The sequence below is a fragment of the Fistularia commersonii genome, chromosome 13 (assembly GCF_037954325.1).
Source record: "Fistularia commersonii isolate RoL2024-O1a breed Wild chromosome 13, RoL_Fcom_v1.0, whole genome shotgun sequence".
Classification (NCBI taxonomy): domain Eukaryota; kingdom Metazoa; phylum Chordata; class Actinopteri; order Syngnathiformes; family Fistulariidae; genus Fistularia; species Fistularia commersonii.
The window spans coordinates 9000027-9144205 of NC_141296.1; the positions used below are offsets into that span (position 1 = coordinate 9000027).

At 38.1% G+C, this 144179-nt stretch overlaps 8 protein-coding genes across 15 annotated transcripts; 4 read left to right on the forward strand and 4 right to left on the reverse strand.

The window, feature by feature from the left end:
- Positions 1-15385: 15385 nt before the first annotated feature.
- gla (galactosidase, alpha) lies at positions 15386-21580 on the forward strand. Its single transcript, XM_086158152.1, is given in 11 exon segments — positions 15386-15448; positions 17841-18023; positions 19476-19650; positions 19931-20052; positions 20141-20264; positions 20267-20301; positions 20813-20943; positions 20945-20996; positions 21279-21364; positions 21366-21425; positions 21427-21580. Coding segments are annotated over 11 exon segments (1185 nt in total).
- A 184-nt stretch (positions 21581-21764) lies between these two features.
- Positions 21765-23249, reverse strand: rpl36a (ribosomal protein L36A). Its single transcript, XM_086158164.1, has 4 exons — positions 23135-23249; positions 22983-23050; positions 22782-22904; positions 21765-21843 (listed from the first exon to the last, which is right to left on the reverse strand). Exons 1-4 carry the CDS (start codon positions 23247-23249, stop codon positions 21823-21825), a joined length of 327 nt encoding a protein of 108 aa, XP_086014290.1. The 3' UTR covers positions 21765-21822.
- A 1279-nt stretch (positions 23250-24528) lies between these two features.
- btk (Bruton agammaglobulinemia tyrosine kinase) lies at positions 24529-34500 on the forward strand. 3 transcript variants are annotated; one of them, XM_086158497.1, is made up of 18 exons: positions 24529-24617; positions 27814-27962; positions 28144-28248; positions 29111-29192; positions 29325-29450; positions 29532-29596; positions 29671-29858; positions 30345-30407; positions 30566-30620; positions 30771-30850; positions 31183-31310; positions 31993-32064; positions 32254-32425; positions 32527-32746; positions 32961-33025; positions 33102-33220; positions 33798-33955; positions 34038-34500. In XM_086158497.1, exons 2-18 carry the CDS (start codon positions 27822-27824, stop codon positions 34107-34109), a joined length of 1911 nt encoding a protein of 636 aa, XP_086014623.1. In that variant the 5' UTR covers positions 24529-24617; positions 27814-27821; the 3' UTR covers positions 34110-34500. The 3 variants fall into 3 exon arrangements, with proteins under 3 accessions (XP_086014623.1, XP_086014625.1, XP_086014626.1); XM_086158499.1 differs by having other exon boundaries at positions 29325-29441; XM_086158500.1 differs by lacking the exons at positions 24529-24617; positions 27814-27962 and having other exon boundaries at positions 28154-28235.
- A 2500-nt stretch (positions 34501-37000) lies between these two features.
- timm8a (translocase of inner mitochondrial membrane 8 homolog A (yeast)) lies at positions 37001-39306 on the forward strand. 2 transcript variants are annotated; one of them, XM_086157797.1, is made up of 3 exons: positions 37001-37234; positions 37935-37984; positions 38116-38249. In XM_086157797.1, exons 1-3 carry the CDS (start codon positions 37124-37126, stop codon positions 38216-38218), a joined length of 264 nt encoding a protein of 87 aa, XP_086013923.1. In that variant the 5' UTR covers positions 37001-37123; the 3' UTR covers positions 38219-38249. The 2 variants fall into 2 exon arrangements, with proteins under 2 accessions (XP_086013923.1, XP_086013921.1); XM_086157795.1 differs by lacking the exon at positions 37935-37984 and having other exon boundaries at positions 37006-37234; positions 38116-39306.
- Positions 38742-44596, reverse strand: LOC147227862 (magnesium transporter NIPA2). The gene is made up of 7 exons (XM_086157794.1): positions 44519-44596; positions 44144-44220; positions 42406-42455; positions 41813-41869; positions 41149-41239; positions 40570-40730; positions 38742-40459 (listed from the first exon to the last, which is right to left on the reverse strand). Coding segments are annotated over exons 4-7 (891 nt in total). The 5' UTR covers positions 41814-41869; positions 42406-42455; positions 44144-44220; positions 44519-44596; the 3' UTR covers positions 38742-39821.
- A 412-nt stretch (positions 44597-45008) lies between these two features.
- On the forward strand, positions 45009-49105 carry mars2 (methionyl-tRNA synthetase 2, mitochondrial). The gene is made up of 3 exons (XM_086157802.1): positions 45009-45503; positions 46148-46482; positions 46788-49105. The coding sequence occupies exons 1-3, from the start codon at positions 45239-45241 to the stop codon at positions 47964-47966; spliced, it is 1779 nt and encodes a 592-aa protein (XP_086013928.1). The 5' UTR covers positions 45009-45238; the 3' UTR covers positions 47967-49105.
- Positions 48951-75146, reverse strand: med12 (mediator complex subunit 12). 4 transcript variants are annotated; one of them, XM_086157801.1, is made up of 43 exons: positions 75011-75146; positions 74175-74279; positions 73892-74083; positions 69655-69814; positions 69299-69474; positions 68284-68394; positions 67780-68052; positions 67325-67471; positions 67097-67196; positions 66839-66975; positions 66519-66650; positions 65934-66060; positions 65536-65765; positions 65361-65420; positions 65029-65202; positions 64066-64210; positions 63251-63369; positions 62532-62675; positions 62294-62457; positions 61670-61801; positions 61159-61386; positions 60933-61077; positions 60697-60817; positions 59938-60048; positions 59734-59847; positions 59474-59610; positions 58919-59098; positions 58534-58605; positions 57855-58018; positions 57231-57392; positions 56816-57017; positions 56580-56689; positions 56313-56448; positions 55935-56084; positions 55081-55443; positions 54816-54954; positions 54278-54483; positions 53715-53789; positions 53340-53569; positions 53028-53226; positions 51611-51814; positions 51018-51099; positions 48951-49367 (listed from the first exon to the last, which is right to left on the reverse strand). In XM_086157801.1, exons 1-43 carry the CDS (start codon positions 75110-75112, stop codon positions 49330-49332), a joined length of 6498 nt encoding a protein of 2165 aa, XP_086013927.1. In that variant the 5' UTR covers positions 75113-75146; the 3' UTR covers positions 48951-49329. The 4 variants fall into 4 exon arrangements, with proteins under 4 accessions (XP_086013927.1, XP_086013925.1, XP_086013926.1 ...); XM_086157799.1 differs by having other exon boundaries at positions 51611-51817; XM_086157800.1 differs by having other exon boundaries at positions 59935-60048.
- A 1595-nt stretch (positions 75147-76741) lies between these two features.
- LOC147227865 (ATP-binding cassette sub-family C member 5) lies at positions 76742-101375 on the reverse strand. 2 transcript variants are annotated; one of them, XM_086158574.1, is made up of 29 exons: positions 101084-101375; positions 99082-99267; positions 98285-98440; positions 93734-93881; positions 92536-92769; positions 92050-92223; positions 91446-91593; positions 90365-90513; positions 90076-90183; positions 88467-88826; positions 88303-88374; positions 88004-88128; positions 87839-87911; positions 87513-87716; positions 87277-87402; positions 86845-86956; positions 86543-86727; positions 86041-86181; positions 85168-85297; positions 84668-84821; positions 83059-83187; positions 82623-82809; positions 81474-81563; positions 80922-81114; positions 80657-80816; positions 79785-79863; positions 79468-79581; positions 78965-79129; positions 76742-77948 (listed from the first exon to the last, which is right to left on the reverse strand). In XM_086158574.1, exons 2-29 carry the CDS (start codon positions 99255-99257, stop codon positions 77856-77858), a joined length of 4185 nt encoding a protein of 1394 aa, XP_086014700.1. In that variant the 5' UTR covers positions 99258-99267; positions 101084-101375; the 3' UTR covers positions 76742-77855. The 2 variants fall into 2 exon arrangements, with proteins under 2 accessions (XP_086014700.1, XP_086014699.1); XM_086158573.1 differs by having other exon boundaries at positions 101059-101375.
- Between the last annotated feature and the right edge of the window lie 42804 nt (positions 101376-144179).

The following is a 144179-nucleotide window of genomic DNA, read 5'->3' on the forward strand; positions in this document are numbered from 1 at the left end:
CCTCTGATCTGACAGTTTTATTGATCTTAAATCAAGATGTAGCTGTACATAATATAGTTACATTTTTGAAAAAGATAATTAGCCTGTAAGAATAATTACATTTGAAATTTTGATTCACATTCATTTAACTAATAATGCACATTTAGGTGACTCGAACTCAACATATTAAAATTGTGTTTAAAACTATTACAGAGTTGAATATCAATGTAATACCACTGCTCTTGCTGTCTTGTTTCACACAAATTCTATATGATGGTAAAAAGCCTAACAGATTTCTGAGGAAGAATAACCGCTGACCATTTCCCAAGTGAAAGGACAGCTTGACACATTCGCTGATTCTTCCTTCATGTTCCCTTCAACGGCGTAATTTGATTTCTAAAGACTCTGAGAGCATGCCAGAGTCAAAACGAAAAGAGTTTCATACGACCGGAAGGCATCGAACCTTTTAACTAATGAAGTGAATAAGTTTACATTAAAAGAAAAACTCAAAAGTAACAAAAGTTTACAGACCAAAATAAAGGAAGTAGAATGGTAATATGATTAAAAGACACACGTTCTTCTCCCAGGGAGTCAGAAATGGGTTTCTAGCATGATTCCACCTAGATTGTGAAAGCACAAGCTGTGTTTTCTAAATCAAAAACATTTTCAACAAATAAAGCCTTCCCAGAATGTATGAAGCTTTGAGAACTTTTAGATGGCTGACGGATTTAGCTAGAAGGATTCAGTCACCGACTTTGATTATCTACAAATTCTAGAGAGTTTGATGACTTTACCAAATACTCCCCCACAACTGTTCCTTCCAATTAAGAACGGAAAGAAAATCCATCGGTTTCATCTTCTCTGTCATATGAAGTTATCTTCAAAGCCCAAACCGGAACAATAAGAATTCATTCGTCCTTTTGTGATTTTTTTTTTGGTTTGTTTGTTTTTCTTTTTTTTCTTTTTTTTTGACCCAACTCAGAAAAAAGGTTAATCTGGTCTGTAGTGTTTATACTGATGAATGTCAAATACTACATTTTCACATTGTCTATAGGGGAATACACATTGAAGCAAATCCACATTAAATGTAGCTGCAGGTTATTGCAGAAAAAAATAAAACACACCCTTGCTGTCTCCCTCTGGGGCAATCAGCATCCCCCATCCTGTTTTCATCTGAATGTCAGCAGTGCCAGAGCTATAATGGATGTTTGAGCTTAGCAAAAGCAGCCCTAAGACCTGTGATCAATACAGTTATACCGTAGAGCGCTCACCCATTCAGTGCACATAAAATGGATGCAAAAACAAAACTCAATTGTCATGTATTCCAATTCATGATATTTTCAAACTATTTAGTTTCATTTTTTATCCTAAATAAATTCTCACATCTGTTTTAAAAAAATACACATTTTCTTGAAATGTAATCCAGTGCCATCTTTAGCAATAAGAATATTTCACAACTATTATTTTGATCAAATTTTGTCAATTGATTTTTCTTGTGACATTTAAAAGAGCCACAACTAATGGGACTTAATACCCGAATTGTTCTGGCCTCCTCTGAATGCTGTGGTCTCGTAGACGATGACTAGATAACGAAATTGCAACCAGGGGGTAAATATTGGTTCCTTCTGAGAGTGATGTGTAATACAAGCAATGCACAAAGAACTTTGGACACAAACAATCTGATTGTCACATGTGGAAATACAACTGTGTTAACCTTTCTAAATATTTCCATTTCAGGTGGTATTTTGGCAGCACAAAGTTTAATGAAAACTCCTTACATCATGTGTTAGGTCATCTAAATTTAGAGAAGAATTTGTTTTAGTGCCTAAATTAATGCCTGAAATTCATACAAACATTCATTTTTAATTGTTGTATTATTTCACATTTTATCTAAGCGTGTCAATCAAACTCCCAAGGACCTGGTTGTCTGACTGACCTGGTCTTGATTGCGGTGGTTCTCTTTACGTCAGCAGTATTTGGAACGATGCCTATAACTGAAGACATAGTTCCACACACTGGTATATAAATTTGAACCGCCACATATGATTTTCTCCTGAAACAAAACATCTTCCTCTAGAAATTAAAATTCGAGCTCCATTTCACCACAAAATTCCCAATGTAAGCCCTACTCCCTCAGTTTGGTGGCTCCAAATAGCAGAAAATATAGAGGCATCAAAAATATCAACGTACCATGGCCAAAAGAAAAAAGAACTTTGAAACATTGGCATTTACTGGGCCACCATTGTAAAGATTTTATCCTCCTCTATCATCTCCAAGCAATTTGAATTGTAAAATATAAAGCTGTGCATCTTCAAATGGCATGCCTTCATGAAAACAACAAAGAAATCATACATTTCTGAGATGCTCATCCTTGTGTATACCGATGCAGATAATCCTATGTGGATTCATTTCTGCTAATCCCTAGCTGTGCAACAACATTTCTGTTATTACAACATCTGAGAGAAACCCTGTAGCTGAGAAAACTGCAGCTTGGCTTTAGGTGGATAATGGTTATGAACACATACGGTATACATGCTGCATTAACTTTGTGTGCCAACAGGGAAACAAGGAATTTGCCTCGTTTCAATCCCTCTGTGGGGAGCAGAAGCAACAGTCAGCACTTGAGCTGCCGCTTTTCCAAACTCACTCATGTTGTAAGAACATTTCCCAAGGAGAGCTTAGTTATAGATATTGAATTAGGTATGACTGTAATTCCCTAGATGTGGTGCCTCAGTATTTGCAGGCACTCCCTTTGGTGGAATATTAGAAATACGGTAAATCTAAAAATCCGTAAAGATTAATAAAGTATAAAATTAGTATCGCGTATAACTGCAATGCAGTGCAAAAACAACGATAAAACTTTTATTCCGTGTCCTGTCTTCCCCACTGTGGGCTGCAGGTTTCTGGACCTTTGTCAGTTGGAAAGGAAGAAAACTAAATAAATATAGAAAATTAAGAAAGCGTGACTCTATATTTCACACTGTCAAGAGCACGGTATCTGTATCACCTGGGACTTTAGGCCACTGACTCCTCTCCCCATGTGCTCATTCTGGCTTTTCTTCTTGCTGTTTCTCTTCTCATCCTCTATCTTAGGTGAGCACGCCCTGCCTCGGCCGCTTGTGAACTTTGGGTTTCGGTCAGGCCGACTGTTTTTCCACCCTGCTTTTATGGTTAGACCTAATTGAAAAAAGCCTCTGGAAGTACAACTATGGGTCTAAGAGAACTATGTCTGTTAAGATTGTCGGTCATCTAGGTCATGGTTAATTGTTTTCTACTCTTCTCGTGGTAACTGGACTTGACTTTTTCTCTTGAAGATATTTCATCTCTTATCCAAGAGGCTTCTTTAGTTCATGAACTGATATAGGAGAAAACAGAGTCGTTGTATCCTTGCTGGCTTTTCTCATTTCTTAGGTAAAATCTGTGAATTGTGAGCAATATACTGACAGAGGATGACTCGGAATCTTCATGGGCAGTATGTGCTGAAACAAATTCTTTCTATTGATCAAAATCAATACAACCTCATGATAAACAATGAACCCATCAGCTATACAAGCTGAAGTGTGTGTGTGTGTGTGTGTGTGTGTGTGTGTGTGTGTGTGTGTGTGTGTGTGTGTGTGTGTGTGTGTGTGTGTGTGTTAGATTTCTCATTTAAAGTGACCACATGATTTGAATTTGTTAGTTTATTAGTTTCATTTGTTCAGTTATTAAATGTCAAATTCATATTTTGTTCTCATTTCTATAATGTGACTGATGATGCCAATTGTTTCACATCAATAGTGGAGTGCGATGCAACTACCAACTTATGCCTCAACTGAGCAAGGTCTTAAAGAAAACAATCGGTTTGGTGTTTTTAGTGTTTACTCATTGTAGACAACGGAATTTTTTATTATACTGTATATTTCAGGACAACCTATTGCACATCAATGGTAAATATTTGAATGGTGAAGCTGCCCAGGGTGTTGATAAATACTAGGCAAATGTTTTTACATGAATATAAGCATTTAGATTTGAATCATAGAATCTGGACATTTTTTAAGGCACAATATCTGAAAACGGGAAATAAGAGTAATTTACTTTTTGAGGGTGGCACGGGCTGTCAAAAACAAAAAGGTCATTTCTCTGTTAATTAAAAGCAGGGCAAAGAAAAGTCCTTGGTAAATACCATGTATCCCTGAGAATGCCAAAAACAGCATGATAATAAATGCTTGTGATGTTTCTTAAGGTTAGCCTTTCCATCTTCATCCTGCCTGATTTCAGTGGCAGGTCAAAAGCAAGACTTGAGCCTGCAAAACCCTGTTACTCTCTTTATTTCTACTTTTTGGTTCTAAATTACCACGAAAACAAAAATATTTAACCTCTAACATCTCAAGAGACATTGAATAATAAGGGCAGCAGTTCAATAATGATTTGCTGCATAAACCTGCAATAATTACTGGTTCATAATCAATTTAAACAACTTTTAAGTACGTAACCTTTGAGTAAGTAAGTCCCGTGATGGTTTTCAAATGAAAGCACTTTAATTTACCAAAGGGTTATTGTCATGAATACTGGATAGATCTCAATTTGAAATATAAATTAAGAGGTTACAACCAGATAAGTCAGGAATATAGGAAAGACAGTAAATCGTGAGTTATTTAGTGAACTCCCTGTGTGTTTAAAAGTTTGGGTTTTTTTTGTTTCTTTTTTTAATATATGGACTATCTTGAGCTTTCAAAATGCAAGAAAAAAACCCAACTCATGTTTATTATGGCATTGATGTATTTTATAATTTCATGCCTTATATTAATTTTTAGTTTTTTTATCAGAATTTCACTGTTGACAGTTACTTTTTATTGTATAATTTAATTACTTTTTTTTATAGTACTTAGACTTTTACCTTTTAGCATCACATATATGGCATGAGTCATTTATTGTTTAGTTGTATAATTTTGATCACCAATCTTTTATTTTCAGTTAACTTTTATGGGCTTGTAATTTCATTTTCAGCCCCAGCATTTGGTGATTTTGTCTGCTAAAATGATCGTATCTTGCCCTAAAGGACTCCCTTGTCTTGTACCATTGAGTTTTACTTAGTTCCCATGTTGACATTTTCATCTGCGAGCTCAGGAACTCTATAGGGATTCTCCCTTTTCGAAAGCACATGGCAACAACATGCCTCTAAGACATTTCTCATTAGCCTTCAACACCACAAATGCCTCGTTTGATCTCCCACAGTGATGTGAAGATTGGGATTTTAGTTAAAGCTTTATGTGGGTTATTTTGATTGACAATATTCAGTAACTAGTGTGAAATAGGAACACGAGTTCTTCTGCTTTTGCTGGATGCACATTATGAGAATGGGCTTGAACTAATAGTTCGGATCTATGAACTATGTGGATAATGTAATGTGTTGACCTGAATCTTAAGAATGCTTGTGTTAAATGTCTTGACCATTCAGTCAATAGTTGTTGAGATACTTTCATCTTGCACAAATGGTAATGTCAAGACACTCAGTCACCCAGAGGTGCAGATGCAAAGGGGATAGCAATATCCAAGAAAGTCCCAGGTGGTAGAGAGGAAGTCTAGATGGATTGCACATTACTGTTGTGAGTCTGTCTGGCCAGAGATCCTTATCTCAATGTCAAATGCCAGTCTTATAAACAAATACACAAATGAATCAAAGAACGCCAGACTGGCGCCACTGAAATCAGCATGGCATTTGTGAGGCGGCCAGCGGACCAGCCAGCCTCATTCTGAATATTTTAAAAGAAAGCTATCTAATTAAAAGGCTTTTGTAAAAGCAAAATAAACTCAAACCTCAATACTAATTCACATTAGCTTTTTATTCCTTTATCTAATAACACTATGATAATGTCTATACATTTGACACAAGGTTCATCGTCTATGTGCATGAGAATAAGTTGTAAGTCTTAGCAGCAATATTGTGACTAAGGAATATATTTGTTCAGGTTAGAATATCTCCCTTTTTTCCAAAAAATCTCTGAAATATTAGAGGTCATTGACTATATTCATAGACAAACTCCAATCAGACAAAACGAGTCCCAGTCTGGGTCATGTTTGACTCTTACCGGGCTTATTTAATCTATTTTTTGGTTCTACATTCCCAACTACAGAGAGTCGAGCAGGGGTGGATTATGTTGGCTTACTTCATGGTACGTAATGCTGCCAGTGAGACTGTTTAGCTACCTGGCCTGATAAATTACAGAGTCTATCATCTGGAAAGCCATTGCAATCTCCCCATTCTCACCAAACGTCTTATTCGGGTAAAACAGAGGAGGTTCTTTGTTATGGATCTCATGAGGGTACCCTTAATTTGGAGGGTACCCTCTGTTCCTGAGCACAGAGCTACACTGTTATTCTTTGGGTAACTCATTTGCATGTTTCAACCCTGGATAATTTAGATAAGCTGGTTTGACACAATCTTGAAATCATTGATGCCTTATCAGGCTGTGATTGTGTCAGTTCAGGGACTTCTCATGAAGGCGGTGCATCAGTGTTACCTTGCAGTCAAAAATTTAGAGATCAAATGAATGTCAATGCTATGAGTTGGACAAACACAAAAGATAGAAACCACATTCAGATTAGATTGAAGATTCACATCGTACAAACAAATAACATCCAATCCATGATCTGTTCTCTCTTCCTTTTTCTCATGATGATTCTCATGATACCACAGCAAACCCACCAAGTCTTGTTACCTTGGAAACAAGGGCCTGCTGAGAAGTTAAGAGTAAATGCTTCTAGCAGACACTGGATGGTATTGGTGGGGGAGCAACCAGTCAGAGCTGACGCAAGGAGTTGTGTGTGTTTGTGTTGCTTGAGTAAAATGTATGGTTGTTTGTTTGCAAAGATACTTTGACATCATGATCAGTATTACCTCATCGTCATCATCAATAACAATCTCTACAGGAGCTTTGGAATTGAAAGTTTAAAAGATGGGACTCAGAAGAGAACGCTAAGCTGATACTACAAAACCTTATTATTTAATGTCAGCAATGTTCTGTCCCATCCTGTTACCCCCCACTAAATACACTTCAACCAATGTCAATCTGCTTACATGTGCAAAACAACTGCTGTGCAAACTTGCATTTTTCAGTATCTGCTTGTCATTGCTGCTGATATATAGATATATATGGGCAGTCATTAAAAGGAAATAAAATGTGTTTACTCAAGTCCAGCTGAGAAGTGTTCAAGTTACTGTGAGTGACAACGGCAATCCCATATTAGTGCCAAGATTTATTTTTCAATTTCAATCAGATTAAACAGAAATCCAAACATTTAAGGGGACGTCTAAATAAATAAATAATAAGTATATAAAATATTTAGTAAATAATAATAAAAAATAAATAATAAAAATGCATCATGCTCTTTATTTTGAAAGTAAAAGTTCTGCACCCTTTAACCCACCACATCAGCCATGTGATAATACTAGCCCAGAGTGTATCTGCATCTCAGGGATTTGGGTTGTTTTTCCTCTTGGTTTTGCAAGAGGTGTTGTTGTTTATGCACCTTAGTCTGCCAAACTTTTCTTTTCAGCGAGGGAGCAGTGGAGATAATGAATGGATGTCTAATATATTTTGATGCAAATTTAGGAACCTACTTCTTCATCCCCTGATCGGACATTTCCCTTCCCCCTTTGTCCAGCCCATTAAGTCCCTTACAGATGGATACTCCGAAATGTTTACGAAGACTTCCCCAAAGGGTCAATGTACAAAACAGTATTGAACGCTCTAAATTGACCGATTGACTAGATGAAGCCTTAAGAGGCTTTATTGCAGATGTTGTGGTGGATATCATTAAAACAAAGCATGAAGATTACAGGTTTTTTTTTCCATCAAGTGATGCAAAAAACCATGATAAACTATGATAATGCTGATGTTAATGTATGCCCTCTATATGCCTAATGTCTAAGACTTAAATTATGTTTAGTTATGTTTTGTAGAGCACATGCCCATATCCTATTTTACCTCTGTAGAAAGAAAGACTTAAGAAAGTCTTATTGGTTCTTCCTTTTTTTTTTTATTGACTAATCAATTGACATCAGATGAATTGTGCTGGGTCACAGATTCCTGTTCCAAACCAATTGGAAGTCTTCCAAACAACTGGAAAAACTGACTTATGCACTCTCCATTAAAATATATTTTCAAAGAGTAATAGCAGTCACAACCTTCAGTCTTTGTTTCAGATAATTAAAGAGTTCTTAATGGGCTTTGCCTTGACCTACCAATTCTTCATTAACATTTAATATGAAATGAACTAAGCATTAACATTTTAGCATCATCTAACACACACATAAAAGTGTTTTAATAAGTTAAAATCTAATTATGCTTTTGCCATTTGATTCAAGTGTCAGAAAGCTTATTCCAGTCAAGTGTAACCAGGATAATGAGTTTCTACTTATTCTAGTTTAAGACTTTGCAGGTCAGTAACAGTGGGGTATGTCTGGAACATGGAAACATGGACATGGCATTGCAATCATGGGATCTCTTAAAAGTGATCTTGACTTGTGACCATGGTGATCTTGAACATGTATTTTGTGTAATCCTTTTTAAAATTTACAAAGAAGCTACATTTTCTTGCTTTTAAAAGGCCACGTGGAGTGTCACATACTATGGTATGCAGACTTTAACAAGCAGTTAGGAGAGTGTCACCCTTCTGGGTATAAAAAAAAAAAATGTTTCATTCGTTCAAGCATTGTGCACGGCCATGGAATAGTATAACACAACAACAACTTACCCTTAGGCTGCTGTTGCTCATTTCCATCACAAGATATAGCAATAAAACAATATAATTCATGTGGCTACAAACCAGTATTATTTCCCGCATGATGTTTTCAAAAGTGGGCAGAGAGAGAGAATGGGAACTTCCTAATTACCTACATTTTTAGGTAATCGATAAGGAGTGCCTCAATGAAAAGACACTGACATTCTGAACCTCAGGAGGAAATTCAATGGAAAAAACAATGTGCTCAAAAGTGCTCAAAAACATATACATATTAAACCTTGTTAAAACTTGAGTGTCTGTATTTTCAGGTTAAGTCTGACAGCATATCTGTTTAAATGCATTACCATATCTTCCATATCAACCAGATCAAGTTGACAAGCAGAAAAATGATCGAAAAGAGGTTGATTTGGCTTACCAAAACTCTAGAGGACATTTCTGGAGTAACAGTTTATGTCAATGTAAAAAGGTCAGGGTTGCATCCATCACATGGACATCACATGGACATCACGCAACAGCGATGAAAAATGACACCCTCTTTATGAAGGTGCACTTGTGGTCTATCAAGTGGTGTCATTGTACACTTTGAAATAATAAAAAAAAAAGATTAACCCATATAAAGCCTTTAGATATATCCGCACCATAAACAAAACCGTGGTCACAGGAACATCAAGCTGCTTGGAGATGGTTTTATAGCCTTTACCTTTAACATGCTTGTCTATAATTTTCTTTTTAATCTTCTGAGACAACTCTCCTTCACTTTCTGGGGTCCATATTCAGTGTGGCACACAACATGTCAACAAACAGCACAGTGACTTCTTGCCCCCCTTTAGATGGGCAGACTGACTGACTACAACTTTGAAGAAACCTTAGATCCTAATTAGAGGACACATCTTAGTTTCACATCATGGTCAAATTATTTTCAATCTTTTCTAGGGGTATCATCATTTTTTCCAGGCTTGTTTCATGACGTTTCTTTTAATGATTCTGTTGAACCACAAATAAAAAGCAGTCTGACTCATTGGTTAATTTTTCAGTAAAAAAAATTTATTATTTCTCTAGTCAGGTTCAAGTTATTTAAGTGGCTATTGTGGGTTTTTCTTTTGTTAACGGAGACACATCGACAATTTGGTCCAGGTGTGAATCTACTGTATATAGCTTATTGTCTCTACAGATTTTCTCCCTTCAGTTATTTAATGGTCTTTGGTTTTTCTACCAATTTTTTTAAGCCATCTTTACTGTTTTGCTTTGTGTCGTTTCTTGAACGACCAAATCCTTGTAAGGAGTTCAAGTTGGATTTAAATCAAGGAGAGGATGTTTGTAAGTTGGATTGTATCTCAGGTGTAGTCCATTTCCTCTGTCTTAAATATGTATATGAAAAATCCACCAGAGGTTTATAGGAACAAATACCAAGTGGGCTACAGAGAGAATCATGTCATACTCTGATGTTATTTCCCAACATTTTTGTAAAACCCCTCATCAATGACAAACAGTACATTTGCATCACTTCCACAAATTGACCGAATAAATCAGTATTCAGTGCAAACAGCTACTGCCACAGAATGCAGTTTTAGATATACAGTAATACACTCAATTCTGCCTCTGCGACTAAAGAAAGACTCAAAGCTGCAGCTGCAAAGAAGCAAAGGCCAATCAAATACTCTCCCTCAGCATGTTTCATCACTGGTCACACTGTTGTCTGTCTCCATGTACAGTATGTATGTGCGCGCGCGCATACATACACGCATACACGCACACACACGCGCACACGCGCACACACGCGCACGCACACACACACACACACACACACACACACACACACACACACACACACACACACACACACACACACACAATCAGTGTAATTAAAATCCCTTCCAACATGTCCTCTGTATTCCTGAGGTCATTATAAAAGGTTAGTAGCAATGAACCATCGATTCATGTGAAATGTCTAATTAAATATATTTGCAGTTATGTCTAAATGACAAGCTTGAAATGTGGCATGCCAAATCTTAACAGTTTTATTTTTAATGATCCCAATTTTTTGAAAATATCACATTTTCATGACCATTTAAATGACAAGTAAAGACACTGAGCATGATCTACTCTTTGCACACCTTCTCATACCACTGTAATCATAACATCAATTACTTGGTTATTTTAGGGCTCCTAATATAAAATTTTTTAAAACCAATTTTCCCGCTACTTTTTTTCCGACCATTTTTATGGAAGTGTAAGCTTTCTTTTACTTCCAGTTACTGTTTTCTTTATCCTCAGATAACAAATTTTGATTTTACTTGTAGCTACCAGCCTTCAGTTCTTCGGGAACTGAAGACGCCTCTCAGATGAGTCGTGAAATGTATTTAAGGGAAGAAAAATCAAGTCCAGTCGCTACGAGAGGAAGATTTTGAAAAGAACTGACCAGGCTGTGGATGACTGAGAACCTCCACAGACATAGAAAGAGCCACGTCATGTGTTAGCCATGCTACCTGTCTCCGTATATCAAAACAATAATAGTATTACTCGGCATCATCCGGCTTTCCTTTTCATTTTACACTTCACAACAAAGTTACCGACATAAGTCAGCTTTGACAGTATCTTCAATTATGTGACACCAGCAAAAAAAAAAGCTACATGATGGATGGCATTGAATGCTCCAGGGAACCATACGCCAAACAACAAACATGGCCAGCCTGTATGTAAACAATCACAATTAACCGCTGCACAGATGAAGACAGACATATCATTTATGCAACGTTGCAAAAGGGAGAGAAATACAGAAGCTCTATATCATAATGTTGGATTTGACACGGTTTTTACAATGAGCAAACTGTGTTCATGTGACTCGGCCATCCATCAGCAGGAGGGTGTGTCAAATTGAAATCTGACATTTAGAGCCTCAACACCTTTCACTCACTGGCAGTGATATGAACGATGGCAAATGACAAATTGTTGGTATCATGTCTGTCTCTGGATGATGCTTCTGATAATGTTTAGGGTTAAAAGAGTCACCCTTGACATTTTACTGAAAGGTTTTTTTTTGGGGGGGGATTGGCTTTTTGCAATACAGTGCATACAGTTGGGAGGGCGTAAAACTGTTATCCTTATCAGGATTTGTGCCAACACAAAAGCTGTCTCTTTTGTTTTGATGCTTAATAAGACGTAGGAGCCCTTAGAAAGATAGCTTCATTTGCAAATAAACAAGTTGCACCTGCCTGAAAATTGGTACACTAACAAGCAAAATTCATTCTCTCAATCATTCTCTCTGCATGTTGTCAAGATCTCTGGTTATTTTAAAAGCAAAAAGATGATTCATTTTGTTCTGTGGTTCTGAAAATAGCTGAATGGGGAAAAAGAAAACTATCCGTAATTCCTAAATGTCTGACAAATTAGCCCCCCTGGATCTGGAGCTAATAAACAGCTTGAAGCCCTGTTGATATGTACATGGTCTTGCATTACTGCTGTGAGTGTGTGTGGCATATTTATTAGTTGGTCTCCTTGGGGATGTGACGAATGAATTGGAACATTTTCTTTTCATCCTTTGTATCTCTTGGAAAGTAAATGGAATTGTTAAACCCCGGGGCTTTGCTGAAATTCTCTTAAAGTCGAGCATCTTGTTTATTTTGAGCACAAGATTGTTTCTGCCTCAATGTGCCCAGCATTAAAACCATTATTATGTAATGTAATTTATTTATTTATACAGGTATAGGGCACAAACATACATTAACCTCAAAACAAGGAAAGATGCATTATACCAACTTATAACTGTATTCCTAATTTCTACCTGTAGTCCTTGGACGGGTTGATGTTACAATAAATTATTTATCAGTCTAAGGAGTCTGGGAAAAATATCCAGTTCAGCAATTCACAGCAGCATAGCGTTCATATCCCACCCATCAATAATAAGGAACATTTCCAAAACCATTCCACACACACACACACACACACACACACAAACACACTAAAAAACAGGCAGATATTTGCTTTGCCAGCCATGCAAACATGTAAAACCTTGTATGTTATGATCTGTGTTGGTAAGCTGTTCCATTAACTCATCGCAATAAAAGAAAGTCATCAAAGGTGTGAGAATTCTTCGCTCTCCTCTAGCAGTATCTCTCAACCAAGTAACTCAAGCTGTTTTTTTTTCAGAGCCAGGTATGAAAAAGCTTTTCAGAGGAGCTATTTTACCATGAATGCTTTTGAAAAGTAAACACATGGACATGTGATATAAAGTTGTCAATACTTATAAATTCTATTTCGTGAAAATTTCTCGGTAGGGGCACCGTTGAATTTTCTTCTAATGAATTTTGAGGGCATATTTGTACAGTGATTTCTGAGGCTTCAAGGAGGTTCTACTGGTATTATACCAGTATGTCATCTACTTGAAAAATGTGAAAGAATCATTTATTTCATACACAGATGCCTCCATGGTAGAGGACCTGCTTGTGTTTCTAGAATTTGCCAGGTTTAACTTCATCATATTTCATTTATTTATCATTTAGTTTTTTCTTACAGGCTGGAGTTATATCAAGACTTGCCCCAATAAGTAAATCATTAAAGGGGCACTATATGGCAAGTGCAATTACAATAATTTCAGGGGAGAGTAAAATTCTAACTCCTTAACTTTCCCATGTATTATCTATTTTTCCATTATGTCTGTTGGCTTGCTTTGTATACTCTCTTTGTCATAAACCAAACCCCTCTCTCCTTTCCTTTTGCTCAGCTATATCTCTGTAGTTGATGAAAACAAGTTTACAGTTTCGGAACATAACCAGCTTTCTATAAGATACAAGTAGAGCACATTTGAGTCTATTGAAAAATGTAGGAATTGTGCAGTCCTTCAAATGCTCTCCAAAGATCCCTTTTGGCTTAGTATCTGTATTCCCCAGAACACGTGAATTACTTAAAAGTTTGAAAAAAGTTGCATTCTTGTTGAAAACGGGTGTGCGACAGGTCGGTTTCATGTATTTTAACTGAAATGCCTGCAAGGTGTGGTGAATATACATGACAAAATAAAGTAGGGTCCGGATGGGAACAAATATAAAGTGCGAAGAAAATACAACTCACCCAAAAGCTGCATCAGTGGGAGCCCTGAGCTGTCATTGTTACTGACATTTAATTTTAATTTTAATTTAACTATTTTCACAAGGGCTTAATTTTGGGTAAAGTGTCGTGTGACAGTCTTGACAAGTGTCAAAATGGACAAATGAATGCAGTTGGGAAAGAATCTAGCCATTTTGCCAAAGGAGATAACTTTCACTCTGATAATAAACTGAAAAATAATGTAGCGAGTCACGAATGTTGGGGGTTTAAATTGACGCTTCTTTTCTGTGGTATGATGTGGGTGTGGTTTGGGGTGCAATGAACTCTGGGATTTTGTTTTTTGCCTGCAATTAAGCCTGAACAGTTAGTTATATTGCATGCAAGATGCTTTTGCACGACGTTTGACTGAACACCACAACCTGCAGCGTTTACCGTTCAAATGCAGCCTCCGGGATGTTAACCCTAACCCAGCACTGGCAGAGCAGCTAGTTTTATATTTTGATGGCCTACTCCTTTACAGAGTAACCTTATGAGCTGATCATGTATTTTTCTGAGCGTGAGCTGCAGTTAGGGGTCCAGTGTCTTGCTCAACAACACTTCGACACACTCGGGGGAGCCGGGAATCGAACCAGGAGTGTTCGCTTCTGAAGACGATTGCTCTTCCTCCTTGATTCAAGATTATCTGTAAAGAAGACATGAAGGCGAGGAGAAAGGATATCTTCTCCTCCCAAATGCTTCCAAATGCATTTTCGATATTAAAAACTGAAATCTATCAATGAATTAACATGGTAAAGGTAATCTCGGCGCTTCCGGGTCAGGTCCAATTTGATTGGTCTACATCGGTGTCGTCATCTAGGGGAGGCGGGGCCACGTTGAGGAAGTAGGTACCAAAACAGTCCGCAGATGTTGTGACTTGTTTTGCGAAATCTCTGTATCGGTTGGTAAATATGCGTGGGGCACTGTTTTGCTGGCTCTGTCCTTGAGTGAGAGGTGCAACTGAAGCCCTGGACAACGGATTGGCGCTGGGAGAGGTTCATGTGTAACATTGACTTTGACACGGAGCCCGACAACTGCCATCAGGGGAGACAACAGGCCTGCTGTAGTGAATGGATTATTTTCCCTTAAATCAACCAGAAATCTGAAAAGTAGAACTCTGGATACTCCTAATGAGTGGGTCATATCAGAAGAAAATAAAAAACTGCCTGAATTGAAACAAGGAAAAGAATTATGATGAAATGAATTTACACATTATTAGGAAACTATAAACTATGACATTTGCAAGGAAGGAAAAAGAGCAAAGATTTTCATGAATAGAAGAAACAGATTTCTTTTTCTTCTGGAATACATCCAACTCACAAGGCCACAAGTGACTGGGTTTGGAGCATCATATTGGCTGACCTTCTGGGGAAGAGAACATTAATATTGTTCATGATTTTTTTTCTTCACATTTTCAATGTATGTGGCACATATGGAACCCTGTCAATGATAAACCAACATTGAAGCTCACACAAAAAAATTATTTAAGTAAGACCCAAACACTTGACTAAGGAACGGAAAAACAAACATAATTGTTGCCCGTCCTCTTTATTTTTCAATCAAAATGATCATAATCTAAACGGGGAGGAGGAACTTGTATGTCCCCATGACCTCGGAAGCTATGCTGACTGGGGCATCAACTCCAGGGCAGGCTGACAATGATTCACAAGCAACCTGATAATAAACAACAAAAAGGCAAAACAAGGCATCTTAGCCAGAATAGGGAGACGGGTGCACTCTCCTCAAGCCAGGCCTCCGTGGGAGTTCATTAGCGAGTGCCTGGTGGCTGGGTGTTGACCCATAGGGCTCTGTCGGGCAACATCCAAATAGACAACACGGGACTCCCTACATCACACTTGTCTTTCTGAGCCCCTTGATGTGGTTAACTGGTTCTTCACACATGGAATTTATAAATACTTAATCAATTTTGACAATCATTCTTAGTTACATTGCAATTCCACATATCTCTGGAGAAACGTTCACATTCAGTTAACTGTTTAGATTTTGTGTTTTGTTTGAATTGTGATGTAATCAATTCTTTACATATCATATTTCGAATGTTTCTTTATTTTCATTGCAAAGTCAGTTTGTGAAAAAAGAAAGACATAAATCCAAATTCTCTCTTGGCTCATTGAATGGGAATATTGGCTGGTTTATTTTCCTTTCCGTGACAGTAAGTAGAGGTACAGTAAGTACGTTTGAGCACAACGCTATATGAAAAGAAGCTACAATTATTGTATTGTAGTCACGTATATTCCTCTGCCAGCCGGTTGTATTCTGCAACTGTTTCAACTCACTTATTGAAGACACTGAAGAAACTTAAAGTGTCCCGAAAGGGGCCGAACACACTGATGCTACAGAATTGTGCAAGCTCAAAATTATCATGACTTTTCATTTGTGATCTCAATATGATGTGCAATTAATCAATATGGTATGGCAACATAATGTGTTTTTTGGCAATATATCAAGATACCAAAAGTTTTTCAATCAAGCTTAAATGTATAAAAAAAAAAAACTTTACTTTTAAGAATGAGGCACCTCGGTTTTACAGAGACATCCTGGTCTATAAATCATATCCTTCAGACTATAGAGAAAAGGTTTGTTTGTTTGGTACAGGCCCAGCAAAAATCAAACCATCATTTATTTATTGTTCCAGTATTCCAGTGAGAATGACACATGGGAAAAACACAAACAACACAAAAATAATGAGTTGTATTACGATAACACTATCTGTCAAAATAACTCAAATTTGTTTTGTTTTTTTACACCATTATGAAACTTAGGGCTCCTTAAATTTGGCAGTACATCTTCATCACTGCTAATCAGTTTCTCTTTGTGGAAATGATGCCAAAAAGGAAAAGAAATTAATAAATAAAAGCCTTCCCCAACACTCCCTTAGCAGCATGAGATCTTTATCTGATTCGTTGGAATCTCATACTCAGTGGCTATATTTATGACAACAAAAATGATTGAAGATATCACTGGAGACAGATGCATGGCAACAACATCTCAGTTTATTTGTGCTTAGTTTTATTTAGTTTGAGGCAGGAGATATTGATGTTGGAGATATTGATTCATGGAATAATTCAATAGGCTTGAATTGTGAGGATTTTTCTAAATGAGCACCATTAATGTCTGAACACAATTCAAAAGAGCTGCAGAGGAAAGAAAAACAAAGTCAATCATACACGATCCGCGTGATCAACTTCGCCGAGAAGACAAGTGAAATTAAATCTGGAAGGCCGAATGACACCTGGAAACCATATCGAGCAGTTAATATTTTCAGTATTCATAAATCACATTGACTATATTCCTTACGATCTTTAATTTCCTAAGGCACATTGTCAAATGAATGAATTATATTTTACTCCAAATGGCAATGTAAAATGCAATTATATTCGCTTTAAAGAAAGAGTGGTCCGAGTAGATAATCTGAACTATCAAATTGGGCGACATGTTTAGCATATTACTTTGGGGGGGGAATGAATGATGCTAAGTGAATGATCAAAATCCTCTTTATTAATCTGTGACCAACTATCTAATAGAGAATCAATCTAAACTTTTGGTTGGATAAATGCAGAGGAGTTTGGCGTTAATCAGAAAGTACCCGGTTCCTCATTCACTTTGAAGATCTTATATAGTGATAGTTGCAAACACAAAATGTCCCACTCCATTGGCTACAGACTATATTTTAAGTAATTATCTTTTCCTTTGTCAGGGCACGTTTAAGAAAAAATATCCAAAGTGCCAAATAAAAAATATGGAATTACAACTCATGACTCAAGAAGATACAATAGAAAACATAATCAATAGCAATAATAGCATACAAACTAAGAATTGGCACTCAACGAAAAACAGAAAGACCTAAATTGAAATAATGTGTGTTTAATGTAACCATATGTCTACTTTCGTTTTTTTTTCCCTCATGTAATAGCTGTCTTTATATAAGTTAATAATGTACAATGATCTATTGAACATGTGTGTCTGCCATATTGCTCTTTCATGTTATATTTAACCCTGGCATCTAACTATTACCATTGTCACCGCCTGTCTCCTGTCAGCCTTGCAATGAGAGTCTGTACAGGCAGATGGCAGATGTGACGGTAAACCAAGGCTGGAAAGAGGCAGGTTATGAGTATGTCTGCATTGATGTCCGCTGGCCCTCTCACCAGCGACATGCCCAGGGCCGCCTGCAGGCAGACCCCAAACCATTCCCAGGGGGCATCAAGAAAATGGCAAACTATGCGAAGAGTTGTTGTGAAAAGACCATGACGTCTGTGGATGCCAATTGAGTATCATAGCGTTAATTCCTCCCGAGATGTTAAAGTGAAATATATTTCATAAATTCACTCTCCAGAAGATACAGAATAAAAAAAAATCCTGGGGCCAAAAATGGATATTTTACATTGATTAATGTTGGGGGAAATGTTATATTCTAAGAAATTTGATATATTACGGATAGTCCATCATTTTATAATTGCGTGAAACACTATTTGCTATCCACTCAGCAACTATGACCAAATGTTTTCCAAAAAAACATAAAAAGAGTAAGGGATAACATCTGTATCTAAAAAAAGAATCAAAAAAACATAGATAAGACCTACAAGCCCAGGACACTATACCTCAAGCAGATCGAGAAACTGAATGAATCATTTATAGATTACAGAGAAATGGTTCTGTGATAACATCAGCTTTCCTATATCATTACTCAACTGGAAGGAAGATAAACTAGCCTAAATATTTACAGATAACTTGGTTGAATCGAAAGGAGTTTTAATGTTTTGAATCTTGAACTTTTCTAAATGTTGTCTGAGAGTCTGCCAGGAGAGCTGAAGGAGAGCAAATCATGAGTTTTATACTCTGGGCAATAGTTAAAAGGGTTTGACTTAACTTTTAAGTCAAACCCCACAAAAAGGAGAAAAGAAATTCACAAAGAATAATTATATGAAGAGAGAAAAAAAATGCAACTAATTTTTTAGGCTAATTGTGATTGTGGTAATCCGTCCACATAGAATAATGCTGTATTACTTTTTATTTGTGGAATTATTAAATTGTAATCATGCTACAAACATACTATATATATATTATATACCAAAATCATGAACAGTCATTATAAGAATGGGTCTTTTTCCCTACATTTCCCTTGAATCAACAGGATGGAAGGGTCATTTTTTTTAAAACATGATCAACAAAAGATTGGTAGATTGAGCCAAATGGAGTGGGATTTCCAGGGAAATATTGATAACCCTGTGTGCAAGATAAGTGCTATAGAGAATGAATAAATCTTGGGAACCTCATGTTAAATAAATGTAGATGTAGAGATGCTTCTTAAACTGGTTTTATATTAATTAATCCATTTGAAGGGAGAGGGACTAGATGTAAGAGCGAGATGTGAGATTGCCTGCTTGATACAAAATCCACACCCTGCACCAAGAAAGATACAACAGAAAATGAATATATTGGTGGTCAGAATACGCAGCCTTTCACTCTGACAGACAGTACAATGGAGAGCTGGAGATCATTTCTAACCCAGGATTCACAACTCACAAGCAAGCAGCAAATGACTGAAAAGAAGTATGGGGTATTTCGGCCACAAGGCTGGAAGTTATCAGTGCAGTGGTTGCAGCTGTCCAGCATCTCCACCTACTGGTGAAAAAAGTTCCCTCTTGATGAGAAAAATCAGTTTTTATAATTAGATCCATTCTTAGGGTCTGAAGCTGGGGATTGATGCCGATGTTGGGGAAAATACCTACACTGGATATCCTGGCAGTCTGGGTCACTATGAGAGAGATGCTGAGACTTTTGCTAATTGGGAAGTGGATCTGCTCAAATTCGATGGCTTCTTTATGAACTGGACATTGCTCGGGGAAGGTGAGGGTTATTTTTTGTGTGTTGCTTGCAAATGTGTGTATACACACATGCAAACAAAGCAGCACCTATTGCTCCCACACAACAAATTGAGTGTGGTTTTTGAAATCATTGCACTGTGTAATTAAAATTGAAATACTACTTGATTAGGTCGGTCAAATGTAAGTAACCATGGAAATTATATTTCTTCTCAATTAGTCTTTTAAACTCCAGCCTTATGGTAACCCATTTTTAACACATCAGAAGTCACATAGTACTTAAGTACATAGCACTGAAGTTAAAGGCTATATGAACATGTCAAAAGCTCTGAACAAAACTGGAAGATGTATCCTGTGCTCCGGCCTTTCCAGCAGGTAAGAAGGCTCCAAATTATCACTATTTAACATAATTTGCCCACAGCAAAGAGCAAAACATTTCATAAAATAAGCAAAGTATTGTTTCTACAATATAACCAATATAATAGAATATAAAAATAGCAGCTTTGTGCCTTCAGCCTGATTATACAGCCATACATAAGACATGTAACCAGTGGCGCAACTTCGCTGATGTGTACGACTCATGGAGCAGTGTCAAGTCCATCTTGGACTGGAACACAGCTCATCAGGACATCGTCGTCCCTCGGCAGGCCCAGGGGGTTGGGATGACCCTGATATGGTTGGCTGTTCCACTTAGACTTCATATACTTTTCTAAGGTCCCAAGCCCTCTTGGTACCCTTCAAGTAAGAGGCTTTATTGTATTTCTTAATATATTACAGCATAGCCTGTCAAAACACTTTTGACAATGTGTTGGTATTGACACCTATTTCCACATTTATGTGCTAGCTAAATGGCTTAAATAGCTTGAAAGTTATTCGTCTATATACATTTATTTTTGAATAAATTAGTTGTACAGCATTGCTCCAGCTAATGTGCCTTGTTTTCAATAGTCTTGCAAAATGACTGAATTTGCACCAGAAGAAATAAAACACCGAAACCGTGTACTATGGTGTCAATTTATGAAGGGGGGAACAGAAAACTTCAGCCACTTAATTTCCTTTCTGTCAGTTTCTTAGACTACTTGACAAAAACTGGGTTACTTGCAAGAATCAATCACATTATGGCATAAGGTAATATAGAAATGTTACATTATTAAGGCCAAACTACCTTGTACAATGCATTTCTCTAGCTTGTAATTAGGAACTTTGGCCTGAGTTATGACCAGCAGGAGTCCCAGATGGCACTCTGGGCCATCATGGCAGCTCCGCTGCTTATGTCTAATGATCCAAGGGACATTTGTCCACTCTCCAAGGAACTGCTATGAACGCATCATGACAATAAACCAGAACTCACTGGGATACTGAACTGCCCTGGTAGCTGCGAGGGGATACATTTTGTTGCAAGTGTAAAAACATTTTATTCTGTATCATGATTTTAAGAGTGTTGGATGTTAATAGCAGGTCTGGGGTCAAGGATAAGATGGGCTGATAGTCTGCTTCACAAATTGCACACCTAGTCTTAATTTTTCAAGGGGTGGGGGGTGATATGGCAACAATGACATTGGGTTTCAAAACAAACAGATTGAGATTTTGGGGAGGCTCTGCATGAAACCATTTTACATATACCTTGAGTTACCTAGATTCTGATTTCCACAGGTAAACAATTTTGAAATTTGGGAAAGGCCCTTATTGACTAACAGGCTGGCCATTGCTGTTCTAAACAGACAGGAGATAGGTGGTCCTCTTTTTTTCCCTCAATACCACTCCTGGCAGGAGAACATGTGACCCTCAGTGCAATGTAAGTAATCCTGCCTCGGCACAAGAAGATGGGTGTTCACACCTTACACAGTACCGTGCCCATGAGAGTGAATCTTGTCTGGAATTGCTCTACTGGCTGTCAGTTCGACCAGTGGCAAGTTCAAGAGAGCCCTGAAGCTACACAGGCAAGACTCGTCTGATAAATTTCCCAGAACTGTTTTATAATTAATAGGTAGATTGCGGTGGTTCTGAAACTGACATCCCACATGAAATTTTTAGGCTATGAATTGATTTTTGATGGACCTACATTTAATATCACTGGCCAGTTTAGTGTTTGCCTGATGAGCTGTGAACAGCTTGAAACAATGGGAGAAGACTTGAAAGTATATTGACACATTTATTGAAAATTGTGAAAGCTTCTTCCAGAAGACAGGACCACAACTTAGAACTGGATGACCTGGCCCTGTAAAAAAAAACGATAAGGCTATTAAAATTTGAACTCATGGAACAAATGTCTGCTTTATTACTTCAAAACTTCATTTATGATCTGACTTCATTGCTGTGTGTACAGTATTACATGTTTACTAAAGATTACACTACTTTTCCTCAAACATTCATTCATTCATCATATCAAAATAATCAAGTATTTTACACAGAATATTTTGTATGGTTCAAATACTGTTTTCATGGAATCCAAAATTAAACCAATCCCAAATGTATAGGATCTTGTATTAGAAGTAACCATCGGTTCAAGAGTCACCCAAAGGACATTCAGAACTCCTGTGTGGACCGGTGCAGCTTATACATTCCATATAACTGCTGTTGAATTGCAACGGTCAACAATGGAAACATGCCTTGGAAGCCCAGTCATCTGACTGTTTTGTTAAATCTAGTTTGTAGTAAAAGGATTGATCAGTGGAGTTTATTTAATTAGTAGGATCTGAAGGCAACCGAGCCACTTCAGACTAACTTAACCTGGTTAGAATGATGGGACAATCTCAACATCAAAACCTTTCTTATACAAGACATATGATGCCAAAAAGAATTGTAATGGATGTCTTGCAGTTTATGCTAATGCGATGCTAATTATGAAACAAGCCATCATGATTACATGTCTAGGTTGCAAGTTAAGACTAAGGAGCACCTGCAAAAATACCTGGTCTTGGCACAAAGCAATATTCACCACTGACTAGGTGTACTTCCATTTGAAAATGTATAAATTAGGCTCCAGACATTTTTTTACCCAATATACTGTACTTTAGTGATCCAACTGTGCATTCTCAACTGCATAGCACTAAAACACTTGGAGTAGACCCTATTGACATGAATCTTATATATTGGCTCCAGAAACTCTATTAAAACCACTATGAGATAAAGATCTGTATGTGCCACAAATCCTACCTTTCTCTTCTTGTCACCACCCAACTCGAAGTGCTTGCATCTCTTGATGGCGAGCATTCTCTTGGATCTGCAGTTGGGCTCAACACATTCAAGCCTCAAAACAATTTTCTTTGTGGTCTTCGCCTGGAAATGCAGTGTTATTAGAGCGTGCTTAAAAAAAGAAAAAACAGTCTTCAAACTAAACTGGAGGTGCAAACTTACCTTTTTACGGAATATGGGCTTTGTCTGACCACCATACCCGCTCTGCTTCCTGTCATATCGCCTCTTACCTACAGGACATATGCAGAATGACTAGTTAAGATTCTAGCTCTAATAATGCAAACAAATACAGCACTCAGGAGGACCCTGCGTACCCTGTGCATAGAGAGAATCCTTTCCCTTCTTGTACTGGGTAACTTTGTGGGGCTGGTGCTTCTTGCACTTTTTGCAGTAAGTCCTGCGGGTCTTCGGGACGTTCACCTGTAACATTATCAAAAAAGGAATTATGGATGACTGATTGGAAACGCTTTCTAGCAATCTGAGTATTAGATGAATTAGCTAAGTAAAGGTCTGCGGAAACAATCACAATACCTAGAGAACATATTAAGCAAATTCCAGGGCGTTGGTATGGGGGTAACATCACATATGTTTATTATCAGATGGCAAAAGCTATGCAATTATCGAACAGAAAACTTAAATTCAGGAACGGCGCCCAGTGAGGGTGAAGTTATGTTTAGCTTAACCTTGTTAGCATCTGTACTTTTGCCACATTGACTGACTAATAACCCTGCGGGAGATAGACAGCACCATTATAGAATCTAATGCTTGTAAACCAATTGTTATTCGAGTTCAAGCATCGAAACGTCTTGAAACTGTTGCAAATAAACTGACTGGTGCCGGCGTTACAATGCTAATGCAGCTAGCTTCGTATAATTACGATGAAAACATCCTAATATCTACACCAGGCGGTTAATATTACGATCGTTCAGTGTGACTAGATATTTCCTTCATTATAAGATACAGAAAGTAAGGCGGTGGTTTATTTAACGACAAGATTAAGGTAGATTCTACAATGTGTATCGCTGCTGAAATTCCGTACCATGGTCGCGACCCGATGCAGAGGAAAAGAGGAAGAAGGAACCCGGAAACACTTCTTTAAGGTGGAGCTCAGCCGTGAGCAGGAGCTCTGTGCTGCCCTCTAGCGGCAGCTACATATAACAGTACATTGAACGGAGTGACTCCAATTTAATGTCTCTTCACACAAAATGCGTGGGCTTCTAATCCCAAATTGATGTTATAAGGCTGTAATATTTGGGATGTACTTTTGGCAATAAATCACATTGAAAATATAGTTGATTTCTATAATAAAAATGTAATACTGTATTGAAATACTAATATAGCAGTGGTGCAGTTGCAATGATTGGCGACAATCCGGCAAAAGACTAATGGAACTGAAGTGTAATCTGAATGCATACAACGACTGAGAAATTTTTAACTCGAGCTTGGTTAAATTGTCAAGAGGTCATCATGACTGAAACTGGCACATAGTTCATGACATTGGATCTGTGCATAAAGGACATCTACTGGAATGAACAAAAACCCAAGTTCTCAGGTCGGTTTAACTTACTATGCACTTGTTTGTCACATTGTTGAACCAATACTGTCCACAGGGCTGATATGAAAATGAGCATGAAGAAAAAGGGGAAGTAGCAAAGCAAAGTCAATTCCTTTATGGGAGGGTTTTGGCTTCTTGTATCACTGGGTAAGATAGTTTTTGGAAGGCGAGTCACTGAACCCAACCTTCACTGTTTCGAGGCTTGGTTGTTTATCTGATGTGTGGCTTTTTAGAGCGTCACGGTAAGTGATGTGCATCGTATTAAGGTTTGCCGTGATGTAAAGAAATGTTTTTACTTCACTTAAATATAAATATAAGATTGTTTAAATGTTGTGCAAGTGAACCTCAGTGACATGGATACAGCTGCCTTGCATGTTTGAGAGTCGTAAATGTAATTTAATCTTGCTTTAGTAGAGTGGTTTACAGTGTGTAATTGTAGGAAAACTAGAAGGTCGTAATTTTGATAACTGTACTCCAGTGACCAAAGATGAACTCTGATGTCGGTGGTTGTCATTTTGCCTCCATGTGTTCGTGCATGTGTCTGTGTGACTGTGTCTATGAGTTATTTTCTCATGCATGGACTATCGCTCATACACGCAGACATTTTCTTGCACTTACCACACAGTTATCTGCCAGGAAACATCAGGAAAGAGAGCATCTTGATGGGTTCCTTTAAAAACTAGAGCTTTTTGGAATATGACTATGTGTACTGTGCTGTGTATTTCACACATCTTGTCAGAAGAGAATCACACATTTTGTGTATGTGCTGTACTGTTAGCCATTAGCTATATATTTAATGATACTTCTGGATATCGTTATAGATGGATAAAGCCTGTTCCCGGTCATTTTTACAGATCATAAATATAGCAAGCATAGTGGATGAAACGGACTGGAAAGTGGGGATCAAAATAAAGAAACCTTAAACAGTGTTATAAAACTATGCGAAATTACAGCACTACAAGAATCAAGATACAACTTCAAGTGCTATCGACAGAGAGAGATACAATCTCAGGACAAAGTGTGACAGAGCATTAGGCTTCTTCTCCCTTCATACTGATGTAACTTCCCGATCAGCCTGTCTGTCAGCCACCATGAGTCAACTCTCTAAACCTGAAAAAGAAAAACTCCCTCTTGTTGACACGTATACAGTATCAAACATATATTTAAGTTTTTGGTTGATAGATTTTATACAGGTAAAAGAGAGTGTGACAAAAACAGTATCCAGTGAGGCAGACTCTCTTGAGCTTGAGTTAGTGTTGTGAAAAAAGAGCTCTGTTTGAATATTTTCAGAATAAGGCACACCACTGTCAATACACTGTCAATACACTGTCAATACACTGTCAATACGCCAGCAAGAACAGGACCAATGTGACATCATGCACACAATCCTGGCAAGCAAGGAGTCACAAATATCAGGATGTGCACAGTCACAGTTCAGCTGACAGAAGGAAGTTCTTGTTTACCGTAAATAGGCCAAAAAGATTCTTCATACATATGCAGGAACAAAAAAGGATTCAGCTGTATGACAAGGGAGAGTTTAATAATCAAAATCTCTTTTCATGTTTTGCTGGATGTCTTTTCTTAGTCCTTTGAAATGGATCATTGTGTTAAGGTCTTCACTTAGTTGTGGATGAAGCTCATTTAAAGTTAATTTTATCTTTTTGATTGCAATTATTGCAATGGTCACTGGACTGTGACCGTTGCATCTTGAGAGATATACTGAATGTAGAAAACTTTTTCTACACCTCAGCATTGCGGCAAATTTTTGTAGCCATTTGATCAATATCAACCGACAAGAACAAAAGATATGAACAGTGCAAACAGTTCTTTTATGTTGCTTGTGTTTCCAACAATGTAAAATTTAATGATCATCTACATTTGTTTCCACTATTTTTTAGCATTGTTTGAATATTATTATGCCCTGTTTAACGGTGTATCCAATACTACCCCTATTTCATTTTGCAATGTCTATGCATGATATCAGTTGAACTAAATATCAAGTTTAATAATTGGAAAAAAAAGTTTTCTTTCTTTTGCCCTTTTTATGTTTCTTTTCAGCTGATAATTTTCCCCCCCAAATTCTTTCATGCAAATTTTCAAGTGATACCTAACCAGCTTAAGGTGTTTTTTAAATAAATGTCTTCATTTTTTTTCCAATTATTTGATTTTAGTTTTGCTGTCTTGTGTTGTTGACATTTGGAAATAAAGTTTTGGTTTTGTGGTTACATGTGCAAGTTATTCTTTACATTTACATGGTAACCAAATCAATTCCTGATTTTGCCCAAGTTTGAATACATATCAATATATCTATTGATATGTGTAACATGAATTTCATCAGAAAATGGAAAAACCATTTCATTTATTCCTTGTTGTAATCACCAAAAGTACATACAAACTATACAGCCTGTTTATACTTACCCCTTGACAGCTTGCAATGGTACCATAAAGTAAAAGTTTTAAAGTTTACAGACCGAATCACATCAAAGACTGAAAATGAATAGATTAGGGGGTAAAACTCAAAACTAAGTTGGGCATTTTCGCATGCTAGAATTTCCAAGTTAACGCTCAATAAGCACAAATTTGAAGTAATACTGCTCTGTGTGGAGAACGAGGAGATATTTTTGGTGTATTCAAACATTTATGAAAAGTTTTCAAACAAGAAATATTGACCCAGCACCCATTCATACCTAAAGAGGCACACCACTGACCTAAAGATTGGCATGGCAAAATATATACACAAATATGAGTATTCTTAGGACAGGAAAATCAACAAAAAATCATGTATTTCTAAAGATGAATAATTGATGCAATTGTGGTACTGTTGTGTTTCTTTACGTGCCTTTAAATTTTTCTGTTTGTCGACGGGAGGATGTTCAACACTCTCTGGTGTCGCAGATCTCACAGGTCAGGAATGGATTAATTAGATTAACGCTGATGTGATGGCCATCTTGTCAATATTCTATTTGATTTGTTATTGCAACATTTAAGTTACTGATTTAGTCCAGACCTTAGGAGGAGAGGGAGTAAGTGCATTGGTAGAAGGATGTTTGAGATGGAAAAATGGGGGACTAAACAGGAAATTTGTGGATTTGTGGACCAGGCAAGATGGAAACAGACGATCCACTGTGGTGACCCCTAACAAGGGGAGAAGAAGTAGACCCTTGGAGTGTCAAATATTTGCATTTTTATGGATAAAATTCACAACATATCTGAAAATATAGCAGACTAGTATTTGGTAGATGTGTTGGAAATAATTGCGAGACAGGTGCACAGCAGATAATGCGCATGAAAAACATGCTTGAGTCTTGTATTTATTTATTTCTATAACATTGAAGTAACAAAATGAAACCTATGTAAAAGTGTGAATGTGCAAGTTAGCATAACTTAGACATTTTACCGTGAATATACTTTAAAAAATACATAATTTTCTCCTTGCAGACTGAATCATGTCAGAAAACATTTTGGAGGACATCTTCATAAAAAGATCCCAACAGAAGAAGAAGACCTCCCCCTTGAACTATAAGGAGAGATGGTTTATTCTAACTCAGGAAAAACTGTCCTACTATGATTATGATCCTGACAAAGGGGTATGTATTTGCAGAATACTGAAGAAAAAAATGATTCTTGCAATAATACATGATAAATATTTGCTAAAAGTCTTGCAGTACATCTGATAAATAATCTTTGTTTTGACTGTTGAAAGGCTGTTCAGCATCGTGTATTTGTTGATCTCTGAGCTACCTGACTTTTCCCTCTTCTGTCAAGCAGAAACGGAAAGGTTTACGGGGCTCAGTGGACCTTGAGAAGATAAAGTGTGTTGAAACCGTTCAACCTGAGCCAAACAGCCCACAGGAACGCATGTATGCATTTCAGGTAGAACTTCTTTGAGCCATGCCGGTTATCTTCATATAATATAATTTCACCACTGAAAGGTTGTTACCAGTCAAAATAACAATTTGGCCTACCGATGTATTAATACCATATTAGGACCATTATAGAGTAATAGAGGTAGGAAATACTTAATAGGAAATACTTGGGAATTCCAAAGATCCAAGATAAACAGAAGGTTGGTGAGGAGAAAAAGCTTGACCGTCACATAGAGTTTGAAGTTGTAGATTTGCAATATAACATTAACAGTTATGAGAATAATGTTGCAGATGTGTGCGAAATGCTCACAATGGCTGAGACAATCCAATTGTCTTCAATATTTGCCACTTAAACCTAATGGATTTTGCAGCTTCTCACATCTTTGGCTTTATAATTATAGAAAATATCCAACTTTTCTCTTGAAGTTTTCAAAATTCCATCCTATCAATCATATTTTTTTTCACATTTTCTGCATTTGCTTACTACTCCATTGTGAAAAATAGACTATGATGTAATTTTCCTTTTCTTACATTTTTTTTCAATTTCTCCTCTTGTTATAACGTACAAGACAATAAAACAGTGAACAGTGTCCACATTGAGAAGTGAAACTATCTCTCACACTCAGATGAACAAGGGGGTTTCAGTGATGGTGCAGGTGTTCCTGCGATTTCAGTGTTGTTTCAAAGGAAGCTTATGTAATGTGTTTGGTCAAAATTTGCCAGAAGACAGAAAAAATTATCAATAGTTTGTACAGTTTCTGTCATTTCTTGCGACAACTGCACCTGTGAGTATCAACAGCTAAGAATGTTCATGAATATTTAAATATTCTACAGTGATAATTCACAGAGGTCAATCAATTTTTCCATAGGTAATTTATGATGAGGGGCCACTGTACATCTTCGCAAAGACAGAAAACGTTCGTGCTCAGTGGATAAAGAAGTTAAAGGAAAGTAAGGGCGTATGCAACTTTAAAGTCTTATCTAATGTTTTTGTTCCTAATCTGTCAGACTATCAGAGATACTATTCAAATGCTGATTTAATGTAAATGTCCTGTGTCTGTGTGTGCCCATATTTGTGCATAGTGGTGTGTTTCAACAAGGATCTGATGCAGAAGTATCACCCCTGTTTCTGGGTGGATGGTATGTGGCTATGCTGTCAACAGGAAGTAAAACAAGCCATGGGCTGCAAGGTTCTTGATAGTAAGAATGGTCCGTGTAAACAAGTGTGTACCATGACACGGTCAACACTCCAATGAGTAAATCTAGAAATAACAATGTCATAAATAACAGGCATGGTATTGAAGATATCTCAGCGAAGGGGGTCCAGGAAACCTCTCCCTCCTACTCCATCAGAGGTATGGGCACATGTGTCATTTATAACTGATCAAATATATTCATTAAAAAAAATCTAATCACCTGACTTCCATAGGAGAAGCTCAGCAGGCCTTTGCCCCCACAACCCTCTGAGACTCATGGCTTCTCTGTGGGTATGACCGTCATAGCTGAGTATAGTTTCACAGCCCTGACACCCCATGACCTGGAACTGAAGAAGGATGAAGAGTACACTATCCTTGAAATGTCTGATCCAAACTGGTGGCGAGCCATGGACAAATATGGGTGAGATTGGCGACAAAATTCCCAACCACTGAGCTAATTCTGACGCGATAGAAACTGTTTACATTAGTTAAAAATTACCCAGTCACTGGTGTGAAAACCCTAAAAATGATATGCAGGGGTCAGAAAGACATCTGCATGCAATTGAAAATTGAGTGAAAAAGCCCACTTCCAGGTCAAACGATCTAAATACCAAACCAAATCTATTAAATATGTTAAGATTTGTTTTAAAACAGTAAACTTAAATATATACTTTTAGGAAAAATAATAGTTAAAAATCAGAATTTACCCTGAGAAGGGAATAAAATCAGAAAATAACTGAAAAAAAACACACCAAGAAATAGTAAATAGTCAGTAAATGAAATCGTTTTAGCAATGATTTTTAAAGCTAATTTGTGATCATGATAAGCCTTTCAGTGTTGACCTAGAGTTGACAACTGTAACTTATCGTTACAATATGCTGAGTTTATCATTTGGTTTTCTTTGCAGAAAAGAAGGATATATACCAAGTAATTATGTGGTGGAAGCAATGAATGGATTAGAAAGATTTGAGTGAGTACCTAAATGAATACACTCTTTGCAATTTCCAAATTAATGAAATCAAATTATGTGTATTTATTATATACTCTTCCTTCTATTTGTACATGAACAATTTGGTAGCGCTGTTCACAGAGGTAGGTTTACAAAAACAGTCTCCTCTCTTTTCACAGATGGTATTGCAAGAATACAAACCGCAGTCAGGCAGAGAAGTTACTGAGAACTGAGGTAAAGTTAATGAATGAAACAGAATATATTGCGAAATTCAGTTTTTGTGACTTATTTTCTGCTATAGGCTAATGATAAATTAAAACTTATTTTAAAATTATAAAAGCATATTTAAATTTATTCATGAAATCTAGTGTTTCTTCCCCTCAGAACAAAGATGGAGGCTTCTTAGTCCGAGACTCGAGCAAAATTGGGAAGTACACTGTGTCTTTGTTCAGCAAGGGTGGTGGGTGAGTCGTAACAGCAACGCCAAGACTCTGCTACAGTGCAAAATGTGTCATTTACACACACCCCACTGGCTCCAGTCATGTGTGAACATATCAAAAGAAGAACCGTTTGTAATGAAAGCAGAAATGGTAGGGTGCAGAGGGAGACTGATGTAAATCATTTATGCAAAACATAGAATAATCTGCCAGCAGACCTTTTCATCTCTGACTGCACTTCATCCAGGATAACATTGAAGAGGTGTTACCTACCCATGCTTATGGATCTGTGATAGCCAGCTGGGGAGATGAAAACTTGACAAATTCTGCTGTGAGCTGAGCTTCCTCTTTCTCTACAGGGAAACTGGTGGAAGCTGCAAACATTATAACATTTGCACCACGTCACAAGGACAATTTTACTTGGTAGAAAAACATAATTTCAGCACCATACCAGAGCTTATCAACTACCACCAGTTTAATGCAGCAGGTTAGTAGGTCTGAATACATAATTTTATTTATACCACAATTATTGGTCAATCTTCATATTAATCATCCCATAAAATTTCACAAAACACAGTTCCGTTGCTTTGAGTGATCTTTCATTACATCTCATGACAAATTGGGAAAAAAAAAGGCTGATAACGGTTTTACAAGACAGCTTATTCAATAAAAATCAACAATTTTGTGGACATTCATGGTTAAATACGGCAAAAGAAATTCCACATGAAGTTAAAAACTTCTTTTAGAACATTGTTTTTTCATGGCAGATACTTGATTGTAAAGATAGATTCTAATTACTATTTGGATTAACCACTTTATGTCTTTAACATGTAAAATCAACATAAGTATCAACCAAATAGATCAACAACGATTGACAAGTTATTTATGTTTTAGGTGAGAAATAATTGTAAACCCCATAAAAAATATTGCCAAAGGCTTAAAAAAGTTTCAAATAAAATATTTATGTGATAAATAATTTGATATATTTTACTCTACCAAACATTTGTTAAAAATATAAATGAGCAGTAAATATTACCAGAGACAACTCCAGTTGTTTGAAAATCCAATTACAACACATGGGTTATTTTGTTGTTTTTTTTTCTTTCATATTGTATTGCTGAGTATATCCTGAGTATATCCTCTCATATATTTTCTGTTGTCTCTTTTAGGCATGTTTAGCAGACTGAAATATATAGTATCAAATCGAGCACGCCCTCCATCTACAGCAGGTCTTGGTTATGGTAAGAGCATCGATCTCATTGTACCAAAATTTCATGCAATGAGCAGCTATATGTATATACTTCTGTTGAGCATGTCTTTAAACATGAACATACTAGGATTTGTGGATCATGTTTTCATGCATTTGTGTGTGAAAGAGAAAGCGAGAGAGATTAAAAAGAGTCTTTGCTGTTCGATTTTATGTTTGCCAGGCATATGGGAGATTGACCCGTGTGACCTCAACTTCATCAAAGACCTAGGCACTGGTCAGTTTGGAATGGTGAAATATGGGAAATGGCAGGGGAAGAACGATGTGGCCATTAAGATGATTAAGGCAGGATCCATGTCAGAAGATGACTTCATTGAAGAAGCTAAAATCATGATGTAAGAAGAAATAAATCTGTATTGGATTAGAAAACAATCACGCTCCTATTCAAAATGTAGGTCATTCAATAGGATTCCTAATATCTAACTTTTCAAACCAGGACACTTCACCACAAAAACCTAGTCCAGCTATATGGAGTTTGCTCTAAAAAAAGACCCATTTATATTGTGACTGAGTTCCTTTCCAATGGCTGCCTGCTGACTTACCTAAGGGAGGGACTGAGGCAGCACCCGACAGCAGTTCAGCTCCTTGAGATGTGTAAGGACGTGTCAGAAGGCATGGCCTATCTTGAATCCAAGCAATACATACACAGAGACTTGGTGAGATACAAAACGTTTTTCTGGAACTATTAAATTAGGAACGAGAAACAAATGCATGATGTTGACTAGTCATCAAAATCTGGATTATTAACACGTGGGTTGTGCAGCTGTTATATGATGACTAGATTATGGTATAAATCTGATCCCAACACTATTGAGCCATTAACTACAACAGCACTATCTATAAAAACTGTTATGTTTATTGTATCCTTAGGCTGCCAGGAACTGTTTAGTAGATAGCAATGGTACCATTAAAGTGACTGACTTCGGACTGTCCAGGTGACATATACATCTGAAAATTAAAAACACACTCACTGATTTAGATGATCTTAACATCAACTCACTGTACTTTTAGGTATGTATTAGATGATGAGTACACCAGCTCAGCAGGTTCAAAATTCCCTGTTCGTTGGTCTCCTCCGGAGGTTCTCCTCTACTGTAAATTCAGTAGCAAGTCAGACATTTGGGCATATGGTAAGTAAAAGCAATTTAGATAACTGATGAACTGTCGGTTAATGATTCCATTTTTGAGTCGTAGGAGTAATTTATTGTTTTGATAACTGAATTATATACACACAAGGTACGAATGTGATGGTGTCTGACTTTACTGACTTTTACTTGACTTGTTTGAGACTTGAGAATTGCAGTTATTCACTTAGATATATCCTTTTTAAAAGTGATAAAGTGATGATCTCGTAACTAAAATGCATGTACTTCATTTCATTCATAGTTGTATACATATACAGTTTACTAAAAAAGGATCAAAATAATATTCTATTGTACATACAGAATAATTACAAAAGGTTTGTAATTATTCAGTACGTACAATAATTCCCAGCGAGGCTTGGGGAGACATTACTTTGTGCCAGATGACAACAAGTAATCTTATATTTTCGTCTAAAATACATTCAACAGACACACGATGGACTATCAAGCCACTGTCAATGTGTAGGGGGTCTCAGGAGTTGTTGACTTACATTAAACACAGCATAATATTTCTCGTAATTACAGATTAGATAGAATTTTCATCTGACTGCCTCTGTCTGATTAGGTGTTCTAATGTGGGAAGTTTACACTTTGGGGCAGCTTCCATACGAACGCCTCAACAACACGGAAATAGTAGATCAAGTATCCCGGGGTCTGCGACTCTACCGCCCCCAGCTGGCTAGTGAAAAGGTCTTCACCATCATGTCAAGCTGTTGGTTGGATGTAAGAGAAATCTGGATTTAATTTTAATTTTTGATCCTGACAAAATGTCATGTTCCAACAATCACTGTTTTTGTTATTCCAGAAAGCAGATGACAGACCCACCTTCCAGGAGATGGCAATGACTGTTCAGGAGTTGTTGTATGAGCTTCAATAGATATTAATATAATACAAAGAGACATCCACACATGAAAAGGTCACCCACAAGCAACCCCACCGATACCTGGAAACCTAGTAGACACAAAACAACAACAACGAAAATGAAATTTTCTGAGCTGAAATCCTCTGTAATGTGAAGTGTAATGAACTTTTCTGTTATGCATTAATTTAAACAACCTACATATATTATTGCAAGTGCAGTCCATGTCCAACAGAGTCCCCTTTACATTTTTCATACTCAGTTTGTTAAATGGTTTTATAATGATAGCTTTTAATGTATTCTGTATGATCATAGTTGCATGTTGAAATTTGAGTGTGGAAACAAGCATTGTAAAAACACATCTGTCTCACAAATAAAGGCCAAGTATGCCAGACTTGATTTAACTTAAGAACATGAAAGTAATCAATGTCTAAGAGATCTCATATAAAATTCTCTCAAAAAAGCAACTTTTCTCAGTTGATCAGCTTCCCAAACAAATGGTATTCATGATTCCTCTTAGTATAAGAATGTGTGTGTCTCGTTCGGTCATTTATTCTTAAATTTCAAACTGATGAAAGCCCAGCCTGCTCATCAGAAGCAATTAGGTAATGAATTATTCCTCATTTCCCGAAGGCACCATGAAGGAAACCAGCAGGCCTCCATGTAGCCCTCTAATTACGATTTCCAATATATTTTTTCTTATTTCATTTTTTACATTCTGTGATTATTTTCATTATTGAAATAATTACCATTCAGAATTTGTATTTACAATCAACACATGTGTATCTTTTTGTGACACATACAGACAGGGTTAATGTCTCAGCTAGCTTTGTTCAAATGTTACTGTGCTTTTACAGTTGTTTACTGTCTGATTACTATAATTAAACACTTGTTCTGTGAGCATAGTTCCAGCTTGGTGCTACATGGACATAAAGTACAATTGGAGTCTTATCAAGAACAAGTTAAAATTTGTCCACATTGAGTTTGGAAATTCAAGGGTCAGCAGTTCTAATTCAAATAATTAATATTCTGTTTTCCTTTTACTGATTGTTCCCTGAAACTGTTTGGAGCTTCCTACTTTGAGGCCTCCCACTTTCCTACAGAATATTTCACCTCTGGTGACAGAAATTGACTTCTATGCTGGCGATCAAAGAATAGTCACTTGGAAAGCTACTCTCGAGGCGTTATATTTCTCTGTGAAGGATTTGGTTTGACATTACATGCTCCGACTCCATTTTCCTTCAGGGCCTGAATAACAAAGAATATCCATCAAGTCAGATGGTTCATGGAAACCATGTTGAATAAAATGACCTGATGCATCACAACACACTGTTGTGCAAAATAGTATTCGTAATAGTATTGACTGACTGAAATTTCCAGTTTTGACCAAAAATGTGCATCAATAGACAGCATATATAAGGCAAGTCTATTTTTTTCTTTCAATATTTGAACTTCGCTCTACAACAAAACTCAGTTGTTGTAACTTATTTTCTCCCCAGCTGGCTGTCAACAAAATTATTGCACTTGCTTTCCATGAAGCATTGAAATCACAAGTAAAATAAACAAATCAGAATCACAATACGTTATTTAAGTCAAATTAAAATAATCAGAATCTTCTCCTTTCGGCTCTTCCCTCCAGGGGTAGCCACATCGAATCAACATTTTCCATCTAACCCTATTCTCTATAGCCTCCACTCTCACACCAACTACCTTCACATCTTCTCTCACTATGTCCATAAATCTTCTCTTTGGTCTTCCTCGAGACCCCCTGCCTGGCAGCTCCGATTCCGGCATCCGTCTACCAATATATCCACTATACTATATCCACTATCCACTATATATTGTATCCACTATACAATATATCCCTCTTCTGTACATGACTTCTCTGACCTTCTCTCCAAAATGTAACATGTGCTGTTCCTCTGACAGACTCATTCCTGATCCTATCCATCCTGGTCACTCCCAAAGAAAACCTTAGCATCTTCATCTCTATGATCTCTAGCTCCTGTCTTTTCGTCATTGTGACTGTTTCAAGGCCATACAGCACCGCTGGTCTCACCACTGTCTTGTACACCTTTCCTTTCATTCGGAATGATTGTCTTCTATCGCATAATACCCCTGACACTTTTCTCCACCCATTCGAACCTGCTTGAACCCGTCTCAGAATACGATTAGTTAAACTTCATTTGACCGGAAGGAAAATCGATTGCGTGACCGTTGTCGAGGATTACTACATATTACGTCAAATATATAGGCCCTCTTATTGGTCGAACCGTTTCCTGTTTCCGGTCGTGTTCTCCATAGGTCGATGATGTTCACGCGCGAGTTGGCGAATCCTAGGATGACATCGGAAAGTTTCGTGTTCGCCGTACCCCAAACTGATTTCATTGGTCTCCTCAAGTGATTCAAACAGACTGGCAACATGTGAATCCAAAGATACCGCATATCTTGGTGAAATGGAAAAATTAGTTGATAAATAAATCGCCTGTAAACAAGATGCTTCGTTGTGATTAAGCTGGTATGGACAGTAACAAATATTCTACTTGAGCAAAATGCACCGTTTTATGAGGCAAAACTGCTACGTCACTACCACCCAGATCGCTATCTTTACATTTTTAATAATTACAATTGTGCTGTCCAATGGGATAATAGTCCTTAAATTCAATGGTAATAATTAAAATTTACTGGTAATAACAATGTTCATTTTCATTTAGTATAGTAAAATGATCGCAATTGAAAATACGTGGGGTGTAATAATGACGTTTTTTTCACAATTGACTTCCATTTCAAAATTGACTACAACTGCTTGAAATGTAAATTAATATATAGAATATGATTAAAAGCTTACTAAGTTTTGCCACCTTTAACGACGGGAAAATACATCACCAATCAGTTCAAATGGGGTGTGGCTTTCCCTCGGTGTCCTAGGATTTACCAAGCCAGTGTCGATACATGCCGAGGATACACGTGAAGGTCAGCATTGAAGACGTAACTCGTTGAATTGTTCGTAAATACGATTTGTTTGTTAAATTATGGACGGACAGACACCAACGACAGACCCTCAGCTCCAGCAGTTCATCGAAATCGAGTCACAAAAACAGAGATTTCAGCAGCTGGTGCATCAAATGACAGAGGTTTGCTGGGTAAGAACAACTGTAAGCTAGTTGAGAAGCTCCTGCAATTTACTGCTTCCAGATATGTTCACGGTCATGTCTGTGAACGTGCTGCATATGCTGTAATAATCGCAGATGTCCTGCGACTTTTTTCCACATCTTTATGCCAAAATGCGACCTTCATGTCTTTTACGTGTCGTAGCTTTGTTCGACTCGGAGACCTAAACACCAACACTCCGACACCGGCGGACAGATTTACACCCCGTGTTTTTCCTGTGCTATATAGACACATTTCAGATACCATTTGAACCGCAAGGTCCAAGTGAAAGACATTACCTTGACTTTGCTTGGTGCTAGCCGGACTTGTCACACTGCATTCACTGCACTAAATCGGTGCAGGAACGTAGATCCAGGCAATGATACGGTGAAGGTGAATACGGTCTATGTACTTTACAATTCCTTCAAGAAATTGCGTCAAAGAGGAGGAGGTAATCTCTTCATCAGCATTATTTCTGCAATGGTAATTGTTGTACATCGTGCATTTCACTTAAAGTGAAGTTCTGAAATGATCAACGACCTTTTCCATAAATACATATATTGCGGCATAGGAAGTTCGACCAAAACGATCAAGAGCACGTTCTCCGCCACTAGGTGACACCAAGAGACAAAAAAAAAAAAAAACGTTTGTAACTCGTTACAATTTTATCAGCTGTTTGCCTTCTGCTTGCAGACTACAGTTACTACAACTCCTAGGATGTTTGGTCTGAGAGCATTTAACAGGTGACCGAACATCCATGTGTACATGATAAAAACCTGAAAGAAAGATGTATCCATCTGAGCAGTTCCAGTGTCAGTATTGTGTGTAAGTGCTGTGGCTAATAATCGTTACTTGATGTGTGTTCTGTTTCCAGGAGAAGTGCATGGACAAACCTGGACCGAAGCTGGACTCGAGGACAGAGATGTGTTTTGTCAACTGTGTGGAACGATTTATTGATACCAGCCAGTTTATTCTGAACCGCCTGGAACAGACTCAGAGGGGTAGAGGATCTTTCTCTGAGAACATGTCATACTAAAAAAATGGAAAGGACTATGACTCCCAGAGGCCGTATAGCCATAGCAAGAACATTTGCTCCTGAAACTCATGTGAAGCAGCAACAGAATATGTCGCTTCTGACACAAGTGCCTCAGATTAACAGCATGCATGTTACCTTCTTCAATTTCTTGCCGTCGTGGTGGGTTTGACCTGCTGTCCGCTTAGCGGAAAACTAATTTTGCAAGACTGTGATGTGGTTGGTTGCCAGCCATGAGTCCCTAGTGGTTCATTATTGTCAGAATATAACAATGGAGTTGAGTTAGTCCTAGAAGTCAGCTCACTGAAAAGATGGGAATATGTTGAATATTAACTGTGTTGAGCAAGAAATATGGAAGGCACCAAAAGTCTGCATGACTTGGAAATTCAGTTTATCTGCTGTTTCTGAAGGCCACAAAGAACCTTCGACTGATAGAGACAATATCTTGTGTGAAGAAGTGTATTAATGGCTAGTTTTTTTAATCATATATCAACAAATAAAAGACAAAATTGTGAAAAATCTTTGGAAATGTGCAGTCAGATTAGGTACTTATGCTTTACTTAGCAGACACAAGGGAGTTACATCAAAGATGTTATGACTACATATGTATATAGCATTAAACAACCTTTGCAATAGCTTTTTTAAATCGTGAGTTTTATAGTAAATTATTCTTAGAAAATAAACCCCACACTAAGATGGAAGACCAATGATTAACGGTTTATCGGGGTTACACTAAGTAGAAACCTTTTCAAAGGTTACTGTTTTCAGTATCAAAAGGCACATCCTGGTGAATGCAGGCCAAAGCTCTGTGTTCAGTTAATTATACAATGTACAAATATATAAATACACAACAATAACACAAACTTTTTTCCTGTCAAACTCTCAAGAGAGAATAAGATTAACAATCATGTAAAACAAAGTACATAATGGAGCAATAATAAAATCAGATAACTACCAGGATCTAAATCTGCATCAGTTTATAAGTGGAGAAACAGAAACATAGCAGTTTACTGATCCACATTCCAATATTACTATACATATCCAATATTATTATATCTATCTAATTGAAAACATTGTACATAAGAAATGTTTTGATTTTTTTTCTCTGTAACAATTGTAGCAAATTGGTTTTAAGGCATTTTTGGCAGCATTGATTTTTAAGCCCTTTAGTAACAATGCTAGAAAGTCCATATCTTATGTTTTTTGGTGTCTTTTCTGAAAATATTTTGTAAAGTCTCACCCCCCCGAATCTTTATTTCATGAACATTTTTGGCTGGTCAGGCTTTTAACGTTTTTCCCAAAGAATACAGGTATAATAGTATAATATTATTGGGCCTAAATTCCAGTATTGGTTTGTCCTTGGTCTGCAAACAGTGTACGCAATCAAAATGTGATTATGGCAACAGTTTGCTTTTCTATTAAGGAAACTGTATCCAGTGCATTTACATTAGCTAAGGCAGTCTTGCATTTCTGATCAAGAAAACTTGTCACATTGTAAAATTGTGATGTGCCCTCGGACTTTCCGTTACATAAAATAACAATGGCATTCAAGAATCCCTCTGATGATGTAAACTCCATCCGCCCTTTGAGGTTCCATCTCTGGGCAACTTCATATCACCCTCTACATGGCCGTCTTGGCTGGGAAGAGCCACATAAGGCTGATTACCCCAAGCAAGGTCTTGAGGACCTTTTCTTAGATAAAGGGGCAGAGAATCCCAACTAAAGATAATGTCCTTGAAGGCATGGAGGAGGAAGATACCCAAAATAATGGTGAGGAATCCACTAATCGTTCCCACCACACCATCAATGCTCATACTCAACCATTCCTGGAATAGTATAGCTGAGCAGGCCATCACAGATGTGGTGAAGAAGACATAATAGATGGGCGTGACTATGGAAGTATTAAAGATATCAAGCGCTTTGTTGAGGTAATTGATCTGAATGCTAACACAGATTACCAGACAGATGACTAAAGACCAGAACAGGGGCTCCTTCAGCACTGCTGTCCCAGCAAACAGCTCCTTAATGCCAATGCCCAGGCCCTTGACACAAGACACAGAGAGGGAGCCAATCACAGAGCAGATCAGGATGTAGACCAGCACATTCTTCTGTCCAAACCGTGGAGCCACAGCAAAGATAAGAACCAGGCTGCTTCCCACAATGCACACAGCAAACACAATGAAACCTAGTGGGGAGCATTCAAAAATGAGTTAGTACCCTGACAAAAATAATTCCAACACGTATCAAGCATTTTTTTCCTCAATAGCATGGTTAATCACATGGGTCTGGGCCTACCAGGGTCTGTGAGCTTTTCAGCCATGGCACTGAGGGATGCAACCTCTTCCTCCTGTGGTGCGTGAATCACCATCACCGTGGAGCCCAAAACACACAGCAAACAGCCAATCTTCCCATGGACATTCAACCTCTCATTCAGGAAGTAAGAGGAGAGAACAGCACTGGAAAAAGCAAGGCAAAAAAGAACAAAAAGTTTGAACTGCACATTTCATTTGGTCCATGGTAAAGATACAACATGTTAAGAGAGGGAGAAATTAAGGGTAAGAGAAGTATCGTGATGCAACCATTTTCTCTTTTAAAAGTTATAATGTCAATAATATAATGTTTCTATTATCCATTCAAAGGAAAATTATTTGTCTTTTACTCAAGTATCACATCCTGCATTAACATCTGTAAATACCATTGAACCATGGTTTGACATGAGATTTGATTTGACATTAATTGAAAATATAAATATTGGAAAATATAGACAACCACACGATTCATCAAAGTGAGGAAAAGCCTCACAAGGTATATTTCCTGGTTCATACAGATATTTGAATCTAAATACTGTTAAATTAAACTTGCAAAAACAAGTACCTAACAAGAACACTCAATGCACCCAGGGGAGTCACAAGTGTTGCTGGTGCAAAAGCATATGCAGCAAAGTTTGCGGCCTCTCCAGCTCCCACTGCAACATAAAAGACAAGAATGCATATGCTTAAAGCTTTCAGCTGCTTGGGATTGTGTGTATTTTCAAACAAACACACTCTGAAAAGAATCAAAGACATATTGCAGAGCTGTAAAAGATCTATTCAAAATACCAAAGTCAATACACTAGTATAATTATGATTCATGTGTTAATTTTAGATGGATCATGACATTCATTCATGAGATTTTAACAGGAAAATAGGATGATTTTAGAAAAGGCTTCAAGATACAACCATCCTTCATCTTTGACATTTATTTTTCAAAAATGAAATTTAAGTCAGCAACTAAGGGTTTTCCAGGTCTTCCAAGATTTGTTTTCATTCAACCCACATGTGCAAATGTGCTCTTTGCAGGAATGAAAACTTCAAAGATACAGCGTGGGTGCTGCATGAACTGCTCCATCATAAGCAAAAATGCCAAACCCACAAGACTCATTTCCCCCTTGAAAACAAAGGGCACAATGTTCATGGACTTGTCCATCTGGTAGTGTAACTAAATCAAAAAATTGAATACAGCTGACTGTGTGAAGGAATGGTATTAAAGGTTTACTTACTTGAAATCAGTCCTGCCCACCACAGCCATTCTTTCAGGTAAGCATAGCCACCTTGGCCTGTTGAATACAGAAGAGGACACAAAAATGGCATTAAAGAAGTCATTTTAGATGAATGATGAATTGATTATTTGGCTGATATAAGAATAATAACTCAGCCAAGAGCAAATGTTGAGATGGAATTTTGGTTGATCTTGTTTTGTTTTTATTGTTAATATTTCAACCTTTAATATCAGAGGGGGAAAAAAATGAAACATCCAAGATGACAATTTAGACTTTCTATTTTGGCTTCTTATGATAATATACCGAACCCCAGGACAATCTAAAGACAGTTATCCAATGATCACAAACGACACAAGTCGCCTTTTGCACCCACAATAGGGAGTTTCATTGAGTGTTAATAATCCTCACCAAAACAATCTTCTCTACAAATTGGCTGAATATTTACTTAATCTATTTTCAGTAGTAACTAGAGCCAAGCCAGTGTCTTTTTAATACGGTCCCAAGCCTGGATAAATGCAGGGAGTTTCAGCGGGCATCCAGCATAAAATATGTGCCAAAACTAAATATGTGAATCGATCTTATGACTTTCATACCAGATTGGTCAAGGCCCGGGTTAACAACGGCCTCCGCTTGTGCTGATAACCTGCAGAGTACCAGTAGAAATTGGGCTACTGTGGGTCAACAAGAAGAGGAGGGTGCGTTCAGAAGCAGAGAGATAAGAGGAAAGGCAAGAGTCTGGGACTGAGAGTAGGGACTTTGAATATTGGGACAATAACAGGAAAAGTGAGAATTGACTGACATGATACAGTGAAGGAGGGATGATGTATCCTGTGTCCAGGACACCAGGTGGAAACGTGGCAAGGCTAGAAGCTTAGGAGCAAGTTCTAAGGTGTACTATCACGGTATTGATAGGAAGCCAAATGGAGTAGGGGGTTATCTTGAGGAGAAATTTATTAGGACTGTTCTGATGGTAAAAAGAGTATCAGACAGACTGATGAGTCTGTACCTAAAAATTGAAGGTGTGATGTTCAGTGTTTCTAATGGCCATTTCCCACAGGTGGGATGTTAGTAAGAGGAGAAGGAAAAATTCTGGAATGAGTTAGCTGAAGTGATGCTGATTATTTCCAGAGGTAAGACAGTTATAACTGTTGCAGATTTTAATGGACATGTTGGTGCTGGCAATAGAGATGATGAAGTGGTGGGCAGGTTTGGTGTCCTGGACAGGAACACAGAGGAGTAGATGTTGGTAGACTTTGCAAAAAGGCTGGGCAAGGAGAAGTTGGAGGTGGCAAAGGCCAAACAAAGGGCATATTATGACTTGTATGCTAGGACAGTAAGCAAGGAGAGAATGATTTATACAAGTTTGCAAAACAGTGAGACAGAGATGTGAAGGACATACAGCAGTCGATTAAGGATAGAGAAGGAAATGGGAAATGTTTTGAAGAGCTGAAGAATGAGGAAAATGAATGCAAGGGAAGGGTAGAAGAGGTGACTCTTGTTGACAACCAAGTAGCAGACATTAGTACAGGTGAAGGGAGGAAGACATTGAGGAGGATGAAGAGTGAAAAGGCAGTTGGTCCTGATAATATACCATTGGAGGTATAGATGTGTCTGGGAGAGACAGACTTTCTGGTTACAATATTCAACAGGATCTTAAGAGAGAGAGAAGATGTGCAATGAAGGGAGAAGTGTGATGGTGCCCATTTTTTATGAATAAGGGAGATGTGCAGAATTCAGTAACTATAGAGGAATAATGTTGATGAGCTATACCATGTAGGTATGGGTACAATGAGTACATGAGTACATGAGTGTGAGAGAAGAGGATACAGAGAATAGGATCAGATTAAGGAAGTTGATTCAATCTGGCAACATTATAGGGAACAATGGAAAGAAAACGAGGTTTCAGTGATAAATTATATTTATAGCCTTTTGTCACAGTTATGCAATACTCAAAAACACGTTTGAGTGATAATAATGTATCCTATAAGCAGTGTGTCGATGTCTGTCAAGGAGCAATTTAGCATCCAACAGTATGCAGGCTGCAAAAGACAAAAATTACTTTCCGCAGACATTTGTATTTACTTTAACATCAGGGGCCACAGTTTATACTTTTGTCTTTTTAAAGTCATACCTTTGCCCAAATCACCCCACTGCGGTGCATTTCTCGGTATTATTCCTTTCAATACTCTTTTGTTATTTTGCTCTACTTTCACTGGAATGACTTATGTGTTGACAGAGAATGCACCATCACCGAATTAAAGTGAATAAACTGCTACCAGTGTTGGATGCCAACCTCTTCCATCAATGTTAAAGTTCAATTGTCAAATTTACCTGCTCGTATCGACCCCTTGCTGGCCAAACGCAGAAGACCCTTCTTTTTCAGGATGAAACTTGCGCCGATAAAAACGCTGGAGGTAACAGCGAGGGAGAGCCCAATGTAGAAGTCCATACGGTTCACTTCCATCTACAGGAGTAAAAACTACTAAGTTACCTTTCCGTGGATTCTACTTTCACGAAACTTTTGCCCATTTCTCTTCCGAGCTTGAGCGAAAAATCAACCCATGTACTATCACATGACAGGCTGCCCTCCCTTCAAGTAACTCACGCACCGCAACTAGCTTTTAAAAGAGGGTCTAGAAATTCAGCGAGTAAGAAAACAGAATACGTAACGACAAAATGTTACCTATAAATGTCATTAATATTTACCTCGGTTGTCACGTCAACTCCATTCGACACCGTTAACAGAGGGCGGACTGCGATGTACCGTGGGTGTAACGTCGAGTCCGGAATTTGCCATGTCACGTGATCACTAAGGGGTTCTCGAGCTAGCCTTAGCTCAGTGTGGGCTAATTAGGTGCTATTTGAAACGGAATGTTCTGGTTTTAAAGTGTAGATAAAATGCGTACCCAAGACCGACACATTGTTTTTGGGTTGTATTTTTTAAAATTCCAAACAGATCACATTATGTGCAGGTCATAAAGCTGTCACACTCAGCGTTTGTGATGTTTCCCACTGCGCATAGACCTGTGAACGCAGCATCAAGTTTTCCCATCCGTCCCAGCTGTTCGTGAACGTTTCAGGGTCGATGTTTGGTGGTTACTTCGATTTGATTGGTGCTTTGTTTTTGTGACGCTCGATGCAGCTATTTGATTGGACTAATTTCTGTTTTCTTTGTATAAACCGGAAGTAACCCCAACCTTGACAAGCAGGTAACTCCACATGCTACTGGGAAAGAGACAGCTATAAAAAACAAGAATTGTTACCACCCTAGCTGCAGTTCACCAACTAATTTTCCGCTTTTGATTTTAAAAATCGGTTAATTCGCCGTTGTTCCTACTACCATTTTAACCAGTGATTAGCTTTTGTTAAACCGTGGAGTTACTATTCTCTCTGGGGCTGAAATCGTTTCTTTGATGTCATCCAGTAATGAGGACCAGTTTTCTCTGCAGGGCTGTTCACAGAATGACACGATGCTCATCTTTATTACTAAATTCATGTCTCAGGAGACACCATGGGCTCCCTGTTTTCAGACATAAAAGCACAACTGTGAACGACCGGAGCTACTACATAACCACTCCCATCTTTTATGTGAATGCGTCGCCTCACATCGGCCACTTGTATTCAGCAGTATTAGCAGACTGTTCGCACAGGTATAAGCTGCTGCAGGGATTCAACTCCAAATTCGCAACAGGTAAACAATTCACGCAAAATGCACATTCATGTCAACTGTTTTGACGCATTGCCTCGATTGTTTAATTGGACGGAGATTTTGACTCAGTACCTGTGACATCACAAACAGGTGATTCAGCTTGACTCCTTAAGTCACGTTGAACCTTTCCTCTTACATCAAGTTTTAACATATATGTGTTGCTTTTATTTGATGTTGTTTTTTTCCATTGTGCAAGATGTAGCTTTTTTTTAATTTATCCAGAGAACAGTCAAAATTTTTTTATTGCCTCTCAATTATTTTTTCTTCTTTCTTTGTTTTTATGCCGATGGTCACTGGTAAGATACCCTGGCACGTTAAATATTAATATTCAGAATGACAAAAGATGAACCTTCCCTATTCCAGTCGCTCTTAAACATACCTGCCTTCAGTAGGTACTTCTTTGCTTCCAATTGCAAACATTCTTCCAGCAGGAATACAGAATACAAGGTAATGGTTGAGCCAAAGCCAAACACTTGTGTAATGATTTTTATTTTTGTAATTTGAAAATTAATGTTAGTCTGTAGGTAAGCCTAATGTAATGTTTCAATAAGGAATTTCACATGACAACCATTTGGTTGTTTCAACCTATATTCCAATTGGCACTTCAATTTTATCTTGAATATCAGGAACGGACGAGCATGGATTGAAAATTCAACAAGCTGCCGAACTGGCAGAAAAACATCCCCTGATTTTCTGCACTGATGTATCTGAGAGATTCCGGCATCTCTTCAGCTGCTGCAATGTGTCCTTTACGGACTTCATAAGAACCACAGAGCAGAGACACCAGCAGGCGGTGGAGCACTTCTGGTCAGTCTTGTGGAACAAAGGGCTAATCTACAAGGGGAGCTATGAAGGTTGGTACTCCACGCAAGACGAGAGCTTCCTCACACCGTCACAGGTTGGCGATGCTGTGGACTCAACAGGCAAGGAGATCAAGGTGTCAATGGAGAGCCGCCATAAGGTACTCTAATAAGTCACTTGAATGTGATGACTATGACGATTCAAGTTGCAGTCAACTCAGTATTTTATTCACCATAACTTACAACTCTTGTAATTCAATATACTCTTGCTATAGTTCATCAAAATACATGACCTCAGGTTAGGTTTATTCTTTATTATGCATGTAACAGTTCCTTTTAAATTATAGCCAATCTTTACCACCCCCCAAGAGTGGAATTCCAGTCTATTTATCTTTTAGCCTGTAAATCTCATGATATCTCTACATTAAATGCTTTTATTTTATTCTATTCTTATTTTGTCTGGCAGGTAGAATGGCTGAAAGAGGAGAACTACATGTTTCGTTTGTCCACCTTCCGGTCTCAGCTACTCGACTGGCTCAAAGGAAACCCCAAGGCCATTCAGCCTAATCATTTCCATGAGACTGTGCTTCAGTGGCTGCAGGAGGACCTTCCCGATCTCTCTGTCTCCCGGCCAAGGAGCCGCCTTAAGTGGGGGATCCCTGTCCCTGGAGATCCTGAACACACCATATATGTGTGGCTAGATGCTTTGGTGAACTACCTCACTGTGGCTGGCTATCCAGATGAACATGAGCAATGGTGGAATGTTGTCCACCACATTGTGGGAAAAGACATCTTAAAATTCCATGCCATCTACTGGCCTTCCTTTCTTCTTGGGACCGGACTGCAACTTCCACAGGCGATCCATGTGCACTCTCACTGGACAGTGGCTGGAAGAAAGATGTCCAAAAGTTTGGGTAATGTAGTGAATCCTCTTGAACGTTCACAGATGTTCACCACGGATGGAATTAGGTATTTCCTTCTGCGTCAGGGGGTTCCAGACTCTGACTGTGATTACACTGATGAAAAAGTTATCAAGATACTTAACGCAGAACTGGCTGATTCTCTGGGTGGTCTACTGAACCGCTGCACAGCCCCTGCTCTGAACCCTACCCAGGTATATCCCTCTTTCTGTGCTCAGTGCTTCCCTGTTGAACACCGTGGCCTTAACAGCAGGGCAGTGGTTGAGGACTATCGCATGCTGGAAGCTGTTAGGGGTCTCCCAGCTGTGGTCGAGCAGCACTATGAGAGCCTGCATGTGTACAAAGCTTTGGAAGCTATTACCGCCTGTGTGAGGCAAACCAATGGGTTTATTCAGCGGCATACACCTTGGAAGTTGGATAGAGCAGACAGTGAAGGCCAGCGCTGGCTAGACACAATCATTCACGTCTCACTTGAGTGCCTCAGGATGTACGGTACGCTACTCCAGCCAGTGGTGCCAGAAGTATCTGACAAGTTGCTGTCCAGACTCGGGGTGCAACCAAATGAGAGGAGCTGGGATGCTCTGAATTTCCTGCCAAGGTATCAGGGAATGGTCTGTCCCTTTGAAGGGAGAGCATTAGGGAATGACTTTGGTGTGCTTTTTAGTCGTTTGGAGAGACCAATTATCAGTAATCAAAAACTAAAGAAATCAAAAAAACACAAGTAAAGCAATTAAGATTTAGAAGCAATATACAAAGATTTGGTGTTAGCTCTTCTGTAGCCTGTGTAGCTTGTAATCATCCTCAGTGGATTGCGGTTAGAACGAATGCTTTACAAAGATATTTCATCTGTCAACAGGAAGTTCAACTTCATCATGTCTTACCACAAGCCAGAAAATGATTTATCTAAAGAATCTTAAACTTATCATTATGCTTAGCAAATGCTTAACTCAAATGTGTATAACCGGTCAGTAATTTTTCAGACCAAAGATTTTAATAAATGCATATACTATTGAGGTATTGTGCTGGCTGGAGAATTATGAATAATTATAATGTAAAGCAGAATCTACCACTACATTTAAGGATGGTAAGATTATGTAGTTTTGGTTTATAATCTATTGATGTGAAAGGATTCCAACAATTTACATTTACATCACATTCTTAATGGTAAAATGAAAGTTGGACAATTTTGATCTTTTATAGACTGGAGGCAGAACTGAAGGGTTTGAAAGGATAACATTGGGTTTAACCAGGATTTTCAGAATCATGGATGTACATAAAACTTTTCAGCTAGAGGTGTTGCCAGAGTAACTGCTGCTGACCACCAAAGCAGTGTAAGAGACATATTTGGTTATCAAATCACAACAAACTGCAATACAATCCTTTGAAAACATCACCTTTGCTTTTAGCCTGTATGAGCTATATTTCCATATTCGTTAAAGGAACACAGCACTTCACTAGATTACGCACAGACAGGTTTTACTAATTAAATTTCATTGGTTTCTTATTGGTCTGTTCTGTTTAGCCAGGCTCTCTGAAGTTATTCTGGTATTCTGAGGTTCAGCTAATTTTGAGATACAAATACCTGGCCATCCAAATTTTATGTCAATGTTTGTCATTTACTGTGCATACACTGAAAAGAATAACCTTGATTAAATCTGATCTTGTGTGTCTGCTGCCCGTGTGAGAAAAGAAATGATTTGATCCTCAATCATTATCATGAAAGATTTCATTAACATTTCAAATACAGTGTACATGTACCCAACACAAGTACAAGACATAAAAACTGACATGAGTTTTTAATGAGAAATACACGAAACTGAAAAAATTGTACAAATTGAAATAAAATAAAAAAATTGCATCATTATTATAATTTCTGGTACTTTTTTACATAGACTTTTCCCATTATTAACCATTATTTTACTTCAGAGCAGGATCCCTTGATAATCCATTATTACAAAACTGAAGTGAAGATATTCTCTGAACATTGGGTATGTGGTCCTTTGTGCCTTGAACAGTCTTCGCTCTGACTGCCCAACACTCCACATATCATCTCTGGGTCAGCCTTTTCAGTTTTCTGACCAAACACGGTCAGTAATATGAGTTGGTGCTCTGTCCAGGTTGTGTATCTGGGGGGGGTGTCATCAAACAAAAGTAAGCTGCTCATCATTGCTGATAAGAAACGGTTTGCACTGCAATACTCAAATAGTCGGATAATATTGTGATATGGTTCTTTATCTTCTGTAATGCAATTAAAAAAACAAAAATTACTTTTTCATGATATTCTAATAGTTTGAGATAGGATTTTTGAGTTTTCTTAAGATGTAAGCCATAATCAGCAATACTAAAATAATAAAAGGCTTGCAATATTTCAGTTGATTTGTAATAAATCCAGAATATGACAGTTTTGTTTTTGTAATTGCATTACAGAAGATAAAGAACTTTATCACAATATTCAAATTTTCTGAGACAGTCCTGTATACTCTAAATGTGGGACACTGCTAATTATTTACAAATGATCTTAACAAAAATCGGTCTGTTGGGGCTGACAATCATCACAAATTGCAAGCAGTTATACCTTAAGTGGACTGTGAAGATTTTGTGCAGTATCTTGTAAAATATGCTGAAGTCAAAACACCCTGATGACATTTTCTTCGCTTCCATTATGTATGGAAGACATATTGACACATGACTTGTATAAAGAATACTGTGTTCTTATAATTTTAAAGGGGAATTCAGATGTGTGTATTACATTTGTGATCATCTGTGGTAATTAGTCCAACTATATTGTTTCATAACAAGGTTTAGAAATTGAACAATAATCTGTAATGTCACTGAAATTTTTCTTTTCCCAACTCAAATGGTATGTTTTAACATAATATCAACTGCAATATGTTGACAGCAGGATGGATTTGCAAAGGGTCTGTTTCTCTCAAGTCAATTTTGCTATTGTGCACTATAGGCTGCAGCCCCCAATGGCCCTGAGTGAAAGATAAGTGGTACTGATAATTAACTAATTATTGAATATGTTCAACATCCAAGCTAATCTGGTCATTGTTATAATGACCAATAATCAAAGAGAAGTGCAGCCTGCACGTCATGATAGTGAACACTGAGGTAGAACAATGCAGCATTTCCTGCTTAACACTCAATGTAATTTTATGATTTTGTGAGGGGCAGTTTGAACGCAAAATTCTAGAAATAGAAAAAAAATTTGAAATACATCTTCAAATTAGTACATCCCATTCAGTTTGGCTAGTCATTGACTAAAAATTAATGCTCAAAGGTTGAAATTGAGACAAACGCCTGTCTTGTGATTGTTCATATTTGCATTTTATACTTGTGAGAGCTTTAATCTTAAACAGTTTCCAACAGAGCTCAGGCTGGTACTTTTACTATGCATAAGAACTTAGCAGGAGTTTCTTTCCATTTATTTTTACTATAATGCACTGTACAGTGAAAGTAACTAGGGGATAAAGGCCTAAGGTTTCAAGCTTTCTTTTACATTCTTTGCCACTACACAGGAATTTATTATATGTATTTTACCCTATGCACATTTCATTTTAAATGGCACATTTAAATCCGAAGTTCCATGTTTCCATAGTGCCCCCACTTCACCACAAAAGGGAAAATGTTTTAAATATTGAGAGAGTATCCAAAATTGTCCTCAAAATGTATTTTTTGACATTTCTACACTCCCTGACATATAGTCAACAGCCCTTTGAGGACAAGCTAGGAAATGGGATGTAGAAAGGATTTCTGAAACGTTTGAGACTTACTTGAAAGTTGCTGTTGCAGCTGCCTGACTAGAGCTGCTGTCTGTTGCTGCTGCTGGGTCTGCTGCATTCCCTGTCGGGGAAACTGAGAGGCAGACACACATTAGAAAGTTTTTTTTTTTTCAACAATAACACATTCCATAGCTCTTACCAAATAAATTATAACTTGCATAGTTCCAAGAAATACAAGTCCACTGGTGGAGCATGTAATGTTTGCAGAAAAAATACTAATGGTGGTACAATATGTCAATAGTCATAGTATAACCATAACATTTTTTTTTCCCCCATATTTTTATGAATACATAGTGACAGGCAATGAAAAATATACACCAACACCACCTAGGCTAACTTTTCAAGATCTAAATGTAAAATTGGGTCACGTGTAAATTCTCAGTCCAATGAATTTTCAAGACTGCTCAAATGTATTACCCAATTCATATGTGTTTGTATAAAAATACAGGTGGAAAAAAATATCAAACTTTCTATATAACCATAAATGACAAAAAGATCCATGATGATTTCTTGATATATTGATATATTACACAAATATCTGCCAGGTGAGGCAAACTGGAGGCCTAATGTGGCATGGGGCTTACCATGGGTTGCTGTGGGGGTAGTGGCTGCATGCCCAGGCCCTGGTTCTGTGCCTGGCCTGGTGGTGGAACTGCAGACACCTGCTGCTGCTGTTGCTGCTGCTGCTGCTGCTGTGGAACTTGCTGCTGTGGAGGGACCTGCTGGGGTTGGACTTGTTGCTGCTGCTGCTGTTGAACTTGCTGTGCCTGCTGTTGCTGTTGTTGCTGCTGCTATTGTAGTGTAAATATAGGAAAGTGATAACAGTTACATATCGAATTTCTTTTACAGTTCATGTTAAAGCACAGTTAACTTCCACAACAGCGGCAGCATGAAAGGATTTATGTAAGCCTTTATTTTAGATTAGTAGATACTGTGTTCTTAATGGCAAAGTAAAACTGCAATATCCCACCAGAAAAACTTACATATCACTTGTACTATAGTATCATACTCCTGTATTTAAGATCTGCAGACCTAACATGATTGTGTTCATTTAGGATTTGAGGTTTATTACATGTTTTTTGTCTGAGAAAAAAAAAATCTGTGTATAAAAGCAAATATAATAGTTTTTATTGCAGATAATTATTTTAGAATCATTCATACAGTTGAATTTAGGGAACTTTCTAATACATTTTTAAGTCAAGCCTATTGAAACCCTAAGAGATAATAGAACTGCAAACACCATCAGCTATGGTCCAAGCTAAAAACTATTATTAGAGAACAAAAGCTCTATTTACCTCAGTGGATGATTTTATCTAGCAAAGATTTTATTTTAACGTTCCAAGTTGCTCAGACCACTTTTAAACAAGTGTATATTTCTGTTGTTGGTGTTAAGCTTTGGAATTCTCAACTGGATAAAGGGCTATACAAATATTTTTCACTGAGAAAACTAAGACCATCTGCACTTGAAACTTATAGGGATCTAAAACTTACTTACATGGGCATTGATGGTATAGGTAACTGTTAATGACAGACCATCTGCATCATTTTTGTTTTAGTGAAGGACAGAAAAAAAGAAGCGTTGTATTCTTCTAGGTCCTCCTTCCTAATCATGAAAAGTGTTGACTGAAATATGTATTACGATTTTACTCATGAAATTATATTGTATTATTGACCACCTTCATGAAAGGGACAAAAAAATAAAGTAATGAATGTATTTGTGCTTTAAAAGCAACACAATACATGACTACAGCGTCAATGAGCAAAACCTTATAGATTTAACTGCCTCTGCCTGGACTTTGAGTAACAGACATGATAATCCGGGAGAGTTAACTTCACAGGATCTACATTTAAGCCTCTTTTTCACCTTGCAAGCACAGAAGATGAGAAATAAAGTACTAAGTTCTTCTAATAAGTCGCTTTGGATAAAAGCGTCTGCCAAATGACTGTAATGTAATGTAATGCCTGTGATGTACAGTACATAAATAAAAAATTATAACATACTCTGAGTGCTTGCTGTCTGAGGTACTGCTGCTGCTGTTGTTGCTGCGCCGCTTGTTGTTGCTGCTGTTGTTGCTGCTGCTGCTGCTGTTGTTGTTCTGCCAGCATCTGATTAGGCCTCAAGCCTGGATGGACAGCCTGGCTTCCCATGTGACCAAGAGTGTGCATGATAGGATTCTGCTGGAGCGGCTGGTGGGCAAACCTGATGTTGACCATGCCATGAGTAAGTCAGAACAACATGCATTGTATTGCAGTTAACAAAGGTAACGTCAATAAATAATTACAGGACAAAATTTTCTGTGACTCAACACTGACCTCTGTTGGTTCTGCATATTATGTGCATAGCCTGGAGCCTGCTGGTGAACATAACCACTGGGCCTCTGTTGCATTTGCCTAAGAGGATCCACCACAGCAGGGTTTCCCCCTGGATGGGTTCCCTGGAAGTTCTGGTTCCCATAAGTGGAAGGAACTATACCACCACCTTGGGAAGGATGTGGCTGCATCCCCATGTGTGATCCATATGAGGTATAGCCCTGAGATATGTTCTAAAAGAAGAAAGTTGAGACAAAAATTGTAATACTCATTCGATAAGGCAATCATTTCTTGAATTAGTGAATTATTTATCCAGTCTAACTGAAAAATAAGATAACTTATAAAGTTGGCAAGAGAATTGTAAAACAAATAAGTTACCTGAGATGCCTGCATTGAAGTGTAAGGTTGGTTGGGTGTTATCTGTCTAATCTGCTGTCCAATCATGCTATGATTCTGAAAAAAAACCAGAAAAAGCAAGTCAGGAGCCTACAAGGTTTACATGTCCTGCACCAGGATCTAAAATAGACTCTTACGAAACCCTTTCTTGATGATTATATCTTTAAAACATACAAGATACCGTCATCAAAGCAGGGATCACATCCAAGTTGAAGAACTAATAAATGCCAAAAACCAAAGTCTTTCCATGTAAAACCAATTGATGGGTGCATTTTCTTATAATTGACGTGGTTAGTTACTGATTTCTATGGCTTGAAGCCCTTCTATCGCAATATATTTTCAAATGTTACTACTTGGTGATACAGCGGGAAGTTATAGGTTATTGAACCAAGCTGCTCTCTATAAACACATGATTGATTTCTCCACATACACACAGTCACACCTGCACCTCTCTAAGCCCTTTCCAGTACAACTTTTGAGTTTTTATTTTGTTAAGACTCTACCTGAATAGGTGTTGTTTGACTTCTCAGTGGGGACTGACTCACCAGTCTGAACTGAAGCTGCTGTCGCAGCATCTGATTCTGTGGCATGCTGGGCTGGGGTTTGTAACCCATTGGATATTGTTTGTCCAATCCCATCATGCCAGTCATCGCCTGCATTCCAGGCATCATGGCTGGGTAGTTAGGCCGCATCATTTTGTTCATTTGTGGGTTCCGGGCAGGTCGGTAAGGAGGATCTAAACCAGGTCCACCTTTGGAAAAGAGCAACACTTAAGCTGCAATCTATTAAATAATTATTTGTAATTGGCTGCCATGGCCAATGTGAAAAGAATTCTGCGAAGTCACTATTACCAAATAAGGTAACACAGCGGAGATATATGGCTGATAGTTCGAAGCTTTGGGACAATGTTTTACTTTACTAATACCAACAACAAAAAATATAGTATTACATCTAAAGGTTTAGGCAGCCTCCAAACTCTGGGACCTCTAATACTAAACCAAACTTGCTTTTGCAACTTCAAAATTCCAAACACATCTTGCAGATGATGAATGTTAAGAATTTAAGAATATGCTACTAACTAACCCGGAGGTAGAGGCTGGTTCTGTGTGTACATGCCAATGGTCTGCTGGTTGTAGCCCATCTTGGGATATGGATTCTGCATGAGCTCCGGAGGCATATTTGTTCCATATGTCATACCCCCAGGAGTACGGGTCACATATTCCTGGTCGGAATGTGAGGGGTAAAACCACAATATTTTTAGAATGTACATATTACAGCCTTCTCAAAAAATTAAAAAAAAATAAAATAAAAAATTAACCCAAAGTTATGACATTTACATCAACCTCACCTCTGTCTTGGTAGAAGAATTTTTCTTTTTCTTTGGTTTCTTCTTGTTTGAATCGGGGAGTAGAACAGGCACATTCTTCTCGGGCTTTACTGCCTCCATTAGCTTCTTTTCAGGTTCTTGGGAGACAGGTGTCAAAGGCTCCTCCTCTTCTGGGGGAAGGGGGAGGGGCTCCAGGTAATAGCTACGAGGTTTGGGCTTTAGGTGGGTGTGGTAAAGCAGGAAACGCTGCTGCTCCTCAAATTTGGTGACCTTGCGGTCCACACGCACTGTGCCAAACCAACCCCATGACAATGGTGCAGAGTGTTTTAGACCCTCAAAAACATCCCAAGGAGAAATCCTCTGCTTTGTTGATACTTGAAGACCCTGATGGAGCAAAGATAATGGTAGAATACAGCAGATATTTAACAAAGAACTGAAAGTTCTATAGCAGAAATATAACTGAGAATGTAAATACAGATGTGCAGGGATTCCTCAGCACATAATTGTGCTTTTTTTGGAATGAATCTATCCTTTTCTAAAATAACTATAATTGCTTAACTCTAATAGCCTTGCTGTTTTAGCTCCTGTGTTAGTCATACATTTGAATAATAATCATAACATATATAATATATATGTATAAAAATTTAGACCAGCTTGTGAACATGGTCTAGAGTGGGGGAGTATTGTAATGTAAGAATTGTCCCCATTTGGTATATCACTCAAGACAGAAACTGGACTCTCAAATCCCCTAATATAGCCAAAATAAAATGACCTCTAATGTTACCACAAGTTTCAGATTGAAATAAAGTTTAAGTCATTTTATTTGTGCATGAATGACATTGTACTTTGAAAGATGTCCTAGAAGATGTGCTTACCTCCTTCTCAAAACCAGCAATTTTGTTTCCCTTTGTGTCTATCAGGGATCCCTGTGGCTCACATGTGATGACATCACGAGTTTGCTTGGGCAGTGGCAGTAGCTGGCGAACCTTTTCCAAACTTTCTGAATGCCGATCTCCTAGCTCTTTCTGTTGATATAAAACACACACATTGTGGAAAGAAACAATGGGAAGCATAAAGTATTCAAAACCAATGTTTTTGTTGTATAACAATAGCCAAAGTACTCAAGCAACCACAGACAAAGGTGTGGTAAGTTCCACATGGAATTTGCAAATCCTCTGTGTTCCCCATTCTTAGTACCATAACAAATTCAATTTTCTTGATTCAGGTAGACAATAAAGCCTTGCTCGTCTTACCCGGAGCTTCTTGACCAGATTCATATAGGCTCTCTTATTCTCTTCCATGCTGCCCTGAGAGATACTGGACATGTCAGCAGCTAATGTGCCATTAATCAGCACACTAAGCATATCCAAGACTGTGGTGAAGAGCTCACTTTCAGGAAGAAATAAGCAAAAGTCAGATGACAGTTTAACACAATCATGAAAACAGAGGTTGAGTGTACAATTAGAGTAAGATTAAATGGAGTTTTTTGAAGGGGGTTGTTTGCTGCTGCCCATACTCACTTATTTGACTGCATGTCCACTGTGCCACTGCTAATGATATCCAGGAGGAGAACTGCCCACTCAGTGGTTTGCTGGGTGCTGCGCTGCACTGTGTCAAACATGCCACCGACCTTATTTGTATACAAACAAAAGTTATTTCTGGCTTCATACATAATATATACGCAATGTAACGGATTTGACAGCTACACGCGCACACACAGACTTGAAGCATCTCAAGTTGTTCTCAAAGGGCTTACGAGATTCAGTCGTAGTTTTAAAGCCTCGTGCATCATTTGCTTTGCCTTGCAGTCATCTTGGTACTGGTCTTCTCTCCAGTTGGTTACAATCTGCTGAACTTGGCTGTAAAGGGAGGTGAGCAGGCCTTCCCTCTGCTCATCCTGCCCTTTCAAGCAGGTGAGCACCAATGACAAAAATGGCTGCTGGCTCAGCAAAGACATACTGAGAAGAAAATAAATGTAACATTTAATAAGACATCATGTCAGGTTGGAAAGCAGATTTTGATTTTTGTAGCATGAAAGAACTAGCCAGAGATTGGCACTAAAGAAATGTTAAAAAGTGAAATAAATAAGTGAGATAAATTATATATATATAAATTTAAGTCAAATCAGTTTTGTGCTAAAGTGTTAATGGAAAAACACACTTGCCACCCACCTTTTCTGTTTCTGCCTGTCCCTCTCCTTCCGTGAGGAAGAACCTAAGTGCTGTCCTTTCTCCAGCTCCTCTCCTGCTGCCTTCAGTACATGACCCTGTACTGTGGTAGGCAGCTTGGCTATTAATGGAGCCACCAGCCATACGCCTGATCGCTCTGATGAACTAGAACAGAACGTGAAACTAATGTTACTTTTGAGAGATCCTGGTTGTTAACATTAAAAAAAAAAAAATCTACAATGAAGTCTTGGCGAATATGGGAAGTCAGCATTCTATTAATTGTTATTGACAGGAGCCATTCAGTTATAATTTAAACAAACTCTCAGACAGATATTTGGACAAATCATAATTTGGCAATTAAAGCAGTTTCATATAAAGGTAAGTATGCTGGCAGGCGCATAGGCCATTTTTAATTTTGGAAGATGTATATAAAAGGCTGACTGTCACCATCTAAGTATGAACATAAAAATATTTGAGATTTCTAACATTTTTAAGACATCCAGTATCATAAACATATTTCAATTTAAAAATGATTGAAAACTAGCAAAAATACAAACAAACAGGTTTACCTTAAGTTAAACGCCCCAAAGAAAAGGAGTGTAGAGAAAATGGAAATGTTTAACACACCTTAATATAGGTTTAATTTTGCTTGTGGTGCTGCTGCTGTTGGGTGCAGAGCCACCTTGGGCTCCTGCTCCATTCCCTGAGGGGTTATTGGAGTTCATCTCAGCTGACTTTTGAAACACTTCAATTGTGGCCTTAGCTATGTTCTCCAAGAGAGAGTAGAGCTCCTAATGGGGAAAAAAAAACAATGCAAATAATGAAAGCAAGCGATCACTGAGCAACATTAGTGGATTACTGAGGTTACTTGAGATCCACACAGGCACTGTAAATATCGTGGTCAAAGAGACATGCCTCTGAAAAAAACTAACTAATGCTTTAAGCCTAATGTGCTCTGAGGCAGGTCAGAAGTTAGATATAAGATCAAACTGTAAAAACGGCCACATTCTGACAGAGTTTCCTGCTCAAAGACATCTCATTATCCCCAGACTTTGGTGCACATATACTCCAAAGAACTTAATTCAACCTCATAAAAGAGTTAATTGGCAACTTTGTGACAGTCTATCAGTGACTGTTGTTTTTGCTGTCTATTTAAACTAACTCTTGTAGAGATTCTGAATATAATAAATTTGATGTATGATAAAAGTTGAGGTACGAAAGAACTGTAATACCTAAAAATATTACATTTCTTATGTTTTCCAAACAATGTTACATCCACTGACAACAACAGAAAAAGGAAACTTGCATTGTTTGTACTCTGCTTGATCATCAGCTGCAGCTCCAGTGATGACTGTCTCATGGTCCATTGGTCCATATTCTACAATAAAGGTAGGATTTGTTACACAAATACAAATATTCAAATTTATGCCATGATAAGCCAGTTATGAGCATGAGTTCATGGAACTGGTGAAATAGTGTCGTACACCCTGATACAAACACAGGGGGGCAGCAAAATCTCACAAACTTTGTAACACTTTACATGGACTACTCTCAAGTTTTCTTTTTCACAGTCTAATCAGATCTCTGAAGTTTGCCCACATACTGTTAAGGAGCTCATGAATAGAAAAATTCTTCTTTTACTTAAAAATAGATGATGACGTTCTGGCAAAAACACAAAGACAGAGCAGAACCTGTAGGATGCGTTTGATGCGCTGCCTCTGAGGGTTATCGCCATCATCACTGTCCAGCTGGCGGTGAGGGTAGCAAATGAGCTGCAGCAGCCGTTGGGCCTGAATGTTTACAAGCACTGGGTCCTGAAGGGCACTGCTGTCTTCAGACAGAGATTTCAGGCAGCGCTCTCCAACCCACTCCTGCAGAGGGGAGGACATGAAGGATAAAGAAGAAAAAAAGGAAATAAGAGAGTGGTCAATGATTTTGAGTAACTTCATCATGTAGAGAAGTAAAAATACAAAGTATAATGAGTCATGCACAACCAGCAAACCCATGACAGTGGGTGGTGGAAAATCGAGAACAAGGGGTCATTTGTCAGGAACATAACGGCACATGCGCTGGGCTCACTGGGTAGAATGTGTTTAGTAAGCCTCCTTAGCACCCAGTATGAATTATTGAAATAATAATACTGTGTGCATCTTGCTTGTAGCCAAGTAAGAAAATGCAACTCAGAATTGAGTTAGCATATATTATTGCTTCCATAACATTTTTCTATTTTCAGCTCACATCCTCACCTGCTGGCAGATGGTCTTGAGAACATACTTTGCATATACATCCAAGCTAGCGGTTTCTATGGAGACATTACGGCCCTCAGATATGTCATCGAGGCCAGCAGGGTGTGATAGTCCTGAGCCTCTGAGTTCTGCATCACCTATGACATCATTAAGATATCGAGTAAAACAACAAGACAAAGACAGGACTGGGACACAACAAAGTACCTTTTTTCAACAATTGAGAATAAACTGGACCTGGAGGTTCAAGGAAATATTCTTACCCAGCATGAAGACAGCTTTAAGGACAGCAAATACTGCTCCAACAACAATACTGTTCTGAGAAGCAGCTAAAAGGTGGCGGTCACATGATGACCGAATTCCAACAGAAGATTTATCTACAAGTCAAAACAGCATGGTAAGACAAAATATGACAGGATAGTACATTCAAAAAACTGATTCTAAAGAGCTTTGATTGTGCTTACAACCTGACTTTACTCCATCTTGTGGGACAGGGTTACGCTGCGGTGTCTTAAAAAGGTGTAACAAAATCCTGCAGGTGAGTCTGGCTCCGGGCTCAGAGTCTTGCTCACTGCAAGCTAAATGTCATCACAGAGCATAACTCAGGTTCAAACTTATTGGATAAGCTACACAATCTATGATATCAAAGTAGTGCAACTAATTTTACATCCTGCCATAGACAGACTTCATTGACCATGATGAAGTGGAATTTTTCATAAAGCTCTTGTGGAAAAGGGAGGGGAACAAAGCATGTGCCACAAGCGAGAAGGCTTGGCAAGTGTAGTAGTGCAATGAAATGAGCCAAAACAAGACAAACAGCATGGCTGAATGGGGCTTTGTCTCTAAGCTAGCGGTAAAAGATGAAGAGTGGGGGAGAGCAAGGGGCACTTCTATGGCCTGTGCTTCAAAGGCAGCTGTGGCTTCATGGACCAAGATCAAATGCACAGTGTTTACTCTTGCCTCTGACAGAAGTGATGTTTACAGCTTGCTATTCATTCCCCACTAGGCTGCAATCTACTGCTAATTAATTTATATATGTAAGATACTAAATATATCAACAAAATGCAATCTGTACATGGAATCTGATCAGGCAGCTTGTTGTGGGTGGCTCAACTACTTCCCAAGAAATAGAAAACTGATGATTTACTTTTTACTTTCCTTTATGCTTTCACCTGTCAGCATTTTTTGTCTCATAGTGTCAGTCCTTAAGACAAAAAGAACCTTACCTGCATTTAGGAGGGAAGGAATGGCCACACAGCGAACTAGGTCTTCTAGGAGTAGGCACTGTCTAGCAATGAGGATGGCTACAAAGGTTGCTAATGAATCATGGAAGGACAAATCGCTAACCTATATAGCAAGAGTAGACAGAGCAGAGTAAAGACACAATCAATCATCAAACGTGAGAAATTGGAAGTTGAAGGGAACAAAAGTTTGACACAAAGTTATTAAAACTCCAACTTACATCAACATTACACAGCAGATCATTGAAACCACAGTTGCCGTTGTTGGAAGAACAACAGAGAGCCTTGAGGATGCCGAGCCATTCTGCACTCAGAGAGCGACAATAAGCCGTCAGCTCAGCACAAAGAATCCCAATATCGTTCACCCTGGAAGCATATAATATGTCAGTGTAAAGTCTGATATTAACTTCCATATCTAAACTGTATGAATAAGACACTGTAACACACCTTTCAGGATCTCTGTGGTCCACACACACGTCCATCAGCACATTACAAACAAAGCTGTAGCGATTAGCTGGACTATCATTAAGAACCTTTCCCACCATTGAGTGGTTGAAGTTGTGAGCTGATGGGTTAGCAATGGCCTCCACCATGAAGGCAGGATCCCATAGCATGTTTGAATCTGATGGGTCAATGTTGCAGTAGATGGAATTCTTGACTTTCGAACAAAACTCACTGATAGGAGGAAAAAAAGAAAATTGGACAATCCGCCATGAACTGATAGAATGAAACAAAAAAATTTGAAAAATGAAATATAAGAGTTTCTGCGGTGGTATGACATCTGTCTGGCTGCATCTTAATACATTCTATGCAGTGTACATATAAAGCTCAGGCTGTATATCACAATCAAATGTTATCATGGCTACTGGACTCTGACAAGTTTCTTGTGAAGAAGCCTTAGAGGTTTTAATGACAGAGGAAATCATTTTCTTAATCACTCAAAGATGATTCTTTTCACCTGAAGATCTCGCCAAACTTGTTCTTTAGGTGACTGCAGAAAGTATAGAGATCGTATAGGTAAGCCAAGATACAGCGCTCAGCAGAAGAGCAGTCTGCAGGATTCACACCTGATTTCACCACGATGCGTAACCTAAGAACATAAGTACACTTTCAGCAATGGCTTGTCAGCTTCTTCAGACATTTCTTTAAAAATAAAGGCATTAAAAGCTTTTTTTATTTTAAAGAAAAAGACAATTTATACAAAGTGCAATACAAAAAGCTGAATCTGCTTAGATCATTTGGATGACAAATAACTATTGGGAATACATTCAAGTGCAAACTGGGTTGTCAGTAACAGGTCACAATAAAATAAGATTAACAGAATTAGAGGGTCTTCACAACACATACTACCAAATGTTTTGAGCTTCAACCCAAACATGATTTTAATACATTATAAATGTGTTTCAGTGATGTTTGAGCCTTTTATTCATTCTGTCATATTAAGATTCCGAACAATTTAAATAATTCAATTTTTAAAAATAAAAAAAAAATTGTGAGCCAAGGTCTGCCATCTGCAAAGTTATCAAATCAAATCTCCAAAACTGGATTAAAGACTGATATTTGACATAACTGGTTGACTCACCCATCAAATACTTGAGCTGTCTGCTCGGGATTAAGAATGAGGCAGGAGTGGTACCTCCTTAACACAGCTACAATACACAGACAGAGACTGGTGGTGTAGCTGCCCACCAGGCTGGAGGACTTCAGCAACAGCTCGGCTTCCACAAGACTCAGCTCATTCAGGAGCTGAAAGCACATACAATGATGAATTAAACACAATCAAGTGGACTCATCCATTTTCAATGACAAACCGCTCTTACTTGAATAGCAAAGTCTATGAGGCCACTGATGTTTAGGGAAAACTCCATGAGGTCAAAGATGAATTGAATGTGCTGGACGAGAGGCAGGTGGTAAGACATCCCTAAGGCAAAGCTGGTGATCTGTTCCAGAACATTTCTGGACACCTGAGGACAAAATAAAACAACATTGGCACATATAAAAAATTGAATAAAAAAACAAAGCAACTTGAAAACTTTTGTCAATATGTCAAAAACTTTTCAGAAATATGTTTTAGCCACTGAAATGTTCATAAAAGGAGAGAAGTCAGACACAAAGTCAAATTCAGTCTCAAGGCATAAAACCTGGTCATCTCGGTCCAAAATATACCCTGTAACTTTACAGTAAATTTCAAGAAAAGATAAAACATCTTCTTTCAACATAACTGAAACAATATCTTATAGATTTAACTGAATTCAATAAACACATTGTATGCTTCTTTTAAATGCTGACACATCCCTGCATTCCCAAACAATTTTCCACACAGGAGACAGGAGTGTTTTCGCGTCTCAAATCCAAGTCCAACATTCATTCCCACTGTATCCAGGCACTTCAGAATTTATAGGAATCACCTGAAGAGGTGTGCAGTTTTGGATTGTAGCAATTCCACTGATAATTCCTGTGGTTTGTCCCTGAATAATGTAATCCCGATATAGTGAAACATTAAACGATGAGTTTTATTTAAGAATGAAGCTAGACGAACCTGGGAAGTGACCTGATGCTGGTCAAAGTGGGAGAGGTGCTGGAATTTGGAGAAGATATCTTCCGCGGTGGGAAAGGCCTCTGGCTTACTCCTCTTCCTCTTTTGCCCCTCTTCACCTCCTGTGTATAAAAAAAACAAAGGAAAAATTAAGAGGGAGCCCAAGCTTATGGTTGGTCAGCAGTAGACTTTGTAAACAGGCCAACCACGAAAACTAATTTTACGGATGTTCTTCTTATGTTTTTAACTTATTTAGTTTACATTATTAGTATATTCCAATTTTACCTTTGAAAATTTGAGTGGTAGCTACAAAATATTTAATCAAAATGGGGAAAATTTAAATGGTACTACACAGAGAATTAAGTCATAGTTGTCAAAGGGATGAGCTTCACAGAAAAAAAGAATTGAAAGAAATATTCAGAATTTGTGATGCAACAAACTTTTCCTTTTTTTTTTTTTTTTTTCAATCCAGGCTAATCCTTGGTTTCAATTCTTTTTAAGGAAAAGCAAACTGCCAAATTACATAATTAAGATGATATGATATATGATTATTCATGAGACAAATTATTCTTGTTTCCAGCTCAGGTTTGCCATGGACGGATTCACACATATTTTGTTATGTGACTGGAACTGAGAAGAAGAAATAAGACAAACATTCATGGCAAGATTTGTAAAAGGGGAAAAAATCTGTAGCATTTGATAGTTGGTATTTATAATAAGAAAGATGACTAGAGCTTATCTATTGTAAAAAAAATGGTACCGGTACTTGCTTAATTTTAATATTGAGCAAGTAATAACCTGATAACACTCAAAATTACCTGTTTCTGCTGTACTTTTGCGGTTAAGCACCTTCAAGATATCTTTGGTGATTTTCTTGATGGTGTGCCGTGCTTCATCTCTTAGTTTGCCAACACCATAGAGGACAACTAACCGTTGGTTGCACTCATGGCTGGCACTCTCCTCCTGACAGGGAGTAAAAAAGAACATATCAGAAATATTTCTGTGATGTCAAAAGCAAGAAAAGAAATGGGCCAGATATAAAATTCATATTGCAACTTGACAATGAAGGTTGAAAATTAAAATAATTGGAAAAGAGGATTAGCAATACATAAGAAACGTAATACACAGCTATCAATATCCAGTGAACAATGGGTGATGCTACAGAGCTATCAAACCTACAACAGAAAGACAATCAAATTACAATTACTTCTGTCACTTAAGCACAGTGCAGTTCAACAATCTATCTACATTTCAATAATGTGCTCTGTGTAACATAAAATAGTATAATCAAAGGATTTCATTGTTTTGTTTTTTTTTATTTGGTAAAAAAAAATAAAATAAAAAAAAATTGGCAGAACAATGGCAAAGAAAGTCAATCTTGTTTTTTTTACTAAATTAAACCAACATTACATTTATATCTTTTAGTCATTTTGAATAAGTAAAGTAAATTACAACACAAAATTGCTTTAGGGTTTGGTTTAGTCACACCAACCACATTTAAATTGAACAGTGCTACCCAATTTCAATTATATTCCCTCTAGGTGTTAAGATTGAGATATTGCTGTAACACTGCCAAAAACATAATTATCATGGTGAGATTCAAGGGTACATTTGGGAAAAATCTGAAGAAATTCCATTTGGTTCATGAAATCAAGGCATACAAACTTCCAGCACAGCTTGAAAACATAATGCCTACATCTATGCAGAGTGCTGTCTGGAGGCAGAAAAACAAATAGGGAAAGAATTGTTTTGGTTTAGATGCCAAGCTCTAATGTTTTTACCTGAGGAATGGGAAAGTGAGTGGCATACTGAATGTGCCTGGGTTGCTCATACAGTTGAGGGAAGGCAGGATCCATGCCCTTGTCTTTGCAAATGGACTTGCTCTCCTGCTCCAGGGTAGGCTTTTCAGGAGAGGGGCTCCCCTTTGACTCACAGTGCATCGGAGGAGAAAACATCTGCAAGGCATGAGTAGGCTGAAATTACTTTTAGCATATGCGGCTGATGTATGACAAGGTGTTGATACTATTAATAATGCAAGGAAGCCTTTGACTCCATACAATATTGATGCACACATTTTGCATAAACAATGAAGTTATATTTAGAAAATATGTACCTCGTCAAAGTTAGCACCTGAGTTGTGATCCATCTCCATTGACTCTGACAGTCCAGTATCCTATTAAACATACAACAGTAAATATTGTTTATTTTCACTGACACTTTAAAGGTTGTACTGCTGCACAAGACTCATCACATCATCCATAGAGATATAACAGATGCGTCAAACATGCCTCCATCTTTACACTACTGCCTGCTTCCTGCTCTTTGCGATCTGATTCATCAGAGGGCTCATCGCTGGGGGAGCGGGGGCGGGGAAGGTGGGACTCGGAAGCTAGGTCTCCGCGGGAGATGAGCGTACACATGTAGATATTGTGGGAAAATACGTCATGACGGATGAGCTCACAGAAGAGCAGAACCAGGTTCGAGAACTCCACTCTTTCATTTTCATTCCCAGGCTCCGCTAGAAAAAAAAAACAATGTGAGCAGTTTTCTGTTGACCAATCATTTATGTAATACTATCTTGAGATATGTAACAAAAAAATTCAGTTCCTTGAAAATGAGGTCAAAACTGTGTTTGATACTTTTTCTGTAATACACAATAAAAACCATGAAAAAAAGAGACACTTACTTAGTGTGGGAGCCTGAGTATCAAGAAACTGTAGCAGTACATCCTGAAAGACAGGTAGTGTGGTAGCAGAGAGGGAACCAGATGACACAGAGCCCTTCTCATCTACCACTTCTGATTCACCACACCGCTGTAAGACACACACCCACACAAAATTGAGAAAATAATGATTCAGTGCCATTTACCAAAATAACAATATGCAGGGGAAATATTTAAGACTATGACGATGGTGAGGTCACACATCTAACCAGGCAGTGATTCACACAGCAGAGAATTCATCTGGACTGCTTCATTTTGAGTCCGCTTACTAACATATTTGTATGATTTTTATTTAAAGTGGAGTTTACCTTACTATGTCCTTGATGCAGCCTCTTAATTTTGGCTAAGCTAATGTTGTATAGCCTCGGTGACGATGTAATGATGCATGCGCATCCTGGTTTATATTAAGAAGCAAAGTGGCCATCAGGTGGTAAAATATTATACGTCTGTATATAGATGTATAATGCTAACTGCTGACCACCAAAACACAGGTGAAAAAGACAAGACAAAGCAAGAGATTGCCCTATGCTATAGCAAGGTGTCTCTCACCTCTGCTTCGATTTCAGCCTGCCTCTTTTCGAGCAGCTTGGCCACCACCATGGCCCTATGTCTTCCAGAACGCTTACAGCACACAGCCCATTCACAAAGCAAGGTCACCACCGCATCATCATCTGGTGACATCTGTGTACAAAGCAAAGTTAATTAGATAATACAAAGCAATGCAGTCCTTTATAACAAGACAATGTCATTTATTAGTAGAATATTCTTTCGAAAAGTCCAAATTCATAGAACAGATATAGTTTGCATGCTGCAAGCTTAAATAAAGTAAATAAAAAATAAATAAATAGCTAAGATGAATCAGTCCTTACCTCGTGGCCATCTTTACTCTGACCTGAACCAAAGATTTTGTTGTACAGTGAGTCCAGTGAGTTATTAAAGTCAGATTTCTCAAAGCTGTGGTTGTCTAAAACCTCGAGGGTGTGAAGAACTCTCCCGATAGTGAATCCTGGCAACACATCACAGACATGGTCTCAAAATTTCAAACAGTGAAAAGGTTGTCATCACACAAACTTCTTTTGATGACCTTTGAACAGGTATGAGTAGGGACAAAAGAGGAGATTCCGAACCTGCTGTGGTTTCCTGGCATTTATCAAATGACCACCTAAATTCCACTGCTTGGCCTCTCTCCTTAATTTGTTCTTCAATTTCTCTAAGCTTAGCACGTACCTGCGGCATAACAAAACACACCCACCATTCGTTTGAGAACCGTGTACACATTACACTAAGATAAAGTAAATCAAAATAATGAGACATGATTCTGGATTTAAGTGTTCAGATAAAGAGGATGGAAGTACCTGCTGAGTGAAGGCAGTATTTCCCCCTGGCATTGGTAAGCTGGAAGGAGCAATAGGCAGGAGGTCTAGGGGGGAACCAGTCTTGTTTCTGTTGTCTGTTAGAGAGTAATGCCAAACCAGAGCACTGGGGCAGCACAACACTATGCTCTGATTTGATAGTAAGAGGAAACATATAAAAGAGAATAATACAATTAGTAGCGTAGGTGTTTGTAAGTACACTGTTGCATTTAAAATTGTTGTATAGACATTTATATCGGAGTAAATGACTCCTTGTATCAACAGGAAAGGCTAACTGTTAAAAAGAGGCCAGCCATGCAAAAATGCAGCAGTTCATACCCCCAAAATAGAATGGGTTCTTTCTTAGCCTATGCAATATCCTTGAAAAAGGAGTGTGTTCTGGCTAATTTCCCATTGTATTTATTTTCTTTAATGGGATTAAAATAAGCCCTTGATACCTGTAACATGCAGCTGAGGCCAAACACCAAGGGCCGATGCTGTGGGCAGATGTAGAAGTCTGTGAAGGGTGTCTGAGGTTGGCTGCCTCCTGCCGGCTGGGAGGTTGGTGTTGGGGGCAAGGCGTTACCTTGCGGAGTCAAGATGCCATGAGCTGAATGCCCTCCTGTGCCAGGGCCAAGACTCCCGTCACTTAGCAACAGGTTGAGGCGACGTGTACAGAAGTAAGCCAGTCTCCGTGACAAGTAGGCTGACTGTACAAATTCCCCTGAGTACTGGGGGAGAAGAGGGATTCACTGCATTATCCACACCACTTACTGATTATCAACTTGAGGTTTACAAATAGAGGCAAAATGAAAGGATGTTGGCCCTACTGACCATTCCCAACAGTCATTCCTGTCAAGGTACACTAATGGTTAAAATGGTCATTCCCCAAATGAAATCCACCAGTGTCACAGAGATTCAAGTAGACATAAGGGGATAACTGAATCAGTAGAGGACTATACCTGCAGCAAAAGGGGCAAGAGAAGCCGAAGAAGTTCATCTTCTCCGGGTCGGACCTTCTCAAAGCATTCCAACACCCATGTTAGGAACTCATGTCTATCAAGCATACCATCCTGAATATAGAAAAAAATATAAGCATCCTTCTCCATATTTACCAAACAAGCAAGATCAATTTCATGAGTCACCCTTACAAGAACTAGAAAAATGTAATACAGAAGCCATTATGGGCAGAGGAAAACTCGCTTGTTCTATCATTCAAATGACATGGTTGTACTTTGTTGACACTGAGTACAGTACTTCAGCTGATGTAGTTAGTATTTTCTACAGTGATACCTGATGTAGGGCAGTTACTGCACACAGTTAGTGCAATTAAACAATTCCACAAATTCTTTTAACCTGCACATAATGATAATTTTCATTATCAATAAAAATACAAAACACCTAACCACTTCAGAAATACAATAATGTAACGTAATTGTCTGCTAAGACTAGGTAATATACAGTGAATACTGTTTAACTGGGATTTTCAGATAAGTATCATGGACTGGTAAAATATTGAAATTTGCTCTCAATCAAGTATGCTCAAGTATCTCAAGTATGCTGATTTAGTGTCTAAGTGCCTGCTGACTCCTCATGGTTCATCCATGATAGGATAAATACAGAGATTAATTTTCCACAAGGTATTAAGTAAAGAAAAAAAAACAACTTGAGAAATCTTGATTGTTCAATCATCCATTTCAGCATTTGGTTTGAGATTTGAAGCAAATTTTTGGACAATTAATCAACAAACTTTGGCAGCTTCATCAAGCTTGTTAATTCTTCCACATCGTATTAATGCATTTGTTGAACAAAAGACAACAGTTGAAAGAAATTTACATTGTTGCATTACTCATTCGGTAGATATTTTATTTGGAAATAACATTGGTTTATTAATGAATTGACTCTGGTTTATACAAAAAGTAGTAAGATCCCAGAAACGTATCAAACTGCAACATGATCTGTAGTGGCTTCACCAACCTGAAACATGAACATTGCCAGCTTCTCATTGTATTCCCATTGCTTCATGGCAGTTTCCACATCAGCAGGGGTGGCTGGTAATGGTGAGCTACAGCCTTGACTAGGAAACTGCCTGTAAAACTCAGCAACCTTCTGAAGCTGCTCCCACAGGTACTTTGTAATGATCTGGGTCCATTCTATATACATACATAAAACACACACGCAAACACGCATTTCAAAAACAATCCACAATAACAATCAAGCAAATCACCTAAAATCCCTAACACAACAAGGAGGTAACTATGATTATATTGTCACATGTAGGTGTTTTCACAAAAAGGACCAAATCAAGAAACAACACTGCACCTCGTTCTTACCTGTGCAAGGATCAATCACATGTCTCTTCTTGACTTTCGTTTCTGTGATGGCTGCATGATATGCACAGGTCATCTTGATCATCCATGCAGAGCGCATGACAGGGACTGAATACTTTGCTAAGTATCCGAAAACCTCTTCCTTCTTGCTGAAAATTGGCACCTGGAACAAGAAAATCTCACCTGTCAGTAACACTAAATACAACAATATATCCAAAATGGGAATGAAAACACCACAAACAAGCAACCCAGAAAATGCTAGCTTTGCCAATAAATTCTTGAAATGCCTAATCTGATCTTCTGATCAGTGTTTTACAAGCCTGAGACTAAAGCCAGCGGCAAATTTATGAGTGTTCAGAATTGAACAATCAATTTAAACCAAAATGTTATTTGAAAATAATGACATTGAGCAAAGTTGTTACAAACAGAATGGTTGTTGCATTATACAAAAGAATCAATATAGCTGCTTTGGATATTAAAGTAATACAATCCCGAATGGAGAATAGATTCTTGACAATCATTTGTTCAATGCACAATTTACTGAAGACACTGAAATGCTGAAGAAAAGAATAATTGGACACTTGAGAATACTGTTTGAAAATGTTGCAGGCTCATTTTTGTGGGATTTAATTTCTTTTTCAAATTAATGTTGATTACGGTACTTCTTAATGCAATGCTTTTTTAATCAAATTTTCAGAAAATCCTCAAAAGGAAAGTACAAAGTGTCAGTCACCTTTACTCTCAAGCACTTAAAATAGATGGTAGTATTTGGTTGCAGTTTCCAATCCAATTTTAGTAATTGTGCTTCCACCTTTGATTCATTTCAGTAATGATCCAATGTCTTTATCTGTCCAGACACTTCCTCTAATTGTAAAGATTTGTAATATTTTTGTGATTTTCAAATGTTCTCACTAAAAGATTTTTAGGGACAAACTGAGAATGAGCAGTACATCATGTATCAGATGCCAAGCTTCATGCATGGTTTTATCAATAAATACACAATCCATAAATATCCCATTCATATATTTTGAAAATCAAATAGCAACAACAAAGAGAGAGATGGTTATGATGATAATTTCAAATTTGAGTAAGCAGATATATGAACACACCAATGAATACAGGAACACATGAACAGTCACGCATGCACACATATAAACATATACGTATTATATATGTGTGTGTGTGTGTGTCTGTGTTACAGAACTTCACAGAGTAACCTGCAAACAAATCTGACACAAATTATTTGTTTTGGACAAATCTTGTTCCAATGAAACACTGACAATGTGACAAACATTGACAAGAACAGTGCAGACTCAGCTCTGTTGAGTGGGAAGCAGTATGGTTATTAAATTGAACTGCTCGTGGGGTTACTCTGCAAACAACAAAATGAATTTATATAGTTCAAAAAAATGATTAAACAAAATACTTCTGTGATAAAAGTTAAAGAAAACTTCTGTGAAGGAAATGTATATGGGGGGCATTCCAGAGAGGACTGGATTGCCCCTGGTCCTTGACCCGGACTGTGAAATAGAGCCTGAACGAAGGACCTCAAAGAGGGACCCAGAGTGTATTGATTGAGTCCAAAAAGTAGCGATAACTTAGGTAATAAAAAAACACATTATTAGCTTCAGAAGAAGCTTAAATTTGAAGAAAATTTAGACTATCACCAAGAGGAATGTGGATCATTTCGACCAAATAAATAAATAAAAACAAGGACAAATGTCAGATAATTGTGTCTGGCTACTAATACATCATTAACTTAATCACTACTGAGACTTACATTTTTCATAATTAGATTCATGTAATATATTTCAAGGCTATTTCAGGCTTTGTGAACAACCTGGTTTTAGAAGGGGAGGCTCAAATTTCACTGAGTCAGGTGTGAAAAGCACATGTAGAGAAAATTATTTGCTTTGACCAAGGAAATCCAACTGCCTTAACAGTCTTGCTATAAATAATATTTTTGGCACTCTAAAAATATAAAAGGGAGCTATATCATGGCTACAAATGATAACAGTCACTGTGCCTTTGTGGACTACACAAAATATTTTAAATTATACACTCACTAACACAGTAACAAGCTCAGAATACCGACAAAACTCATCCACTTAAGTGTTCACCTTTTTCTAAATAATTAAATCACCCATGCAATATTTTATTACCAGTCCTTCTCTGGTGGCTAATTATTTGTGTTAATGGAATGAGATTTTTTGTGCAAGATTATTTTTGTCAGATTTACACTTGCGGCATTTTAGTGACCTACAAATATATAACTTGCATAAAGCATATGGAGCTACTGTGACTGCGTAGCTTGGACAAAATATTGTAATTGGACTGATTCGAAACTTTTGGAAATTAAAATCCAGTAGCTGTGGGTCAACACGATCTTTAAAACTTTGTCATGAACACTAAGAGAGGAATGGAAGTTAGTTGTAGCAAGACAGAATGCAGGAATTGAGGTTAGTCTCAGCAAAACAGAATATATGTGTGTGAATGAGAGGAACCTGGGTGGAACGCTGAGGCTTCAGCGAGTGGAGATCAAGAAGTTAGAGCATTTCAAGTACTTCAGGTCAACAGTCCAGAGCAATGGAGAGTGTAGAAAAGAGGTAAAGAAACAGGTTCAAGCAGATTGGAATGGGTGGAGAAAAGTGAAAGGGGCACTAGTCGATAGACGACTATCAGCCAGAATGAAAGGAAAGGTGTGCAAGACAGTGGTGAGATCAACAATGATGTATGGTTTAGAGACAGTGAGAATGACGAAAAGACAGGAGGCAGAGGTGGAGGAGGAAGATGTTGAGGTTCTCTTTGAGACTGACGAGGATGGATAGGATCAAGAATGAGTCCATCAGAGGGACAGCACGTTAGGCGTTTTGGAGAGAAGGTCAGAGAAGCCTGACTGAGATGGTTTGGTCATGTACAGAGGAGGGATAGTGAATATATTGGAAGACAGATGCTGTCCAGAAGAAGACCAAAGAGAAGATTTATGGATGTAATGAGAGAGGATATGAAGTTAGTTGGTGTGGGAGAGGAAGACACAGAGGGTTAGATGGAGAAGGTTGATTCGCTGTGGTGACCCCTGAAGGGAAAAGCCGAAAGGAAAAGAAGTAGTCATGAACACAAAGAGAGGCAAGCGAACACTCTTATGTTCCATTTTGGTATCGACAAACTGCTCCTTCTCTGGTTTTATAGGAAAGATGAAGAATGCTGCAGTGAAAATGTGTTGAACAGTGGGGGGAAAAAAGTGCCACTGAATCCCCAACTCGTGCTCAAAAAGGCAATGGGGTAACTTCTGGAAAATGAGCAACAGCACTTGCAGCTTCAAGTTTCAAGGAGAGCATTTAGGTATTCCTCCACATACTTGACTGAACAGTAAAATGGCAATCCTTGTGAAACAGAGAAACATATCACCTAACTAACAGAGGTCATCATGAATGATTATGAAGTGCTGTTTATCTTATTTCACTGAAACCTTCCAAAGAGTTGATGACATTCTTTCTCATTGAAATATTTCTCATTTTCAGAGTCTGTGGTAAGTCTGTTTCAGTGTAAGACATATATATGTTCACTCTTCAAGAATAAGCTGAACACATGACAAAAAAAATCAGCAAGTAATAATAATATGGTAGTATACAATGTCCTATTATTAGGTATTTTCAAGAACACATTAACTATCGATCGTCCGACCGTTTTATTTGCCAACAAACTTGGGATGTAAACATAATGAATGGGTTTTGTTATAATTATGAAATCTCTTTTTTTGTACCATTAATTTTGGCTCATGGAAATTAGTGTTAAATAACGCTAATGAATGATATCAGTCTTTTAAGACAGTGTTTGGAGTTACACGAACAACTGTTGAATCATATTAACATCCACCTGAAGCATATATTAGAAGTCAGTCTATACTCTGTCTCTGTCAAGACCAAAGAAATAATGGGTTTTATAATTTTTCTATTATGTTTTCCAATGTTTTCTGGTGTATGCAACCCGTGTAGGGTGGAGAAAGTGTCAAAAAAACAACGAAAATAAAAACAAGATGCTCATCTCCTAGAATTGGAAATTAACACAATGAACACACATGATCTGAGATGTCAAATGGGGCACACTGGTTAGCTAACTCAGGCTAACAGTACATAAGTGCAGTTAAAATAACACTCTTCTCCGAACACACCCCATTATTTGCACTTGGTATCTGAATAAGGACTTGGAAGGTTTATAGTGTCTTAATACATGATCTTACCTTTTTAGCCAGCTGTGTCAGAGGTTTTGTCCCAGCTAAATCTGTGAACCAATTATTGATAGAGCTCTGCGACCTTGCTGTAACAAGCCAGAAATTATCCTTCTGGTTGACCTGTGGTTTGCGTTTGCCTGTGTCTGGAAAGGTGTTGTAGCGCAGCTTCTCAGCAATGATGCTGCTGAAGTTTGAACTGATCTGTAAAACATTGATGCATAGATAGCTGTATCAGCATCACATAATAGTATTATGATGTCTGTAAAAATAAGAAACCTGCTCCTAATATTACCTTTGAAGGATTGAAGTTAACATTTTTGGCACTGCCATGTTCATCACCAGACACAGCTGGCTGATTATTGAAACCTTGCTTCACATTCAATGCAGTCAATTCATCCTAAAAAGAGAGTATGAATTCACAATTAACACAAGTATTGAACAGTATTGCCAAGCTCTTGATAAACAACTCCACGGAAACAAACAAACAATATATATTATTTCAATTTCTGCATCAGCAAATGGTGAGTAAGGAAATTTCTGCATCACCGAGTTTATTTTAACGGGTATCAGCCAAGTGTCCACTGATATTTGCAAACTTAAACAAGACAGCGATGAGATTATGCAGGTTTAAAATTTCTTTTTTACATATTTTCAATTAATCCCAGATCAGGAGCAAAGAGCAGTACAAAACTAGGACAAGGTGCTGCGTCTGAAATTTTAATACTTCATTTTAATTAAAAGGACAGGTTGAACGATGCCGGTTTAGCCTGCTAACAAACAATTAAGATAAGTCGTCACGCATAACCCAAAATGCTACGCATATTGTTGTCTCTTACGAAACAAAATACTAGATGCAGATGGACGTTAACCGCTGAACGTCTTGAGAAAATTCGCCTTAAGTAGGGCACACTCGGATGGATAGCGAACTGGTTGTTTTTCAAGTAGATGGGCGAGCTAGCTAACAAACTGACAACTAACCTAGGTGCTGTTCATTGTTATTGCTAGGCCTGAATCGTCTGGAGAGCTTGCTACACAGGCTAGCTAAGTGTCGCCAGGATAGCGTTTGAGCTAAAAATGTAATCCTCTAAACTGTCTTCATGAGCTTATGTGCAAAAGGTAAATTCTGACCTCCTTTTGCTTTGGATCTTGCGGATAAACGTCTGGAGGACCGAGCCGGGGCCGCTTTAATGGCCGGTGTTCGTAACTTAGAATCCCGAAGGCAGCCATCATCCAGCGGCATCACAGCCTATGCTTTTCCTCCCCCAGCACCCTGAACCGACTACAACACACTTCCGCAGATCTGTCCACGCACAACTTCAAAATAAAAGATTGTTTCATTTTATTTCAAACACAGATTCTAAATGTGTGATTTAAACTAATTTAAAGACAAAGAGGAAATCTTATTTCAATCCTTTGGAAATGTAAACACATACAAAACAAAATTGTCTTGAAATTGTCAGCGCTACATTCCTTGGGGAAAGAATAGCCCCGTCCTCCAAACAATTCTTTAATTGAGATTATTTCTGATCCAGACCAAGATTGATAACTGTAAGCATAACATAGAAACTGTCACAGTCACTGTTGCACATTACAAGTAAATAAGATCTCGCCTACGGGATATTGTTTTGGTACTATATGGGGAAAGAAAGAACAAGTCCCAGGGAATAAACAAAAGCTTGTAGATATTAACGTGGCAAGAGTCAAAATGTTACATTTGCATCACTCAAGTAGTAAAAGTAGTATAAGTCACCACTGACAACATACGCACACGATATTGATAAACAATGGGACTGATGATGAAGAAAGAAAGAAAGAAAGAAAGAAAGAAAGAAAGAAAGAAAGAAAGAAGGAAAACAAACACTGATTTAATTGCTATTGTGAGAATGTCATAGAATATTGTCTCAACTAATGCATTCTCTCGAAATATTTTTTCTCAGTGTCATGACTATAATTTTTTTGGAACATGAACACATAAAGGAGCTAGTTTGAAATCAAAGATAAATTACTCTCTGTATGCATGCTATATGAATGAAAAATCAATAGTTGTGTATCACCAGTGACTGCAATGCTCCTGAAGCTGTGTATGTTCCTCCAAAATAGATTTATTTTCAGCTGTTCTGTTCAGTGAATCATCCGATTCCATCTAGCAATATCCTCTGCGTCCTCTTCTCTCACACCAACTAACTTCATGTCCTCTTGCACTACATCCAGAAATGTCCCTTTTCAGTCTTCCTGCATCCTTTCTTTGTCCACGTCCAAACCATCTCAGTCTGACCCCTCTACTTTATGTGCAAAAAGTCCAATATGTGTTGGCCCTCTGATGGATTTTTGATCCTATCCATCCTCATAACGCCAAAAGAGAATTTCAATATCGTTATCTCTGCTACCTCCAGCTCTGCCCTGTCATTTTGTCAATGCCACCATCTCTAAGCTGTACAACATCACCAACGTCTTGTGCAACCTTCCTTTTATTCTGTCCGATATCCTTATTGCACATCACACCTGATACTTTTGTCCCTCATTACAACTTGCCTGTATTTGTTTTTCTTAATCCCTCTCTGTTGCTCTGGACTGCTGACCGTAGGTACTTAAAATTGTCATAAATGTATTCATAATAGAATCTTTGTTAACAGACACCACAAATCTTCATGGTTTCCTGGTAAAAAGTAGTTTTTGGTTCTGGTTCTGTATGTTTTTGGGGATTTAAAGCCATTCTAGACACCAGCTATTCAAAAATACCAAATTCACATCTTGTGTTTTCTATAGGAAGTGCAGAGTGAACAAGAACAGCAAATTGTGTCCCAGAAGTTTCCGTTGCTTGAATAGCTTTCATTATAAACTAACTGCAACTTCAAAAAATTCAATAAACAATGTATCTATTTATTTATTTTCATATTATATTAACAAATCAACATTTACAAACATCTATATATATATATACACACATTGTAACATTATGATATCAGTGTACAAAGGCAATCTTTAAAATGCATCAATACAACAGAAAGATATTGCACTCTTAAATGATTGTTGAGCACAGCAATGATTATAAGGCACATGATTACAATCCTCACTTTTCTGAAGACACATCGTGATGCATAAATTTAATATCAGCTTTCTTGCATACAATCACTGGACATGTGAAAACAACTGAATTAAGATATTATTTTATGTCAAAATTACGTTATTGGTACATACAATAACAACAGTGTAAAATGTGCATATATTAACTTCAGCATTACAGACTATAAGGAATCATGAGCTAATTTCAAAACAGCATTTAGTCTATACCAGCCTGCTCATGAATGTAAAACCTGAACATTTGGACAGCACTATGGCTTCAGGAATAATTTATTGACATGACTGTACCGTACATGTATCACACCTGGAAGAAAACTATAGAACAAAAAAATGAAACAAAAAACAGGAAAAAATTCTTAGACAGTACCTCTGTATGATGTTTGCTTTAAAATTGTATTAAATTATAATTATTGAGACTTGTTCCTACAATTGACCATATAAATATTACTATTACATATAAATATTTATCTTTAATTTTGTAAATTACTGTATGTTATCTAGATTATGGATATAGACTTAAACTATTTCTAACATAAAAGCACCAAATGTTTCCCATGTGTCTGCATGCTAATATAAAGTGCCATTTTCAGAGTCATAGGTCTGTTTAATTGACTTGTTTGAGGACTTTTATGAGATGTTGGCAAAGAACTGGTTACTTTGATTTCTCTCATTGCATAGTAAGGTTTGCAGCATCCCTCAGCAGTGTGGTCCCTGGGTCTTTGGTTTAGATATAAGCACTGTTGCAGTAGTAGTTATTGCAAGAGCCTCTGCGTTTCTCAGCAATTTCTTTAACACCATGGCTGGACTAGGTTAATCCCATTGTTGTGCAATTCAGGTTTTCTTCCGAATACATTTTGATATCAGTGCGGACAGAACTCAGCACCAGTGAGTTTTATCGGCTCTGGTTTTCTGACGCTTCAATCATGGCTCTGAATCTTGAGTTTTCATCAGACAGCAAGGCAGCAGGATGATCAAACTCCAAAATCTGTAAAGAATTTAAAAGTGTTAAATGATGACTAGAGCCAACATATAAGTAATGGAAGAGTGAAGAGATAAAAGCAAAGAGCTTTTTCTTTAAGTGGAAAAATTCGAACAAAGTTTTTCAAAGTCAAGATAAATGAGAAGTTTATTTAGCTTTTTAAAAGTTTGAAAACTTTATAAGTCCGTTGTACGAAATTGTTCTCTGCCCATCATGGATGAACCATAAGCGGTGGGCAGCTTGAGCGATGCCCAGGGAGAAATTAAGGGTTTAGGGACTTGTAACACCTTGATAGGCTAGGAGCAACTTTGGAATCACACCAGGAACCTCTGGGTTCAAGATAACTGCTCTTACCACCTTAAATGTAGAGCAAATATTGTCCATTGGACACTGGTCTCAGCAATGGCTTTGAATTATCTTGAATAACTGGGACATGAACACAGAAAACCTCTGTAAATTAGAATAAATAAAAAAGCTATATAAAGATATAGAATAGAAGGCAAGAAAAATTAAGAAATTAAATTATTTCTTCAGTTCAGCGATGAAATCTCTTTTAAAAAAATAAAGATGACCAGTTGGTGTTATGTTCAAAAGATGCTTTTACAGACAACAACTTAGAACAAACTAGAAAATGTGTAAATTCAGGTGTGAGGAGTTAAACATAGGAGTAGAAATCCTAGTGGAGCTGTTGCAAGACGGTCTCCATCACTAAGCGGCAAATGAAGGTTAACAGGGAGCCCAGCTTTCCTGATGCATTTATCAGGTTTCACTCACCCTCTAACTCCTAACACTGAAGAATCCTTAAGAAGGAAGGGCATTAACAGGGTAAATGGTTGACGCGTCCTGGGGATTCATGGTCAGTACATGCATCTAACTAACAGACTTAAGTGTACTCTGTCGTATTTAATTCATCACCTCAGAGGGACCAATTCACACAATATATCAGGTGTGGTTCAACTTGGCAAGAGGTTCAAGCCAGAGGCTAAATTGTGCTAAATCAGTCAGGATGTATTAACACATACCTGGCCAGCATCCAGCACCATGACCCTGTTGCAGCTCATCACAGTGTTGAGGCGATGGGCGATGATGAGGGTGGTGCAGTTTTGAAATTCACAGCGAATGGTCTCCTGAATTAGACGATCTGTCTCAGTGTCGATGGCTGCTGTTGCCTCATCCAATATGAGAATCTGAAAAATGTAAAAGGATTATCGTACAGCACAAAACAATAACAAATGTGAAGAGAGAATATTGTGAAATAAAATAAATGTATTGTAAAATTGTGCTGCATTTGTATATAATTGACAGATTGTCTTGGCAATTGAACTTGAAATCCAAACTTAATTGGCTGCAGTTACACTAAAAACCACTAGGTGACACTGGTAGTTCATACAAAAATGCACTTTGACACCTGTCAACTTCAAGAGGATGTCCTCTACTTTTCAAAAGATGACCGAGCTATTACCGTCTTCATTTCAAACGATACTCAACATGTTAATGCAAACTACCAGCTTTATGCAATCTGCACCTTGCTGTTGCGCAGCAGTGCTCTGGCCACACAGAGTAGTTGTCGCTCTCCCACTGAGAAGTTCTCTCCGTTCTCTGTTACCTCAGAGTGGAGGGAGTGAGGCAGCTGGCTCACCTGCGGAGGCACAATCATACAAAGACAAAAATTCCATTTGTATCGATTTAAAACCTTTTATCAATGATGTGTTCTTCTTGTGACATTAGTCAGATAAGTAATAAATAGGTATTCTCCCTCTTCATTTTTAATCATATTTCATGGGTCTCGACTTATAGTTCAGTGTTCCAAAAAATAATCTGTGCTACATCCAAACACCTTACCATGTCTTTAATATGTGTTTTCTCAAGAGCATTCCATATCTGCAAATCTGAGAATTGGTCCTGTGGGTCTAAATTGGTCCTGTTGGAAGAAATGTATAATTTGATATTGGAATAACAATTTCAAACCAAATAGAGAAACATAATTGAGAAAAGTTCACTTTAACTCCGATCTCTGACTGAGTTCAACTCCAATTGACTGCACAAAAGTGACATTTGATTGGACGAGTAACTTTTTACTGCTCACAGTTTTTCTGCTGATTTTGTGATGGGAGTGCCTGAAGATGAAGACTATAAGGGCTGAATATGAGCCCACACATAATTCACAGTACAGTATGCCAAAGAATATTTTTGAAAGATTCAGAGATCTTAGAAATTAAGAGATTAGGAAACATCCATCTATCCATTGTCTGTTGCTTATAATGATAATAATAATAATAATAATGATACATAGGTTTTCTGTAGCACTTTTCATGATACTCAAAGACACTTTACAAGTGAGAGACATTATCCTGCACTCAGGGTCCCAGGGGATGCTGGCGCCTATCCAAGCAGTCAATCGCAGAGCCACACACATATATAGACAGACACCCATTCACTAATTCAGGACAATTTTCCAAATTTTTTTCAATTAACCTGGTGGATGTATTCGGACTGTGGAGAGAACATGCAAACTCCACACAGAAAGGTCACCTTGTGGGAATCAAACCAGGGACCTTCGTGCTGTGAGGCCAAAGTGCTAACCACTGCACCACCATGCCAGATTAGGGAACAAAATAATTATAAATACCAATTTACTTTGTATCCTGTTCAACGTTAAAAAAATAGTTTACTAAAGCCATTTTACAACTATGGAAAAAAATTCTTTGGATTACCTGACAGTACCAATGAAGAGTACAGGCTCTTGAGGGATGATGGCTAGCTTGCTTCGAAGATCATCCAGACCAAGCTTGGCAATATCAATTCCATCAATGACAATAGAGCCTCCAGTAAGCTCAGCCAGTCTAAAAAGAGCAACAGCCAAAGAGGACTTCCCTGTAGTGGAAAGATACCGGATGAACAAATGTCTGTATATGTCTGGAGAAAGATGTCTCAAAACAGATGCTGTCAGCAGGGGAAAAACAAAGGAGTCCATCTAACCTGATCCTGTGCGCCCCACAATGCCAATGGTCTCTTCAGGAAGGACCATGAAGGACAGTTTCTTCAGCACAAGAGGCAGATCATCGCGATAACACATCTCTACGTCCTGGAAGGTGATCTGCCCCTGCTGAGGCCAGGAGGGGGCAGGAGCGGTTGCCACAGGACTTTGTCTGGGTGCTTCACTCTCCAGACACTGAGATACAAAATAGTGACAGTAACCGCTTCTTAATTGTAGATCTCTGAAAGTGTAAGCTCTCAAATGTAACTTGCAGTGATTTTCTCTCTGTGAGCGTTTTGTGGTACTTAGGACAGAAAGTAACTAAAAAAACAGTCAAGATGATTTGAGCGTGAGACTGCATGAAAACCACAGCGAGACTAAATCTGCATCCTCTTTAACATAAAAACAACTAGACACACCAGAAGCGCAAACATGTCTGTTGTACAAGGTCAGTGTCTTAAGACGTTAATTCCTAAATAGTTAGCAGTTCTAGTTTATGTAACCGCCATTGTCACATAATCTACCTTCCCAATTGTGCCACTCAATGCTCTTACCTTTATGTAATGATTAATCCTCTCTACCGATGTAAATCGAGCCTCTGTTTCTGTCAGCAGCCTCACTGTAAACTGAAATAAGCCGGTCAGCTGCAGGAGAAAGAAAATGGTGAAAGGGTGAAAGATTAATGACAAACCATACTACATAAATTACTGAAAAACATTTAGTCTTTACATCTTCTTTATTCATTGTACGAATAAGCAGGAAAATATCTTGAGATTTACAGACTAATAGGGATAATTTTGCTGATGTGCCTCATGTGCAAACTAGTGCCCTGATGAGACTAGGATGTTCTTATCATGAAAAAATCAGGAAGGCAAAAAACTAGTAAACCCAAACATCAGACTTTACTTGGGTGTTTTCAAATAAAAAACTAATATGAAATTAATAAAAAAGACACAACAAACAAGATCTCATTTTTTCCTTGTATGAGTGCAGTAAATATGCATGAATCTCTTCTAGAGTGAACAACCCCAACATAACCTTATTGAGGTTGTATGAAATACTAGGTTTTTAATCCAGGGAGCACTTTTACATATTAGGGATGGGTTTTGGCCCTGGCCAATGAGAAAATAAAGATAAGTGGAAGATTAAATTAAAGTCAAGCTCAAAATTTAAGGGTAGCAGAATTTCAATTATGACTGATTTTTCATGTTTGCATACCCCCTTTCACACATGCACTGCAAACCTCAACTTATCTCTATTTGATATTGCAAAATGTTGCAGTTGTTTTGGGCACCATCAGGTCCCTTGTTGAAAGTCTTTGTTGTCTCAACTGAGGCCATATGAGACTAAGTTTGGTCAATGTCCAAAATTCATTGAAAACAAGTAAACCCCTTGGTGACATGTCTGTCATGCTGGTGGCAAAACTGAAAAAAACAAAGCAGCATGCGAAATGGCTTGTGAAAATGTTTAATAGGAGAGACAAGATTAAAAAAGTTATGTGAGAAAGGCCTAAAATTTGAATAGAAAGAGACTATGCGATCAGTGTTTAAATTATGATCCACTTCGGTTAAACGAAGCAATTTTTTTTTCTGTTATGTCTGTAGATGGTGGACACATACTTCTCCTTTTGTGGCCTGAGTGAAAGGAGAACCATCTTTGATTTATATGGGACAGCGCTTCTTTTCAAAAGGTTATTTACAAACCTGAACTGCGTAAGATATTGCTAGGCCTGCGTAGGCTGGAGGTATCTGCTTGTGCATGAAGACGATCAGAAGTGCTACAGCAGTGATGAGGGAGATGCTAATGAGGTCCAGGCGAACAGCCAGCCATCGCATTGCACAACTAAAGAGGTAGTTGGAGGCTTGGTTGGTGTCCAGCAATTCTTGATATCTGAAAAGAAGACATTCACATTCCACTTGATCAAGAAGCGCTCTATCTGTGAAGATTTGCGGGGGGGATCTCCTGTTATGAGGTTAACCTTAACACGATGTGCTTCCTCAATGGTTTATTTACCACCTGAGGAGCAACTAAAAAAGGCAGGCAGAGATCATACAAAAATTCAATTTTAATGATCTATACATGCAAACTGATTAAACCAAAGATATAGAGGACCTCTCTGAGAGATATGGCTTCACTCACCTCCGGAGAAAGTCATGCCTCCTTCCATACGCATGTATAGTAGAGAGCCCTTGAAGACTGCTGGTGATGTGAGAGGTGAAAGGTGATTGGCTGATGTTTTCCAAGCGCTTAAGTTCACGAATCAAACGTCTGAAATAAAATTAACAAATCAACAGTTTAGTAAACAACAATCAACCTAAAATGAATTCTTGTTTTAACTGGCCTAAAAAAAATTGCTATGTCAGATCTTAGAAGAAACACACCTAAAAACTTCCTTGTTGTTGATAAAATATTCAATTACAAATGTCACATCATCTCCAGCTGCAATTTTGGTTGAAATTTAATGACGACATGGTGGGCAAAGAGAGATAAAGTTCATAGCACACAGCTTATTTCCTAATAAAGCTTCTTATGCATACATAATGTCAGGAGCATTATTTTACTCTGCAGCTAAAGAGACCCCAGTCTCCTTGTCTACAGGGTAGGTTGAGTAAGCAATATTGACAAAGGTGGGGCATCATTCTACTTTTAGACACTGAAAAAGAATGGATGGTGCAACCAAATTACATATCTCCTGTGAATCATTCGGTTTTCTCATAAATGCTTTGAAGACAGAGGGATAGAAACATAACAATTCCTTGCTTCAAGGCAGTGGTCCAGACAAACATGTTTACGCCCAGGGCAGTTTTATTTAAAATTCAATAAAGGCTGCATTAGAAGTAGATAATTTGAATGGGAGATCCAGTTTGATTTAAGATCCATATATATCCTTGGACAATGTGATTTTGTAAGATACATTAGGTCTCTTTAACTAGTATTGCAGTGTGATTCAATCTTTTTTTAATGAAATCACATCTTCTGACTTAGCTTATACTTAAAATCAATGTTAAACACAGAAACACACTGGTGGACAATTTTTTAAACCATCTATAACAACATATAGTGAAAATAAGCTTATATCTCATTAGCATGTATGATAATTACTGATACCACAAAGATTGCCTTCACCACCCATTGTTTTTTTTTTGGTCAAATAACCAGCGGATTAATGCATGTGCTATGTTGATGTCCTAACAAAGAAAAAAAGGACAAACAGGTGAAATTGTTTGACACTGACTACACTCACAGAAGATACCTGCTTTTCTCTTAAGAAATTATGTACTCATTGGAGAAAAAGGGGGTGTCCATACCAGGAAATATGATTATAGAATTTGAACCAACTTCATGAGGAAAAAAGTGTCTATGAATAATGAAAATCAACACTATCTTTTGTTCCTTTGCTCCTGGCTGCTGAACTGCACACGGTTTTAACCGTGCAGCATTAATGCCTACATATACTGAAATTTGCAAAAGCCCAGCATGGCCAACGACTAGAAATGCCCTGTTTAACTAGTAAGTCATTACGGCAATTTGAAGACCAGTGGTGGCATGGTAGAATTTACATAATAAATGACATAATTTTAATTTATGTATTTTGATCAGCCATCAACTGTGGGTTAGATTTGCAGCAACAAGAGCTATGTTAGAAATGTAATTAATTTTTAACAAGGTACCACATTAAAGAGAAGCTAAAAATCTATGAATATTAGGCATAAATACATTTATTTTCAGAAAGTGTTGATAGTCTGACCTGGAGACATGGTTGACAATGCAGAGGAAGGCCCCAAGGGGGAAGATGGAGATTAGAAACCAGGGAAAGACTATTCCAACCATTCCCAAGCAAAACAGCACCAGGGTAAGGTTCTGTAGCAGCATTTCAGCTTGCATGGTGAGACGTACATCCACTTTGTGAGGATGACAGAAAGCACATGAAACACACTGCACACTGCAGGATAAACCTCTGTATTAACTTTAAATGAATTATTGACTCAGTGTTCTTAAGTGTCATTCTCTCAAGAAAACATGGTAAAATATAATAGTTTCACAAGAGTATTACACTCAAATACAAAACAACCAACATAATCAACTGAGACACCAGTGAAGTGGATCGCAGAGAGCCACTCACTGGGGAGAATGCACCATGTCAAATCACACTATGTATCGGCAATGCACCTTGTCAACCAGTTTGACTTCATCGAGTGAGTGCTCTCTTGGGGTAAAGGTTCAGAGTCAAAATAAATCAAGCCTCACCCTCATCCATGTCTCTAGAGAAGCGCGTCAGAATACGACCCAGAGGTGTTGTGTCAAAAAAGTGCATAGGGCTGAGGAGGAGGTGGCAGAACAGCTTGTCATGGAGTGCCGAAGCAGCCTTCACTGTGCACTGTCAAGACAAACACCACCTGTGTTTGAACATGAGATCTGACACTTGAAAACAAACAACTTGGAAAGAACATATGGAAACTATCTCGTCTTGGATAAACACATACTTTGAATGAAACCCCCTCTCAACAGGCTCAGAAACAATGAATATAGTGACAGTCACGTGTTATTTATTTAACCACATGAGCACCATGGGTGGTTGTTATTTTCCTGCACAAGACAAGCTGTCAAATATTCATTTGTAATGAGTTTCTCAGAGGCTTACATAAAGGTCACGAACTAGTGTGCGAGAGACATTTCACTGATTGGACAGAAATTACTTGTGGCAGCAGAGAACAAATTAATTCTATTAATGGAATATTCAACACTCCCAAAGATCTCATCATAGCTAGGGGTGAAAAAAAGATTAACCATCTTTAAAAAATTAGCAATTTCAAGTTGCGCACATTAACATGGAGACTTGACCTCTGTAATGCAGTGTCAGGACAGGTTAGTTTGAAAAAGAGGACATACACCCAAAGGGGCGCTGATGTACTTGCCACACACACAAATTGCCAATATTAATGTTTGAGTCATGGTGGTTGAAAAATACATGGAAAATTACACAACATAATTTGAACTATGGATGCCAGAATACATAACAAACAAAAACAAGATACTACCATGAAATACTAATTTAAACAACAAACACTATTTTTAGATGCTGTACTCACATTATCAGTGAAACAGTTGAAAATGACTTACTGTTACAAACACCAGACCTCTTATTGTCTTCAAAAATAAAGCAGCTCCCATTGAGATGACATAAACCGTTGAATAGTATCGAATGTGAGGATTGTGCCTCATACTGTTGCTTGTCGTTTCATTCAAGATGAATGATGTGTTCTAAGAGCAGAAGGAATGACAAATTACAAAAAGTGGAAAAAATAAACCAATTTCATGTTTACTTTTGTGAATTTTCATTCAAATAAATCATGAAAAGTTCAATTTGGCACACCAGAGGTACATGAAAATCAGTCAATATGATGATGTTTTATATTCAAGGCACATTTTTGCGTAAAAGCCATCTTCTGGTTTGCTACACATCTGTTTCCTTACTGCTCAAGCTTGCTTTTTAATTAAATGTACCATGTTGCAGTTGCTTTGTAAAAGCTGATTAATTCTCAGTCCTCCACAACAGAGCTGTTGTTATTTTACTTTGGGGAGCCAAGTCTTTTATTGTGAATAATGATCCTTTCCAACTCACCCCACTACCCTGCTTGATCCAGTGGCTCAACCACCAGTTGCTGAAGGCTATGCTGCCTGTGGTGGTGAGGAAGAGGAAAATGTTAATGGCGAAGACAAGTAGACCTCCGGCTGCTTTGATGTAAGCTCCATACACAGATAGTGCAACTGCACCGGATCCTTTCTCTTCAGGTTTCATCAGTTTTTCTAAATAAGATATGAAAGAAAATCAGAAACCAAACTTACTTACATATTTACATGTGAATCTTTGTTTGGCAAGTAATAATTTAGTGTATATGTGTAGCAAATTGGTGGGGTCTTTACCTCCTTTTTCACTATCAGTCTTGTGTTCGACGTTGGTCATATCAACGATATCAACAACTTCTTCTGGATTTTTCCTTTGTTGTTTATTTTTGAAATTCTCTTTAAAAAGATTCTACAGGGAAAACAAACATGGGAATAACATACATTTTTATTTCCCTTGAACATGTCACCGCTACATTACAAGTGATGCAATACTAACCCCAAACAAATAATTCAAACAAAGACAGGTACTTCAGCAGCTCAACAGAAAATCAATCCACTCACAATAAAAGGGGATCTGATAAGAATTGTGGCTTCAGAGCATTGGATTTAGCTTTCTGAGTTTTTGCCTCTCATTATTATTATTATTCTATTATAAGCTATTTTACGGTTTGAAACAAAGATACCGCTCTCCTACTTCAATGAGCTGGTCTATAATGCCTCGAGCCTTACCTCTTGCTCCATGCTTTTGTATAGGGTGGCATAGTCACGCTCTTTACCCATGAGCTGAGCATGAGTGCCATGCTCAGCAATTTGACCATCCTTCATCAAAATAATGTCATCACACTCTGACAGGTACTGAAAAATAAAGCATATTAATTATTGAGTCAACAAATAAAGTGGAGTGGAGGAGAATAAAATGCATGCTGATTGCAAAGTACTAAAGCGTAGGTAAATTTTAATCTGACCTGCAGCTGGTGGGTTACGAAGAGCACTGTCTTTCCTTTGGCAGCGCCTCGTATTGCTTTATTAAAGACAAGGGAACCCACACATGCATCAACAGCACTGAGAGGGTCGTCTAAAAGAAGGATGGGACGCTCACTGTAGAGTGCACGTGCCAGACTAATTCTCTGGCGTTGTCCCCCACTTAGGTTTGCACCTCTCTCCCCAATCTAGGATAAAAACATTATGCTCTGATATTAAACATTGTTTGTTACCATTTTGAGAAAAAACTTCATAAATTTAACACCGCACAAGACATAAGTCTTTTGCAAAAATAAAACATGACAGATACCTCTGTCATGTCTCCATACGGCAACTTTGTAAGATCATGAAGAAGACAGCAGGCATCTAAGACAGCATTGTATCTGATGGGTAAATAAAAATGTAGAATTAGGGATCAACCATGTCACCCTCAAATGGTTTTCTTAACAAAATATCATTATAAAATAAAACATACTTGTCTTGTTCAAACTCATTCCCAAAGACAATGTTTTCCTTCAGTGAGTCATTCAGGATCCAGGCTTGTTGTGACACAAAAGCAAAACTACCACTGGCAGCAACATTTCCTTCTAAAAGGGTCATCTGTGACATCAGAGGTTACAAGTAGATATACATTTGAGGGTTACTTTTTCATGTTTCGAATCATTATGGCATTAAAAATTAAAGCACAGACTAGCTATTCTGGCCATTGCTTCATATGTATTCAGCTTTTAAGAAAATTTAAAATAAACAAAGTTTGTATAGACTCTTTCTTACCTGTCCTAAAAGAGCTGACAGGAGAGAGCTTTTACCACTCCCAACACCTCCACAGATCCCAACCAGTGCACCCTTGAAAAAACATTTTTTTTGGAAATTAAACACTGAACATATTTATCTGTTTCAAGAATAAAAATAAAGAAATTACTGAGTTGTATTGATACCCTCTTAATATGGATGTTAATACGATGCAAGGTCTTGTGCAGGGGAGGTCTTATACTTTGTGTGGAAGAAATTGTGCTTTGTGGACTCTCCTGCTCCATATTAGTGAGGAGACTTTGAGCATTTGGGCCTTCCTTGTTTTCCTTGCTGTCCTCTGTGGAAATGTAGAGGCTAAGTTTCTCCCTGCGCAGCACACGCTTCATCCCTCCTTTCTTAAATGGCTTCTTGGGAGGTGGGTTTGCATTTGCAGTGGGTAGCCGCGCCTTTTCCCAAGCTAACGTGGCATCCTGAAATTCCACTGCATTGCTAGGATCCTCCATTTTGTTCAAAACAACCTCTCTGTCATCCATCATGAATAGCCTCTGTGGAGAAAATCAAGAAGCGTGAAAAACATCTCAACAACAATTTTTAAAATTTGTGCTGTTTGTAATCACATGCGTAGTGGTTTGAAGCACACAGACAATTCTGAACTAAAGGGCCCAATGTTTATGTGACATATTACAAAGTGCAAGGACTTGCAAATATCAGCATTATTGGGTTTAATGATCAAAGTCACATAATACCAGTGACTATCTTGCAAGGTCCAGTGAAATACATTTCCTTGAGCTTATACGGTTTTGACACAGAATGACTTTTGCCCTTTGGTGCATCCACTGTTTGCTTACTTAATCCTCACTGGCTCTGTGAATACAAGTCTCACTAATATGCAACTTTTATCATGTTTGGAATACGTCCACATTTAAGTATGTGGTTGGAAATCTACAGGAGCAAATTGGAACTGATTGGAAGCAGAAGTGGGGTGATTGGCCTTAAATTCATATGAAAGTACCATTCGAATGATTTAAACAGGGGTTATTTCCACATTTCTTTAAAACACTGACATGCCGCATGGCAGTTAATACTGCTCTCTCATTCGTGCTTCATATTTTTTAGATGTGGTTCAGTTACTTCAATATTTCCTTTTTTTCTAAATCCAATTAAATCAAACTACAGAAGTGGAAATAAAAACGTATGGTGAATTCAGCAGGACAAGATGTTGATAGAGGAGGAGATAACCATATTAAGAAGCAAATTTAGGCACAGATGGGCTGTTACTTATCGTCCTTCAACTTTATACGCCATGCTGCACTCAATGCAAACAATAAAAAAAACACAATGTATCCACACTATCTGCGGATACTCTGCCGTGAATATCATACCATGATGCTATCCATGCACTGGATCAAATAAAATTTCACATGGCTGGTGGCATCATGTACTCCATCTTCTGGATTATGCATTTTGCTGTGTTTTACGTCAAAGGCAAATGTACTCTTGAGTGTAAAATTTCCTTATTCCAGCAGAAAAGGAACGCTTTAGTGGATTCAGTGACTGTATAGTACCTTGATTGGCACTTTAGAAATTTGACAAGTCTAGTGGTCAGCACAGAATCCATCATACTGAAGGACAAAGTGATAGTGGGGAAATTTTTATATAATTTCACTACCTAAGCGAGTAAATACATACTGTATCTGAATACCGTGCTCGAAATTATGTAATTTGGGCTGCCGAATTTCTTTCATATCAAAATGAATTTGAGGGTATAATGGCAGAGTTCTCTTAACATCTCACCTGAAATCTTTTGATGGCCACAGCAGCCTCAGACAGAGACCTGACAGCCAGTGGCGTGACCTTCAGGGCAAAGGTCATGGAGTTAAAAACAGCAACCACAGTGAAGGCCTGATGAAAGGGAAATAGAGAAAGTTGGAGAGGTTATTAACAATGTTGTCTTTGTGTAAACACATTTCTTAGGATGTATAAAAACTTCCAAAAACCTGTTGTAAATCTGAAAACTATGAGTTTGATTTATCTACAAAATGGTAGGGGATATAATAGCGAATAGAAACTTCAGTATAAATACCTGAGCTGCAGTAAGATCATAGCCCATGGCCATGTGCAGGGTGAATGTGCACACACAAGCTATCACGACAACAATAGGTGCAACCCCGACTGTGAGGCTCTGGATAAACCCGGCTCTTTCAAGTATAACTCGCTCATCTGACCTCACCCCTGTTCAGCAAAAATAAACAAGAAACAGTAAGGAAAGGGTTAAATGACTTCCAAAGAGTTATTCAGCGAACGTTTGGTAAATAAGAACCTCGGTCAATAAGCAGAACAAAGAGAGCTGAAAGATATTGACAATTGAGGCACAACATGGGTCCTATAGCCATACCATACATAGGACTGACACTGATAACAGCCCAAGTCTAACATCCATATGCCCCTTCTCTTTTAAGTGAACCTCTTAAATACATATGTTTTTTTATTTTATTCACGTAGTCAATAGTTTACAGTGTAAACACAGCAACGTTTGTGCATGTTTCATTCTTGTAAACTTTAATCTTAAACTCTATGACTTCCCTTTGGTATTATTCCTTACACAATCTTTTGTGACTTCTGTGTGAAACAAAAGCAAAAGACAGCAGCGTCTTCAATAAACAACTTCAATAAATATATTTATGGTACAGTTTCTATCAAAGTGCAGTAGAAGTGACAATGCCACTACATTGTCACTGTCATAAGTAATCATAGGTTAGCAGAGTAACAAGCCCCATCAGACTACTTTAAATTTTAAACATACAGCAAGGGCCTCATGAGAAAACGCCATTGCCTATTTATGGAGCAGTTATGATAGTCACTGAAGGAATCATAAGGCCCAAAACACATTGCAAATTAACCTTGAGGTCAAGGCATTCTAATTGCCCAGAGTTAGAGAATTAGAGTTAGGATTTTCTTTCCAGCTCATCATTTCCAGTTGATAATGTTACTTTTCAGTAAGTCATTTAAATGAAAGTGATTTTTACTTATAGTTGCATACAGTTCATGAATACAGTAATACTGAAGGAAATCTCCAAGGATATGACAAAAAACAGAAAATGAAACCACAGAAAATTTGTATGGTGATATCGTCACCATGGAGCCATCATGATTCAGTCACTCACGATGAATGTTTTGAGCAAAGGCATCTTCCCAACAATACATCTTGATGAACTTTATGCAGCCCAAGATCTCGTTCATCAGACGCACGCGCTGGTCAGTCACTGTCACACACTTCTTGCGGAAATATGCCGTCAGCCTGGATGCAAGCATCTGTCCAGACGGGAACAGAGGAAATGATGACAAGAGAAATAAGTGGCAGAAGAGGAAATGAAAGCAGACACAATCACATTAGCAGTGCTTCAGGTCTTAGTATGGGCCCGGAGGGAAGAATGCCTTTCACATCAAAAACAGGCTCTCCAACAGTCAGGCTCTGATGTTCACTGAGTGTAATTAACAAAATCTGCTACAGTAAGAGCAGGTAGCCAAAAGCTAGCCAAAAACAGCTTGGTATAGACCTCAATGGCCTAAATTCACTCACAAGTCTTCAATTGGGAAGAACACGTTCGGAAATAAACGCCACTGTGTGTTTACCTGCATGTCTACATAAAATAAATACATAACTAAATAAATTATTACGACATACTCTACGTGATATGTGAGCAACTGCTGAAACCATTTCCTACTTCCTGTATGTCATTGGCACACAAGTTACAAAGGAAATCTTACCATGGCAGGATAGAAGATTATGAAAATGGCTGACCCCATCAGGGCAGTGGGACCCAAGAAGTAGGCAGTATAGGCCAAACCCAGTAATCCCACCAGAGGCCCTCCAGCTAGCAGGCAGCCCACTGAAACTGCTTCATACAACCTTTGGCCATCACTGGAGCAAATGTTGATCAACTAAGTGTAAACGATTTAGGAGAAAAAATGGTGTATTACAGGAAATCTATGAAGAAAAGCAATATTTTCAAAGATGACATGAGCAGTAAAACCCTTTACAGAAATACAGTTGTCATTGTACAATCTTATCTACTTGTACAATGATTCATTTTGAGCTGAGAAAAACGTTCCCTCCCTCAGGCTATGAGATTTAGGAATTGATTCTTTGAGAGTAGAAATTAATTTAATCTCACTCATCAGCCAGTGATACCCTGCAGAGAGGGAACATATATTCTATTTGAAAAGGGCTCCCTCCTGGGCAATATCACCTACCTCGCCTGGACTGATGTCTTTCGTGCTGCGAAGGTGCAGAATCTTTTGAAAGGCAAATGTAAGAGCTGCTCCACGGAGACGTGCAGCTGTCCTGTAGTTGACAGCCCACATGAGAGCCAGAGACCAGGAGCGCACCAGTTCCATGAGAAAGATCCCAGCCACCAGAGACAGTCCATAGGGCAAGTAACTTTCGGAGCTCTGGGAATATTCCAGTAAAGCTCGAACCAAGACAGCCTGAATTTACAAAGAGGAGGCAAAGGGTAAAAGACTGTGAATGAAGCGTAAAAGAAACAGGAAAGAGTTGTACATGACAGAAATGAAAATAGAAATCTAAAGACAAAAATGCCCTAAGATAATGATAAAAATGAAAATAACAGGGAAAGATTAATGAATGTGAAAAGAAATGGCTAAAATATAGGAAGTAATAGACATAAGAAAGGGCTCGGATAAGATAAAAAGATGGGGTAATTAATGAAATCATTGAACTGAATCATTAGAGAGCCATTCTTGGAAGGTTTTTAAACTAAAACTTAATTATAACTGACACCAATAAGTCAGGTTCATTGGTATGGCATGCAGCGAGCATACCAAACCAAAGTGAAAACACCTGTTATCTCATCTGTCATAGGATTGTTGTGGAAAAACTGCTGGGAGAATACAGTTATATTTATTACAGCATGACTTTCAGTGAATGCACTGAACAAACTGGCCAGAAATGTGGGCAAATTATTGTGTAAGACTTAAATCCAGTTAATGCTATTTGTTGTGGGTAGAACCAGACACTGAGTACACGTCAAGAAAAAATAAACAGCTTATAGCACATGGCACCCACAGTATAGTCTAACCTACAGTTTCTATTCAGGTCATGGTAATTGTCTCAACTTTATCAAAGAATGTCAATGTCATTTTTAATGCCAGCGACAAACAAAAACTAAAAAAAAAAATGGGTTTCTCATTCCTCTACACCAAAGCATAACTGAGGGGAAATCAGCTAATCTCTGGCATTAATATGGGTTTCACAATCTAAGGCTATGTAATCTCCCAGTATGTTTTCATTTCAATTTCCAGACTAGCGTGAAATGGGATGAAGTGATTTTTAGAAAATACACTGGCTATGTCATGACAGCAACAAAGCTGAAAGACATACTAGCCAAATCAGCAAAATATAAAGGGAAAGGTGGATTTGGATGGTACTCACGGGCCCAATAAAGCCTGCCACCATTGTGAGGAGGAGGGAAAAGATGGCCACCAGCATGCGGGTCTGGCAGAACCTCCAAAACACTCTTGTGAGGGATGCCCCTTCTCGTCCTCGTTTTTTTAGCTCATCATGCCACAAAGATGTAAGCCTTGAACATTCAGCAGTGGAGATAAGCCACAAAAATCATGAGATTTCTTTTCTACTTCCATGCTTAAGAGGTGAAGTTAAATCTGAAAGTCTTTTGTTGTTCATCTAAAGCCTTACTTTTTCTCTTTAAGAGCATCTTATTGTTTGTAAACTTAGTTTAGTTCACTTGGTTAAATGGTAAGTTTAAATGCTTACTTGGGGCATTACTTTCCTGCTCACTTTAATCCGATGCAACAAAACAAATAGTATGTCACATTCAAAATTGCTGAAGGGCAAAATTATCATAAAAAGTGCTACGTTTTTTGAGTTATTTTTAAAAGGAGTATATTAAAATGTTGCTCTTTCATTTAACAGACTGCTAAAAAGTACAATGAGTATAAAGTGCCTTGAGCAGAAGATTAAAAATGTTGCCCCTTCCATTTAACAGACTGCTAAAAAGTACAATGAGAGTACATTCTACTGATCAATAACCAAAACTGAACACCCCAATAGAGAAATTATAGCACCTAGGCGGATGATAATCGTGAACAAAGTGAAGGTGACACACAATTTACATTTTTCATGAATGATGCATCATATAACTAGACTTTGAAACATATAACCAAAAATATTGAAGATTTGCTAATGTACATTCATAGCTGTGTAATGCTCCTTGATGAGATGAAAATGTCTTGTACACAAATGCATCATTGCTAATGACTCCATAAAGCAGCAACATCACAGCTGCAGAAAGAAATTACGCCCTAATGACTTTCTTAAAAAAATGTCAAAGATAGACAGAACATTAAACTAACTAGACCCTAAATAGTCCATTAATTACTACTTTAAGTCAAATGGCTTTGAGTTTAAGAAACCAAAGCAGAAAAAGCTGCACGAAGCACATCTTGAGACGGTATAAATGAGTGTAGAGAATAACTGATTAATCACCTCTTGCTAAATTCCATTAACAGACAAAACTTCTGAAAAATGAACAAGGCAATAAAAGAACAGCTGTGTCTGGAGCGTGCAGTGTCCCCTTTTTTCCCCCTTGTTTTCTGTTTTCCCTCTCTTCCACCCCTTCTCCTTTCTGTTTGCATAATTTGACTCATTTCCTGACCTAGATGCTGGGCAATATGTCAATATATATTCAGTTTTGTCTGGCTGTGTGATTGCATCACATACCATTTCCATAGTTTCAGCCTCTGCATTCAGATATTGATCACTGTTTAGGAAAAATCTCAGTTGTCATTTGTTATCTTTTTCTCTGGGGATACAGCTTATATACTTTGTATTCGTGAACTTGAGGTTTTCCCCCCAAAAATAATGTGATCCATATACTATAATAATTATTTTCTGACTGTTTTTTTGTCACCCAGCCCAATCGTCTAGTATCACTTATTGATTTATCGCTATCAGAATGTTCTTCTTCTCGATTTTCCCCCCTACTTGTTACAAAATTGTCAGCTCATAACACGGATATCGTGCCACAACACCCCCCCATCCCTGGCAGACTATTTCCTAACCTGCTCACTATTTGTGTCTTCCTGCAAACCAGACAACCTCAACAGCGCCCTAATTTCAACTAGCCTCAAAGCAGACCCAGCAGAACATCTCACTCACAAACCCATCAGTCCTGTAATAAATATCCTTGACCATTTTCTTTGATCTTTCCATGCTTCTGGGTTGACTTCACGAGCATGACTTCTGTCATTTTTAAATAAATAAAAATACAATTTTTCTCCTATAAAGTATTTTTCCAAAGCCCATAATCCAAAGCTATGCAAACTCATGACTGCAAAAAGGGAGTATTACGAAAACAGTGGGATCTGGATATGGGAAACATTTGATTATAAAAATGGCTCGGGTGTTCTTAGCAGCCACACGTCTCAGTTTGCCAAATGGCAAGCTAAGCTGATGTTTTGAGAACGTGTTGGCTGGGACATCGCATTGAAGGTTCGCACCTCGGCAGCATGAACAAGTGTCAACTCTCCCAGGGTGCATTTCCACCCCCCTCTTGCCATCATCTCCGCTTTGCATCTCGGTTACATAACTGTTCATGCAATGTATACAGAATATGAAGGTCTCCATTCACAGTTGTTTCAGTAGCACTTGTGTGCTGTTGCCTAGCCTAACCAACGTGAGAGTTTAAGATACCGTTGATGCTTCCCTTATTTGTGCTCTTTACTGTACACAAAGTAGAGGTACATTCAAGTGAAATTGTCCTAAAATTGTCCAGCTCTAATATTCCTGGAGTAACGGAAACCTCCTGTTTTTCTAAATTGCAAAAATACTACAACCGGAAAATTATAAATACACAAGTAAGGGCTATTTCATTCGAAGAATTTTAAGTGTTTTGGTAGAAGTGCAAATCATGATGTACCCCGGCCTTAGTGTAAGATAGGAGACAAAATGTTCACAGGTAGTGGAGTTAATGACATAACCACAGAGGACATGCACAGTACTCTCACTGTAATCTCTAATCCCCGTTATTCTTGGAGACCTCTAAGCACATGCCTAACACATCACAACCCTCCTGTATCGCTAAGAAAGGGTGTTGCTCAATTAATTCTAACTGTGAAGACTAATCTCATGTAAGTGTTTTCATGGAGTAAAATTACACAAATTGGCATACTGAAAAGAACTCCTTTCTTTTGTTCAGTGTGTTCTCTGACCAGCTTTATTATCACATTCATCTTTCTCACAGATACCGCTAGGAACGCAAATAAGGTTTCTAAATTCTGTTAAGAAATAACCGTCTTAGACAGGGACACAGTAAAATACCATTGCTTAAATGTATATTCAGCTCAGCCTTGACACAGCATCAAATAAAAATACTTTTAAAACTTTAAACCTACTTTGCTCCCAGGACTTGTTACTACATATGGAGGAAAAGGATAAATTAGTCCTCTTAAAAAATTCAAAGTCTTTTTAAGTAACATTAAAGAAACCAACAACTTCCCAGGTTGCACTGTGTTTAAAATTTGTATTTCTTGTCTGCTGGGTTTTCATTCCATTATAGCCGTAATTAGTATATTGTTTTGGCTAGGCAACTCTTAGAGGGGATATTTACTTTTTAAGGGAATTTGTCATTATATGAAGTCAGAAATATATAAAATCACATATAATATTTACACATTTTTAAAGCATGTTATCAATTGAGAAGTGGAAATAAAGGTTGCATGTCAGGTGTATCATATGTAGCCTTCACTCATTTACTTTGACCCTTGGAACTGTTATTCAAAAATTTGTATGAAAGAAACAATTATAATGACACCCCTGAATAAGAGGGGTTTTGTTCTGTTCCTAGTGAATGCCATGGTGTTTATTGTTGGCATAAAACAAATGACATATAGATGACATAAGCATTAACTTAAAATCAAAAGAATGAAAATGTAAAAAGAATCTGTTCTCTTACTCACACGATGTATTGTAAGTTTACAGTGAAAGCGTGGGAAACAGTCACATAGACTCTTTTCAAGATTTAGTGTTTTGCTTTAAACACTGAAGCTTTCTGGTTTTTCACATTCCAACTCAAAAAAAAACATTTCGTTAGTCCTGCGAAATCTTAAACAGGTGCAGGTCACTATGCGTTGCGTTTCCTATAGCGGCCAATGTGGGGCTGATTTTAACGAGTTCAAATATTGCTTGATTGATAGTAATAAGTTCAAGATCAACTGCTTCATTGGAGAAATGTGTAATCAGAAAAGTTTTCATCCTGTCTTATGCTTGCCTTGATAGATTTGGAGGACAAGACATGTTACTGTTTTACAGAAGAGCAGGCAAAGGTGAAGGGGTGAGTTCAAGGACCCCTCATTCATTGGATCCTGACAGTCTGACCTTGACTGTGTAAAAATATTATTCACTGCACTGATTTCTTGCAACACATTCAGCAGCGATGTAATTATCTTGAATCAAATTACCGTAATTCTCACATGGCCAATTTGGAGTTGAGAGGTTAAGAAACAATTAGGCTAAAATGCTTAGTATTGCTCTGAGTATAATAAATATTCAATGTACAGCACATACACACATTACACAGAAAATATGGGGATCACTGAAAGGCACAATGGAATCACTATACCCACGAGATCTCTGAGAGGTTAACCTTGATAATGCCCCTAAGCTAAGAATCATCTCAGTTGTGTATGCTGTATTGAATTTTAGGTATTTGCTTAGTTATGGCAAAAGTCAGAAATGGATCATCTTAGTGAAGACTTGCCATGATCACAGACATGATCTATGTGTACTTAATACAGTCATGGCCAAAAGTTTTGAGAGTGACACAAACATAGAAACATCTGGCAAACACCTAAAACCCCTGAAGGAACAGACTTTGTGAAAGTGTCATTCTCCAAACTTTTGGCCATAACTGTAGAGTAGGCCCTTCTCATCAGACACGGGTCAGCTATTCCAGGGTTACCTCACCTTTGGCAGTTGACTTCAGAAGCTTCATGGCAAGACAGTCCCCAAACATCATCAACAGACAAGCTGGATTTCTGGTAGGCCTTCGCTGCCAGCGGGGAGAGCCAGTGCAAAGTCATAAATGAGAAGAGGCCAGAGTTATCAACTGGGTGCTGATGTCTGGAAAAGAGGAGAAGACATGGGAATGGTTGAGTTGTCTCAAGGTGCAAGTACACACAAAGGTGCTATGTTGGGCGAGCATAACCACATAGGCTCGTGAGAATAAAGCACCGCCTTTGCTTGGCACTGTTGACACAAGGTGAATCCTGGTCGGTTGTGTTTGAACAGTAATTTGCACATTCTTCAAAGATACCTAACAGACCATCAAAAAAAAAATAAATAAGCTGAGTGCTATTTTATCAGTATGCACATGGCACTGTTACTGAGAGATAACTTCTCTTTGAATGTTAAGATTCCTGGTAGGAGATACAGGGGCTGAAAGAATACAACCTTGGACCTAAGAAGCAGTCTAGAGCCACATGCGAATTCATCAACATTCAGGGGCCATGTTTGGACGGTAAACGAAAATGATTGCACTTAATAAAAATAAAACAAAGTAATTAGCAAGCAAAAGGTCTGGAGTGAGACTAAAAAGAAAGAAACTATACAGTGTAGTATGTTGAGTATTTGCCTGCTCCAAACTAATAGAGTTATCACAGATATACGCACTGTCTATATGTGGTATGTATGGTCTGCTCCTTCAGCAGATGAATGTGCACATTTGAATAATTAGGAAAGAAGAGGAATACAGTTTTGTTTACTTTTGTGTTATCCTGAAGGGCTTCAAAAGCTGCAGGCTTTGCCTGTAGCGACCTCTTCTCTTTGGCCCCCTTTCCGCAGTTGCCGCTGCTTCCTCTTCTAGCAGTTGTAGCGGTTGCGGGGAGGAAAGTGGTAGGCCCTCTACCCGCCCAACTGCTTCCAGGGCGTCAGGGAACATGGTAGACCCTCTGTTGTGAGAATAAATTATGGTCCTGGAATCAGCAATTTCAATTTTTCAAAACTGTACCAAAAAAAATGTGATTTAGTTTCAGAAAAAAAGAGAAAAAAAAGCATCAACCCAAAACATTTTGGTGCCACCAAATTGTACTTTTTCAACATCGATTAAGGGTCATGATAATTCGTTGTTGATTATCAATTTAACCCTCAACATCTAACAGTAGACAGTAGGCTGGGATTTACACAATTTTTTAGTTAAGTCATTTTAAGCCTTCCATCAATGCAGCGAAAAACAGTGAAACTTGTGACATTGTTCTGTTTTGTAGCTAGGTATGGCAGACTAGAAATTATGTTGCTACATAATAAGTGGGCTGTCTTTTGTTTAGACTGTGAAGCCATGATATTGTACTCCCTTATAGCATCACAGCATAGTGTGTGGTGAGTGGCTGTGGGGTGTTCAAGTCACTCAACAATGTAAAATGGTTAAAAAAAAAAGAATTTAATATTAAGCACTTAAGCTGATACTTTAGCACTGTTTGGGGTATCTTCTTCTAGTTTTTTTCTGACTCTACAGCATATTAATCAACAACTTTTAGCCCTCTTTAAAACATTAAGTAGAATTTTCATTCACATGCAACGACTGTTTGAATGGTGGAAAAATCAAATAGATGTATTTCATCTAATATTCTTCAAGACAATTACAAGAAAGTAGTCTGAAGCTGAAATTTAAGGAGCATTTGCAGGGGTACTCTAAATATTACGAGATGTTATCAGCAAATTCTGTTGCCCTTAAAGTTGAAAACTCAGAAAGGCGTAGTGTTTTGCTGAATCACCCTTTGAATACACACAGTCCTGAGAAATCACCTTGCTTGAGGTCATGGCCCTTTCTGGCATACAACACAAATGCTTATCTATTTAAAGACAACCTGCCAGCAGCCCCAGGAGCTTGGGAGAAGACATCTGAGCAGCCACTTTTGCCCACACACTGTTACTGAACCCCTCTGTGGCAAAGCTCTTTGACAAGGTCAGCCAAACTCTGTGAGGCACAGATTGACTGCCCAGAAAATCTGGTCAATAATGGCGTTCGATACAGAGGAGTCTGTAGGGTTAAGTGCACAAATCACATGGCAGACACTAATACAAGAACATGCCAAGGTATACGTGTCAACAAATAGCCTTTTAAAGTACATGATGGGAACCGTGTGCTGTGGCTAAAGAAAACACATGAAAGGATACGTTGTACTTTCTTCTGTGTGCTCCTGTGTCTGGATCATGTGAAGGATGTCAGCTGGCTGTGAAAGTTTTCAAACCTATTTTGACTAAAAAACTACTTGCCATCCACCATAACAATTAATAATGTTGTCTTGCAGGACAGGTAGAAATCAATCAGTAGTCTGCTGGACGTGTTTTGCACACTTAAATGTGAGTTTTTTTTTAAGTTGTTTTTCTTTTTGTTTCATAGCAGCCAACAGGTCATAGTCAAGAGAAAAAGTCGATTGAATATGTGAAACAAACGTTGACAAAAGCAGGAGCAAAAGGGGTAAAAGTGTGGAAAGGGCACACAAAGAGAATTACTCTACAAAACCAAAAGATGATAAACGCTATGTGCTCCCCACAGCAGTTGAGTTGAGTTGAATAACTTCACATCACATCATGAACTCAGTTTGGTCAAATGGAGATTGTATTTGTCAATGATCAATATCAACTTCAACCCTGTCTAATCATATAGTATTGTATGATCAATCGCAAGCCTATAGTGTTGTAATGACGGGCAGCTAAAATGAAAATTATCGCTAGCTCACCTCATTTTTAATACAGTTCACTTACATTCACGTCGACTTTGCACGGGTCACCTTTGTTGCTGTTCACAAATCAGATCTTGTGTTTATGAGCAGGAAATGCTGTTGAAGAGGCAGGCCATGTTTTCTCTTTTCTGAGTTTTGCCATTCTGGGCTGACGGGCGGATACAGATACGTCTTCCTCAGCGGCGGAGCGGGTTGAAACACGAGCAGAAACACGGAAAACTTGTCGCCTCACGTGTATGCAATGCGTGCTGCTCCCCGCGTCCGAAGCGCCGCTCCGCTGCTCAACAAGCCTCCGGGGTGAGGAATTCCCGACATCACTCTGACGTCATCGAGGCTTCGCCAACCGGTGACGGTGCTTGAGTCACCTTGGCAACGAGAACAACGACTCGGAGGGTGCGATGACACGCGAGGCCACGCGCGAGATGGGGCTGGACGATCGGAGCCGGAGAGGAAAGGGGCGGGTTCTTCCAGCTTACGCTGAATCATGATTGGTCAACCACCGACGCACATTGATATGCGATTGGTCATTCGGTTGTAACGTTCCAATTAGTTTTCACAGCACACGTTCCACGTGTTTAGAGCAGGTGAAGTAGTAAATGTGAGAGAGACGTGTAGCCCGAGGTCTTAACATATTTACTTCGATTAAAAAAAAATAAATTAAAAAAAAACATATATATATATATATATATTGCCAATACTTCTATGACATGACATGTTACGCTATTAAACTGCTAAAATTCACGGTCTCCATCAGCACAAGAATTCTATTTGTCCGATTTTAAGATTTAACATAGTCGACTATATCACGTAAACAGCCTGCTTCCGATGATATTAACGATAATGATAAACGCATTTATAGAGGATTTCCCATCAAATTGCAGTACAAATGAGCAGGGATAACAGTAGTATGCAGTATTTGCCTAAATGGAAATTTCATTCTTGTAGTGCACACATTCAGTTAAAGATATATTCTCATTTTGATATGGTTATAACATTACAAAAAAGTTTTTAAACAGCATCAATTGAATTTGAAATTGAACTGGAATGATTCGTATTTTTTTTTTGTTTAAGGATGTATTTCAATTCTTGGCAAAGTCTTTCAATATTTTTTGGGCTGGGACCATCTCATAAAAAAAGGATTGAAAAAAAATTGTCAATTTCTTTCGAATCAACATCTATTAAAGCCAAGGTCGAAATAGAAGCAGCATTTATTTCATTATTAAAATGTAATTTTAGTTGTGTTGTTTAGTTATAATTAAGTAAGACGCTTGCAGCAAATCGGTTAGGGGAGTTCCAAGTAAGCAGGGAATTTGTAGATGGCTATTTTAATGGAAATGATTAACTACTCAATTAACTTCTGAATTCATATGCAAGGATTTAAACTGGGCAGTGTGACTTACTATTCCCTTTGCAGATTGAGAAAAATAAAAAACAAAAAAAACATAGAAATTGAAGTGACTTGAAGGATTTTCAGCAGCAGCTCCCAAACATCTGGAATGGTAATCTGTGTAACTGAAAACAGTTATAATCTTTTATTTACAATCATTTGACAGAAACGAGCACATCACAATATCAAATTTCTGCTTCAAATACTGCGCTAAACTCACACTCTAAGATGTATTTGCTTTGCTCAGTACGATGAAAATTTCGAAAATAATAACAATTCTTTAGTCTGGTTGTCACAGATACAGATGCAACAGACCTTGTCATACTTTTTCCATCATAAATTGTCTAATTAGGTATATACTCCATATTCCAATTTCATACAAAAATTTAGCAGAATATAGTGATCATATTGTTTTAACATTAATAATTACCATAAATAATACTCTGCTAAAACACTGACGATTGTATTTTGTATTTAGTATACTGATGAATAGACATGGAAGTTAAATGCACTTGTTTGGGACAAATATACAACCACAATACAATATTTCTAGTTATGCCTAATATACTGTTAATATGTGAAAATAATATGAAGTGGTTTGTCTGGCAGAGTAAGTTTGTCTGAAGCGATTCAGTCGTAAAGAAGCTGTTTAGCTGAATATCTACAGTTTCATGGCACTTTTATCCTCCTTATTTCGAATAATATCATGTTTGTTTCTTCTTCTTTTACCTATTCCCTACCTATTGTTACAGTACTGTTTGCCAATGCAATTTGATTTTACCCAATTATTTCTAGTCTGTATGTACGTACACTCTCACACAATTTACTTATTACTGACTGGGCCGTTCAGGAGACATTTCATAGCATGTGATACTGTCATTTTGCATGTGACAAAAAAGAATCTTCAATCTTTCTGTTTCCAACAAGTTAATCAAAAATGCTGTTCATTGAAGTTATTAATTTCACCTTAATTTTGAGTAATAGGATATAAACAGATAAAAATCACGCAAATAACCAGTTCTGTTATTTTATGTAAAACTATGGTTTTAATAGTATTCAAAACATGTCTTATATTACCATCCTAATTATTTATTGAATAACTCCTTTCACAGTACAATCATCAATTTTAGGGAACAAAGATAAGGCAAAAGGGTAGTGGGATTTTCCTTTTCCAAGAGATTTTGCTATCCTCCAATTTTTCTACTGTGAAAATGAGACTGAAAATAATTTTTCTTCAGGTTCCTTGAATACGTTGGATCCCTTCATTGTGTTTTCATTGGCCATTTGGTCACGGTTAGATTATCTGCGATAAAGTAACAGTTACCATCCAGTACAATAATAAACATATGTGATAGGACTGCATTGTGATTATATATGTGAGCTTGGCCGCATTGTTTGGTGACATTCAAGTTCATTCCAATATGAGGCAAAGTACTGTCTTTTTAACAGATGTTAAGTGAAGAAAAGAACTTTAAAAGTTGCTATAACTTTACATGTCAAGACTTCCAGAGTAATTTATTACCCTAGAAGTCAAGATATCAAGAAATATAAGAAGTCTGCATTGGCCTGGCGATGGCAGTAGAGGGTTATATATCTCTTGAGTAGGTGTAATCATAGGGCAAATAGGGCAAAACATTGCTGAAAAACAAGCAAACCATCTTAGCTTCAGGTTTTGATTTACTGTTATTTCATATTTTTCTTGCAATCCAATCTGGTGGAATTCATTTTCATTTTGTACTGACAAAATCATTTATTCACAAAAAAACTGTGACCTTAGGGAAGAGAGTGGCCAGGTAATGTTAAGTTTAAGCACTTTGGACTTGCATGCACCGATAAATAGAATTGAAAACCCTTTATTTTTCATATTAAGTTATACATACAGCACAACAGCCGTGGCATTTGGCCACTGCATTATGGATGAACTGTTAGCAGTAAGCAGCCACTTAGTGGTTCAGTGTCTTGCTCAAAAGCACTTCAACTATGGAAATTGAACCAGGAATGTTTGGTTGAAAGGATGACTGCTCTAATCCCTGAGCTATCCCTCTAAGGTATTACTATTACTATTACTATTACTATTACTATTACTATTACTATTACTATTGATATTACTATTACTTTTCCTATTATTATTAATATTACTACTACTTTAAATAATATACATATACCAAGCAACATATTCCAGTTCTTATAGTGTATTCATATTATTTCTCATGGAGATAAAGTTCTTTGGGATAGACTGAGATATGTCACTTTTCAGTTCCATTTGATTTTTCAACATTGATTGCTTACATTAATTTCTGTCACTCAGGCTTACATGGATATTCTTCTACATTCAGCTCTGTCTAATCAAAGAATTGAAATTTTACAATAACGAAGCTACTGAATAAAGCAAGAGAACAGCATTTTGCAATGAAGATGAATTCATCGAAAATTCACAGAAATTCAATTTCATGCAGCCTAAATGTGATATTCACTGAATCATCATATTGCCTTGATGACACTACCTAATAAGTCAATCCTACTCTTGTAATAATATTCAGAGGCACATCATAGTAGCATTCATGATTCATTTCAATGATTTCAAGAGGTTATTCTCCCTTTTTTCTGGCTGTTTATACAATTTCTTCAGCTTGAAGCTTTCTATGCCCTGCTGACAGGCCAAAAAAAGCTATTCTTGTGACGGAAAAATAAGTCAAAAGCATCTGACATCACTGTGCTCGGAATTTTGCTCAACTTCAGCAATCAGTGCTCCAAATCTAGACTTTGCTATCAGCCTTATAAGACATTATGATTGCTGCCAAGCTGTTGTTGGGTCTAGATCATAGTTCAATCACAAGGCAGGCATCTTTTTTCCTGCTCAGTATTTCCACAGATAACAACGTTCTTTGGAAGAGATTCCTTGAAACTTTCTGCTGAGCTCTGCTGACTGAATATTCTCCATGGATATTTTTGGATGATCCAGGTTGGAAATTACCGGTACTCATCCATCAGCTATTGCAGAGACCTGCATGTGAAATACAATTTGAAAGCAATATTTTTGATTTTTGAATGTCTTCTTTGATACATTTCTTTCACATTATCTATATAATATCTTTCATCAACATACCCTTGTGGTAGGGACTTTTCAGGAAGCCACTTATAGAAACTGAAATGTTTTCTGTCTTTTCTAATACCAGTTGCTGGATATAGCACCCAAAGGGTGAATAAATTGTCTGATATTTTGAAACTTTGTTTTTGTTGTTTTTAATACATTGAGCTGCACAGAAAAGTCTACAAAAATGACCCTCATTTGACCTGTTTGACCGTAGTTAAAACCTAGCCAGAATGCATACAGTATTTACTGCAAGGACTGCTAGTAACAGTGTTTTAAATCATCATCATCCTTGGCTTTCGGCTGCCCCCTCGAAGGGTCGGCACAGCCAATCATCCTCCCACATCTAACCCTCTCTGTATCCTATTTCTAAAAAGGACAAGTATTTTAATTTTTAATCTAAATTCATCACACATCAAATGTGATTACATATTCTATGTGTTTCAGCAGGTAAAGTCAGACTCAATCTTGTTTGCATCTTTTAAAGACATTTCATGAGTTTCTCAAAGGCATTAGCTTTATAAATTGTCATTTAAGAATATACTCCTTATTTATACAATGCACTTGATAAATGTGGTTAAAACATAATAATTTAATGTTTTGATTTGCAGGAGCCTACCAAAGATTATACAGTGAATTCCACATTGAACTGCAAAGTAACAGTTTCAGTCAGAGTACAAATAAAAATGACTGGGATGCTAAAGTTTAACTCTTGAACAGTGTAGTATGACTTGACAGTTTTTTTTAAATGTAAGTTTAGTCTGCTGTTCATAATTTTTAGTGCTTTTTCTGTTTTCTTCTGTTTTTCTACCATAAATTCTTCTTTTCCTTTCAGCTTTTCCCTTCAGGGGTCACCACAGTGAATCAACCTTCTCCATCTAACCCTATTCTCTGTATCCTCCTCTCTCACACCGACTATTTTTATATCCTCTCTCACTACATCCATAAATCTTCTCTTTTGTCTTCCTCTGGACCTCCTGCCTGGCAGCTCAGATTCCAGTGTCCATCTACCAATTTATTCACTATCGCTCCTCTGTATATGACCAAACCATTTCAGTCTCGCTTCTCTGACCTTCCCTCCAAACATCTAACATGTGCTGTCCCTCTGATGGACTCATTCCTGATCCTATCCATCCTGGTCACTCCAAAAGAGAACCTTAGCATCTTCATCTTTGCGACCTCCAGCTCTGCCTCCTGTCTTTTCATCCTCGTCACTGTCTCTAGGCCATACAGCATTGCTGGTCACACCACTGTCTTGTATGCCTTTCCTTTCATTCTGGCTGATAGTCTTCTATCGCATAGTACCCCTGACATTTTCCTCCACACATTCCAACCTGATCGAGCCCGTCCCTTCACCTCTTTTCCACACTCTCCGTTGCTCTGGACTGTTGACCCTACGTACTGGTACTTGAAATCCTCCAACTTCTTGATCTCCATTTCCTGTAGCTTCACCATTCCACCTGGGTCCCTCTAATTCACACACATATATTGTATTCTGTCTTGCTGTGAGTAACCTTCAGTCCTCTCCTTTCCAGAGCATACCTCCATCTCTCGAGATTTTTCTCAACCTGTTCACTGCTCTCACTACAGATCACAATGTCATCTGCAAACATCATGGTCCATTGAGATTCCTGTCTAATCTCATCTGTCAGCCTGTCCATCACCAGTGCAAACAAGAAGGGGCTCCTAGCTGATCCCTGATGGAGTCCCAACTCCACCTTGAGCCTCTCTGTTGTACCTACAGTACACCTCAGCACTGTCTGACTGCTAGCGTACAGGCCCTGCACCAGTCTAGCATACTTCTCTGCCACTCCAGACTTCCTCATGCAATGTTATTCCTCTATAGTTACCGCAATTCTGCACATCCCACTTATTCTATGTGGGCAACGTCACACTTCTTCTCCATTCCACAGGCATATTCTCACTCTCTAAGATCCTGTTGAATAATCTAGACAGACACTCAACTTGGGGAGCTTGGGGAGCAGTTTTGGTGTTTGGAACTTTGCTGAAGTGTACTGCAGCAATAGAGGAAGATGGGTGTCCCTGACACACTTTAACTGTATGCCACACCTTGTTTTCTCATGTATTGGGTATTTTTGTTTTAATTGTTTGTTTTGCGTTAATAAATATATGCCAAAGCTTTGGGACAGTACATGCTGTCTCTCTTACGATTTTTCATGGCAATCCCTTCTTTTATAAAATATTAATAAATTAATGTTGGTCAGATTGATTAATTGCTTATTGAACTGAACGAGGCCAGCTCAATGAAATGGCCTGTGCCCTGGGCCTCCACAGTGTGTCCCAAGTGATGCAAATTAGATTACCTTAATCAAACTATTATTACTCTTAACATTACAATTGCTGTATTTCTATACATGTATTTGTATGATCACATCCAAAGTCATTATTAGTCTAAATACCAAGCAGTCTTTACAAACAGCACAGCTGTAGGAGATTTATGTGTATTTATCCCCAGTCTTGCAGATGCTGTCAATGTCATTCTGATCCCCAACTCTCACATGCACACTCATTATGTAGTTCAATCAAAAAGCTTGCATGAACAATGATCCATCACTGTTTCAGATATTGAATCATCGTGTGATGTCTTGAACCCCTGAGGCGTTACCATTCTCATAATCCGTTTTACCATGCAGTTGAATTTCTAATAGACAATCTGGAGGAAAATTTGCAGTATTTGAAGACTTGCCTGAGGTTAGAGAAATTACAATTCTCATTCAGTGGAAATCTTGTTTAGGCTCAATTTGACAACAATTAAATTGATATGGACCAAATTAGAAGTTATTTGTGTTGCTCCAGATAACTCCAGAAGCGATTGCTTAAAACTTCAGAAAAATATCTGGTGGTACACAGTATCACGTTGTTTCTATATAAATTGCGTAATTTTGTTAACACAGATAGTCTCGACTCACATATGAAAAAATGGAAAATAAGTACCAATAAATGCTGCTTTGTAAATGCTGCTTCATTTCATGAAAATGTTAGTACGGTTGAAATTTGTAGTTGTGAGCTGGACAAATTTTAAATGATTTGCCCTCATGTGTTGTTAGATTTCTGTCATATTTCCTTTTGTATTATGAGTCTCTAAATGTATGCCAGGAATGTCTTAGTTTTTTTGTACATACATACTGTATAAGGTAGGTCCCATGTTCCTCTTCTCTGTGTGGTTGTATTTTTGATTTGATTCATATGGCAATTTGGACTTTGGACTTTTGTGTACAAATGTTATGTTTTCCCTATTTTTTTCCATTTCAGTTTTATCAACATTTTTACATTATAATTTATAAAGATTTTATAATTATTACATTATCTTTGAGCTTTGCATCTATTGAATACATTTGCTTCCCCCAAATTTGGTTTGCTATGCTTATGCTTTTGTTATATGATAAAATCTCCAATCATTTAACTCCACCAAGAATTGGTATTTTTACAGTTGTGAATGTTCTTTAGTTCGTCTGTCCAATAGCTTACACGGAAATAATTCAGTCATTCAGACAATGTTGAATGAGCAAAGAGGAAGCTACCTTTCCAGTGGGTATCTCAGTGTGTAAAGTTAATTAGATATTAATTGTACTGGTCAAGAAGATGATTTGCGAGGGATTGCAGTTGTCAAAGTAGAGGGTGTTATCACAATAACTCTGTTTGTTTTTATTCAATAGGACCTTTTGACGCAGGAATCAAGAATTGGGAGTAACTAGTTCCCCGCAAGTAACCCTCTAAATAAAAGAATGCGTATGCAGAGGGCAATAAATTAAAGTTCTCCCGCTACAGCAAGAGGTTGAGGCTTCCCATTAGTCATGTTTCCATACATCAATAGAAGGTTTCGTCCACCCACCCTAACCTGCAGTTTCCTATAGTCAGTAAACGGTACTTAAATCTAAACTAACTGCAAATGCTTCACTATCAATTCACTGTTGCATTGCTGCTGCTGTTGATATAAATTTTTCCACACTCTGGCTTCCCTGTTGATTTTGATAACCTTATTTTGATAATAATGTTACTTCTAATGCTCCTTTTACCACTTTGTCTGCTCTTGCATTTTCTTTGATGCCAGGATGTGCCAGGACTAATTACAAAACTACATTAACTCTTCTTGAACTATTTATCAAGAAGGCTTTGCATCCCACTGCTTGTAAGAGCTATCACAGAAAAAGGGCACATTAATGTGTTTGCCTGTTCTGTCCATTCTGATGAAAGTAGTAAAATATGTTGAGAGAAGTTCGCTGTATGGAAAGACGTATTTGTGACAGCCACACAGATGTTTTATCTCTATTAAAATATGGAGTAAAAGCTCGAGCTTTATTTTAGTAAGAAGTAGATAAATGATGAGAATACACACATACACAAATGAAATGGGTACACACACACAGAGTGAGAGAGAGACAAACGTTAAATAATGCAAAGGGTTTTACTGCAGTGCCTGGTGTTTTAAATTAGCTTTGTGAAGAAGGAATATATGGCACGCAATTCTCCGTGATTGATTTCAGCATCTATGCAGGAGAAGATACCAGATGAAGATAAAATTGAAAATCACTAGATGATGTCCCATGAACATCAAAAGAATATTTTCTCTGTTATGAGATGTTAATGCATGATTCCACCAGGCAAAGGATCCTTAAATGTGACCACATTAATGTATATACAGAAGTGTGACCTTATTACTGAAACTAATAGACCCTTTCCACAGCAGAGATTTTTACTTATTCAGGCCAGAAAAGCAACAAAAAAGCAAGCAGAAATAAAACATTAATGATGGCTGTTTTCTATTTAGATGAGCCAAATCAAGGGCTCTGAAATTCTCAGTGTGCACACATCAGTTCATTTGGTCCAGTTAAGTGAGGTTATGGTTGTCGAAATAAATCAAACAAACAATAAAAATAAAAGCAGGCAATACTTATGAGACATAAAGTTATTGAGGGTTGATTATGTGGCTATTTGACAGAATTGCCTATTTGACCTTTATACAATGCATGGAAATTTGCAAGGAAATTTTTCTTATTAAAAGATGATAGTATAGTTATGTCTAAAGAGAGGTCATTGAATTAATTGATTTCTATGTCTCACATAATACATAACACTTTTTTTTTCTCCTTTGTGTTTTAAGAGGCTGTCTACATGGGCAATAACATATTTAACACACCATTTCTTGGTGGCTATGTAAATTAACAAAGGAGAACCAGTGTATTATCAAACATAACATGTATAGTTAGACGATTTAGAAGTTTTGCTGATTATAAAAGTAAATGTGAACATGAGAATGATTGAAATTATTTTGTGTATTTTTTAAACTGTTGATTCTAGTAGGGATCTTTACATACAACTTGCTTTTGGATTTACAATCGATGGGCAGCAAAATGAAATATCCTGTGGGAAAATGTTTGCTGATGATGAAGATCATGGAATAATAGCTAAATAGTGCACCAGAAAAAAATAGAATGCACAACACATCTGTGTTGTAAATATCAACTCTAAACCAAAAACATGCTTAGAGTTGGCACTTGGTTGCAAGGACAATGGGAGATTTGAAAACCTTGTCTCCTTTGATGGTCCTTCATTTCTGCTCCACTCAAAATTGTAGGATCTGACATGTGGGTCAAATAAGACTGATTGATATGTGTTCTTTCATTTATCACATCTCAGACAGATGGCACTGTATAAGAAAGTGGGTGGATCTCTTGAAACACTCTTGGACATTTAATCTTCAACTGAAAATCATCACAGTTCTCAAATACTGCAGTTACTTACAACAGGGTAAAGCTTATGCTATCACAAGCAGGCAATGAATCCCCTGCAGACAAATGGCTGCCAAAGTCATCGGATATCTCTGGAACTGGAGATTTGAGATTCATATTCTGATGATGTGGCCAAAATATCTGTTGCAGCTGCATGGATAATGCAATATTGTTGTACTAGTCCAGTCTAATTTATTATACCATTGATATATATATTCATATTGTTGATTGCAATTGGAAGAAGAATCAGAATGCATCAAAAAATATCCCTTGTGTGTCTCTGTGTTTGTGTGTGTGTTGTAATTGCAACTGTGATGACATGCAGAATTATGAAACACTTTTCTTCACCCATTTCCATGTGCTTAAATGCATTTCTTCACCTTTTTTTCACATTCCCCACCTCCATCTTTTGTATAAATCACAGCATGAGTATATACAAACAAAGCTGTGCTACTTCCTGAGTCTCATGTTCCAACAATTTGAAAAAGTGCCACAAATAGTCAGCATGTAAAACAGCATCTGTATTTCCATCTCCTTACCTTTTTATTTGTCAGTTAACCGAGTGAATGTATAAGTCAGAATTGTAGTGCTGAGTTATAAATATCAGCTCTTTCATTCTGTCAGAGTAAAGGTTAATAGCACATCAGTCTTTCTCTGACTGACGTGAAGGAGTAGTGGCCAGTGAATTAGAATCAGGTGCACTGATAATCGTAAGAATAGTCTCTATGTTGAGGTAAAAAGGAAACTGATCATCGTCTGATCTTTAAGGTCACTTGCAAACCAATATAATCAATGAATCACAGTGGTGAGTTTATTGGAATATCAAGTTCATAGAGGTGTCACTGTGGCTTTACGAGGTCCTGCAGGTTCAGGTTCTGCAGACTTTCACAAATACTTACTTCTCACAGTTATAATTTGGGAACCATAGGTATCGTAATGGATTTACTTTTAAATGTATTATTTGTAATATTCAGATGTCATGATCACAAATCCAAAATAGAGTGAAACAATTGAATCAAGATTTTAATTATCAAATTGGCCAGTCACTGGTCTTGGGATTTAATCTAAACTTTGCAGATTGAATAAGAAAAAATATATCTGTAATTTTTGTCGCAGATAACAATTGACTGTCTACAGGATAGTTAGCTTCAAAAATTAATTTCCCAAAACACAAAAAAAAAGTATTGCAAAAAAAATACAGCAAACACATTCCTTAATACCAAATCTCCACGTCTTTGTGAAATAAAAGTCAACTATAACTACTGTTCATATGGCCCACTCTTAATTATCCCACCTGCCACCTCAGGTCTCAAATTCTGGACACAGACTGGTCATGTTCTGATCACACGTCGGTAACATTTGGTTCATGTAAAAGGTCACGTTCTGATCACTGTGTCGTCTCCAGGCCCCATCTCGTCCAACTCAAACTCTTCTAATTGCCTTATAACTGTCTGGCCAAGCGCCCCTGTACAAGATAGGCTCCTACTGTGTATCTCAATAATTTTTTTATGCAAATATATCAAATTAATCTATTCAAAATTAAAAATGTATTTAAGCATGAAGTGACATTATCATGAACTCGCTATAATGGTGAAGAGTATCCTTTTGACACCATACACATTGGCAAAGTAATACATCTTGACAGCAGTTAAATCAAATGGTACGATATACCTCCAAACTAATTACGATTAATGGTAGCTCTTTCCCATTCTTTATGGTTTTAAATAATTGGTATGCTTTCTGCTGGTGTTTATTTCGCCCAATACTAAGTGTAAGTATTAACATCTACAACGTGAAACAATTCCAACAGAATCCAAAAGGGATCTAACCACTTTAAAAAAACACCATCACACTATAATTGAATTAAGACTACCTTCTCTAATTCACTTCACTGTGCAAGTAAAATCCCAGATGCTTTAGTGTCCATTAGAGTCCTTGTTCCCCTGTGTGCAAATGTAATAAGCTACTTATTAAAGCCTGATCTCTCTCACATAAGGTCCTTCAACAATTCTCTTGAAGTCAGTATCTACTTGAAATTAAAGCATCAGGCATCATTTCTCTTTAATAAGAGGACTTTGAATGATAAATCTGGTGTTTTGACAAGAGTAAATTGGAAAATATTTTGAATCAATCAATCAATGGCTGTTTCTATTATCTGTGTTTTCAACTCACATGTATAGAATCTTTAGAATGATGCAAAAACATGATTGAAAGAGAAAGCAGATTTGTGTCCAACAGAAAGATCAAGGCCAAGGATCAAGAGAAATATTCAAGAAGTTGAATTGCAGGTGTGAGTGGAAGTCTGTGAGGCCATAGAGAATGACTTTTGCATTCTATTGAGCAGCGCAGGGCGGGAAAGTGCTGTCAAAACTGTATAGTGGGGATGATGTGCTGCTGAACACAACTCCAGATGTGGATCGGTGAAAGGAATACTTTGCAGATCTCCTCAATCCCACAGACATGGCTTCCAATTAGGAAGCAAATTCTGGGGACTTGAGGATAGACTCTTTTATTTTTGGGGCTGAAGTTGCCAAGTTGCTTGCAAGGTCCTGCCTTAGGTCCTGCCGAGATCTGCCTTAAGGGCGGATTCGAGGGCGTGTTCCAGCTCATGGGGAATCAAACTCCTCAGCCTCCCTTGAAAGGTCTATTCTGGGGTAGTTGAGAGGTGGGTTTGTCAAATAATTAAACCTCAGATTCAGGGAGGAGCAGTGTGGTTTTTGTCATGGTCACAGAGTTTCGTACATGGTACATGAGAGTTTGCCCAACAAGTCAACATGGCTTAAAGTCTTAAAGACAACTGGATCCCGTAATACAGGCCATTTGGTCCCTCTATGAGCCTGGCAGGGTGTTGAGGGGATCCACTTTGGTGGCCTCAGGATTTAGTCACGGGTTTTGCGGATTAAGTGGTTTTGTTGACTTCATCAGACTGTGATCTCCATTTAATTGCACTATCATGGTGCTGACAGGAAGAGAAATGGAGTAGAAGTTATCTTGAAGGAGGAGTTTGTTAGGAGGAGGTAGGAGCACGAATGTAGACTACATCTTGTATCGGCGAGGTAACCTAAAAGACATCAGTGACTGCAAAGTAGTTGTAGGTGAGAGTGTAGCCAGACAGTATAGGATGGTGGTTTGTAGGATGACTGGTGACAAGGAAGATCAAGAGGATAAAGACATCGCAGAGGACAAAGTAGTGGAAGCTGAAAAGGGAAGAGTGTTGTATGGTTTTCAGGGAGGAGTTGAAAAAGGCTCTAGGTGGTCAGGGTGAGCTTCCAGGTGACTTGACAACTCCAGCTAATATGATCAGGGAAACAAGTAGGAGAGCACTTGGGGTATCTTCTTCTTCTTCTTCTTTCGGCTTTTCCCATCAGGGGTCGCCACAGCGAGTCAACTTTCTCCATCTAACCCTATTCTCTGTATCTTCCTCTCTCACTCCAACTACCTTCATATCCTCTCTCACTCTGTCCATAAATCTTCTCTTTGGTCTTCCTCGAGACCTCCTGCCTGGCAGCTCCAATGCCAGCATCCGTCTACCAATATATTCACTATCTCTTCTCTGTACATGACCGAACCATCTCAGTCTGGCTTCTCTGACCTTCTCTCCAAAACATCGAACATGTGCCGTCCCTCTGATAGACTCATTCCTGATCCTATCCATCCTGGTCACTCCCAAAGAGAACCTCAACATCTTCATCTCTGCAACCTCTAGTTCTGCCTGCTGTCTTTTGGTCATTGTAACAGTTTCTAGTCCAAACATCATCGCTGGTCTCACCACTGTCTTGTATACCTTTCCTTTTATTCTGGCTGAAAGTCTTCTATCACATAGTACCCCTGACACTTTTCTCCACCCATTCCAACCTGCCTGGACCTGTCTCTTCACCTCTTTTCCACACTCTCCGTTGCTCTGGACTGTTGACCCTAAGTACCTGAAATCCTCCAGCTTCTTGATCTCCACTCCCTGTAGCCTCACCGCTCCACCCGAGTTCCTCTCATTCACACACATATATTCTGTCTTGCTGCGACTAACTTTCATTCCTCTCCTTTCCAGAGCATACCTCCACCTCTCTAGATTTTCCTCTACCTGTTTTCTGCTCTCACTACAGATCACAATGTCATCCGCAAACATCATGGTCCATGGGGATTCCTGTCTAACCTCATTTGTCAGCCTATCCATCACCATTGCGAACAAGAAGGGGCTCAGAGCTGATCCCTGATGGAGTCCCACCTCCACCTTGAACTTCTCGGTTACCCCTACAGCACACCGTACCAGTGTCTCACAGCTAGCATACATGTCCTGCACCAGTCTAACATACTTCTCTGCCACTCCAGACTTCCTCATACAATACCAGAGCTCCTCTCTTGGCACCCTGTCATATGCTTTTTCTAGGTCTACAAAAACGCAATGCAACTCCCTCTGGCCTTCTCTGTACTTTTCTATTAGCATTCTCAACGCAAATACTGCATCTGTAGTACTCTTCCTAGGCATGAAGCCATACTGCTGTTCACAAATGCTGACTTCTGCTCTCAGTCTAGTTTCCACTACTCTTTCCCATAACTTCATTGTATGGCTCATCAACTTAATCCCTCTATAGTTGCCACAATTCTGCACATCCCCTTTATTCTTAAAAATAGGCACCATCACACTTTGTCTCCATTCTTCAGGCATCTTCTCACTCTCTAAGATCCTGTTGAATAATCTAGTCAGGAAATCTACCGCTGCCTCTCCTAGGCACTTCCACACCTCCACAGGTATATCATCAGGACCAACTGCTTTTCCACTCTTCATCCTCTTCAATGCCTTCCTCACTTCACTTTTACTAATTTTTGCTACTTTGTGGTCTACAATAATCACCTCTTCTACCCTTGCCTCTCTTTCATTTTCCACATTCATCAGCTCTTCAAAGTACTCTTTCCATCTTCCCATCACTCTTCTAGTATCTGTCAATACATTCCCCTCTCTATCCTTAATCACCCGGACCTGTTGTACATCCTTTCCATCTTTATCTCTCTGTTTCGCCAACCTGTATAGATCATTCTCACCCTCCTTACTATCCAACCGAGCATACAAGTCATCATAAGCCCTTTGTTTTGCCTTTGCTACCTCTATCTTTACCTTTCGCCGCATCTCCCTGAACTCCTGTCTGTTCTCTTCAGTCCTCTCAGTATCCCACTTCTTCTTCGCTAACCGCTTTCTCTGTATACACTCCTGCACTTCCTCATTCCACCACCAAGTCTCCTTATCTACTTTCCTTCCAGACGACACACCAAGTACTATTCTACCTGTCTCCCTGATAACACTAGCTGTAGTTGTCCAATCATCTGGAAGCCCACCCTGACCACCCAGACCCTTTCTCAACTCCTCCCTGAAAACCATGCAACACTCCTCCCTTTTCAGCTTCCACCATTTTGTCCTCTGCTCTGCCTTTGTCCTCTTCATCTTCCTTGTCACCAGAGTCATCCTACAAACCACCATCCCATGCTGTCTGGCTACACTCTCACCTACAACTACTTTGCAGTCACTGATCTCTTTCAGGTTACCTCGTCCATACAAGATGTAGTCTACCTGCGTGCTCCTACCTCCGCTCTTATAAGTTACCCTATGTGTCTGTTTTTTCTGGAAAAAGGTGTTCACTACAGCCATTTCCATCCTTTTTGCAAAATCTACCACCATCTGTCCCTCTGCATTCCTATCCTGGATACCAAATCTGCCCATCACTTCTTCATCCCCTCTATTGCCTTCACCAACATGTCCATTGAAGTCTGCACCAACGACCACTCTCTCATTTCTGGGAATATTCTGCATCACTTCATCCAACTCATTCCAGAACTTCTCCTTCTCTTCAGATTCACATCCCACCTGCGGGGCATAGCCGCTAACAACATTGAGCATCACACCTTCAATTTCCAGTTTCAGACTCATAAGTCTATCTGACATTCTTTTCACCTCTAGGACGTTCCTAACAAACTCCTCCTTCAAGATAACTCCTACTCCATTTCTCTTCTTGTCAGTACCATAATAGTACAACTTAAAGCCTGCTCCTAAGCTTCTAGCCTTACTACCTTTCCACCTGGTCTCCTGGACACACATTATATCCACCTTTCTTCTCTGCATCATGTCGACCAACTCTCTACCTTTTCCTGTCATAGTCCCAATATTCAAAGTCCCTACTCTCAGTCCCAGGGTCTTTCCTTTCCTCCTCTCTCTCTGCTTCCGAACACGCACTCCTCCTCTTGTTCTTGTTCTTGTTCTTGTTCTTCGACCCACAGTAGCCCAATTTCCATTAATACCCTGTAGGTCATCAGTACCAATGGTGGTCGTTGTTAACCCGGTCCGCGACCGATCCGGTATGGTATAGTTTTGGTTGACTCGCATATTTGGTTTTGGCAAAAGTTTTACGCCGGATGCCCTTCCTGACGCAACCCTCTGCATTTATCCGGGCTTGGGACCGGCACAGGGAGACACTGCTCCATGCCCCCCCAAGGCAGGCTTGGAGAGACACAGGCCAGTGCCGCCCTGAGGCTGCATTTAGGAGAGCACTTGGGGTATAATCTGGTAAAAAAGTAAATGAGGAGACCTGGTGGTGGAATGAGGAAGTGCAGGAGTATATACAGAGAAAGCGGTTAGCAATGAAGAAATGGGACACTGAGGAGACTGAAGAGAACAGACAGGAGTACAGGGAGATACACCAAAGATGCCTAGAAAGACCAAAGAGAATATTTATGGACGTTGCGAGACAGGATATGAAGGTATTTGGTGGGAGAGAGGAGGATGCAGAGAATTGGGTTAGATGGAGAAGGTCGCTGTGGTGACCCCTGCAGGGAAAAGCTGAAAGGAGAAGAACATCAGATTGTGATCTCCAGCTCTCAATGGAGCCAGATGAGGTGGCTTGGGAATCAGGTCAGGATGCCTCCTGGACACCTCCCTTGTGAGATGTTCAAGGCAAGTCCCACCAGGAGGAGGCCCTGGGGAAGACCCGGGACATGCTGAAGGGATTTGATCTCTCGGCCTAAGACTGCCTCAGGATTTGGCTGGACAGAGGGAAGTCTGGGTCTCCCTTTTTCAGTTGCTGCTCCTGCAGCTTGACCCTGAAAAAGCGATGGAAAATTGATGGATGGATAGATGGAGTTGTTGCGGAGAGGAATCAATGTAGACGAGATTATAAGGGAAGATGGTAGAGAGGTGGTGTCTGTAAATTCAAATGAGACAGAAATTGATTGTAGTCCCTGGACCAGCCCTCCTTATGTAGACAGAAAACAATACAATGGCATCCATATCCATGTAAACTTATGGTAAGAATAATTTGGAAGCAACTCAAGTCACTTAATGTATGAGCTTCTGACCTGCCCGAGTCAAAAGATCTTAATGAATGAAGTATTGTTGACTATCAGTCCACTTTTGTATTTACTCAAACACTTAGTAGAGGAAGACAGTGAAAAGCTGTTGCTGCTAAAGCACAACTGGACTTATCAACACCTGGCTTACAATCAGGAGAGTGGAGTACTATTTACTTTCTACGTACTCTGAGAAACTAAATAAAAATATTCCAGATGGTGCACAGAAAACACATTCAAGGTCAGATAAATAATAACTTTGATTCCTTGAGAGGGCAGAGACAGGGGATGGTGTGTTAAGTTTGGCTGCATAAGGGTACTAAATATACAAGGGTGCCTTAAAGAAACACGTATGTTGAGCATGTCAATCAAAAGACATGGGCTACAAAATCACTTTTACAAGAAAAAAAAGCCATTTAAGGGGGCCAGAAACCTGATGTGGGCAGTTTAGGTTTTTGATATTCATTCACATCAACAGGATAAAAACAATCATCAAATTCTAACTTCATTAATACATCATAAGAGACTTTGCTGCTATGCAGGTTTAGCAAGCATGTGGGTGCATGTCTTTGTGAAGGGAATCTACTTTGTGATTCTAATCACAATATATGTGTGTAACAACTCATGAGAAACAGGGGTCACTGGCTCAAGCACCAGAAACATATGATAGTGTCGGCATTAGGCTTTATGTCATTTACAGACTTTGTTGAACAATAAGCTACAACAGTAATAATGATATTGGGGGGTGTTGCTCATAATATGCTTGTCCGTGTTGAAGCAGCAAGATAGTAATTTGTACTCAGTGAAGGATAAAGTCAGGTTGTCAGCCAGGATGAGACACATGCCCAGCCATACTATCGCCACCCATGTTTGTGAACATGACAGAGGAACAAAGGGACAAGTCATCTACCTGGATGAAACATGATCGAGCAATAGCTCAAGTAACTGAGCCACATGAAGTAATGTCTGTAGCTCTTTCTGGTGGTAGAGCCAACGACGAGTTACCGTGAAGGAAACAGCAGAGGGCAGAAATTACAAAGCTTGTTTGACTGTCGAACAACTAGCAGACACATGTTGACAAGAAAAATTAAAGCTTAGCTCAAGTTATATGACCCTGTGTGAGTATAGGCTTTTTTAGACCACGACAGTGAAGAAGAAAAATTTTCATTACTGTGATCAACTGATGGGATAAACCTTAGACCAGCAGCTACATACCTACACTAAACTCAACATAAGGTTTGAAAATACAACATTTTGTTGATAGCATATAACGCTCAAATCTTATGTTTACATAGTCTGGTTGTATTTATTCTGCTCCTGTTTTGTACTGTATAGAGTTAGTGGCATTAAGAAAAAGACAGGAAACAGCTGGAGGTAACGAAGATGTTTAGGTTCAATTTGGGAGTAATGAAGTTGGATAGGATCAGGAATAAAACCATTGGAGGCACATCTTGAATATTTTAAGATAAGTTCGGAGACGCAAGACTGAAATGGTTTGCGGTCATGTATGGAGGATGTAGAGTAAATAAATTGGTAGAAGGATGCTGGGGCTGGAACTGCCAGGCAGGAAGCCTAAAGGAAGACCAAAGAGAAGATTTATGGGTGTAGTGAAAGAAGACAAGAAGTTAGATGGTGAGAGAGATGAGGATACAGAGAATAGAGTAGATAGAGGGGTATGATTTGCTGGGGGCACCCTTGAAACACTTGGTTTGCAATCTTAAACGCATATATTGTTCTTTTTAAGGTTGTATTTCTTTGGAATAGTATATTTTGTTAAAGACAAGCATTAGCATGCAAAGCAATTAAATTACATGCCATCATCACAATTTTCGGAGAAATATACTTTTCTGTTAGACTTTTCCGTCCGTTCATTTGATAGGCATAAGATCCATAAAATTACGAATACATGTCGATATTAATTTAATTGATTTTAGAGTACAAACTGTGTTTTGAATGCACAAGTCTTCGGAATAACATTTTTTATGACATTTTACACATGGTTTATGAGATGGCCTTCTACAAATGGCCGTTTTTGTTGTTTCTACATTTTTTTTAGGTTGACTAAAGAATTCCCCTTGTACATTTATGAATGAGATCAATGACTGAATCACTTCCACGATTTTTGTACATAAGTGCAATCACTATAGTACACACAATACTCATGCATAGCTCTTGTTACATTACTGAGCAACTTTTCATTTTTGATATTGATTTGCCTCCACGTGTTGACACAAGATGAACACCAATATGTTTGAGTATAACACCTAGCTTTTATGCATGGCTCCAAATTCAATAGATCTTTAATGGAAATTGTAGTATTTATCACTCTATATCTGAAATATTGAACACTTAAGTTTAAATTACAGGCCAAAGAGGTTCTCTTATGCTGTCATGACCTTTTAGAGTTGAAGTGCATGTACAACACATCAAATGTACTTTATGGCTTTGTCTTCCTCATGCCACAGCTGGCTCTGGCCTTTGTCCCTTGACCTTGGAGATTATGATAGCAGTTAAACGGAAACATGCGCTTTCACTCTCATACTCAGAGCCCGAGGGCATATATGTACACACACAAACACACACACACACACACACACACACGCACACACACACACACACACACAAACACACAGTGCACTAAGATAGTTTGCCTTCCTGTTCACTATTAAATTATAATGCCTGACAAAAGTTGTGTGATGAGTGGGAAGGAGAGTACAAAGTGCCACAACACAACAATTTCATTGATGTATGATTTCCCATTATTGAAAAAGCATCCTGTTTAAATGTTTTATTAGAGTTATAAAACAGGATAAAATCTATTCAGAAATGTAGGCATATACACATGAACATCTGATCAAAAAGCAATTTTCTATTCTTTAACTTGGGCGTAATTACATAAACACAAATCTGATATCAGTAACAAAAAAAAAAAACAAACACAAAACAAAAAAACCCAAGGATAGATATTAGAGTAAATCCAAGTAAATCCAAGGGGGCGAAAAGAAATGCAGGTTTATAGCATGGAAGGATCTACCACAGCAGGTGGTTATCTATGTATGAGGGATTTATGAATTGATACGAAGCAAAGGAAACCATACATTCAGACCTGATGGTAAAAGTTAAGACACAAAATTAAAGTTTTTATTTGATAATCTACAAGTGTTGCTGTGATTGTTCATCAGTCAGCCTATAATTATGTCTGCTTTATGACCTAACAGTGGATCAGCAAAAATCATCACATTTGCAATTTAAATGTTCTCAAATTATATATTGTGGTAATAATCAGAATTTTATCTTTTTCAAAAGCATCCTGACAAAATACATTTTTCATGTACCCAATTCCACATATCCAATATATAGCATACATGTAACCGGAGTTACATGTTAAATCCTGGGTGTACTAAGTGATGTGAGCACAGAATAAGCACTGAGCTCTGATACTGAATTAGCTGCTGAACCACAGAACAAACCATGTGTTAACCTTTTACCACCTGGTATCTAACCATGGTTGGGAAAAAGGCAAGATTGACTCTCCTGGGCCCAAGACGTTATCTTGTCCACTGTTAACCCCTTTCATTCTTGCCAGAGTGATGAATGAGCACACAGGAGACTTCTCTCACCTTGAGGAGCTGCTGCTCCTTTATTTGCAATGACAGTTAGCTCATACACCAATATTTTCCATGACTGTTTTTGGAGAATGAATAACTAAGGCTAGGCTAGCCCCACGACATACTTAACTGCAACTGTGGCATCAATCACATGCATTTGGGGCCAACATATTTACTAAAACAAAAGGTTAAGTCAGTCAGAATGAATTATCTGATTAATTGAGCCTATTTTGAAACATTCAGGAGGAACCGTGAGACAGAGTGATCCTTGTAGTGCTGTTGATGAAAGGTTATTGAGTAGGGTACATGTATGTAACTATCACCTGATTTCAGTACTAAAGAGTGTGAATGGAGAAAGCAGCATATTTATGTTTTACTGCTGATAAAGCTGTAAAATATGATAACAACAGACAAACTGAGACAGTGGTGACTTTTGAAGCTTTTGCACACATTCTCACACCTCGGAAACTAAAACAGAAACAATGTATTAACCAACAGTGGTGTCTGTTTTTTCCCTATTTGATCCACATTGGTATTTTCTACACTATATACCACTACACTTTAATATTTCATACAAAAATAAATTGCAAGTGAGATATGACTTCCATTGTCATGCCTTGCATTTTCACTGTGGAGGAGTGCTATCATGCTGTGACCCCCTTAGAAGAAGCCCAGAGGCTTCAATTACTGTGGAAACTCTACCAGTGAACCAAAAAATCTCCTGTGTCATTTTGCTTGGCTCAGGTCAGCATTTTCTCCTCTGCTTAAAAGATATCCTACATTTGAGGCATCTACTAAAATGCAATTTTTCAGATGAAGGTTCTCCTCCCTCTTCATGTATTGTATAAACATCTGTATCCTTATTTGTTTGACAGCAAAGCTTCGCCACAATTTTGATCCACTCTTGAAACCAACAGCACCATTGTTCAAAGCAAAAATACAGTGCTCGCTTCCATGTTGCAAATAAACGGGTTTCACTGAAGGCCTTAAGGATCTTTTAAAAAAGGAACTCATCGATCTTGCAAAAAAATGTCTCCTGGTTATCAGACAGAATTGAATATTTATTTTTCATTTGAGCCCTGTGTGAAACATTGCAATTCACAGATTTGACTAAAATCAGTGTTTATTGAAACAAACACCTTGTGTTTTGGCAAAATGTATATAATTCTGTGATCAAATACTGCAACCAATGTAAAGGAGGCGGATTTCAAATTAGAATTTTCATTCAGCTTCAAAATCAATCGACGCAAAAGATACTATAAACAATAATGTAAGTGGTTCAATACACAATATTCATTTGTTTGTGGTAAAACTACAGCATCAGCCAAACAGGCTCATACAGGCCACACTTGCCTCTTACTGTGTTTACCTTACTGGGTTTTCAGCAAAGAGTATTATTAGTTTGCAGGTGTACATGTGAACTAGGGATAACTGATGCTCATAAACAGTAAAGCTCAATTCTATGTCAGTACTATATTTTACAAGAGAAGTAACAATTTCAAGAAAAGAAATGAAGTACAGCTGCCACGATAAGATTTGACAACTGACCATGACATGGATGACAGAACCTTTTCACACTGTACATTCTCACTCCTAAGCTTGCGTCACATACCAACACATTGAAGACGTTGTCACTTTTTGACGCACCCGGAGTATTGTTTTTTTGATGAACATGGAGAGGCATTTTATTTTTAGAAACAATGTCACTGGATGAACGTATTTCTCATTTAGAACAGAAAGATTTGGAAAAAATACAACCTCTGACTTTACTTTGGTTACTTTTAGATGTAGATGGCGATGTTGATGTTCACTTGATGCTCCATAGTTTGTCAAAAAATGACAAGAAAGGGTGTTTTAATACATACCTTGAATTAAAAGTTCCTCAACTCCAAGTTTTTCGAGAAACGAGCTGTCAGTGTTTTTTTTTTCTGAGTTACGAGCAAGCAGAATGAGCATTTGCCAACGACGTGGTCACTGCTGTTAGAGGTGAAATGGCATTTAAATACAGTCGGATGCGTCGCCCACCACTAGGTAGAACAGGGATTTGGTGCAGCAGAAGGAGGCATCTGAAAAGACATTCTAAGTCAGTCCGGGATGGTTTGATCATTTTAAGAAGAGGGCTGGCATTCACTCCATCACTAAATTAAGTTTGGGGATAAAGTGTAGCAGAGTGTGCAAATCAAATTTAGTAATACATTGTGGCATTAAGTGGGCGGCACAGTGGCACAGTGGTAAACGCTTTGGTCTCACAGCATGAAGGACCATGGTTCTCCCTGTGTCTGCGTGGGTTTCCTCCGATTCTCCAGTTTCCTCCAACAGTCCAAAAACATGCAGCAGGTTAATTGGAAAAAATTGCCCTGAATAAGTGAGTGAAGGGTTGTCTGTTTGGATATGTGGCGCTGCGATTGACTGGCGACCAGTCCAGGATGAACCCCGCGTCGCGCCCGATGACAGCTTGGATTGGCTCCAGCATCCCCCGCAACCCTGAGTGCAGGATAAGCAGCAAACAATGAACGGATGGATATCTGCATTAAGTGTGTAGCGAGTGACTTAAGTTACGCAATAAAGAACAAAATAAAAAATTCCCCCAACCCCCTCTGCAGATCTCCACAGTCGCCAGCATCTTTGTCCGATCTTCAAGGTAAATACACTTAAAGAAAACAGCTTGTTTTTTACATTCCCTTTATTATGTATCATTACTTTTTATACATTATTTGTTACTTACGAAGTACATTTTTCTAATTAAGCCATGTTAAAAAATATATGGGGTTTCTCGGGGGCTAAAATTGATTAATAGCATTTCAATTTATTTTAATGGGGAGATTCAATTTTATATACAAGCAAATTCAGTTACAAGCTCAGCCACTGAACAATTAAACTCGTATGTCAAGATTCCACTGTACTCACTTGATTGTATTTGCCATCTGTATTTGATAATACAGTGAACAACAACCCTTTTAAATATACCTCCAAATTTTAATCTGTTTGTTCTTGAGATCAAGTGGTCATTTTGGCCAGATGTTGGGAAATGCACACCCTAAGGCTATTGCACATAAACTGAGAAACTAATAATCAGGGTTCTTAAGTCTTTGCATTTACATGAGACATTTACAAAAGCAGGGGCATTTATAAATTATTAGCAGCTAGCCTAGATATTGTGGATAAGTATTATGTATAAGTATTATTATGATAAGTATTATGTTGTGTGCCATATGTGTATTTTCAGAGTAATAAAAAACCCTAATTCACCAGAAAAGTAGGATGCATGCACTAAGTAGGATGCATGCAATATTCAACTCCTGAAACTGTGTTTGTAAAGGTGTTACATGGACAGTGGTTTGTATTTGAGGATAATTTTCGTTATGAATCCTCTGTCCTCTAAGCTTTGTGATTGTTTTTTAATACCGTGACCATTTTTTTTTTTGTTTTGTGTTACTCATCAAAATGTTTACCTTTTCATTAGATTCATGGTATGCAGAAATGGCTCATTCCTGGCAAGCTACCTTGACTAAAATAAATTGACTATTTTTGATATATAAAAGTTTAAAATGTGATTTTGTTGATTATTTTGCTAGAAATAAAAACATGACAGTGTTTGACAGTTCAAGTGCGTCCACATTGATCAAATAACAACCTGACATGCTCTCCACCCTTAGGATTATAGTGAACTTTGTGTAAGGTGAACATCTTTCATCCAGTTGTGTGTTTCTGACAGCTAGTGAGGCTTGTGTGAAAGTCTCAAGGTGTGAAGGCAATTAGTTTATTACATGTGATACATTTTCCCTGATACCATGAGTTCATCCTGAGATGCTTGCACTCAGCTTGCATACTTCACTAAAGCACATTTGGTATCATAGGCAGACTCTCAAGTTAGTTGTAACATAAAACTGTCACCATATTCTAAATTAAAATGGATGCATTATTAATCTGACATGAGTCAGCCTTATATGTCAGATTGATAGACACTTGATACGGCAGTGAGAGTTTCTCCCAGAGGGAGTGAACACTCTGTTCAGATTTACTTATTTACAGAATGCAAGTGTGTAGGAATGTGAACTAAGGCTTTAGAAGTGATTTAAAAGAGTGTTGTTCTCTGTCACATCCTTCTACAATTCAAGGGTATGAACTGAAAAAGCAGCAAATTTTAAGCTGATAATAATAAGATAAGACCTGCCAGGAGATCTCAATTTGCCTCAATTCTGTTAGATAGCTACGATGTTATACCAACAAGAACTAATTAATCAAAAAATAGATAATTGTTAATAATAAAACGGTGATCATCTATTATGAATCTTAATTATTTCTCTGAATCTTATGAAGGAGAAATGAAAAGTCTTCTTGCCACTTCAATCTTTATGTTTTCTTAATTCTTGATTAGTTCATATTTCTGGTCAGTGAATATGTAATATGTTCTTTTTAAGAAACAAAGGCATTCTTTCTAGAACTGTTTTATACGATATCGTTGCAGAGGCATTAATAGTATAGACAAAATTATCAACAGATTTATTAATATATGGTACAATCGTTAGCTTTGTAATACTAGCTTTGTAAAAAAAAAAAAAATATATATATATGTATATATATATATATACACACACACACATATATATAAATATATACACACACACACACACACACACATATATATATATTAAATATATATGTATATACCATTATTTAATGCATAGTTTTATACTTTTTTGCATTAAGTCATTGAATCAAACCCTGAAAAATCTGTCCAGGAAAGATTTAATCCTTGATATATAACTGGACCTGACACACAGATGTGTGTTCTATACAATTTCTATAAATGCATTAAATAGATTTTTTACATCCACTTTGACAGGGTAATTCAAAACACATGCCAGTTAAACCTATTTGGATGCATTATGGATACTGGAATGGTGTTGATGGAGGGGGGCAGGACCTCGTATGGCAGAGGAAACACTCTCTGGGGGATTTACTGATGAATTCACTGCCCGGCTTCATTGAACTACTATCATGTTAATTCCATTTTAATTCATAATGATGAATTATCATCAATCCTCTGCTGCCTTTCCTTCACTCAAGGTTGGGGGGGATGATCCTGGAGCCTACCCCGAGGCTGGGTACACCATGGACTGGTCGCCAGTTAATCTCAGGGCCACATATACAGACAGACTACCATTCACTCACTCATTTGGGGCAATTTTCCCAATTTTTCAAATTAACCTGCTGAATGTTTTTGGACTGTTGGAGGAAACTGGAGAACCAGGAGGAAACCCACGCAGACACTGGAGAACACGTAAACTCCACACAGTAAGCTCCCCTTGTCGGAATCAATCGCCCATCGGGGTCAAAGAACTGCGCCACCATGCTGCCCATAATGATGTATTATATGTTATAAAATGGTATAGCCAATTTAAAGTGATAACTTATTAATTCAATTCAAGTTATTTTTAAATATTTTACGAATGAGCATTTAGATACTGACATAATCAGGTTAATGATACAGTTGATATCTAGCTATGCCAGTAATGCTGTCTTATAAAAAAAACCTGCGGATATTGGTTTGAAATTGAGAATTATATACATAAATACATAGATACACACACACACACACACACACACACACACACACACACACACACACACACACACACACACACACACACACACACACAGACACACACACACACACACACACACACACACGAAGAGAGGATTTGTGTATGTTGTGAAAGAGGACCAAAGTTGGTGTGAGGGCAGAGGATACAAAGATTATGTTAGATTGAGGAGGTTGATTTGTTGTGCCAACCATGAAAGGAGTAGGTGAAAGAAAAATACGTATAGATATAAATACGAAATACATTTTTAGTAGAATGCTCACTGCATTAATAGTATTGGTGTAGCATACTCCACAAGTCCTTCAACATTTTTTAAATATTATTTATTAATCAAACATATCTTGAGATATTTAGATAAGAATAGGAACGCTTGATATTTTGAATATGGCAACACCTAAAGCATAAAGACTGAAGTTTGTTAGTATGTCTGTCGTATTTACTGTAGGTCGTGGTTTGTGTATTGATGGAGTATGTTTATATCTGTTTTCACTAAAAGTTTGCATATGTCTATGGGAGCAACAGGCAGAGGCTTACAGAGACCATTTGAACCCAAATTTGCAAGTAGTACAAAGAAAACACAAAGGTGATCGGGTAATTAACTACATTGTGACTTTTCCTACGAAAAGGTGAGAATCGAATTGAAGAGAAAGTGAAAGATTAAGATAAGTACATGAGTAATTCTAGAGCAGAAGAGATTAAGACTTGTTAAAATAATGAAGGGAAGCTGAACTGAGATAGGAAAGGGGAGCACATCCTCTCTCTAGCCTGCTCGAGTGAAGGGGACAACACATTATTTGCTTACAGAGGTCATTCCCCCAATTATACATGCACAGACATCATCCAAGTGCATTGTTGCACACATAAATATACAGTGTCACACCCTTAATTCCTCCGCTCCATTTGTTCCTTATCAAATCTGAATGTAAATTAGGTACTCTCAGTGGGATATGGGGGTTGTAAAAGGCTATAAAGGTGGCATTAAAAGACAGGGTGGTAAGTATTATGTATCCTGAGACAAGACCTTAAAGGTGCATGACTGTAGTGATAAATAACATGTATAAAGATACCTGAGGATAGCTCATCTTGCTGTATTTCTGCAATGCTTCATTCTGTTGGAAAAGCAAAGACAAGACACAATGAGTTGCTGGTGTTGAGAAGAAATACAGCCTGTGCAAGGTGAAATGCTCTGAAATCCTTTGAAAAGAGGCATCCAGTCCAGACTAGGATTCATGGAACTGTGAAAGAAATGCAAGTCATCAGGCTGAAACTGGGATCAAGTTCTTGAGCCAGGAGAAAGAGAGATGAGAACACTTAACATGCATAAAAACAGCTGTTATGTGGGAGAATGGCAACACACTCAGAAATTTCTAGAGTAATACCAACCTGTTACTGATTCAGTATTAATGTTTACCTTAATACAATTCAAGCACATGCCGTATGTTATACGTCCTCTTTTACACAGTGTACTTTGTTGTTAGTTACAAGAGATATACCTCTGCCAGAAATCATGAAACCTTGGTAATTTATGAAAAACAAACCCAACGTCATTGCTTTGGATAAACTATCGTATGAAAAGAGTGATGTTAAAACGATATTTGCCGAGGCTCTGTGTTTTTCCTCATTCTCCATGTGTCTGGCTCCCTCTTTAGGTTGCTCATCATTTACGATGAGTATCAGAGAGTATGGCGGCAAAGATATTGGTTGTGTGTGTGAGGGTGTGTGAGTGTGTGTATTTGTGCATTTATGTGTCCATGCCTGTGTGTCCAGTAAGATAGTTGGTGGGGGGAAGGACAGACGAGGTTGCCAGAACGATGATGTTGCTCAGCACTATTGAGATGTGTGATATCATGGACGTTCCCTTTCTTGTAATTGTCTAAAGCAGATGCATTCGTGGTACCTCGTGGTGATAATAGAAGATCAATAAATGAGTCAATGACTGTCTTGCCTGGGTAAGGGAGTTGGGAAATACAGAGAACTACGAGCTGAGAAAACATTTACTGTGATTATTCCATTAATATTACAGAGCAGGGTGTAATATTGTCAACAAAACTATCTCAGTAACTGTATGGGATAGTTCCCTGACTATATTTTGATATTTAGCTGTTACAAACAAATCACAATAAATGAATGAATAAATAAATTAATGAATAAAGTGTAAACAAGTGAAAAATAAGCAAATGCCGTCTTTCATTCCTCCATGCAACACAAATCCAGGTGTTGGTTTCTCTCTTGCAAGCATATACCCTAATAATAAAGTTAGGGAAGGTTTGTAAGCATACATTTTTTTTTTGTCAACTTGTGGGTTTATAAAAGCTGGATCTTAAAACTACTGGTGCTGCAGACTGTCCTGGTTTAGAATTTATTATTGAGCAGGCGGCAGTCTGCCTACCACGCTTACTTCATCAAGGTAATAAAAACAATCATACCACACTAATCGTTGGGGTGGCCGGATCACACTACAGACCAGGCTTCTCAACGGTTCTTATCTGTTATATAAAAAACTGCACAGACCAACAAATAAGCAAGCCATTTAAAGCTGGTAATAATATGTTATCTTTGTGGACACATTATCTGCATAAATTCATCCCAATCGCGAGTGTCCGACTTTATATAGGTACTCTACCCGTAATCTGCCAATGCCGTAATTCTATCATATGTCCATTTGTAACATGGATGGAGGCCAGGTAGATCCAGATGGTGAGAATTAGCCGACAAGTACCTGAAAAACCAACAGGCACACACAGGGAATCTGTATTCTAAATAAACAAAAATAGCTGACTGAACTAGGCAGATCCAGGACTGAATAAAATAAATTTGAGCAAGTAGAACAAAACTAACGACAAAAGTCTAATATAGGAGGACAGGCTTTACAGTGACTGGTGATTTTGGAGGGAAAGGGGATGTCAATTTAATTTTTTTTTAAGCGAAAGGGGTGTTGTAATGACTTCTCATGTATTATGATTATTTTTTCTGTAAACCTTGTACTAGTATGAGGGGGTGGTGTCTTGTAATTACAATGCACTCACAAATATACAAATATTTACACAACCTTTTTTCTGTAGCTAAAAATATGTGGCAAATGTGTGATGCCTGCAACACATTCCAAAAAAGCAGGGACAGACATGACAGAAAGATTGGGGAAGTTGAGGAATGCTCAAAAAAAGCTCTTGTTTGGAATATTCCTCTGGTAAATTGGAAATAGGTAAGTGTGGTATAAAAGGAGCATCCCTGAAAGGCTGGGGTGAGGTTCACAAATTTTTGAGCAAACCCATGAGCAAATAGTCTTACAGTTTAAAAACAACATCTATCAATGTGTCATTGGAAGGAATGTATGGATTTCATCATCTACAGTCCATAATATTGTGAAAAGATTCAGAGAATCTGAAGAAATCTGTGCGCAAGTGGCAAAGCCAGGAGCAAATATTGAATGCCCGTGACCTTCGATCCCTTAGACGGTTCTGCATTAAAAAACGTCATCTTTGTGTGAAGGATATCGCCACGGTGGCTCAGGAACACTTCAGAAAACCATTGTCTGTTACTACAGTTCGCTGCATCTACAAATGCAAGTTAAAACAAAGCGAAAGCCATACATCGACAACACCCAGAAATACCACCGGCTTCCCCGGGAACTGAAATGGACCGATGAGTCAACATTTCAAATTGTTTTTGAAAATAATGGATGTCATGTCCTTCGGGCCAAAGAGGAAAAGGACCGTCCGGATTGTTATCAGCGCAAAGTTCAAAAGCCAGCGTCTATGATGGCATGGGGTGGTTCGTGCCTTTGGCACGGGGGAGCTTGCACATCTGTTAAGGCGGTGAAATATACATGCAGGTTTTGGAAGCACATCTGCCGCCAAGCGGCGTCTTCTTCAGGGACATCGCTGCTTATCTCAGCAAGACAATGCAGAGTCCCATTCTACAAGCATTACAATAGCGTGGCTCCGAAGTAAAAGAGTGAGGGTATGAGACTGGCCTGCCTGCAGTCCAGACTTGGACAGGCCTGCAGGACTGAAGTTGTAAATAAAGCATGAATGGGAAAGAATTCCACTTACAAAGCAAACAATTTAGTGTCCTCAGTTCCAAAATGCTTGTTAAAAGGAAAGGTGATGCAACAAAGTAGTGAAAATGCCTCTGTCCTAGCTTCTTTGGAAAGTGTTACAGGCATCAAATTCAAAATAAGTGAATATTTACAAAAATCAATACATTTTAGAGGTTTGAATATTAAATATCTTGTCTTTGGACTGAATATTGGTTAATGTTATTAGTAAATCATTGTATTCTGTTTTTATTTACCTTTTACACAACATCCCAGCTTCATCAGAATTGGTGTTTGTTTATAGAAATTAATTATTAGATATATTGAACTTATTTGACTGTCTTGAAATACTTTAACTTTGAGAAAATAGATTTAGATTTAGAAAACTGAGAATACAAAGTATTTTTTCATTGTCTGTATTCTGAAACACTAAAATTCCTTTCCAATTGGTCAAACAATCTAGAACACATTTTTTCTTTGATGAAAAAATATATAATCCATGCTCTTGCCTGAAGTTCAATTTATCAGCTCCATTTCCCATCAGGATGTTGCGTTTGAGGACCTGACCATTTCCAAAACTATAACAGAAAATAACAAAACAAACCCATGTTGTGGCTTCAGTTGATATATACACAAAATTTGAAGCCCTTCTACATATTTAACAGGGTGAAATATGAACATCACATTCTCCATAGGCAGAAAACTATGACATCCAGGTACACAATAACTCCCCTTTTTTCCATTGAGCTTTTTAATTAGTCATTTGCCTGCAAAAATTCAGAATTTATAACCATATCTGATCATTATGTTTTTGTTAAAAAACAAACCATTTCTTCGATACACTGGTTAAAAGAAAAGCGTGGTCATATTAATTTTGCAGGCCGATTAGCTCAGAGCACTCTACAATCCTGACACAATGGGTGGAAACAAGCTTTGCAAGTGTGAGCAGCAACTTTCACCTCGCTCAGTCGTCTTCTCAGCAGGGAGAACGTTGTCTTCTACTGACAGATGGCATCGTCCTCCAAAAATCAGTGTAATCGATATGCATTTCTTATGCGCTGATGATTCTGTTACTCTGCAGTCATTTTAATCCTCACTGACTGTTCCTTCAGGTGAGTGGTCCATGAATGGATTTGATCAGTTGCTGAAATACGTCTCTTGTTTATATGTGAGTGGCACAATGGTTTATACATGAAGACATTGCTACATTGTTTGTCATTAATTCATTTTACTAGCTGTCCACCCAATTTGTGTGAGTCTGCCTACTTGTGTGTAATCTTTTCTGTGAAAGCTTGATTAGGCACCATTTCATCTGGGAAAATATTAGGATTACACAAATAGTCATACAAGGTTACATTCAGGACAAACTCTTCCTTGAATAGACAAGATTTGATTCCTCAAGGCTTGCATTTGAATTTGTTTGTCTGTTTTGCCCCATTTGTTTCGCTACGGTAATATATTCAAAATGATAATCCTTTACAAGTGTTTGAATGCAGAGACGAATGGTATATATTTGTTTGAGGGGTAAAATTAAGTTTGTAATAACTGTAAGACATAATCTAATTGGGAGCATGACTGACTCACTTCAGTTTTAATATTAGGTTTGCATGTTAAAACATCTTTTTTTCCTTCCCCCCTCCCTAAGCGCTGCCTACACCTACTCTTACAATGGTTTACTGTATAATTTAAAAAATAAGAAGAATGTGTTATTTGAATTTCAACCAAAATAAATGATAAAAAGAGAAAAAACATTTTACTTGCAAGTGCATCAAATAAAAATGAATGAAAGACAGACAAAGGGGAAATGTTTATGATTAATTAAAAAACTTTTAATTAATCTGGTACAACAAATTAACAAACTCCAGTTCTGTTGAATAGATTATCATGATTTGGGAGACTGACAATACAACCAGACCTTACTGCAAAATCAAGCAATCGTCATTTGAATGAATTAAATCACTAGTTAAACAAGCTAATATGATTGTTTTTTACTTTGCTGTGTCATAATGCAGATTACAATTGATAGGAACCTGTTCATGCTGTATATTCATACTGTTTGAATATTTTAAACACCAATCACACATTGTTCTGTAACAGAACAGAGTTGGTCAGTGGATTTTTCTTTTTCTTTTTTTATATTCTGCAAAATAAAAAATTGTTGAGTGTGAAATTATTGAGTCTCATGTATCACTTCTTGATGCCTTGTGCGACGCACTCTTTCTTCTGTGCGATATGTTTTCCTTTCTTTTTTATCATGTAACCTTTTTTCCCCCCAGTATATGCATATTTCTTCTTTGGTTAAAGTTTTACATCAATCATGTAACATTGCATTCAGTATCAGCACTATACTGTGGCACTTTAATACATACTAAATACTCTATTCAATATATAATCTCAACGGATGTTACATGGAGCAACCCCAACCCCTCTCAATGTCAAAGGCAATCCATTTTAAGCCCTTCAGTAATTTGAAAATCTGCCCCAAACCTGATAATTACCTTCCTTCAATCAACACATTTTCAGTAATCAGCTTAATCAAATCGATTTATTCTGGTAAACACTCTTTCTATCATAAAGAATAACTTCAGTGATGAAGCCGCAGCATCCTGACCCACAGTCTGCGTTAGATATCCTTGGTGATCTTCTCCTGCTGTACGAGAGACTAATGAAGGTTTGATTGGAATTTTTCCACCTATTCACAAAATACTCCAGTAATCTTTTACCAGAAAGGAAGAACCATAGAACAGCCTCAAAATAAGTGTCAGTGTTAAATTACTAACGCAAGTTGTTCGGTTTGTGTTATAGAGCCTCATTGATCTGTAGTGGCACTTGTGAATCATAATGAGTAAATTTAGGCCAGAAACCTGAATGGAACTCCCTGTATTTATATTATCTTTCCCTATGTCTTTCTCAATGTCACACAGCTTGCTTCACATTTTTTCTTAAAAACAAAAAAAAACTCATGCTTATCTCTTCAGGCAATTGCCACCTTCTTAGTGTATATGAAAGCTAAGTGTGGAAAACTCATCGGATCAAAAGAAAGATATTTAGATGAAGCATTGTAGATCATTCTTGTTTTGTCAAAACATATCAATACTTCCTGCACCATAGTTCAAAGAACTGCACAGTTTTTCCATCCATCGTCTGCCACTTATCCTCCAATCAGGGTCACAGCTTTTTTGGGGGCTATTTTCTAATTGTCTTCTAATTGTCTCTCTATTTATATCTATATTCACATTTATTGACACTTATAACTGTTGCGCTGCTGTGATAAAAGAATTTCCCCGATTGGATCCATCCATCCATCCCACCATCTTCCAACTCTCACTCAGGCTAATTTTTCCCAATTTTTTTCCAATTAACCTGGACTTTTTGGAGGAAACTGGAGGAAACCGACACCAATATGGGGAGAACATGCAAACTTCACACAGGAAGATCACCATGTCGAAATTGAACTAGGATCCTTTGTGCGGTGAGGCCGAAGCGCTAACCACTGTGCTACCGTGCCACCCGCACTGTTTTTCCCATGCTGTGAAAATACAGATGCTCCTTGGTTGGGTTGCCTAATTACAATGCTTTCTCACGCATCTGATGCAGATCCACACAGAAAGCTCTTGTAGCTGAATGAGACATTTTAGGCTTTTATCTATCCAGTGTGCACTTACCCAGGGCTTTTAAATAGGCAGAGGAAACAATACATTGTCGGTGATGAAAATATCTGTAATGTGGTCGGGTAAAATTGAAAAAAGGATTGCAATTACAGAGCGAGGGTTAGAGTATATACTTTTTCATAAATACTAACTGAATGTAATTTTATATTAATGATAAAATACATTAAATTCAATGAAAACATGTTAGATGAGAAATTAAGCATTAAGTTCTTTTTGAATGCCTGGATATCATGCAGCACTGAGGACACCAAGGCAAACCTACAGCTGACTTTAACTCCGTGAGCTATTGCAAGAAACTGGAATATTTGGATATATTACCTTAAAAGTGAATTAAGCGGCATGCTTAGGCACAATGGATGTCAGGATCCCATGACTTTCCCATTCTTTCTGCTGAAGCATCATATGATGACTTATCTACCTTTGCCTCCTTAAAAGCTCAGTTTCTTTCCTTGTCTGCAGTATAAATTAACTCAGTTCTGGGAGTGATGAATCATTTTCTCCTCTAGTGTGGGTGTTACCACAGAACTGTATTCACACTTTGTCATAATAAATTGTTACTGTTTATATATCAAATATCTCCGACAACAGTCATACTTTAACCAAAAGAAACCTTTAACTCTCGATACCCAAGTTCTAATGTGAAAAATTGAGGAGAGCAGGATTTATCCAGATGTAGGTATGTATGTATGATTGCTAATGTCATTTCTTTTTCGGCTGATCTGGCCATCAAATTGTAAGGTCTGTGAGAAAAGACCCAGAGATCATGACACTGACTCTATCCTCTGACAAGAGAGCTAGTGTCGGTATTAAAATCATCATCTTTTTTAATTGCTGACTTTCAGCTCTTTATCGAATTAATGTATTTGTCGATAGGTGCATTTCACTTCAGCCATTTCGAATACACAGATTTCTTTATTTCGGCCTGAGAAGGCCAAACTTTCATAGTTTGCCAATATGTCATAATAACAGGATTTTTTTTATTTATATAATTGAGACAGCTGTATGAAATACACAGAAATGGCCGTTAGTAAAATATATATTAAAAGAATATGTTTTACTATTGTAAGCAGCCCACTATCATGCTGTCATTTTCCAGGAGAAGTGCCGCTCTTATATATGCTGGGTCATTTTCTGACGAATAGAAAGGGAAGGCTTGTGCAATGTGTTTTTTTCCTCTCCCTGCAAGCTATTCCCCATCAGCAGCTAAATTTTCTTCCCTTACAGCTGGATTACCACTGAGAATCCCTCCATCAGTATTAAAAGTGTGGAATTTCGCATTTCGTTTTGTACAGACACACAATTGTGACAGTCATTTGTGGACATTTAAGATACAACAATTCTAGAGTACCTTTCAACTGCAGTAACTGCAAGACTTGCATTTTGACTTTTTCATTTTATTTAATTTTCCCTGACTTTCCACAACACATGAACATCAGTACATAACATTTAACAAATATAAATGTGACAAACATAACTGTCTCACTGTCTCACTTTTAACTGGTTGCTGCAGCAGATCACTTCTGAATGCGTATTTATTGTGTATATAAGTGAGCAGTCTTTGCCATGGTTTGTGACCATGGTTTGGGCATCTCATTAGGATGCCTTTTTCACACCTTGTGTTGGAGGATTTTCAGGCATGTTTTATTATTAAGATACCCTTAGGTAAACGCAGTGAATGCAAGAGGGATTTTATGTCATCTCACCCTTTTTCCCCTTCTTTTTAAAGCTGGAAAGAGTTGCAAGGTTTGCCATTTCCCCTAATCTTTGTATTTTTCACCAAATTAACAAAATTTTGCAAGAATTTTAAGCAATATGACTCAAACATAGAAAAGAGAAAATAATATGATGCATAGTAGCCTCAAAGTAAAAGGGATTTTAGATGTGAGTGAGAGAGGGATGAAATGCAGTGTGTATACTATTCTGGTAGCTATTTTACAGTATTCGGTTTTTGACACAGATTAGGATTTTATCTCATAATTCACTACACCCACCACATACCGTCCTGAAACGAAAACATTGTACTGTATACATTTAAACCCCATCATTATAGCATCCAATAAAGGTCAATAGACTTCTTACGTTTTGAGATAAGTACAACTGGATTAGTTCATCTTTTAGTTCAAAGACCAGGTATTTCTAGGTGAATAATCAACGACCCATTGCCTCAAGCATTAAATCATATGTTAAGTGGCTATTAAAATAAAGACAGTATCATAAACCTGGATATTTGGGGATGTGTTTTTATAACCTTTGGGGGTTTTGCACTTTAAATTCTGTAAGTGCACTTCATGTTTCAAGAAGAGAATGCAAATGCTACGGTGACTCACTTGACATTTACCAACATTGTGCATACAAACAAAATATAAACTGGAACACTTTTTTTTTCCCTCACACAACATGGCCATTTTCACTAAATACTCAAAAGAGTATATAACACATATAAAATTAAGTAATTAATATTGTCTCAGTGTTGCCCTGTGATTGACGCAAGTCTGTCTGCGGGATAAGCGGTGGATAATGGATATCCAAATTCACCAAATTCAGCTTCTCACATATATGAAATCTAAAGAGAGAAATGACACGTTTGAGGCAGGTCGCTAGCTTCATATATTGTGGTGCACAACCAGTTATCCGAGATACAGGTATCAAGGAATTGTGGCTCAAAAGTATGTCATATCGTTACATGACATTACATTACAGTCATTTGGCAGACACTTTTATTCAAAGCGACTTACAAGAAGTGCAATTCAGTCACTGAAGATCCAAAGTACCTGTAGTCGGTTGTCAGAAGTGACAACTCAACCAGAACCATATACATTTATTTCATCCTTTTTTTTGGAGGGGGGGGGGGGGGGGGCTAAGTGCAATTATTGGGGTAGTGCTTGCTTGGTGAAGAGGTATGTTTTCAGCTCACGACTTAAGATGGGTAGCGACCCTGCTGTTCTGACCTTTTCGGGAGTTCGTTCCACCACTGAGGAGCCAAGACTGAGAGGAGCCGATACCGGTTTGATCGGCAGCCAGGGACTCTGAGTGATAAGAAATCATGGCAAGAAATGAAGTTATTCAATGGTCACAGCTTGCTTAAATACAATCTGTTTGGGTCAAGGTAGTTGGTACTTGTTGATTATTCAGCCCCATGATAGATCGTGTTTACGACCATCGGTCCCTTAGAAATTGTCAAGGCATTTCGCCAACAGGAGAGGAAGCACGGAAGGGAGAGGACAGTGCACCAAAACAGAGGGAGTTATAAGAAAAAAGTTTACTTATGGTCAAGCAGAAGGTGAACAGTTACATGACCAGGAGAGGCCAGGAACATGAGGCCAGGCGTGCGGACAAGAGAAGGACAAGGGATGTAGCTGCCGGTCTCTGGTTAATGGTTTCCATATGCGCCGGGAACAGACGGACGAGAGATGGTGCGGGAAAAAAGGGAACGAGGAGCGAATACATGAGAATCGACGAGACATGAACGCATGAGGATCGGTGGCGGTGAGGTGAGGAACGAGAGACCAAGAGGATGTGCTCCTGTGCAGACTGTAAAGCACAGTTGCAGGACAGGGAACAGCAAAAGGTGACTATGCCTGGGGACATGAAACTGGGGAGGCAGGTGATAGTAAAAAGCGGGGACACCCAGGGAAAAGGCAACGGCTTGCAAAAGGCAACGGCACCCAGGAACTTGAGGGAGACAGCAAAAGATGACGATGCCTAGGACTCAAAGGGAAACGCAAAATGCGACAACACCCCTGAAAAAACTCAGAATGACAGACCTACAGACAAGACTGGGAGTGGCACAGGCGACAGAGTTGTGAGTCAGGAGCGTGAGGAGCAAATTACACAGAAACCAGTGAGACTAAAGCTTTTAAATTCCCACTGATTGGCAGTAATGAGCGGTCACTGCTCTCTGCTTGAAAATTATACTGTATCAATGGCTGCCGGGAATAACATTCTATCAATGATAAAGTTGATTGAACTTAACCAAGTTTAATAATATCCTGGCTTTACTTTAGTGTCTTTTCATTAATATTTTACAATGCTGTCATATCTGTGCACATTGGCTGCACAATCCTGTCTGAAAAAGAGGAAGAGAGCAGTCCAGTTATTTCATTTTAGAGGTCATACATCTAAAACAGATTTTCTCTTGCCTTGCTGAAGGATACACAAAGAATACCCTGCAGTTCAAAGACTCAAGCTGATCTGCCAAAAAATAAAAAAATATCCAACACATTTGACTAGGAGTCCATTCAACCTTTTATTGCTATATAATAAATGTATGCTCTTTGGCTTAGATGTGTGTGAGACTATGACTTTGTATCTCTTGCCAAATCCACTTAACATATGGATTATAAATGGATTTCACCAAAGGTCAGGCTTGATGCCAGCCTGCACTCCAGCTGCCTGTTTAAGTGGAAGCGGAACAGCGGGTGCAAACACAATCATATGTCAGATTGCACTTAACAGTCAGCTCGGACTGACCTGCGATCTCTTAAGAAACTTATCGAGATGGTGGGTGGAAAGTTAGAGAAATAAAGCGGCAGCAGCACACCTAACAGAATTATTATTTTTTTGTCTAATTTTAACAGTTTGGCAGGAGACAGATTGAAAATGAGGTACCTGGGATATTAATCATCAAATTATTTACAATTTCTCAATGGACTCTTACTAATTATTTTTGCTAATTATTAATTTTGCACCAAGGCTAGATTTTGGCATGATAACATGAACGCTTACTTAACTGATTTTAATCACAATAGGTTATAGTTAGGATGGACTAATTATGTGGTAGATGCAAAAATGATTGGGTAATGATATTAATATTGTGAGACAAGGAATATTTAGTTAAAAATGTTTGGAACTATAGTAGTTTGTGTTGTAATCAGCGGAAGATTTTTAAAAATGTTAAAAATGTGGTGAACTAGCTGCAGTTTACCAGCCACCAATTTCCTCTAATTTTTTTTCCTACATCTAATGTAAAATTGTTTCTAGGGCTCCAGTGCCACTTTGTAAGTGAATCTAATTTAAAGGAACAAGATGTTTAAAAGACAGTGACCAAATACCAAATGTATTTTTCAAATTTTGGGTGACAATAACAACAACTGATTGGTCTCCTCCATCAGGGTCTTCTGACAAAAATTGTGGAAGCATTTCTGGTTTGCAAGTAAGAACTAGAGATTGTTACTTTCCTCTCAGTGGTATTTATTTTACTGACTAAGACCAAACTGTAACTTTTGCCTATGCAGCCTGTTATAATTAGTTAATTTTTTTCAGCATGTCTTTTCAGCGCCTTCTCTCATTAGCTCAAGAAGGTTATGGTGAATGGAAAAGGGATGTAGAAAAGTCTGTGTGTTGATTACTTTTTAATGTTCATGAGATATTGTTATTTTTTGCCTATATATTGTAATTGCGAAATTTTGACCAGGGTTTATTTCAGAATTATAAATTTACCCCTTTGGCCCCCAAGGGTTATTTGTCAGAAGTGGGTTTATGACTCCTGGCTTAGGATTGACGTCCCTTCAATATCATGCACTTTTAGACCATCCTTTTGTGACCAACATGTGAAACTTGCCAAAAAGTAAATAAACGAAAGAAGTAACTGACAGATCTGACTGACTGACAAAGCTCACAGGTTAAGGTTAAACAAAAGCCAAATTGGAGTATGAAGTTATCACGTGTTGTTTTGTATGAGAAACTCGTCCTTCACTTTTGAAAATCACAGTTCGTGTTCCAGTTGGGCTTTTGGTTGGAGTGGCCGACTCAGCTACTATGCGACATTAATGAAGATGTGTTATGATCTGGGCTGATCTGGGCTGGCAAGGCAGAGTGAAATTAGGAAACCACCAGCTGCTTTTCAAAATGATCCATGAAGGCATGCTACAACTGTCTACTTCTACTGGCTCTTCCCCTTTTTACACGACTGCGCTTTTATTGCGCCACCGTACAGAAAAAAAAATCAATGCCTTAATCAAGATAACGAGAAAGCCTAATTTATTCAAGGGTAATTCTTCTTTACCCATATTCCTTTACATGTGGGAACAAGAATTAAGTAATCACTAGATGGCAATAGTTGTTCTGAGTTATTAGAGCAGCACACATTGACATGGGATTGGATATCGAGTGGCTGTTGAGTAAGACAAGTTTTCAATCACCAGTGTCCCAGAAGTGCAAGATGGCAAACCCCTACTTTCTCTGGATAAGCATGTTAGCACCTAGAACGGCAATTAAGGCTGCCATCATGGCATATGAATGCCAAGTATACCTGCATAAAGGAAGAGAATGTAGTATGCAATGCTAGTGCATATTTATAAATACAAGTATGAGAATCATATACAATAATAGTAGGTAGAGTAAATAACCTCTTGATAGATGTAAGTCTCAGCCTCTTCATTTCTTTAACCTTTTCTCCTTTTTCGATACATTTAGATACTCTTTTGTATTTATTTATTTTTTTTAGCACGTGTCCTTTTAATTTAAATTCTAACTTGGTTCATTTTTTTTTTGGAGTTTAAATGTTGTTCCCCCACTGCTTGCCTTCGTTAGTCTGTATTGTTTAAGCTCTAACATATTTGTGCGAAATGCCATTGTAATTTATTATCTTTTCATTTATAAAGTTAACGGTGCAACATATTTGGTCTTGTTCAGCAAACCTCATTAAGGCCGGTTGACAATCAATAACTTCAGCGACACGGGAAATAGAAAGAGAACCCCTATAAGGTATTCTCATATTGTAAACACTGTGAACTCCTGCTGTCCTTGCACGGTCAGCCCAGTGTGCAGTGACGCACCCCGAGACAGATGCATACATATACACACTCATTGTGAGGATGCAATTTCCTGTTTTAAACCTTTCCTTACAAATAAACTCATCCTTAATGATAACTGCCTGGGGGAGAGGATGCAGAGGAGGGAAGTTTCCAGACATACAAACATTGGGCACAGTGGGAGCTGCTTAGTTCTTTTGAGCACAACTGCTCCGATGTTGATACTCACTGACTTGCTCAAGGGTACTTTGAGGGCAGCAGAGGAGGAGGCAACATTGTTACTCATCTGTCCTCCCACACTGATCTTTCCAGCCAATCTATTTTTCTCCTACATCTGAACATGTAGCCATACCTTACTTTTAGTACATCGCGGAATACAAACCAAGAAAACTTTAAAATGTGCTGGAATTGCAGTGGTGTGTCAACATAAATCTAATGACTTCAGGTTTTATTGGCTGAGGGATTGACATTCCCACAGCAATATATTCATTTTACAACACAATGCATTGTTGTGGCAGCATGTGGTCGGTCTCCTGCGATACATGACATTAGCTGCTGTCTGCTCATGCTTGCCAGAGCTGTATCCAGTCTGAGCTGATGTCCAGGCAATGGAGTTTGACATAAACGTCACTATTATGGTCCAGGTTTAAAGCTTGCATTAGGGGCTGTGAAAATATGCAGTGCTTTTAATTTATATTCTCAATTGTTTCTTTTCAGTACTGTCAGAGACAAAAGTTGTCGATGTTACCCGCTGTTTATGATTAAGTCAAACAGTGATCTCAAAATTATTCACCACCCACCCAGTACCCTGACCTCTTGATACTTCTGTCTGAGTCACCCCTGACTTAAACTCAGAATGAGCTGCTGTGAGATAAAAAGTCTGTCACATGTCTATTCCACAAACAAGAATAGAGCTGTATCTAGTTTGCAAAACTGGTCCAAGAAATAAATATCTGCTTGTTAATTGGTTTTCAAATGCAAAAGAAGTATTTTCATGAACCACATTTCAAAATCTCGCTAATTTACTCCCACCCACTGAAGAAAATACACTTGAGATAAGTCATGATTGGTGACTTCAGATAGATCCTATACCACTGCAGATAAAGTCGAATAAAAAGGGAGATCCCTGAATGTGTGTCAGTGTTTTGAATTGTGTGTGTTTTCTCTCACTTCTTGAGATTTGTTTCTTTGTTAAAGCTTCATTGAAAAATTCAAATGTGCATTGCAAAATAATTGTATGTGAATCCCAATAATAGGGCTCATTTGTTTTATTTTTTGGAAAAAGTTTTTTTTGCTATTCCCAGATTAGCAATCTCTGAACTAATGAAATACTTGCAAAGAATTTTTTTATTTCTGGGGATGCTACTTGAAAATATGTGTAATTCTCCACAACCTTCAACAGCCTTGGCACATAAAAAGCTCAGACAAAGCCCAGCACACATAAAAATACCTCAAACCATAGTGAAAATTCATGTATTATTTCTGAAACATAAAACCACTGTAAAGACCCCACTTTTCAACAGTAAACACACATATCAGCTGCCTCACAAGACTTCAGCTCATGGGTTTCTGCCAAGTAGTTAGATGCCGGTGGTAAATCTAACACATTCAGATGCCCATGAAAAAAAAACCCTGCAGTTAAGTCTACATGACATGTCATACATCTCCTAGCAGTTAATTCTCCAAATCCAGAGTTCATTTCACAGCTGTAAATACCCATGCTGTTTGAGTTCTCCTTGGTAGACCTGTGAATCACTGAGTGACTGTGACTCCTGACTGAGCGGCAAGCTCTTCGTTTTCTATGACACCATGTTTACTGTGGTAATGCAAATGAGCATCGGTCAGCAATGGGATTTTAGCTTGCTAATACTTTTTTTTCCCAGTAGAC

What these genes read in the sequence shown, in the direction of transcription:
- mars2 (XM_086157802.1), top strand. Translation starts at nt 45,239, where the DNA reads ATGAGGACCAGTTTTCTCTGCAGGGCTGTTCACAGAATGACACGATGC. An exon ending in CAACTCCAAATTCGCAACAG is followed by an intron (nt 45,504 to 46,147) that starts GTAAACAATTCA and finishes CTTGAATATCAG; the next exon opens with GAACGGACGAGCATGGATTG. An exon ending in CAATGGAGAGCCGCCATAAG is followed by an intron (nt 46,483 to 46,787) that starts GTACTCTAATAA and finishes TTTGTCTGGCAG; the next exon opens with GTAGAATGGCTGAAAGAGGA.
- rpl36a (XM_086158164.1), bottom strand. Translation starts at nt 23,249, where the DNA reads ATGTTACAGGTGAACGTCCCGAAGACCCGCAGGACTTACTGCAAAAAG. An exon ending in GGATTCTCTCTATGCACAGG is followed by an intron (nt 23,051 to 23,134) that starts GTACGCAGGGTC and finishes TATGTCCTGTAG; the next exon opens with GTAAGAGGCGATATGACAGG. An exon ending in GTGGTGACAAGAAGAGAAAG is followed by an intron (nt 21,844 to 22,781) that starts GTAGGATTTGTG and finishes TTTTTTTTACAG; the next exon opens with GGCCAGGTCATCCAGTTCTA.
- LOC147227862 (XM_086157794.1), bottom strand. An exon ending in GCATTGAGTGTTCTTGTTAG is followed by an intron (nt 40,731 to 41,148) that starts GTACTTGTTTTT and finishes TGCTTTTTCCAG; the next exon opens with TGCTGTTCTCTCCTCTTACT. An exon ending in TGAAAAGCTCACAGACCCTG is followed by an intron (nt 40,460 to 40,569) that starts GTAGGCCCAGAC and finishes GCTCCCCACTAG; the next exon opens with GTTTCATTGTGTTTGCTGTG.
- med12 (XM_086157798.1), bottom strand. Translation starts at nt 75,112, where the DNA reads ATGATGGCTGCCTTCGGGATTCTAAGTTACGAACACCGGCCATTAAAG. An exon ending in ACAGCTCAAGTATTTGATGG is followed by an intron (nt 61,802 to 62,293) that starts GTGAGTCAACCA and finishes TTATGTTCTTAG; the next exon opens with GTTACGCATCGTGGTGAAAT. An exon ending in AGCAGCTTCAGTTCAGACTG is followed by an intron (nt 53,790 to 54,277) that starts GTGAGTCAGTCC and finishes GTTTTTTTTCAG; the next exon opens with AATCATAGCATGATTGGACA.
- btk (XM_086158497.1), top strand. Translation starts at nt 27,822, where the DNA reads ATGTCAGAAAACATTTTGGAGGACATCTTCATAAAAAGATCCCAACAG. An exon ending in AACGCATGTATGCATTTCAG is followed by an intron (nt 28,249 to 29,110) that starts GTAGAACTTCTT and finishes ATTTTTCCATAG; the next exon opens with GTAATTTATGATGAGGGGCC. An exon ending in CGAGCCATGGACAAATATGG is followed by an intron (nt 29,859 to 30,344) that starts GTGAGATTGGCG and finishes TTTTCTTTGCAG; the next exon opens with AAAAGAAGGATATATACCAA.
- timm8a (XM_086157795.1), top strand. Translation starts at nt 37,124, where the DNA reads ATGGACGGACAGACACCAACGACAGACCCTCAGCTCCAGCAGTTCATC. An exon ending in AAATGACAGAGGTTTGCTGG is followed by an intron (nt 37,235 to 38,115) that starts GTAAGAACAACT and finishes TTCTGTTTCCAG; the next exon opens with GAGAAGTGCATGGACAAACC.
- LOC147227865 (XM_086158573.1), bottom strand. An exon ending in CGTATGGAGACATGACAGAG is followed by an intron (nt 87,717 to 87,838) that starts GTATCTGTCATG and finishes TTTTTATCCTAG; the next exon opens with ATTGGGGAGAGAGGTGCAAA. An exon ending in ATTGTCAACCATGTCTCCAG is followed by an intron (nt 83,188 to 84,667) that starts GTCAGACTATCA and finishes ATTTTATTTCAG; the next exon opens with ACGTTTGATTCGTGAACTTA.